The sequence below is a fragment of the Anabrus simplex genome, chromosome 5, assembly GCF_040414725.1.
Source record: "Anabrus simplex isolate iqAnaSimp1 chromosome 5, ASM4041472v1, whole genome shotgun sequence".
NCBI classification, from domain to species: Eukaryota; Metazoa; Arthropoda; class Insecta; order Orthoptera; family Tettigoniidae; genus Anabrus; species Anabrus simplex.
Window position 1 is genome coordinate 44,005,392 of NC_090269.1, and position 144,179 is coordinate 44,149,570.

Here is a 144,179-nt window from a genome sequence, read left to right on the forward strand (position 1 = left end):
CCACCACACAGTCTTCCAAAGTCATCCTTCCATGTTTACCTGAACACCCAGAGTGTCTTCGCTCTATAAAATGTACATTTTATAAAAACTGTCCAGGCCTATCAAAGGCACAACCTACATTTTACGATTCCAACAATATTCACTGTCTTAGACACTTAACAGTCTAAACTCTTAACAATGAAATTGAATTTCACAGCAGTATCGAATACCCATTCTACCGCGCCTATGTTTTTTTTTTTCTTTTGCTAGTTGCTTTACGTCGCACCGACACAGATAGGTCTTTTGGCGACGGTAAATTACCGGGCCTTTGTGGGAAACAAAACGCAGGATAAGTTACAGGCCCCAAAAATCAAAATGATGCTGAGGCGGACACTTGCACTCCTTGAAATTTGCACTAAAAGATCAAAACCCTATTTGGGCTTCGGGCCCGAAGTTAGAGGCTAAGCCTATACTACTGAGGTGATTATACCAAGAACATTTAAGTTACGAAAGCTACAGACAGAGAACGTTTACAAAACCATAGTCACCTCAAAGTCAAGTTGAGAGGGTGTCACACTCTCTATTCTCCGAATGTCGGCTAAGTTTCTTAGGCTAGTTTTGAGATTTACATTGGAAGATGAAATTTACATTATTGAAGATTGGAAATAATTTAAAGTTACATCATTAAAGATTGTAAACCTTCCCCTCGAGCTAGCTTTCAGAGGCTATTACATAATTATAAGGCGGATGCCATTACCTTAATCAGCAGGAAACTCGATGATGGGCATGACGCCTCCACCTCCACTATCAAAACACACACACAGGAGACAGGACGATCAATAAGACAAATTGGTTAAAAAAGGTGCCAGCTTTTATACCCGAGAGGAAGGCTCTAGAAAGCTCTGGGCTAAGGCCTGACACACCAATTCCCATTGGGTATTTTATTTGCAAGCTGCTTTACGTCGCATCGACACAGATAGGGCTTATTGGCGACGACGGGACAGGAAAGGGCTAGGAGTGGGAAGGAAGCGTCCGTGGCCTTAAGGTACTGCCCCAGCATTTGCCTGGTGTGAAAATGGGAAACCACGGAAAACCATTTCAGGGCAGCCGACGGTGTGGTTCGAACCCACTATCTCCCGAATACTGGATACTGGCCGCACTTAAGCGACTGCAGCTATCGAGCTCGGTCTATTTGGTAATTAAATAGGTAGAAGGTGAATATTATTGGTAGAAAAATACATATACATAATTTCCTATTGGTCAATTTTGAAGTTGGCGGAAAGAGCTAGAAGTATTGACAACTTTAACAGACCAAAAAACAAAGAACAATCAACTCAGTGTAGTAAACCTTAAAATTAAAAATTACTTTAGGATTTTAATAGTTTTTCTTCACACTAGGGGGCATAACATATGTTTTTTAGTAGAGACATCTGTGAGGAAAAGTCCAAACGTCCTGCACACGTTGTTGCAAACTTTCTTTATCAGATGGCATTCATAAGGGCGCTTCATTTAAATGAACGGGGCGGGTATACCCCCGGTACAATAATAATAATAATACTAAATGTGTACATCTTCATTATAGACTTGTATTCTTTCAGCGCTCTGTCTACAAGCATTTGTGTATTAACAAAGTGCCTCCAAGATCATTTATTAGCGGCGGGCTTTTTCAGTTCTCATCCAATCATTACAAACATAGTTTATCCATCGTCGCCTTGGCCTACCTATGCAACCTCTACGGCAGAGTCCGACATTATTCCAGGTAACCTGCCCTCTTCAATTCGCCTCACATGTCAGCACCATCGAATCTAATTGATGTGTTCAGCTTCATTCTGAAACCAAACTGGTTTTTGCCCAAATTACTGATCGCACTTTTCCTTTCCAAATTCCTTTGAGGATTTTACCTGGTATAGTTAGTGTAGGTGATTATGGGGGGGGGCGAGGGGGGTAGTGCCCCCACCACTTTGTGGAGAAAACATACTTTTATTCCATTTTAGCCACCTGAGACTAGGAATTATTAAATAAGAAATTTCTACAAACCCTATTCTCACATCAGCTAATAAATTATTTACTTTAATTTCCATAATATTATTAAGAAAAACACTTAGTGGAAATACGCACAGAATGTCATTCGTCGCGGCTAACCGATTCGTACAGCGTCACAGCAAGTAGTGGAGACTCGCGCAGCAGCGTGTATGATGTGTTGTGAGGAAGGGTAGCAGGGGTATATTTTTGCTAAGATCTATTGGTTATTCCATGTTAACAACAAGGTTGCCATATCGCACGGTTCTGCTCAATATCACGGGAAAATTGCGAAACATGTTTAGGTAAAACTCAGTATTTGTTTTCGAGATAAAAGAGGGAAGAAACTAAACTAAAAATTACGTTTAGGAACTCGAGGGGACGTGGGTTTAAAGGGATTTGGATTTTCACAGCAATATGGGAAAACGGTCGTACATAAATTTTTTAAACTCAATACTTAAGTTCATTATAAAAGCGGGAGGACAGTAAGCTACAAATTATATTTACTACCTGAAGAGGAGAGGATTAATGGGGGTCATCTGGTTTTTAAAGCAATGCGGGAAAATGGTGGTAAAAATAAAATGCGCTTAAGAAACAACATCTAAATAACAAGACCAAGCACAGATAAAAATCTTAGTGAATTCCTGTATCCCTACAAGTCATGTCGTGATGTACCACAGCACACCATAGCATCAAAACCTTCAGTAATACCTCCTGTAGAGTACAAGAATATTACAACACAACAGTGATAAGCTGCCGGCGATTCACAGAGTAACGGATTACGCGTTACATGTACCAGAGCAACTCAGAAGTAAAATGAATGAAGGCAACAAAGCGATGGCCGTTCCTGCCAGTGTGCTTCCTCCCTGCGAATGTATTTATGAAACAGAGTATGTTAAGTAGTTGATTTAATGGCTCACGAGTAAAAAATTGCTTTATCCTTTTTCTTTCTTTCATAATACGGTATAAAGTACAGTATAATATTCCTTTATCACGAAAAATTATCGCTGTCTGAGAGGGGGTGTGTCCACTCCTTGTAGGTCAATAAGAGCAATACTGTTTTCTTAACGTGGAATGATTTATAGGACATTGAGGTACCTGGCGGGTTCGTCAGTCTGGTAGCCTCAATCATTTTTCTTTGCTAGTTGCTTTACGTCGCACCGACACAGATAGGTCTTGTGACGAAGATGGGACAGGAAAGGGCTAGGAGTGGGAAGGAAGCGGCCGTGGCCTTAATTAAGGTACAGCCCCAGCATTTGCCTGGTGTGAAAATGGGAAACCACGGAAAACCATTTTCAGGGCTGCCGACAGTGGGGTTCGAACCTACTATCTCCCGAATACTGGATACTGGCCGCACTTAAGCGACTGCAGCTATCGAGCTCTGTCCTCAATCATTCAACGTGACTGCAGTTCCATCTTACTTTGTGAGTGTGTAATCAAATACTAAATGAGTTTAACTGTATAACTACGCCGAACTTCTATTTAATTGTAATACATACGCAATTATTTTTCCTTTGCTGAAAGTTTTATGTATCGTACTGAATCAAAGTCTCTACGAACTATTATTACCACACTTAAGTTGGTAGACTGTGAACCTTTACCTCACTGTTCAAATTTGCTCAGAGAGCACTAAAGAACTTACTATTTTGTAGTTAGGTTTTTAAATGTTGATATAACCCACCCCCTCCCACTATATCCCTCAGACCCTGGAACTTTTTGTTGCTTATACATTTTTGTTCCCCCCGTCCCTCAAAAAGTAAAATTTCGTCTCTCTTTAACAACATTGAATTGCCGTAAACTTGTCGGAATACAGACAGCCAGGATAGTAACAGGGAAATGAAAGAGTTAAAATTATGACGAACAAAACTGTGTTAGCAAAGGGAATGTTTCAGTGAATTTTCGGTGAACTCCTGCGGGAGTTACTCGTATTACCATCCCAAGGTAACGAAAAAATTCACATATAGCACACTGGGGAAAGGTAGTGAAAATTAAAGAAAATAATTAAGTAACAAAAACACAAATATTTTCAGAGAGAAAAAACAAGAAGACGATAAGGGCAACTTTGTTGATTCATTGCTAAACAGAAGAACTGACAAATAAACTTGGTGTGTTACAATACAATTCCGAATGTATATTAATAGGCTTACTACCAATACCAATGTGTTTACAATTGGACGACGACAATGGATAAATTAATTTGACAATTGCTTGTTCTCCACCTAAACACATTTCTTACATATAACAAGCAATGAAAGCAATACAATGTTACCATTACTTCTTTTGTTTTCATTGGAATTTATTGCGACTGTTCTGAGTTTTTACACTCTGTAACAACTTGATTTAGCTTACTGAAGACTCAGGTTATTTACACAACACTGTACATACATCTTACTGTTCACAATAAATAACAAACATATCAAGATAAATAATAGCAGACCTCCCAAGTTCATTTTGTATTTAATTCATCTAGGAAATAATATCTATTTCAATAATTAAAGGAAAATAAATAAATAAATAAATAAATAAAGATACAAAGAAAATAGATGATTTAGTTATCTTTCTTTCTTAGCTTGAAGGTTCTTAAATTGTATACAACAAGGAAAAGGAACAAAAAAATAAGTAAAATAATAAATAGCTTTGCAGTAAAATATTCATGTACTATAAATAAATAAATAAATAAATAAATAAATAAATAAATAAATAAATAAATAAATAAATAAATAAATAAATAAATAAATAAATAAATAAATATACCGGGCGAGTTGGCCGTGCGCGTAGAGGCGCGCGGCTGTGAGCTTGCATCCGGGAGATAGTAGGTTCGAATCCCACTATCGGCAGCCCTGAAAATGGTTTTCCGTGGTTTCCCATTTTCACACCAGGCAAATGCTGGGGCTGTACCTTAATTAAGGCCACGGCCGCTTCCTTCCAACTCCTAGACCTTTCCTATCCCATCGTCGCCATAAGACCTATCTGTGTCGGCGCGACGTAAAGCCCCTAGCAAAAAAAAAAAAAAAAAAAAATACATTTATCTATAACATAGAACGCAACGACCAGAAAAGAAACTCGAGTTAAGCAGCTTTACAATAGTCTTCGAATGGAGAGTGTCTCCTAAAGGGGCACAATATGGAATGAGAAAATGCCAAGTTAAAGTGTATGATCTTACAGATCCTGGAACCACAAATTTATGCATGTCTCATCCACCATCGACAACTTTACAGCTGAAATCCTAGGTACGCTAATGATTTTATCACAATTTTTATTTTCTTTAGATCATCAAATGAAATTTCCATTACTATACAACTATCTTTGTATTTCCTATTGAAAGTAATATAAATATTGTATTACTTTCATACGTAACCTTTAGGCTAAGGATAGTCTGGAAAGAAGAAAAGTTTATCAATTTAAGAAAAGAGGCATTGCTTGCAGTTCATCTACTAGCAATGATGGGTCACCGCGTCTACTGTGATGTTTATCATGGTTCGTTGGGAAAGGCAATGGTTCTATTCCTAACCACGAGATCAAAACATTTAGAAACGAGTTTCTATGGCCCTGGGTATCACATGACCTACACGTGAAGTGGGTAGCATATTAATTTTTGAAGGTAAAAGTGGACTGGCATGGAACTACAGTCAGAAGTTCTGAATGTTGGAAGCAGTTACCTATTTTTTCTTCTGGGTCTCTATAGAGAAAATTAGGTGTTACTAGTATGTTACTATTAATCCCAAAAATTGTACCAATGGCTAAAAATGACTATAATTACTACAACGTGTTCTTCCGTAATTGACTGCATGGTAGTTCATAGAATTTGGAGTTGAAAGTTTGGGGTTCGATAAGTTTACTCCCCTACACAATAGTTCTGGGTATGTCCTAAACACTTAGATTGCTTACAAAGAAGCTAATAGAACTTTCTTCAGTGTACCTTTTCTGGTATCGTTGGAGCCACCTAGACTCATTTTGGTCTTGGCCGGATGCCCTTGCTGAGGATACGCGATTTTTGAAACGAATACTCAACCCAAGATCGACCGTGATTAGTCTTCTGGATAGGAAAACAGTAGGTTAGTCACCGAGCTAATCACCCACCCCCATCCCCGACTTTGAAAGAGGCTAATATCAAATCTTTTTGGTACTTCCAGGAAGGGACTAGTTACTCACATGACCTGGGATCTCCCAGCCGGCTTGTTGGGTGCGGCCGGCTTACCTCTGAGTTTCTTGGAGATTCAACGGGAATGTTCTGCCTCTAGTGACCTCGCGAAATTTTTGGCTTATATCATGCGAGCTATAAAAAGGGAGGCTAGCCTCGGACAGTCAGTCAGTGTTGGACTCCGTGAGAGACTCAGTATGTTGGGGTTCGGTGGCTGGGCTGAGGGCGACAGAGGTGTTGGATGTCGCTAGTGTCCCAACGAGGTATGAACCAGAAGCTGTTGTTGTGGTGTTGGAGAGACCAGTGAGTTCGTGAACTGGAGACAGCAGAACGCAAGACTGTACTGTGTGTTCGCGTAATTCTATGGACTGAGGATCGCCGTGAGCCAGCGAGATGTTAATGCTCGCTGTTGTGAGTATCGTCCTGCTGTTGAATACTGTTGAGTTGTTTAGTTGTTCGCTGCATGTGACTGTGTGAAGTACTGGACTATCCTTGGAGTCGAACCAACGAACAGTCGTCGTGAGTTGTGTAGCCGGTGGCACTGTGTTCAAATCCTGCGGTCTACACACAGCAGCTTTACGAGTTGACTGGACGTGGGAAAGTGAAAGTAAGGATTATAGCCGTCCCCAGATAATTTCAACCGGTCGGGACTCCCTGGCGTGTGTACAGAAAATAGATTTGTAAATATACAGTAATTAGTAAGTGTGGCCATTCACACCTGGTGAGAATTGTATTTTATATGTGTGTGTGCGTTTATTAGGTTATACTGAAACATGGAGTTTTATTCGTAACAATAGATTGCCGCTGGCTCTACGGTGATTTTAATATGTAGACCTTTCTGATACATTACGGGTTATAGAGATTAGCTTCAAATCTAAAATTATATTAATTTATCCACAAACTAAAAACATGTTCCCCTTTCCTGCCCTATTTTATGACCACTATTTGCCATACTGTGCGCTTAGCACAGGTTGGCATAAACAACTATCATGAGTACAAACTACACGTACCTTTGTGTAGCCAAACTTATAATGAACGTCAGTTGACACGCCTTTAGCAATGATCCTGAAATTCTCAGATTAGTGCATATCATCACTTGCGTACAAAATGTGTCTCTTAAGATCTGTCGCTTAATGTGTCTCCATGAGACATAATTTTAAATCTATTAATTTTTAATTGCAGACCAATAAGCAATATGAAATACCTGCTGTTTAAGGTAGGACAACACACATTTTTTAATAAGTATAGAATATAAGAAATTTTAAAAATCCACTTACACTTGTTTGTGCTTGTTTGAAAGGGCCTAACATCTAGGTTATCGGCCCCAATCCACTTACACAACGCATAAAAGTTTAAGTGATACTCTTGCTTTTCTGGGCAGAGTAAACTGATTCAAAGTGGTAACTTTGTATAAATTCAGAGGAGAGGATTCCGAATTACTTTGATTTCGTAGAACTGTCCGTTACGTAAAGAAAATGTATCTCGCAGAACAAAGTTAATTTTTAGCTATAACTGATTTGCCCGGGTGAACGTTTTAATTTATTTTAGGTTGTTCAAGTTCAAGTGATTGTGATATTTAATTTCAAACAAGCATTAATTTGGGACAACGTTCATTGCATTAACAAACTGCGTTAGAGATTTATTCTATCAAGAGAACTGTGATGAACTGTAGCACTGAAATGAAACGATCAAGATGAAATAATCAGCAGGATGAGTTCAGAAAAATGGGAATTTCAAGAAAGAAAGAAAGAAAGAAAGAAAGAAAGAAAGAAAGAAAGAAAGAAAAACTATTTGAAGTAAATTGCGGTCGTTAAAACTAAATATTCAATTTGAGTGGTCATATCGGGTAACTAGCGCGCACTCTACACACCTGTAGTTCAGATACTTTTCAACACAGCAAGAATGATCGAGACCACCATAGCTCACTTAGTAGAGCATCGGACGCGAAATCAGAGGGTTGTGGTTTCGTTTCGCCATTTCCGTACCATACTTAACATCTCTACATGTACTCGGTACGACCTAATAAGCTAAGAGTATATTTCGCGTAAAATGAGGTCGTGAACGCTAAGTATTCGATATATTGTTGTTATTTGTATAAACCTATGGAATGTATTGCACTTCTTTTAATTTTGACGTGGTAATTTGCGCTAACATCCAAACCGAGACTACAGAACTTGATTCTGACAGACTGTGAATCTCCTTTATTTCTAGTTTGTATATTAGTGACCTCTATATAGCAGCATTCCAGGCTGTGTGACTCAGTCCGGAGGTATTTGAAGATGTTCAAAGACGGCAGCCTCGTGTTGGTAGAACTCCTGCGGGGCTAAATCTCGGCGTCTTCAAACACAGTAAAAGTAGTTAGTGGGACGTAAAGCCAACAACATTATTATTATTGTTACATAGGAGCATTATCGAACGGAAACATCAATGCTTTCCATGATGTAGTAATTAATGTTTTTATTTAAACGAGTTTCAATTCGGCCTAAAAATTAAATATTTACGAAATACGAGATATTTCGCAACCTACGGCATTATAACTTACGCATACGTTATATACATTCAAGATGATGAATATCTTCAATTTCCCTGAAATTGAGAGAATTCGCAAGGAATTTTTAAGTATTACGTGCTAAATCTCGTCGAAAAGTGTAGACGCATTACAGATATCGAATGTCAATATGTCCTACAGACACAAGCAGATCTTTTCCAGGTAATAAAACTTATTTGTGAAGGCTAATTACAGGGATGGGTTTGAAATATATTTCGTTAAACTTAAAGTTAGAATATTATGAAAAATGGTATATTTTACCGCACACCCAAATTCGGATAACGACCACTGTTGAATGGAATCAGGTTCCAAAAATATCGATTTTTTATTATCTACAGAAGATGGCATTTCGTTATTCATATAAATAAAATTAGATTTAGTCTTTTCAAACCACGAACAGACTCGTAATGAATTTGATTTCCAATCTGGAATCAATGTATTTTTAACCATCAAATACTTGTCCTTGTTATTATAGAAGTTGTATTTGAATACGAAAATGTGACATCGAACATTCATGAACCTAAAATAGGCATTAAGTATTATTTTAGCTGTGTTTTATTGAAGACGCTTAGTAGTAAATTTAGGAAATTTGGTGTGCCATAGTACTCCTTGTATTCACGACATCCTGTAGGTATTATCAGCGAATTTGAAAGAATAAATAAGAAAACAATACGAATATGAATTATGACGATATTGTAAATACAATCATGACAGTTTGCTCTCTTGGTGAAACCTAATACACCGTACTGTCGCTGCGGGTGGAAGAGTAGCTCTTCTCATTGATTAATTTACAAAAAGATCTCCTTGTGTTATCATGGAAGATACTATTGACTTTTAGATGCCCATTTACTTCCCAGTTGAAATCACCATTTTGGTGAGATTTGCCATTTCTTCAACAGCAGCTTTCAAATTTACTGGAGGAGACCTTTCGTTATCAAAGTTAAAACGAAAACAGATTCAATTTATACGAGAATATGTGATGATACACTGAGCCAAAAAAAATGATTCATTTAGAAATGTAAATTTCGAAATTATTGAAACAGAATAATTTTGAGTTTAACAACCTACGACGATCGATAAGTCAATCATGGCAATAATCAGCTTGTCATTTCACGCTCTAGTTTTAAGTGCATTTCCACCATGAAATAAATTATATTATCAGTTTTAATTATTTGAAGATATTATATGTGTGTGAGTGGTCACGCTAAAAATAATATATTCCATTCCGGTCCCTTTTTGCGTGACTACTCATGTATGTTTCTATTTCTTTCCTCACTTCACAAAGAATACAACTCGTATGGATGGCCTCTATATATGTGAAAAATACAATTAATTTTTATTTCGTGAAAAATTATAATACAAAGAATGAGGGAAAGAAAGAATGTAAAGTAGAAAGGAGAGACGAATTCTGAAAAACATCACACTTAATCAAATACGTAAATATGTGAAAAATTTCCATTCAATAGAAACATAGTTTAAAAAAAATCAAGATAACAGCTATAACCGAAGATTTTGTCTCCGTTTGTGGATTTTTAACTTTATTTCGACTGACTGGAAAATCATCGCATTTCACTATGTCAAATTGATGTTGAGAAGTATGGGTCTAACCCAAGCGAATAAATTAAAATAAGTTAAATAAATAAATACAATAAATACATAAATACACAGGGAGAAGTTAAAATGGAGGCAAGACAAATGGTGAAGGTGAAAGCTAGGTCTAAAATGAGATCCTAAATCGAAAATGAAGTGACTTTGTACTTCATTGTCCAGAGATAGGTGAAATGTGAAGGAGGTCTATTAGAGGTCCTCGAGAGGTACACCGCAGCGCACGTTGTAGAACTGATCGCACACCTTGAACTGGTTATGGAAGAGAGTTCCGTTCGGGCAGAGGAAACTGCGAACCAGATGGTCTTGACATAGATGGAATGCCTGCAACAAAACAGTAGCATACTTTAGATTGTAATTATTGTAAGAAAGAGAGAGACTGAACAATAACATCTTATTAGCATGGACAGAATTACAAAAGAAACAAGCACATAATTTGCAATTGACAGAGAGGTCATGAAAATCTCTGTAACAAGCACAGCGAATAGTCTTCATCTACTTGGTTCCTGATACGTGTAATGTTATGCATGAGTTGATAAATGCACGTCAAGTGACACCGAGCGAACACAAGAGCTTTAGTGAATAAATAATGTTTTAGACGAGCGTTTACTTCCCTGGTTGGAATCATCTTTTTGGTGAAATTTATTATTTCTACATCAGCAATTTATAATTTAGCGCGAAAGGAACTATGATTAACTTTTTATTAATCATTAGCTTTCAAACATATTCTATTGGAGGACACTTTATAGATCAGAGTTAAAACGGCAAGTGATTGAATTTATACATTCGAAAGTAAAGAAATAATGAGGAAAAGGTGATGATATACACAAGCAAGAAACTAATAAATATTACTTTAGGAATGAAAATTTCAAACTGAAAGAGAATTAGCGTTTAAAAACCTACGCCGATCGATGGCAAGAGTCATTTTTTGGCATTTCAAGGACATTTCCACTACGAAAGAAATCATATTATTAGTTACAATTATTTGAAGATATTAGCTGTGTGAGTGGCCAAGCGAAAAATAAATAAACAGACAAACAAACAAATAAATAAATGGATAAGTAAATAAATAAATAGACAAATAAATAAATAAATAAATAAATAAATAAATAATTTTTTTTATAAATAAAAAATTAAAATTTTGTCCGTACCCTTGAAATTGTTGCTCCATAGTCAGTTTTTGTCTCGGACTAGGTATTCAAATTTCGATTGTGGGTTCAGTTAATTTTTATCAGACTGTGTTTGTTCGAAGATAATGAGAAAACGGCTTAGCAGAATTACAGACGGAAAACGGTTCTGACGACTCCGAAGGGACTGACAACGGTCGTTATGGGTGATAGTCACACAAACCGGTCTTTTTGTTGTTGCCAGAAATGTCATATCTGTAAGTTTAAGTTGTAGCTTGCACACTTACAGATTTTTTTTTTTTTTGCTAGGGGCTTTACGTCGCACCGACACAGATAGGTCTTATGGCGACGATGGGATAGGAAAGGCCTAGGAGTTAGAAGGAAGCGGCCGTGGCCTTAATTAAGGTGCAGCCCCAGCATTTGCCTGGTGTGAAAATGGGAAACCACGGAAAACCATCTTCAGGGCTGCCGATAGTGGGATTCGAACCTACTATCTCCCGGATGCAAGCTCACAGCCGCGCGCCTCTACGCGCACGGCCAACTCGCCCGGTAGTTAACAGTATAAAGCTGAAACTTGAAAAAAACATACGTGAAGTAAGTAGGCCCCTAGTGTATTTGCAATAACAGTATTTGTGGTGTGGGATTGAGAGAGATTTTTTCAGTACGTGCAACAATAATATGTCAGAAATTAAGAAAGAAGTATCACCAATGTTAACGGATCAATAATGTCGCACATGGTCTTGGCTAAGAAATGAAATGTTCTCCCCGTCTTTCAAAAAGTGTAGAAATCGTTGAATATGATACACCCTATTCCTTCGCGATGCTGACGTTGTGTTTGCAATCGCCATATTATGTGTGACTTTTCCCTTCCTTGTGTGACATCTTCACAGCGATGCTTGCCTCGACTATTTAAGAGCAGACTGATTTGAAATCTTACTATCTACTAAAAAGAAAAGTTTGAAAATAAGCTTTACCCAGCAATTCCCATACGCGTAACAAACAAAAATCAATAATGGATGTTATAGCCGATATATTTATCCGAAAATGTGATTAAAATACCCCGTTTTGTACGATATGTCGTAAACAACTAATTTTTAAATGCAATGTTTATGTACGATTTAGACTAGACCGTTGTATCTTTTTTTTTGCTAGGGGCTTTACGTCGCACCGACACAGATAGGTCTTATGGCGACGATGGGATAGGAAAGGCCTAGGAGTTGGAAGGAAGCGGCCGTGGCCTTAATTATGGTACAGCCCCAGCATTTGCTTGGTGTGAAAATGGGGAAACCACGGAAAACCATTTTCAGGGCTGCCGATAGTGGGATTCGAACCCACTATCTCCCAGATGCAAGCTCACAGCCGCGCGCCTCTACGCGCACGGCCAACTCGCCCGGTGCGTTGTATCTAGAGCCCGGATTGTTATGCAGTAATAGGTTAGAACGCAAACTTAGTGAAACGGTCATGTTATGAGTTTTGCATAAACATCGGCCCATCAGAACCCCTAGAATGTATGTTACTCTCACTACATTACGGAAGAGCGGCCTATAACCAAATTAGTTTGCATTCTAACGTATTAGTGAAAAAAAAATCCGGGGTCTAGTTATATTCAATAAGACATCAAAAGTGATGCCACGGTAAGTGGTTTCGACTGTACTTGAAACTCGGCACTTATGTGCAAGCATATGCGGAGAATCCACTAGGCTACATATTATTTGATTAGTATACAGTGGCGTAGGGGCTGCCTGAGGAGGCGATAAAGGCGTGCTCGGTTCGCCCGGAAGAACGTGGGTTCGAATCCCCGTGAGGAAGTCTTAAAACTTAAGAAACGAGATTTCCACTTCCGGAGTTGCACATGGTCTTGAGGTCCACTCAGCCTACATCAGAAATGAGTACCAGGACAGGTTAATTCCTGGGGGCAAAGGCGGCCGGGTGTAGAGCTAACCACTCTACCCCTCCAAGGGCCTTCATGGTACGGACATGGAGAGGAGATGGAGATACAGTGGTGTAGCACTTTAGGGCATCAAAACAGGAAATGTCGATTTTCTCAGTTAATATTATCTTTATCAAAAAAGTCTGTACGCGATAAAAGTTGTACAGAATACCGTTTCTAAACTTTTATTTTTGACACCTTTTTTACCCTACGAGGAATAATAATGGAGACGGCTGTGCTAGAACAATAACTGCTCGCTTGTTGCTTAGAGGGGCCTAACATCTAAGTCATCGGCCAACAATAACTGCAACGAGATGCAATGATCTGACAGTTATTCTACTTACAAAGTGTAAAATACATACAATTTTTCTTGGCCCATTCAATATCATCATGGATCCTCCGTGGCTCAGGCGGCAGCGCGCCGGCCTCTCACCACTGGGTTCCGTAGCTACGGAACTACTACACGTAGTTCAAATCCCGGTTACTCCATGCGAGATTTGTGCTGGGCAAAGCGGAGGTGAGACAGATTTTCCTTCGAATACTCCGGTTTTCCCTGTCATCTTTCATTTCAGCTACAGTCTCCAATATAATTTCATTTCATCTCTCAGTCATTAATCGTTGCCACAGAGACAGACTTCGGCAGCCGGCAAATTTCCTATCTTCGTCGCTAGATGGGGCTACATCATTCCATTCCTGACCCGTTCGAATGACTGGAAACAGGTTGCAGATTATCATCGACATCATCATTATGTCACCTTTCCCGTGAAGAGCGGCATTCGGGTGAAATTATTTATACATTTCTTACATTTCTTACTGGAGAAGTCCGCGGGTCTCTTAAGCCCTCCCCCCCCCCAAAAATTCTGCACTGCGGGCATTGCAGACCCTAACGTTACGCCAGTAACCAACACCTCCTAGAAACCTAGGTGGTGTTGCAGTAACTCGCACCTAAAGCTATGTTCACTAATGAGACGTTGGAGAGAGCCACTAAACGATACAGCAGTTGCTAAAAGGGTCTGCTCAGAAAGTAGTCATCAGATATTTCCTTAAACTCCCACCAGATGTCACTATATTACAAGGCGCTAGATGACCTCGAGTCAGCCGCTAGGTGCTGCATCACGCGGGACTTACTAGAACGTCAACGAGTGATGAGATGATCCAACGCATGAAGCAAGCGAGTACCTAAGGAAACAAGCTAGCTTGCATCAGGGTTGCCAATTTACCCATCATATTACTATATCTGACCATTTCCAGTGTTAGGTCAGCCACATATTTTTCCAAAAAGTCACTAGTGGCATTTTAGCTACTTAGTTTTCTCAACTTAGCCATATTTACCATGGACGATTTTATTGAAATGTTTAGTGTAGTAACAGGTTTTAATTTCTAGTTTCGGCATTTTGTAAAATAGTTCCTACATTAATGATAATTGTATTTTTAGGCTGTAATACGCTAGAATGCAAATTAATTTGGTTAGTGGGGAGCGTCGATTAGCCCGTTGTTTCAAAATGTACCTATGGTAACATAAGTACGAGGGGTTGTAATAGACCCTAGCTCTTACGAATTACATAAGCAAATCACGTAGCGGGACCGTTGTGCGGTTGGAGTACACTTATTATTCGCTACAGTAAGATAGCATTCTAACTTATTACTGCCTACAAATTCGGGCTATAATGATAATTAAAGCCTGGATTTTTATGCAGTAACAGGTTAGATTGCAATCTAATTTGGTTAGTAGGAAGTGTCGGCCACCCGCTCTTCCACAATGTAGGAAGAGTAACATAAATTATAGGGGTTCTGATGGGCCGTACCCCTAATGTTCGTGCGAGCCTCATAGCATAATCGTTGTGAAGGTAGACTATACTTGCTATTCGCTTCAGTAAGTTTGCATTCTAACTTATTAATGCATCAAAATCCGGGCTCTAATGATAATAAAAGTAACTGAGTATTCCTGTTTCAAACACAACTACCAAGAATTCTGATTTGGCTTTTTCGCATGTTCGTCTCACTTGTCTGCACAGCATATCTTCGCTATTCAGTTAGGAATGAAATGAAAAATTCCAATTTGACATATGACACCAAGAAGGACATAATAAAGTGTGTAAATAAAAAATAATTGTAAAGGAAATCCACATAAAATCCACAGTTCTACCCCTTGAGGCAAGCAACTCAATATTGAAAACATCCTAGGGTTATGAGCTACAATTTTTAGGTAAATAAAATATAACAAAGTTTGCGAATATATGCTTTATGTATTCCTAAACATTACAATCCTTTTCTTAATCATCGTTATCCGGTTGATTAGATTTGCGGTTTGCCTTTTTCTACCACTACGAGCGCTAATGTGAGTCTAGGCGGTCTTTCACTTAAGCCTTCGTACAACTACAAACAGAACGCCTGAGGGAATTAAACCAAGCAACAATTTCTTTTCTTTTTGCTACGGGCTTTACGTCGCATCGACGCAGATAGGTCTTATGGCGACGATGGGATAGGAAAGGCCTAGGAGTTGGAAGGAAGCGGATGTGGCCTTAATTAAAGTACAACCCCAGCATTTTCCTGGTGTGAAAATAGGAAACCACGGAAAACCATCTTCAGGGCTTCCGACAGTGGAGTTCGAACCCACTCTCTCCCGGATGCAAGCTCACAGCTGGGCGCCCCAAACCGCACGGCAACTCGCCCGGTTTTCTGAACTCTAAATCCCGTCTTACCAGCCTGATATTCCTACGGTTACAACCTTTATTTCTATCACATTCGTTTTAATACGAAGAAAACACTGTAGCTTCATGATCATTTATATCATCTATCATTTCACTTTCTTTATAGATATAATCTGGTTTTATAAGCGCCACGTCGAGTATATTCCTCCCTCTGGCTTTTCAATCACTTTCTGATTCAGCTGTCCTTCCCAGATTTACTTATTTACCCTTTGTTTTCTGTCATTCGCATTACTTCCCATTTCGATAAATTGAGATAACTCGCTACAATCACGTTCCTTTCTCTATCATTGCCCACATAGCTTATTCTTTTATCAAATGATGCTGCATTATGGTCAGCCCTTCCAAGTCTGTACCCAGCAAAAACAACTTGCCTCCTCAAACATACACATGCGCAGAACATTGTACCCCCACTCTTGTGGTAATGGAAACATTTTATTTACACATTATCCCAAACGCAAACATGAAATGCGTTCTAACAATTTCTCTGTTTCGTCCTCGAGCCACGCTTCAGGAGAGTTACCTGACAATAGGCTTCAGTGTCAGCGTGGTATCCCCATTCGCGACCCTCACAGGAGAACCTGGTGAGAGGCACCTCCCTCAGCGTGGGATACAGCGGAGGATCGTGAGGAAGATGCAGATCATGGTAGGGATCATGAGGAGTACCATCCAGGTTGTAGTAGTGACCTGCTGCCGCGAGAGCTACCAGCATGAGTCCTGTAACAGAAGAAACAACCCATAACATTACTGGGTGAATAGTATAGAATAGAATATGTACTTAAGGAGAGGAAGGTTGTCGACTGCGCCAGCTTCGAAGAAACCCAATTGAAATACATATTAAAGGAAGGCGCATATATATTGATATTTTCCTGTTTTTATGCGCTATGATTTCGTTGATTCTTTATTTAATATTCAGTAATTTGATAAAATTCATTCATTGGTTCTGGTCAATACCTGCGGTGAATAGACATGAAATCCTCATTCATCTCCCAGGCGTAACATTTTAATGGATGAGGCGAGTATTAGTAATACTTACATACCACAATTCTGAAAGCTGAGTTGTGGAAGACCTAATGAGAGAAATCCATGCAAAGAACAATGTCCCTTAGTGCAAGGTTACGTGTAGATATTATTTAAAATATTTTCATAAATAATCTGTAATCATTTTTCATGGGTTATTTTCTCACATTCTACCTGTTGACTTATCACAGATTCCTTGGTTTCCAAAAATCCATCTTTCTCTGAAATACTCGTGGATACATGCAACCGTTTTTCAATTATGTTTTTATATGTAAAAATTTAAATTCAGGAAGAGAAAAATTATTCACATTCCCTGAATGTGAGTTTCATAGCCTTAGCTTTGTGGAGCATCAATGAAATTATCTTCGTCCCCTGTGAACTGAAAAGTATGCAGTAACGAAAAGGATACATGTTTGAAAAGGCGGAGAGGGACTTTCGGAGAAAGATCAAATCAGTGAATTCTACTATTATTTCAATGGAAGAAAATATGGAAGCACAAGAGTTGGAATAACGGAAAGTTAACTTTTCCGATGGGTGCTGTACTCATGTTCTCCGTTCTTGGGAGATGGAGAGCACTGGATTGTACGTCAGAAGGAGATCCTGCGAAATTATAACTTTAATAGCAAGTGGCCTAACTAATTCTGCCATCTGATTAATGCCCCTTCAAAGACTATGCAGAGTGATCGGACACAACGTAAAGCGGGTATATAAGCGTTAAGGGGTTGGTCATAATTATAAATAATATGAAGGAAATTATTGGATATTTCGCGCCGTTGTTATTTTATCAGCTGCTGAAGTCAGCCAATCAGATCGTTTCGCGGGCGAATTCAAATGGGCTTTACGAGGCAGTGTTGCTAAATCTGCACGTGGCTTAACAGCCATGACAAGAAATCGGCAACAAACACAAACGCACCATGGCGTACTTCCTATGCTGCAATCCTGTCAGCTCTGATGTCCATGTTCAAATCCCTCTTCTGGCGAACTTCTTTTCTTCGATTGCTCCTCTCAAACCAGTCTTAAGCCACGCAAAGCCCACCTGAGTTCGCATGCGAAGTGATCTGATTTTCTAACTTGAGCAGTTGATAAAATGACAATGGAGCGAGATATATAATAATTTTTTCAAATTAATGATCATTATGACCAACCCTCTAGCCCGGGGATTTACAGAATGCAGAAGAATTTTCCCCGTTCACGTTGTTTCCAACCACCCTGTAGAGAGTATTTTAGAGTAATGGAGATTTACCTTCCAAGGCCAGGATTTAAATTTCATTTTCATCCCACTGTCCAAACATAAACATAATAAATAAGCGCTTAACAAAGCACGAAACACGGCCTGTCAACTTAAAATTTAGAAAGTAAAGCATAGAGCAATGAGAGGGGATGTCATAATAACGTTAAAATATGATGTACAGAAGTTAAATTTTAGAGCACCATTGATATATTAATCATAACACAAGCCGTTTGACTTCTAATATTCTTTAATTAGGGTAGAATTTTACATTTTCGTAGACAAAATTGATCGACGAACGAAGTTTCAATTCTCGTGAACAACTCATTTAATTGAGAACAACAGTATGAAATAGCATAAACTGGAACTTATGAAATACTTCCTCTCATGCTACCGACTACACCTCATGACAGCATAAATTTAGAGGCCTATTATTTTACCCACGAAGCGTGTAAATACTGACCCGCAATACAAGTGTGTTGCGGGGTGGTATTTCCAAATGTAATAGGCGATTGATGATTACCTATGTACTACTACTACTACTACTACTACTACTACTACTACTACTACTACTACTACTACTACTACTACAACATCTCCTGGCCTTATCCCAATTATTTGGGGTCAGTTCTACCAGTGGCTGAAGCCTAGTTTTACGACCGGATGCCGTTCCTGACGCGAACCCTATGTGAAGGGATGTATTCACTATTGCGTGTTTCTGGAGAGGTTGTGTGTAAATGAAGATTTTACTCTACTAAAGAGTTATAATAGAGGAAACGGTAACATACAAAACAAATCACGTTATCCCACGCGCTATGCACTAAATGTTAAGTTTAAACTTTAATAAATGCAAACATGCAGCCAGAATTTGAGATTATCAGGCCTGATTCTATTCACACCTTATTAATTCTTTTAGTTTTTCTTATCAATTTTATTTAATGTTATACATCCGTATCTTTTAAACTGCAACATGATCAATCCAATATCTATACATTTCTTCCCCCCTACAAAGCGCTTCAGAAAGACTCTAGTAACAAAGATAATTGTACCGATTAAGACCACATTCAAATACCATGAAATGCCGTCTCTAGGAACTCAGTGAAATCATGTATGTATGTTCAGTCTTCAGCCCTAAGGCTGGTTGTATCCTCAACAGCTCTGCCATCAGCTGCCATAAACGGCCTAGACATCACGGAAGAGGCGTACTAGGGAAATGAGGAGTGAGGTAGTTTCACGTTGCTTTCCTCACCGAGCCAGAAGTTGCTATTACATATCAGTCTGCCAAGCCCACTGAAATGTATGCACCAACCGACCCTCTGAGCAACATTTTCACACCATTCACACCATCGCATCGGCCAGGCAGCCCCTTTGCCATTTATCACGAAGTGGATTTATTTTTATAGGCGTACGTTGTTGGGAAATGAAGATTTTCTATTATTAAGCAAACAAAGTAATGGGCAAAATTATGATTCTTTCGAAACTTCCTGTGAAGACATGGAATTTATTTAAGAATATATTAGCCAACTAACAACCTTATTAATGTCACCACTGAAGACAAATAGTAGTGATGAAAGTCACCCCTCCTCTCTAAATACATTTCAAGGATTTTCATCTCCATTGATCCCGGTATGATCTTATGAAATTCATTAATAAAAAATATGACAAAATTGCTAATATCGACAAAATCTTAATTGACAAGAAAACTAATTTCTTTAACTATTATTAGCCTATTAAATTATGCATCACTATTTATGTTTATTTGAAGATCGTGGCGAGTGATATTGTCATTGGCTCGTCACCAAGGTTCCTGGTATTCGAATATCGGTCTACTCATGTGGGTTTAACAAAAGGGAAAGATATCCCTGTTGTAAGGATTCCATGTAAAACAAGAGACCTCATGGTTAATACGTAAAACTACAAGCTTGTTATCTATTTTTATACCGAGCGAGTTGGCCGTGTGGTTAGGATCGCGTAGCTCTGAACTTGCATTCGGGAGATGGTGGGTTCTAATCCCACGGTCGGCAGCTCTGAAGATTGTTTTCCATGGTTTCCCATTTTCACTCCAAGCAAATTCTGGGGCTGAACCTTAATTAGAACCACGGACGCTGTCTTCTAAGTCCTAGCCTTTTCCCATACTTGTGTCGCCGGAAACCTTCGATGTGTTAGTGCGACGTTAAAACACTAGCAAAAATAAAGTTTCATTTTTAATATACAGCCAATAATTTAATTTGCGATTGTGAAAATGTTTTAAATTACAGGCGCCTTGCAAATTTGTATCAGAATGTGAGCTGTGAAGGTAAGACTTTCATATGGTTGTCGTTCAGGAGGAAGAGAATCGAACCTATGTAGAGAAATAAGAGCATATGCATTCGAGGCCCGAGAGTACCCATTTTTTTCAGTTCATTCTCGATGCACTTCTTTCAGGAGATCCATCACTGTCTTGATCTCCTATTATGAAGATGTTTATCAGCTGGACTACCAACTACACTGGTGCTATTTCTTTCAGTGCACCGATAGAAGAGTCATTTCAGGGGGTTGGGACATTTCCTACTGTAAACTCTAGGAACTGTGTTTAATGACTTGCGTTCATACAGTGAAATTCATAGGAGGGCACAACACAACATACAACGAATATAGCCTCCTGAAAGATCTGCCCTGGGATATGTAAGCGCCAGTGAAATGCAGAGAAACAATTTATGAGACCTACTTATTAATTGTGCATAATATAGTAGAATAGACCAGGAAGAGTAGGATTAGATACGAGGAAAATCAGGAAAGAGGTGAAGGCTTAGAAAGTAAACAAGAAATTCGGACAAAAATAATGAGACGATTTGAATATGTCGAATTAATGAAGGACAGAAAAGCTGCCCGAGCAGTCTTAGATACACTAGTGGGAGGGTGAAGATCTTTGGGAGGAGTCAGAATTAAATAGGAGGACCATTTTAGGAAAGATGCAATACCAGTGATCAAACAGTCGGCCATTTATTATTTCATTGTGAAGTGCTTGAAAGAGAAACAAGCATTTTAATGTAAGATATTTTTGGATTCAGAGTCATAGACAATGAGGAAAATTAGGTTAGTCAAGAATATTTAAAACAATTTTGACAAACTGTGAAAAAGGCATACAGTTTTAACGTAGACTTACGTTCCTCTACAACGGGTATATGCAATGAAAAATTTTAAGACGCTTTTAGTGTTTGGGTGGAACGCGTATATCGCCGAGAGTATTAAAGGTACGATTATGTTTAATGTCGCAATTGACAGATAAAATAGGAGTCTACCTGTTTCAAGAAACAAATGAAAATCTAGAACGCAGTTTTCATGAAATAGCGCTTCAAAGCCAGGAAAATATGTGCCAAATATGTAACGTCACATGCATACTCTGTTATAAGATGGCGCCGTGTTGACACGCGCGCTTAACTGGAGGTTAGGTGTCGTTATGAATACATCTTGGTCAGTTGTAGGCCTGTAGAATAACAACTTTAATAATGGAAAAGAAATATTTGATTAGGATTCGGCAAAAACGCGCAAAAGAAAGAGTTGAAACGAGAAAAGAGAATGCTGAAGGAATAAAAGAAATTAAGCGAAAAGAGGCATTATAATGAGAAATTAAAACAGCGATAACAATTTACAATAACTCTTCAATTATGTCTCCTGTTTCTGATTTTACAGACCCATACTACATCAAGTTCTTTCTTTCTTTCTTTCTTTCTTTCTTTCTTTCTTTCTTAATCCGCTTACCCTCCAGGGTTGGTTTTTCTCTCGGACTTAGCGAGGAATTTCACCTCCACCGCCTCAGGGGCAGTGTCCTGGAGTGTGAGAATTTGGGTCGGGGGATACAACTGGGGAGGATGTTCAGTACCTCGCCCAGGCGGCCTCACCTGCTATGCCGAACAGGGGCTTTGTGGGAGGGGGGTGGATGGAGGGATCGTAAGGGATATACAAGGAAGAGGGAAGGAAGCGGCCATGGCCTTAACTTAGGTACCATGTCGGCATTTGCCTGGAGGAGAAGTGGGAAGAGGATGTCTAAAATGGCAATCGAACATCGTCTCCTCAGTCGACATCCCGAGACTGAGGACACCTTTCTATCCCTCGTACCACTTTTCAAATTTCGTGGGAGAGGCGGCAATCGAACCCAGGACAACGGAGTGGCAGCGAATTACACTAATCACTACACCACAGGGGAACTACAGGGAGTTATTACACACATTCTAAGTGTACCACGTTTTATTGAATCAAACATTATTACCCACATAATATTTGTCTTTTATTTCTAACACTCAGAACCCAGCGGCTGTTACAATAGTGACAGCCTACCGCCATATTTTTTGCACATTTAAACGTACATCATAACAGCCATGGAATTATGAATGTGTCTCACATGTAGTTGGGAGGTTGACTTAATGTTGTCAACATGATTACTCAAAGTATGTAGTATTACTGACATTTAGTATAGCATGCTATAAATAAATAAATAAATAAATAAATAAATAAATAAATAAATAAATAAATAAATAAATAAATAAATAAATAAATAAATAAATAAATAAATAAATAAATAAATAAATAAATAAATAAATAAATAAATAAATAAATAAATAAATAAATAAATAAATAAATAAATAAATAAATAAATAAATAAATAAATAAATAAATAAATAAATAAATAAATAAATAAATAAATAAATAAATAAATAAATAAATAAATAAATAAATAAATAAATAAATAAATAAATAAATAAATAAATAAATAAATAAATAAATAAATAAATAAATAAATAAATAAATAAATAAATAAATAAATAAATAAATAAATAAATAAATAAATAAATAAATAAATAAATAAATAAATAAATAAATAAATAAATAAATAAATAAATAAATAAATAAATAAATAAATAAATAAATAAATAAATAAATAAATAAATAAATAAATAAATAAATAAATAAATAAATAAATAAATAAATAAATAAATAAATAAATAAATAAATAAATAAATAAATAAATAAATAAATAAATAAATAAATAAATAAATAAATAAATAAATAAATAAATAAATAAATAAATAAATAAATAAATAAATAAATAAATAAATAAATAAATAAATAAATAAATAAATAAATAAATAAATAAATAAATAAATAAATAAATAAATAAATAAATAAATAAATAAATAAATAAATAAATAAATAAATAAATAAATAAATAAATAAATAAATAAATAAATAAATAAATAAATAAATAAATAAATAAATAAATAAATAAATAAATAAATAAATAAATAAATAAATAAATAAATAAATAAATAAATAAATAAATAAATAAATAAATAAATAAATAAATAAATAAATAAATAAATAAATAAATAAATAAATAAATAAATAAATAAATAAATAAATAAATAAATAAATAAATAAATAAATAAATAAATAAATAAATAAATAAATAAATAAATAAATAAATAAATAAATAAATAAATAAATAAATAAATAAATAAATAAATAAATAAATAAATAAATAAATAAATAAATAAATAAATAAATAAATAAATAAATAAATAAATAAATAAATAAATAAATAAATAAATAAATAAATAAATAAATAAATAAATAAATAAATAAATAAATAAATAAATAAATAAAAAATAAATAAAAAATAAATAAAAAATAAATAAAAAATAAATAAAAAATAAATAAAAAATAAATAAATACATAAGTAAATAAATAAATAAATAAATACATAAATAAATAAATAAATAAATAAATCTACGCGTACCGTTCCCAGTTGAACACATATAGCATACCATCTCCACCTTTTAGAACCACACAGCGAGTAAAATTATTTCGAGGGCACCTCGTCATTACATTGCAATATATTTCCTAACAGACTCGGCTGAAAATCGAATTACTGGTAAATGCCATGTAATATGGCAGCAGTATAGTGCACAGTCATGCCCCCCTGCGGGTGAACTGCCAGGAGAAGTCATGCGTATTATTTGGCCATTAAGTAAAGCAGGTCGTGACCAGAGCATTATGCTACACACTCACAGCTGTTGACTCGGAACATCTGCGAGTTAAACACATAATTGGATTTAAAGAGAGTTATATTTACTAATGCAACCCATCAAGCAAATATATTTCAAATGTGAAATACACATATACAGTATTTACACAGTGTACTGTATTAATTAGTATATCCTAGATAGAAAGTTAGGGCTAGGAAAGCGGTTTACTGGTTTAAGTACAGTAGCTGTAAACATTTCTGCTGATGAAATCTATCTTGCTTAACCCTGGAATCGTACACCGTGGTATTGAGTGCCCCATGACTAAATGGTTAGCGTGCTGGCCTTTGGTTGAAGGGGTCCCGGGTTCAATTCCCGGACGGATCGGGGATTTTAACCTTAATTGGTTATTTCCCATTGCTTGGAGACTGGGTGTGTGTCGTCCTTAAAGAAAACCAGGAAAACAAGGAAGAATACGAAAACATTAGTAATTTAAAAATAAGTTTAAAAAATCGCAGTAATTTGGTGTTCGCAACCGCTATAATGTAGTCTCCTACCACCGTGACTTTTGTAATCTCAGCTCATGCACTAATTCTTACTAATTCTACCTCATCAGTTACCTTGGCTGTATTTGGGGGAGAGACGAAATCTGCACTCTGTGTCAGTTATACTTGGGGACAAATCATGACGGCCTCAGTCCCTGGAAGCGAACTGGAAGCCAGCAGTCAATCACACCGTGGACCTTGCTATGTTAACGAGTTCTACGGGAACTTTGTATAGTGTCGAGAGGTAGTCAAACCACTTCCTTCAGTCGTTACTCTTTCTTCGTGTCAGTGTAGTGATCCTTTTAGCATTATTAATAGTAATATATATAGTAATAATTGTACCGGGCGGTACACCTCTACGACGCAAGTTCAAATCTTGCGCCAATTTAATCTACTCTACAGGAGAAACCCTGAACTTTAAAAACCGAACTAACTCTACTGTTTATCAGAAGATGTCACTGTGTGTTTTCAATTTGCTTTTGTTTCATTAATCAAGAAGTGTGGACATGCTCTAACAGATGTCTCTACAAAAAAAACTATGGTAAAGCACTCTGGTGCAATGGAATGAACTCTCTGGAAGAAATTTTTTATTCATAAGTTTTGTCTTTACTATATTTTGTTCTGTTATCTTTGGGTTGGCAATATTAATCCTTCCTTCCGCCAGGTTTGAACTTAGCCAATCCCGAATTTCTTTAATTAATTCTCAGCCAATCATGTATGTATGTCTTCTTCGATATGGATATGTTGCTCTAAGCTATCGAATAAAAGTCAGAGGGTGTGTCTACTCATTCCTGAAAGGTCTCGAATTTTCCACGAGGGTATAAAAACTGCTGTTTTTCTTGTCTCGGGGCCACTAATATAACATCTAACTCAGTGTGTGAATATGTAGCAGGGGGCGGGAAGCGCCTCGTTCTTCAGGCAGCAGATCTTCAACAAGGTAATGGCCTTTTAACATCTTTATTTCGTGCTAGCTCAGCAGTTTAACTCTCGGGGAGGGTTCGAAACCTTTAATATGTAATCTACCACTTTAAAATGTAAATTCCTTTTCAGTCTATGTAAGAACTACAAATCTCTTTTACTGTAAAGCGGGGATAGAGAGTGCTTTACCCTCTTGAGCTCCCCTTCATCTTGAAATTGAGGTGACTACATTTTCATGACCGTTTCTACGCTTCCTTAATGTGTTAAGTTTCCTCATACGAGTCACCTCCGTAGATTGGGATTAGCCCCTGTACTACTGGCCTAGTGCCTCTTAGATTTTAATAAGTGTATTTTGGAGTGCAAGTTCTCGCCTCCATTCCCCTTGTATTTAGGGCCGTTTAAATCAATCTATTTTTTTTTCATTTTAGGCCCAGTAGAATGGGTACAAGTTGCCCCTGTTTATTTATAAGTATGCCTTAAGGGGAGCAGGTCTACTATTTCCTAAATTTGATCTCTGTGTGCCTCTAGGAGGCTTAACATTGTAATTAGGAGCAAGTGCTCCTTGGCATGATGGGGTTTCCTGCCCCTTTGTTCAATTTTGTAACTTGGTAAAGTTGGGCTAAGAGCTCAAGGATTGTGACTGTGGGGCTCGAAGCCCAAAACCTTGTAAAAAACCCTGAACGGGTAAAATTATTTTGTACCTGCCTTTCGTTGTTATTTCACTAGTGGAAACTGTTGAATGTTGTTATCTGTTATTTGTTGATTTTGAAAAGAAAATATAATCTTTGTTAAAGTTTTAAATTAACTTTAATTTTGTAGTTGAGGCCTATTCCAGCCCGCACTTTCTTTCACCTCGGACTACCACGGATAAAACCGTAACAATAATGATAATAATAAATAGCTTTGTTTACACCGAAATGACATTAAAAAGTTTTGTTTTTTTTGCTCTGGCGCTTTTGTAGCTAATGAGGTAAATGATTTGGCAACTCCAAGTACAGTAAACGTAGTAAATCCTATAAGCCAGTAATAGACACCGGGCTGCCGCCGGAGAGTAGTGGTGTGAGGCGACGTCGTCATGTTTTGTCCCCAAGTACATTCACAGTGTTCTACGGAGCGAAACACCGGTTTACTTGAGAAATGACCTTCAGTACCTATCATCCAGAATTAATCACCAAACAAGGTCATTAACTAGCTCCCTGCTTAAGTTTCCCTACCCATCACACTATTAGTCGCAGTGATACATTCATTCCCACTACGATCCGACTGTGAAATTCCCTGCCGGTTCAAATTAGGGACATTCCTAGTACTCAGCTGCTCAAAAGAATGTGTTGCAAACATTTCTTACATACAAGAACATAATCTATAGAATATGCATTTGCTGGCGAGATGTAGTGTTAAATAAAAATAATGTTATTTGCTTTACGTCCCACTAACTACTTTTTAAGGTCTTCGGAGACGCCGAGGTGCCGGAATTTAGTCCCGCAGGAGTTCTTTTACGTGCCAGTAAATCTACCGACACGGGGCAGTCGTATTTGAGCACCTTCAAATACCACCGGACTGAGCCAGGATCGAACCTGCTAAGTTGGGGTTAGAAGGCCAGCGCCTTAACCGTCTGAGCCACTCAGCCCGGCAATGTAGTGTTTACAGTGCACTATGTCTTCTGGTATGGGCTATGTCAAATTTGTTACTTTCATTGACCTGTCTCAGTCTCATCCTTGGCTTTGACAATTTGAAAGTGACTAAGGTGTGAGTGATGCTAATAATACCATTGCTTATGCAGCCAGTCCCTGCTATGAATGGTGTGAAAATATCACCCATAGGGTCGGTTGGTGCATGCATTTCAGTAGGCGTGGCAGACTGATATGTAATAGTAACGGCTCGCTCGGTGAGGAAAGCAACGGGAAACTACCTCACTTCTCGTTTCTCTAGTACGCCTCTTCAGTGACGCCTAGGCTATTTATGACAACTGTTGGCGGAACTGCAGGGATCAAACCAGCCTTCGGGCTGAATACCCAACATACATACAATCTATAGAATATATCTAAGATAATTTATATTATTCATATAAATATTAACCGTAGGAACTAGACGTTAAGCTTTTCCAGATAGTCTTTAAGTTATACAATTTGAGTATGTTGTAGAATTTAGCAAATTGAAGAGAGTATTTTGGTTTGACATAATTTCAGGCTATATAGCCTGAGCCACGCCATAGAAAACAAGGCGATAATAAATCAAAATTAAAAACGAGTGACGACTACTTGCACATCAGAACATACGTTTGGGGCAGACAATTTCCCGGTGAACGGTTAATGAAACTATTTCTTTGGAGCCAGTTTGCTTTTTTTGTACTTTTTAACCTATACCTTTGTACTCTGTGTTAAAAGAGTTGGAAATCGTTTGCCTTGAAAACGGTGAACAGATTTTACCAGAATCATATAGATCTGAGCCTGATATACTTGATGATTTCGTCAAGGCTCTAGATGACGATGGAAATAAAAGTTGAAGAAGATGTGATGAATATATATTTTCCTATCGTGCTTCAGATGAACTTATTTTAACATTAGCGGAAGAATTATTGAGATCCCGGATATGACGAGAACTGGAAATCCCATCAACACGCAGAGGAATCCGCGTTTGTATTGTGTAAAAATGGTACTTACGATACCCAGTCAGCCAACAGCGATCCGTCTCAGATCTGCAATTATAACGACTGTACAAAAAGTCTAAAATCACTATTATTTACAGTGAACGAAAGATATTCGTACCCAAAAACCGTACGCTGGAGTTGTGCCCAAACTTTTCAAAGTGAACCTTGTAATGGAACCAAAAATCAGAAGGTAAATTTGTAAAACGGTGACCCTTTTATTTTATTACCAGAGATTACAGAGCTGTTCTAATTTGCAAATACATATATTTACATGTTGAAAATAATCAATTTCACAGATTTCATAAATTGTAAAATAAATCGTCAGTATGAGTGTGTTAAATATGTCTATTTTGTAGGATACCAGGGTTAAGAAAATAATAGGACAAATCAAACTGAACAAACACGATGTGTATAATATAGTCTAGAATGATACAAATACTAAACGTTCTTATTGTACCATCTCGCAAAACATTAAATTCACAAAGTTGTAGCACGGTATAGCACAAAATCGTTACAAGTTAAGAAAAAGTCAGTTTGCTACATCAAACAAATAAAATATCGTCTGTCTGTCTTCCTTGCGAAATAATATCACGTCTAAACCGTAGGGCGTAATTTCATGAAATTTTCCACCAACATTCCCAGGGGGATCCGTCATATGACCACGTACCATTTCAAAATCTAGACATGAAAATATATTTGCAAAATTGTTTGCTAAAAATTGCGTAATTGCTTACTTCCAGACCAGGCACCATGTGAGCATAACAATGACATGAGTTTATTAATATTGTTACGTTACAGCCCTCTCTTTGTTCCCTTCGGTGGCGCACGGCTGTGAACTTCCATCCGGGAGGTAGTGCGTTCGAATCCCACTGTCAGTAGCCCTGAAGATGGTTTTCCGTGGTTTCCCATTTTCACACCAGGCAAATGCTGGAGCTGTACCTTAATTAAGGCCACCGCCGCTTCCTTCCAACTCCTAGTCCTTTCCTGTCCCATCGTCACCATAAGAACGGTGTCACCGAGCTCGATAGCTGCAGTCGCTTAAATGCGGCCAGTATCCAGTATTCGGGAGATAGTAGGTTCGAACCCCACTGTCGGCAGTCCTGAAGATGGTTTTCCGTGGTTTCCCATTTTAACACCAAGCAAATGCTGGGGCTATACCTTAATTAAGGCCACGGCCGCTTCCTTCCCACTCCTAGCCCTTCCCTGTCCCATCGTCGCCATAAGACCTATCTGTGTCGGTGCGACGTAAAGCAACTAGCAAAAAAAGTACCTGTGTCGGTGCGGCGTAAACCCACTAGCAAAAAAAAAATACCTCCCTTCGGTATTACTTGGAAGAGATTAGTGAATCAGACTGGGGACCTTCCTGCTGACCTGGAGAGCATGGCCGGCCTCACCCTATAGTGTTCTCTTCGTCTGGTTCCCCGTGAGCTTTCTGGAAGACCAAAAATTCAGGGTAGGACTATTTCGGACAACTAAGCCAACATGACATCCTGTAGAGTGGCCGACCGTCTATCGTCAACAGATGATTTGGTGTGTGTGCTTGAAGCGGAAGTTCGTGAGGATAGATGCTATACAATTTCATCACTATTCTGCTTTAGGTGGCTTTCGTCACAGGCTGAGAGGCAGTTTAAGGTGTGTACAAGAAAGTAAAATGTTTTCAAATTAATTTTGTTTCTTTGAAAAAAAAAAAAAGGAACGCCTCCTTTATCGGTATTGTCTCTGGATAGTTGGGTGCATAACTGACAGGCACCCTCCACCCCAGCTTCTGATGTCTGATCAGAGGCTATGGGCAGTTGCGAAATTTAATACTTCATGCATACTGTCCTGGACCTATTATCTTTCTAAGCTGAAAGTTTCGTAGAGATTCCCGTTGAAAATTTTCCAAATGTTTCTTGTGAGTGCCTAGTAAATGGTTCTAGATGTCGCTGTCGCTGAAGTACACCAAGCTTACTTGTTTGGTTTCGACTAGGGGTTTAAGACCGGATGCCCTCTAACGCTGCGTGATTTTTTAGATGAAAATCTCAATCCACGATCGACCAGGATTCGAAACTCAGCCTTCCGGGTGGGAAGCCAGAAGTTAGACCACTGAGCTAATCACGCCTCCACTATGTGATGCTACAATAAAGTACAGAAATCGACATTTGAAATCCAAGAGAGATTTTCAGAGAACGCACCACAAGCGCTAAATCATAACAGTAGAGTCTCTGTAGTCCCCTTGGCTTAATGGTGTAATCGTTGAGTCCCTCGAGTTCCGGGATCGATTCCCAGCCGAGTCTAGGTTTAATCGCTTTAATGAATCGGGGACTGGGTGGTTGTTTGTGTTTGTCCCAACTGCCTTCTTTATGTTCGGACAACACTCCACACTACCAACCATCACTGAAACACGCAATAGTGATTATTTCCTTCCACATAGGATTGGCGTCAGGAAGGATATCCGACCGTAAAACAGGGACAGGACCACATGTGCGACGCAGTTCGCACGCGCAACCCCACCGTTGTGGGAGAAGCGAAGAACAACTCCGCATTCCGACACGTTCAGTAGCCAAACACAAGACCTGGACACAAGACATTTTCATTGTCATAGAAAGGTCTAAAATTATCTTAAAATGAACGAGGAATAACTACGGGTTTTTTCTTCAGGTTCGGTCTGCTTATGTATAAAATGGAGTTGAAAGAAATTAATCATGGCTATAAATTTCTGTTCACTGAATAAAGTGTATTTTTGATTTAATATATCTTTATAAATTCAGTGCCTGTTTTTCTTTTAACATGTAGCCTTAGCAGTTCACAATAACGTTAAAAATCATTTCGGTGAAATAGAAGCTTCCGATTTTTAAAAATGTTTATAACTTTTCTTCAGTCTGTCCAAACTACAGTAATGTATTAATAAATACAATTCAGAAAATACCTGAAAAATAAAACATAACACGTAATACCTAAAAGATTTCCATTAATTTTAATTAAATTTAGAATTAAGTTTATATTTTATTTGTTCACTAATTAGTTTCTACAGATATAAAGGTAAAGGAAATCAAAGACGAATTTGGAATGGGAATAACAATCCAAGGAGAGGAAATCAAAACTCTTGAGATTTGCCGATGGTATTGTTTTTTATCCGAGTCTGCAGAAGATCTCGAGAAATTGCTGAATGGTATGGACACAGTATTGGAAAAGCAGTACAAGATGAAAATAAATAAACCTAAAACAAAACTAATAGAGTGCAGTCAGGTGATTCAGGAAACATCAGATTAGGATAAGAAGTCTTAAAGGAAGTAGATTAATATTGTTACTTGGGTAGTGGCAGATAAGGACATAAAATTCAGACTAGCACAAGCAAGGAAGACCTTTCTTAAGAAAATAAATTTCTCACTTCGAACATTGGTACAGGAATCAGAAAGAGGTTTTTGAATACTTTCGCCTGGAGCGCTGCATTGTATGGAAATGGAACATGGACAATAATTAGCTCAGAAAGAAAGAGAATAGAAGCTTTTGAAATGTGCTCTTACAGAAGAATTCTGAGGGTGAAATGGGTAGATCGAATCACGAATGAAGAAGTACTGGTTCGAATCGGTAAGAGGAGAAAGTTTTGGCTCAATTTGACAAGAAGAGGAGATAGAATAATAGGACTTTGTTCAGTTAATTTATTGAGGGAAGTGTAGGCGGTAAGAACGGTAGAGATAGACTCAGGTATGAATATAATAAACGGATTTAGAGTTATGTGGGATGTAGTAATGTAGAAATTATAAAGGTTAGCACAGGGTGGGGTGGCACGGAGAGCTCCATCAAGCCAGTCTATGGACTGATGACCCAAAACAACAACAATAACAACATAAATTAACAGAGTCGAAACTTAAAAGAAATGGCTTCCATATTAACGAATTAAATGCTTTCATTTAAAGTAACACTTTTTTTTTTTTCATTGAACATCAAGTGATCCGACAGATCTCTATAATCCCGTATGTGTCTGACCACAGAGTTTACGATACTTGCTGTGCGGCAGCAGGTTGTCATAAGTAAATGATATTAAGAATAAGGCTGTAATAAATTGTGAATTATTGGCGACCTGTTATGTCTTAGGAAAGTCGACATTGCGGGAATTATATTATCAGATTAATATGACAACGAAGTAGGCTGTGTTTTATATTTTTACAGAAGTCCGTCATATTTCTTGGTCAGTTTTCACAGCTAATGGTAGTAAATATATCATTCCTGACTTGAAAGTTGGTATCATTTATTTTATGACGTGTGATAAACTATACTAAGAATGCCTGCCATTAATAAGATATTCTATATACATATGCTAACTACTAAGATATATTCTGAGTACGTGGTGTTATAAATTGCGGCACTTCCTTATAAGGCGTCAGACCAATTGCCCCCTTTCTAACAAGATAACAGGCAGTGCTGACCAGACTCAAAGTGACCTTGTCAGAACTGTCCTTATATCCTCGAATATTGATGAGATGTTCCTAAAATAAGTAGGCATATGGAGATGTAATTATTCTTTGTAGACATGTATGGCCTTTAGAGACCACAATAAGCAAGATTCACACATTTTAGAAGCTTTCCTTGCAGCCTAGTGTCGTTACATTCTCCCTCTGGCACCGTGTTTCCTTTCTGCTGTTCTTCTTCACGAAAGCTCTGGAAGTTATTGATCTGGTGTCGGTACGTTGTTCTGTTTACAATGTCTTCACGATTTAGTCCAATTTCTTCCATATTCTTCCTGACCTCCCTGAAGCACTTATCACATGTGTTCAGTCTACTTTCGAGTATGGTAACTGTCTCTTAGTCAACCGCTTGTCTTCCGTTCTAAATAGGTGTCCATAAAACTTGAGTCGTCACTTCTTGATGGATTCCATCAGTCGTTCGGTTTTCTGACATAGTTCCTCTTGTCCTCGCAACCTGTATTGTCCAGCCACGATCTTTGGGCCCATTATCTTTTGAAGAATCTCTCAAACTTCTCAGCTGCTCACAGACCAGCATTTACAGTAATTCAGAGGCATTCACTTCTATAGAGCCATTCAGGTTTAATCACCGTGCTGTAATGTCTGAGTTTAGCTTGCGTTGAAATTGCTTTTTCCTTATAAAGGTCGTGTGTTCTCCGAAACGCTGAGGCCATCCTACATTGCCTACTGTTGCTGGCTTCTCTTTCATTAGATTCCATCTGCACATTCTGAATATGAAGATATAAGTTATTGAAAAAATAACAATTTTTGATAAGCGTGTTAGAAAAGATTTCGCAGATATATGAATGTAATTAGTAAGACTCGGAGGTCGAATGTCTATAAATTGCCTAAAAAGAACTAAAAATATCAAAAGTAAACCTAAATACTGGCAAAAACGACGTAAAAATGCGATCCTTCAGATGAAACGCGATGGTACAAACCCAACAATGAGCTCTACCAGCATCAAGAAAACCTCACAGATGCCATCAGAAGAAAACGCCTGACTTTCTATGGACACCTGCACAGAATGGATCCTAATAGACAATTCCATAAGATCTTCAAGGTTGCTAACAAAGACAAAGCTACTGGATTCCCCTGGACCAAACAAGTGGACAAACATCTTGCAGAGCTTAATATTAATCAAGCCGCCATAACTGACAGGAATGCATACCGTTTAATGGTCAAAACTAAACCTTTCCTAACATCCCTTACATCAGCTACCCACAAAGGAGCCGTAAATTGGTCAGAGGAGCGCAGGAAAGAATTCAGCGAGAAAATGAAGGAATACTGGGCCAACAGGAAGGCTCAAGAGGCCACTAAGAACACAATTCAGTACGCCAAAAGGGGCAGACGACGACAAAAACACAGCTAGAACATAAGCACCGTGGTCCACAGATGGCCTAAACGCAAAGAAAAAATTTATGAGTGAAATACTTCTTTCAGATATCGCATATTTTTAGATTAACAATTTAAAAAAGAAATTTCGTGTTTGCTAAAAAGGTACTTGCAGAATTTATTATGAAATGGTTTTTGCACCTAGAATGAATTCAGCGGACCCGCAACGGACATTCTGGAGAAAGAAATTGAAATTCGTGTAACTGGAATCATATCTGGCTTAACCACACTAGGGCTACAAAAACTGGAATTCGGAAATCTTACCTCAGCTGGCTTTTCAGTATATCACAAAACTCATCTTCAGGTTCTTAGGTGTAAAGGATCGTCGGTTCTCAGACAGCACGTTGCGAAATATCGAGAAACTTCTCTCCATGTCAACGGATGTTAAGGGTTCATACTCCTCAATAAAAACTGACATCAAACTTTTCTCCTTCCGATATTTCACTTATCTTGCGCGTAATTTGATACCCTCGGTATTTTTTCAAGCATTAGTTTCATTATTTAATTTTCATTTCGTTTTCTCTACTAAACAAAATATGTTTAAGAGGTGATGGATGAACTAATACAGATTCCAATTCAGAATGGACAGTGCAGATGTAGTCGAAAGAAAGTGTGGTTACAAAAAAAAAATGGTCGTTAAGACCCAAGAAAATGGCTGAAGGAACACCTATAAACAAGAAGAAACCGAAAAAGGCAAAGGAGGACAAATAAAACCCACCATTTTCTGGTCTGCAATGACCCAAAATAAACATATATTATGTTGGGCGTTGTCTTCGGACACTCGAGGGAAAAAATATTTTCCCTCAACTTCCGAGCCCTAATAATTACCATAAGAAATCACAGCCATGACTCCTAACCCTTAGCAGTCCGATTATTTTAATTTATTCTCAACATTCAGTGAAGAAAACGTATCTATATGACAACAAACAATAAAATGCAGGGTGTTTAAAAGTACATGGCATAATTTCATACGTGGATTCCTCAAATAAAGATAAGGAAAAAGTCTAAATAAACACGGGTCTTGAAACACGTACTTTTCAACATAATAGACTCTGTCGTAGGCTGGAACATCAGGAGTTGTGGCCTATCTTGCATGTACTGATGTATTCCGCGGTATGCTCGACGTCGGATGCAGTTACGAACACACTCGAATATGTCCAGTGGTGTACGTACTGCCAGAAAGGATTTTGCATTTCTGCCGTGAATTGTTGCTTCGTCCTCCACAACAGTTACGTACACCAAAGACTTTGCTTAAACCCACAAAAAGAAGTCCAACGGGTTTAGATCCGGTGATCGTGGAGGCCAAGAAAGTATGCACTTCGAACCATGTTCTCTGTATGTGAGGAATCCAACCCTAAAATTATGCCGTGTATTTTTGATAATAGCCTGTATAAATAGGTATTTAATAATAATGTTACGTCCCACTAACTACTTTCAGGTTTTCGGAGTCGCCGAGGTGCCAGAATTTAGACCAGCAGGAGTTAATTTACGTGGGACTAAATTTACCGACACGAGGCTGGCGTATTTGAGCAGCTCCAAATACCACCAGACTTGAGCCAGGATCAAACCTGCCAAGCTGGGGTCAGAAGGCCAGCGCCTCAACCGTCTGAGCCACTCAGCCCAGCAATGCTTGTTTAAAAGGATGTATTTAAATCAGGGGATAATGATCGTCTTCAGAACAAGAGTAGCAATACGGATTTGAATAAATATGGAAATCTAACTAAATTCCTATTAACAATGGCCATTCCGGGGGCATTACTGTTCTTATTCGGAGGCACAAATGATTTTATGTATGAAGCTTTTTACATAATAAATTGTAAAAGAAATCCATATATTATACCTGAACACAAATTCTGAAGGGAGGGAAAATTGGTGAGGAATAGCAGCCCTTAGCTTATGGATACCATGAGGTACAGCCCGAATAATTATCATACAGTTAAAACAATCATACATTAAAATTTGGTTAATTAAAAATGAGAAATACAAAGTGGAAAAAGTACTTTTCAATGAAACCGTCCAAGTATATTCCATTTGTTTTACATGACACTGACACAGATGGGTCATATGGCGACGATGGGACAGGAAACTGCTTGGACTGGGAAGGAAGTGACGGTGTGAAAATGGGAAAGCATCTTCAGGGCTGCCGACAGTGATATTCGAACTCCCAGCCTCCTGAATGCAAGCTGACAGCTAAGTGACCCAAAACGGCATTGCCAATTTGCTCGGTAAAAACCGTACAGGTGATGGTGAACAATGTAAACAGTCTCTTAACACACTTAAGGCTATTGTCCTGTAGATGAATTTATCTTAAAAGCGTTTGGAAGGAATAGGTAAGTATGACACTGCCCCGTGAGTACCAAACGAGAGTCCTACGACTTCCCAGCTTATTACTGTATAACATTTTAGTTTTTCTTTTGTTAACAATTTGCTTTACGTCGCACCGACACCTGTAAGTCTTACGGCGTCGATGCGATGGAAAAGGGTTAGGAGTAGGAAGGAAGCGACCATGGTTTTAATTACGTTACAGCCTTGGCATTTTCCTGTTGTGGAAATGGGATACAGTACTACAAGGGGGCCAACTACAGGGCTGCCGACAGCGGGGTTCGAACCGACCTCACTAACGTAAGCTGATAGCTATATAATGCTAACGGCGCAGTCACTTGCTCGGTTTTCAAATATTTGAAGCAAGGTTCATAGTGCCCTTCTCTTTTCACCAGAAACGTTTTTAGCTTGCGAGCTGTCTCTTTGAAATCTTATTGCTATGTCGATTATTCACCCGCCGTTCCGCTTTTTATTTAGGAGAGCCTTCACAAGTGAACTTCGTTCAACTGAAGAAAATTAAGGCTGTACAAAGGTTCCAGATAGGAATATTCGTAGCGAAGAGTATTTAACAGAAAGGTACAGCCGAACTTTCAGGACGCATACCTCACATGTAGAAGAAGAAAACATGTTATAGGAACATGGGTCCGGAAACGCTTTATTTCCATGTTAGAACTAATTTTCTAAATTTCTACATAGCATGTGAAACAGATGAACAGAGCTTACCAGCATACTGCATGAAACTTAGTTGAGAAGAATTATCTACAATCTGTATAAAAATCAGTCTGCAGTGATAAGAATCGAGGGGTTTGAAAAAGAAGCAGTAATATAGAAAGGAGTGAGGCAAGGCTGCAGTTTGTACCCCGTCATTTTCAATGTTTATATAGAACAAGCGCTAAAGAAAATCAAAGAGTAATTTGTGAAGGTAATCACAATCCAAGGAGAGGAAATCAAAACCCTGAGATTTGCTGATATTGTTATTATATCTAAGACTGCAAAAGATCTGGAGAAAATGCTGAGTAAGGAGTACAAGACGAAAATAAATAAGTCCAAAACAAAAGTAATGGAGTGCTGTTGAACGAAGTCAGGGGTACATGAAATATTAGATTAGGCAAATAAGTCTTAAAGGAAGTATATGAATATTGTTACTTGAGTAGTAAAATAACTAATGATGGCAGAAGTAAGGAGGACATAAAATGCAGACTAGCACAAGCAAAGAAGGCTTGTCTTAAGAAAAGAAATTTGCTCACTTCGAACACTGATATGGGAATTAGATGTGTTTGAAGACTTTTGTCTGGAGCGTGGCATTGGACGATAACTATCTCATAAAGAAAGAATAGAAGCTTTTGAAATGTGATGTTACAGAAGAATGCTGAAAATGAGATGGATAGATAGAATCACGAATAAAAGATACTGAATCGAATTGGTGAGAGGAGATCGATTTCGCTAAATCTGACCAGACGGAGAGAGAGAATGGTAAGACACATCTTAAGATACCCAGGACTTGTCCAGTTGGTTTTTGAGGAAAGTGTGGGCGGTAAGAAAAGTAGCGGTATATCAAGGTATGAATATGACAAGCATATTGGAGGAGGTATAGAATGCAGCAGTTACATAGAAATGAAAAGGGTTAACACAGAATAGGGTTGCGTGGATAGCTCCATCAAACTAGTCTATGGACTGATGACTCAAACACCACCACTTGAAATGTTCAAAATGCCCTTCGATAGCACAGTTGTATGCATCAAGCCGCCGTCGCACTGAATTTCGGATGCACTGATGTATCCCTGGAGAATTGCGTATGCAAGTATCAGCGCTACCGGAGGGCATTTTGAACATTTGAAGTAAAAGCAGTGCCATGTGTTATGCTGGTAATGTCTGTTCCTGTATGTTTCTCATTATTAGTGGACTAGACCCTTCGAACGGATTGGCAGTACTCATTCGCTTGCTAATAATAAAAATAATAATAGCAATAATAATAATAATAATAATAATAATAATAATAATAATAATAATAATAATAATAATAATAATAATAATAATAATAATAATAATAATGTTAATGTTTTTAACGTTCCACTAACTACTTTGGAGGTTTCCGGAGATGCCGAAGTGCTGGAACTTTGTCCCGCAGTTCTTTTACATGCCAGTAGATCTACCGACACGAGGGTGCGTATTTAATTTGCTTGCGAATTCTGTTTTCTTCAATGAATTGCATTATTTCTGTAACTTTCAGCTCATCGAAATGCAGACAAATCGAAGATAAAGTCCCTCGAACAACGCTAGGTATCCTAGACAGTATTTTATAAGCACGTGCATTCTCCGGATACGAAATCCGATACACTCACATTAGGAATGGAATGACCTGCGATGGGAAGTAAGCTTGTAGTTTTACGTGACTTTTAATATCGTGATCATAGGCACGGGATATCTAGTATTACTCTACGTGGAATCACAGGGACGCGATTACTAGTTTCAGAAACGGATTATTTCCATTCAGTTGCATGTTGTTACTAAACAATACTTCGCACGTGAAAACTGTGCGATTATCCTATGATATCGTGGGACAAGGAGAAGGGTAATCAGCTATAATTACTTCGAGGCGAGTATTGTTATGGAGAAATGTGCAGAGTTGCCATTATTAAAGTCTGGATGTTTGGTCAGTGATAGTTGAGAATGCAAAGGTGGTGTCATCTAGCCCCCCGCTTCGGTAATGTAACGAAGGTAATATGACATTTAGGGGTCCCAATAGTCCGTACCCCTACCGTTTATGCAAATCTCATAGCAGGACTGTTGTCCAGGCTATTGCTTAAAATATCCAGCCTCTAGCCAATATAATCGTCAGAATTCTAACTTCAGATACGTCCAGCTCCATGGCCAAATGGTTAGCTTGCTGGCTTTTGGTCACTGGGGTCCCGGCTTCGATTCCAGGCCGGCTCGGGGATTTTAACTTCGTCTGGTTAATTTCTCCGGCTCAGGGGCTGGGTGTTTGTGTTTGTCTTAAATGTATAAGTTCAATTCAACAAGTCAATTCATAATTAATAATCAGAAACATACAAAATTGTAGTTGGCTAAATGGTCGTTTTTTTTGCTATTTGTTTTACGTCGCACTTGACACAGATAGGTCTTTTGGCGACGATGGGATAGGAAAGGCCTAGGGAGTGGAAGGAAGCAGCCGTGGCCTTAATTAAAGAACAGCCCCGGCATTTGTCTGGTGTGAAAATGGGGAAACCACGGAAAACCATCTTCAGAGCTGCCGACAGTGGGGCTCGAACCCACTATCTCCCGATTACTGGATACTGGCCGCACTTAAGCGACTGCAGATATCGAGCTCGGTAAAAAAGACCGTAAGCCAAAATTATAAAAATATGAAAAACTTCAGATACTTTCACAGTGCACCTTCCAAGATTTGTCCTAATGTAGACGCTGTTCGTTAATCTTAACTGGTATCATTATTTATCGAGTCATCGTTAGTTTGAGCTTAACCAACCTTAATTCAAAATAATCAAAATATGGGTATACAGTACTGTAGATGCTTCCCACCACATACCTTTTTGATATCCGGAGACATCACGGTGACGACACTTGGTCCAGTAGGAGTTCTTTAACGTGACGGCAAATCTACCAATATGAGCTTGTCGTATTTAAAAACCTTCAAATACAACCAGACTCAGTGGGGGTCGAACCCGCCAACTCGTCTACAGACTGAGGCACACAGCCTGGTACTCGGTTACAGCACAAGATATTATTATTTAGTAATAATTTTTAATCGCCATATTTAAACTAAATATTTGAAAGAAATTGTATTTTAACCAATCACCTTTCCTAGGACCTAAATTAAAAACAAAGAATAATACCAGTTGAGGTAGTGATATTTTATGCACATTTTCTGTGTATAAGTAAAAGACTCTGACAACCAGAACCGCCACGGTACAGCTTATTACAGTCACTGTTGCAATCAATCTTTTTTTGTTATGCGCAGTTGTAGATTATTTATCGCAATGATCTGTCATTTTGTACTACCCAGGAGTTACGTGTTGAATTGGAAAAGTACTAGTTACCTTAACCATTGCAATACATCAGCTCCGTCTCTCGTAAATTACAGATTCGCAGTCCTCGTCTCATTCGTGAATGGTACAGGCTATAACCTGTGTTCTTCTGATACTACTAGCAATTCTTACTCCAGCAAGAGAAAATCGTGATGGAGCACCAGTTATATGAAGGAGTCGTATCCAGATGAATTGTATTGACTTTACAATACATGTAACAAGCTTGAACAGCTTCATTTCTAATAATAATAATAATAATAATAATAATAATAATAATAATAATAATCCCGTATTGACTATATATCAAATAGAGAATATTTAAGATAAACTTAAATATTATAAACAAGTGTTCCTTATTATTGGCCCCCGATGTGCAGAGAAGGACTCACTTCTATTGAGGTAAGTGTAGGAATAAAATTATATTCATTACTACAAAGAGATTTACCACGACGGCCCCGAGTTGACTTTAAATTCTGAAGCATTCAATGTATTTATTATTTAAGAAATGCATATCAAAGACCTAACAATCTTTCATCAAGAAATACTTTAAATCAAGTGTGCTATTCACAACAGTGATCGTTTAAGAATTTACTATATAAAGCACAACTGTTATTCCCAAGAACATTATCCCTTTCAGACCGAGTACGCACAATTGTGCGGGTTCGTATTTTAGTTATCCCTGACCGTATTTGATGTTTTTTCGGCGCTACACCGGACTGCAGTGATTGTGCAGGACACGTGGCGTGTATTTCAATTGATTTTAGTATGCACTTGACCGCCAGGGCGAAGGAAGAAGAGTTTAAAAAGCACAGTTGATCGGCGAGATGGCAGGAAGCAGTAATGCCGAAAGTAAGTATTTATTTACTGCGTTTATATTAATCTAGAAGCTTTACTGAATACCGGAATATATTCAATGAAGTGTGTACATTGGTTAGTGAACGTAAATTTTGAAGCTACACCATCGTACGTGATACGAGGTTTTGAATTTTGATACGCACAATTGTGTGGGTCCTGTTTTCGGATGTTAGTTTTTATTTTGTAAAATAAACTATTAATATGTGTATTGAGGAGCATTTTAGTCAGTTCTTGACGTAAAAACAAAAATTCACACCTCCAGTTTTCTTTCAGGTCTGAAAGGGTTATCAAGTGTTTAATGGACAATTCAACTGTTTTTATCGATCATATGACTAATAATGTTCACAAAATTTGCTAAAATTTTATTTTAAATGTCGCACCATATTCTCCATCAATCTTTTTAATGTGTCTTGCCAATTTTAATGATGTCTACTTTCTGATATATTAATTTATTATAGCTGATGATGTCCCAGAGCGGACGAAACATGTACTAATATAATAAATTATATTGAATAGGCGGACCATTTGTTTATAATATTTAAGTTCATCTTAATATTCTCTATTTGACTTTGCAATCTATTTTCTTGTTCTTGTTGTTTTCCTTTACTTTAAGTAGAAAAGAGTTATTGCTGCGTCATGCAGAAGGATTGAGACATTACAGTCTGAACAGCTGTGTAATTCGTGTATGCAAAGTATGTGATAACGCGAGTAACTGTACTACTGATCACTTGCGAGCATTTCTTGAATGAGACTAGGATTGAGAAGAAATGGACCTAGAAACTAGTTACAGATACTTTGCATGTACTAGGTTCGTCTCTGATGTAGGGACGTGATAACTAATTGGCATCCAGAAAGATTTCTCAATTTGCAGGTTAAATCCCGTGCAATACGTGGGGGTTATAGCTCCTTCTGTGCATCGGTGGTAGAGTGTCGGCCTTCGGATCCCAAGATAGCGGGTTTAAATCCGGACTTTTGAAGGCCAGAAGAAAAGTCCATTCGACACTCCATGTCGCACGATGTCGGCATGTAAAAGATCTCTGGGGATTTGGTGTTCATCCGACAAAATCAATTAAAAGCTCAGCCATAGACGCCAAAGAGAGATTCCGTTTACTCGTCATCTTGCAGGCCTAGAAAAAGAAAGGGACGACGAAATTGACGAGCAGGCAGCCAGATGGCATCTTATTACAATGCCTGCACCCGGTAGCTGAGGTCATACGATTATTGATTATTTGTGGGGATTATCTGAAATGTCGCGTCACTGTAGTTTGGATTCCACGTAAGACTAAAGATCTCGTGGTTATGATCTTACCAACAGTAGGGTAAAACTAGGTACAAGAATGCTTGCTTGGTTTCTTTGTTCTCGAATATAGTTTACTTTTGTGTTGACAGTTTAAGCGTTGGGGCCATCGGTTCGGAGGTCCCGGGTTCGATTCTCAGCCAGGTCGAGGATTTTAATCGCGTCTGATTAATTCTTCTGGCTCGGGGACTGGGCATTTGCGTTTTTCCTAACACTATCTTCTTCATATTCAGGCAACACACTACACTGCCAACTACCACAGAAACACCTAATAGTGATTAAATCCTTCTACATAGGGTTAGCCGGGCTGAGTGGCTCAGACGGTTGAGGCGCTGGCCTTCTGACCCCAACTTGGCAGGTTCGATCTTGGCTCAGTCCGGTGGTATTTGAAGGTGCTCAAATACGTCAGTCTCGTGTCGGTAGATTTACTGGCACGTAAAAGAACTCCCGCGGGACAAAATTCCGGCACCTCGGCGTCTCCGAAAACCGTAAAAGAGTAGTTAGTGGGACGTAAAGCAAAATAACATTATTATTACATAGGGTTGGCGTCAGGAAGGTCATCAGGTCGTAAAACAGGGCCAGATCCACATGGGCGACTCAGTTCGCACCCATGACCCCACAGGTGTAGGAAAAAGCGATAAAAGAAGAAGAGATTGACTCTTACACATCATTCTAATTTAATTTGAAAGCTTTCATGTAAGTTCTCCTTTGTTTAATGCAACATTTATACGAACACAGCGTCCCCTTTATTAACACATTGTATAATGAGATGGTGGAGCCCGATGAGAAGACTTGTGTGCTGTGAGCGCCCCGAGGACATTAACAGATTGTCTGCTGACGGCTGGCCATTTATCGAACACTACCATCGCGCGCCGCGCCGACTCCACATTGTGTAATGGCGTGCCTCAAGAGTACAGTGCTTGTCGGAACAATTTTTGGAATTGCATTTTTCTCAGGAAATTCAAAGAAACAAGCAGTTTCGGCGTTGGTCTTCCGACTTTCCGGGATCCTTCTGCCAACGTATTAAACATCATTTTCCTAAGTTGTCCAGAATTGGTTCGAGGAGCGTTTTGTCGTATTTCAACTACTACTTATAGCCACCTCATTCACCTGATAAGAACCCTATCGAGCATTTATGGGACGTGGTGGTGAGGCCCATTTACACCGAGGAACGTGCACCTACATATAGCAGGAAACTGTGGGTAGCCATCCAAACGTCATAGGTCAGAATCTTTCCACGGCTTCCTTTTTGTTTTTTTCTTTTCACTTGTGAAATCTATACCACGACGAATTGGTGCACTTGGCCGAGGTAGAGAAGGGCCTACACGGTACTATATAGACGCCTTTTGGCTCGTCAGTATAGCATTAAAGGAATGCATCTGATCAACGTAGGAAATACCCAGTTCAAAGCAGGGGCATATTCTCCGTGAATGCAAGGCGTTATGATAACACAAAGAACTGTCTGAAGTACGATTTTAGGTTGTTTCAAGTCAAATATTAACGATTTCATCTCTCAGAAGCTCAAAACGTTCGCGCAACTGTACTAGTTCCGTTGCTTGACTACGTGTGGTGCTGGTGTAGTCTCGCCGTCTATTCCACTCTAGAAAGAAAGAGACAGCAAATGGAGGAGTTAAGGATGTAAGGCATTCAATCTTAAAATTGCATTAGGTGGCAGACGTAGTTCTGAAACCCTCCGAATGTCGCTGCAATTGAAACTTGGTCAGAATTTGTCACCCCATACCCGTGCTACCCTCTGCCATCTGTTAGCAACTTGGAGAAAGTCGGTATGTATAAATTTACAGCGAACGGGACTCTCAGATTACCCCCCAGCGAGAACCCAACGTGACGAAACTGACCAATTCCACTGGGGTGACTTACCTCCAGTGCTTGAGTTGTGGCTAACTAGTGAGTTAATTAATTGTGTTTTGCTGATTAGTGAGTTCATTCTGTGTGTGCTGTTCCTGTGCTATTCGTCGTTTTCGGTGTTTTATTATATTTTGCGCACATGTGATATTACCTATGGATGAGTCTAAAACGGATATAATTTTAAATCAGTTTGAAAAGCCATTTACTGGCCGTTCGTTTGATGAAATGATTCAAATAGTTAAAGTCAGTAAACCTCTACCTTCTCTCGTAAATTTAAAAACAGAAAACAAGAATTGTGTACGCACGTTCAATCCAGAAACTTACATTAAAGCTGTTCGGCTCGAATTCACCTACTTGTAATTAGGGTGAGTAGAATTGAAATTTACTTAATACATTGTGTTAACTGCATGGTTACTAGTTGCATGCCTCAGTGAAGATTCCAGGATACGCCACTGGTTCAAAGATATAGTCTTCTGAGGCTCCGACCATTAAAAATCAAAAATCTCAATACAGATGAACCTGATTTGAAAGATATGTGAAGGGAAGTGTTAAAGATTCGTTCTAAGAGGTGGTGGAGAGTGACGAAGCTGGACAGAGCAGATACATCTGAGTTAATTAAGACAAACTCTATAATTTCTTGATTAATTGAAACCAGTTTTTACAACTGTTCTTACGTAGATCAAGATATTGCTTGTTTCCTCCTCAGAAGCTGCTGGAGTGGAAGAGAGAAAACCTGATCATGTCTGAGGGCGCTGTAGACAAGTAGAACCTGGGGCGATACAAGCCCTCACCTGTCACAGCGCGGTGCGGTAGCACTCGGCCTCGGGGAACAGCCTTCCTTGCCATTCTGTTCCACGGCCAAGGTTCTGTTCAGCCAGACCACAGAAAGGACAATAAATCTTGTAGCTGACAAGGCGAACATTAAGTATTTTATTCTAATAACACGTCATGGTCTGCTGAAGCAAGCTATTTTTAACGACATGGTACATACAGGTTGAACGCTCAGTGAATCACGGTTGGCATTTTTTAAATCTTCTTATAGACTTATTTTTATTCATAAAATATTTGTGTACGTTTTTACAATTGGCTTTATGTCATAGCGACACAGATAGGTCTTACGGCGACGATGGAATAAGAAAGGTCTAGGAGTGGAAAGGAAGAGGCCGTGACCTTGAGGTACATCCCCAGCATTTACCTTGTGTGAACATGGAAAACCACCGAAAACCATCTTCAGGGCTGTCGGCAGTGGTATTTGAACCCACTATTTCCCGAATGCAGGGTGATAGCTACTTGATTCAAACCGCACAGCAACTTGTTCGATATATGAGGGTAGAGCCACCTGTCTGTGGTGAACGCCGCGGAATACGATATCGTGTTTCTCCATAGCAGGCTCGTGTCGACCAACCGGACAAGGTCCACCGCAGTTCTCCATGACAGAGACACGAACATAAGACTCTCTCAGAACATCCTTAGCCCTTTCCAGTTCAGAGATGCCATATGGCATCGAGATCTTTCTGGATATTTCAGTCCATTTATAATTCAAAAGAAAGTCATATTACATCATAATTTACCTCATGGTGTTGGGGGACAACTGGTAACCCTGAAGTCGTCATCTTCTTCTTCTTCTTCTTCTATTATTATTATTATTATTATTCGTTTCCTACCGCGTTCCCCACATCTGCGTGGTCGCGGGTGCGAACTGTGTAGCACATGTGGATTTGGCCCTGTTTTACGGCCGGATGCCCTTCCTGACGCAACCCTATATGGAGGGATGTAATCACTATTGAGTGTTTCTGTGGTGGTTGGTAGTGTAGTGTGTTGTGTGAATATGAAGAGGAAAGTGTTGGGACAAACACAAACATCCAGTCCCCGAACCAGAAGAATTAATCAGAGGCGATTAAAATCCCCGACCCGGCCGGGAATCGAACCCGGTATCCTCTGAACCGAAGGCCTCAACGTTGTCAATTCAGGCAATGAGTCGGACCTGGTAACCCTGGAGTAGTTAAGTACCTAAATTAACAGTTCAAGACACGGACGTATTTTCAGGTCTTGTGGGATGCACAAGGGACGATACTCTTAAACCTTAATAATTTATATCATACGGGTTTAAATTAGACAGATTTTGACTTTAATTATGGTCATAACGGAGAGGGGATCATATACAAATTAAGTACTCTTATGTTCAGTTAATCTTAACTAATGACAGGAATCGTTTTTACGACACTCATAATGCAGCTAAAGGATAATGTCTGTTGGCTATTTATTTATTTATTTATTTATTTATTTATTTATTTATTTATTTATTTATTTATTTATTTATTGCTATTTGTTTAACGTCGCACTAACACATCGAAGGTTTTCGGCGACGGAAGGGTCGGAGATTGTGAAAATATCGGCCGTGGCCTTCATTAAGGTACAGCCCCAGCATTTGCCTGGTGTTAAAATGGGAAACCACGGAAAACCATCTTCAGGGCTGCCGACAGTGGGGTTCGAACCCACTATCTCCCGAATGCAAGCTCATAGCTGCGTGACCCTAACCACACGGCCATTTGCTCGGTTTTAATCATTTTCTAATATACGTAGACCTGGTATTTGTCCTGCATGCGGTATTATCTTCTATTTTGTTCTTTATCTCATCAATTTCCTCTGCCTCCACACTAGCTCTAAAACAAAGAATATCCTTTATCCACAGGACATTTCGATATTGGATTTAGTGCCCTGTTTCACAGAATAGAAGAACAGTTATTAAGATTTACGTCAAAATGGTTAGCTTGCTGGTCTTTGGTCACAGGGTTCCCGCGTTCGATTCCCGGCAGGGTCGGGAATTTTAACCATCATTGGTTAATTTCGTTGGCTTGGGGACTGGGTGTATGTGTCGTCTTCATCATTTCATCCTCATCACGACGCGCAGGTCGCTTACGGGAGTCAAATCAAAAGACCTGCACTCTGCGAGCCGAACATATAACATATCCTCGGACACTCCCGACACTAAAAGCCATACGCCATTTTCATTTCAACCATGTTATAAAATATGACGTACGTATTTTTCAACGTAATGAAGTCAGAGAAAATTATTAAATATATATATTTCCAGTGTTTCAACGCCGCACTAACACATCGAAGGTTTACGGCGACGCAAGGATGGGAAAGTGCTAGGATTGGGGAGGTATCGGCTGTGGTCTTGAGGTATAACCCCAGCACTTGCCTGGTGTTAAAATGGGAAACCACGGAAAACCATCTCCAGGGCTGCCGACGGCGGGAATGGAACTCACCATCTCCCGGATGCCAGCTCACAGCTACGCGACTCTAACCACACGGCCAACTCACTCTGTTTAAATATTTGTTGCGTCATATTTAAGATAAAATATTCAATAAATTTTAATGAATACTTTTTCCATCACTTGAAATAAGTTGGACTGGGAATGGTTAATAAATCACCAATAAAATAGTTTTTTTGAATACCGAGCAAGTTGGTTGCGCGGTTAGAAACGTACATTCCGGAGATGGTTGGTTCGAATCCCACTGTCAGCAGCTCTGAGAATGGCTTTCAGCGGTTTTCCATTTTCACACCAAGAACATGTTCGGACCATACCTTAATTACGACACAGTCGCCTCCCTCCCAGTTCTAGCCCTGTCGATCCATCGTTGGCATTAGACCTGTCTGAGTCTGTGCGACATAAAATCAACGAAAAAGATAGACCTATAAGTAACTACTGTACATACATTGTTATGCCAATCAAGAGTTTTTACGACAGATAGTTTTTACATAATTGGTATTTTATATTGCCCTTCTTACAAATGTTTGTTCAATATAGGGCCTACCGAGTATCCCACCTTAAGACAATATGATGGTGATGATTTCTGTTTAAAGGGGCTAACATCTAGGTCATCGGCCCATAACACCTTAAGACTCATCAGGTGTTTTTTCTCTGATGCTTCGGAAGATATTTTCAATTTTGTGTTTGCAATTTTAGGTAGAGTCAGCCCAAAACAAGTCTGTCCATCCCGTACGTCACGCGACGTCCAGTGTCGACGGAAAACGTCGTGTAAGTTCTCACTGCAAACTAAATTATGTTTAAAGTGTAATTTTATATTCCCAATCGATAGAAAAGCCTCAGATTAGTGTAATACGATATTATGTTCAATAATATTTACAATTCCCAGCCCTCTTAAAGAAATTAAATCTAAATGACCGCTGGAATTCGGTGGACAAATGAGTAGAGGGTGGCTTAAAACCAACCCTCTGCCATCCCGTAAGTTGTTTCCAGTGGTTTTCCACTTCAAGTACAGAAAATTGGCGGCATGATACCAAAGTCTATGCCACTTCCTTTCAGTTCTTAGATTGTCCCGATTCCCATATAAGGAGGTTTCTAGTTCGATCTAGTGGGTGGACCAATCCATTCCCTCCAGTTGTAGCCAGACTCAATATGTCCAGCTCTGAGATAGTGTATAACATCAGTATAATAATAATAATAATAATAATAATAATAATAATAATAATAATAATAATCGTAATAATAATCATAATAATAATTATAGTTTTTACGTGTCCAAACCTATATTTCTATGGTTTTCGGAGACGCCGAGGTGCCGGAATTTAGTCCCGCAGTAGTTCTTTTACGTGCCCAGTAAATCTACCGACACGAGGCTGACGTGCTTGAGCACCTTCAAATACCCCTGGACTGAGCCGGGATCGAACCTACAAAGTAGGGATGGAAAGACCAGCACTCTGACGCCTGAGTTACTCAGCCGGGTAATATTGATATAAGACTTCTCTCTCATTTCAAGAGGATACAGTAGTGTAAAAGAGGGAGAAAGGCCATAGTAAAATAAATCACGTTTTAAGAAAAGAAACCAACAACAAAAATCACCCCTTCTGGGCATGGATAAAAAATTTAAAAGAATGTATAAGTTAGGGAAGAAATTATTAGGACGGGGGTTTCTATGTAAATACATAATGTGTATTTATTTATAAGTTACAGTTAAACTTTTGTCATATCATTACGAATTAGGATATTTGGAGCGATTTAAAACTTTTTTTTTCTTTTCGAATTGAGCCTCTATGGACTACGTGTTAACAACCAATCTCATTTTCAGTGTGTGTGTCTTGTTCGTCTGCCGGCTTTGACATCCTGCCAGTATCTCTTGAGCCCATCGATCAGCTCTTTCTTCCGCTCCTCTGGTAAAGGGCCTCTCTGTCTTTTTGTTTCTGTCTCCACCATAAAACCCTGATAGCTTTTCACCATCCTTCTGAAACTAACCCTGTCATTGATTTTATTCTCCATAATGTCCAACTCTCACAGATCTTCCTCACACTCTTGGAATCATCTGAACTTAGATGCCTTGGGTTTTAGAAAATTCAAGATGTTCTTTGTGACCCGGTGAGTACTCGTTGGGAAGATGTGCCCATAAACCAGCAATCTTCTCTTTCTAATTGATGTTGGTATCGATTTAATCTTGCTGTATCCATCTTTATTGGATTTCCCGTCAGTAGTATAATTGGATGGTTCGGCCGCCACCGCCACCTCCGGCTCCCAGTGGCCGCCTCCACCTCAGCCAGTGGCCTCTTCCAGTACTGCCAACTTAACCTAACTAGCGCGACAGTACTGCCAACTTAACCTAACTAGCGCGAAATTTGAATTTGTAAACAAAGCCACGTGCTTTTTGACAGCTGTCATCGACAACAACGCATCGCTAACCTCAGTACTGCCATCTTGACGGGCCTAAACCTCACTAGTGCCAACTTAACCTAACTAGCGTGAGGTAAACAAACCCACGTGTTTTTTGACAGCCACGTGCTTTTTGACAGCTGTCATCGACAACAACGCATCGCAAACCTCAGTACTGCCATCATGACGGGCCTAAACCTTAATAGTACCAACTTAACCTAACTAGCATGAGGTAAACAAAGCCACGTGCTTTTTGACAGCCACGTGCTTTTCAACAGATTTGTAAACAAAGCCACGTGCTTTTTGACAGACAACAACGCATCGCTAACCTCAGTACTGCCATCTTGACGGACCTAAACCTTAGTGGTACCAACTTAACCTAACTAGCGCGAGGTAAACAAAGCCACGTGCTTTTTGACAGCCACGTGTTTTTTGACAGCCACGTGCATTTTTGACAGCTGTCATCCGCCATCTTTAATCCAGAGAGCACCGTGCTGCCCTCTTTCGTCACCTGTCATCGGCAGTGCTGCCATCTTGACGGGTCTAAACCTTAGTGCTACCAACTTAACCTAACTAGCGCGAGGTAAACAAAGCCACGTGTTTTTTGACAGCCGTCATCCGCCATCTTTAATCTATAGAGCACAGTGCTGCCCTCTTTAGCTACTTACCTTTGAAATGTGGTACGTCACAGCTGTCATCCGCCATCTTGCATCCGAAACCTCAGTGCTGCACTCTATGTAGTGACGGTAAATTCCACGTGCTCTTGTTTGGAAACAAAGCCACGTGCAGCTGTCATCCGCCATCTTTGAGCACCGTGCTGCCCTCTTTAGCTACTTACCTTTGAAATGTGGTACGTCATCCGCCATCTTGCATCGCAAACCTCAGTGCTGCACTCTATGTAGTGACGACAAATTCCACGTGCTCTTGTTTGGAAACAAACCTATGCGCTTTTTTGTCAGCTATCATCCGCCATCTTTAATCTAGAGAGCACCGTGCTGCCCTCTATGTGGTGGTGGTAAATTCTACACGCTTTACAAACCCATGTGCTTTTCTGACAGCTGTCATCCGCCATCTTTAATCCAGAGAGAACAGTGCTACCCGGTGGCGGCAAATTCCACGTGCTCTTGTTTGGAAACAAAGCCACGTGCTTTTTTGACAGCAGCCATCTTTAATCACCGTGCTGCCCTCTTTGTGGTGGCGGTAAATTCCACGTGCTTTACAAACCCATGTGATTTTCTGACAGCTATCATCCGCCATCTTTAATCCAGAGAGAACAGTGCTGCCCTCTTTATGGCTACTACCTTAAGCACGTAGTAGCGGGCAATTTGAAAAGTTCTGTTAGCTGTCATCCGTCATCTTTGAGCGCCGTGCTGCCATCTTTAGTTGAAATGTGGTGGCGGATAATTTGAAAAATGCTTTTTTGACAGCAGCTATCTTTGAGCCCCGTGCTACCCTCTATGTGGTGGCGGCAAATTCTACATGCTTTACAAACCCACGCGCTTTTTTGACAGCTATCTTTAAGCAACAGAGTACAGTGCTGCCCTCTTTGTTGTGACGGCAAATTCCACGTGCTCTACAAAGCTACATGCTCTTTTGACAGCTGTCACCCGCCATCTTTGAGCACTATGCTGCGGGCAATTTCGTTAGCTGTCATCCGCCATCTTTAATCAACAGAGCATCGTGCTGCGGGCAATTTCGTTAGCTGTCATCCGCCATCTTTAATCCACAGAACACCGTGCTGCCCCTCTGTAGTTGCGGGCAATTTGAAAAGTTCTGTTAGCTATCATCCGCCATCTTTGAGCACCGTGCTGCCCTCTTTAGCTAGATACCTTCGAACTGTGGTGGCGGCAAATTCCACGTGCTCTTGTTAAGTAAACAAAGCCACGTGCTTTTTTTTGACAGCTGTCAATCACCATCTTTAATCAATAGAGCACTGCGCTGCGGACAATTTCGTCAGCTGTCATCCGCCATCTTTAATCTACAGTGCACCGTGCTGCCCTCTTTATGACATGTAGTAGCGGGCAATTTGAAAAGTTCTGTTAGCTGTCATCCGCCGTCTTTGAGCACCGTGCTGCCCTCTTTAGCTAGATACCTTTGAAAATGTGGTGGTGGCAAATTGAAAAATTCCACGCGCTCTTGTTTAGTAAACAAACTCACGCGCTTTTTTGTCAGCTGTCATCCGCCATCTTACATCGCAAACCTCAGTGCTACACTCTATGTGGTAGCGGATAATTTTAAAAAGAAAAATTCTACAGCAGCCATCTCTCGACGCTAATTGCACAAGATGGTGGCTATACATGACTCCTTAAAGGTGCTCATGCAAGATGATCGCTATACATAGACGCCCTTGGGATGCTTGCGCAAGATGGCGGTTATACAAGGCTCCTTATGAGGGATGCTTGCGCGAGATGGTGGTTGCTCTTATGAGGCGGCTTAAGGATCCATGGCTAGAGACGCCCTAAGGATGCTTGCGCAAGATGGCGGATGCAAGATGGCGGCTATACATAGCTCCTTATGAGACAGCCAGTACAACATGTGATCAGAACATTGATTGATGTGTTCAGAACACAAAATAAGTAGAATCGAACACTGTACTCGATACAACATGTGATTAAAACATTGTCTGGTGTGTTCAGAACACTACATAAGTAGAATCGAACGCTGTATTAGGGGATACCTTTGTTTAGATTGAAACATAACAAGACTAGAATTGAACACTGCACATTGATTGATGTGTTCAGAACACAAAATAAGTAGAATCGAACACTGTACTCGATGTCGTTAACTTCAACATGTGATTAAAACATTGGCTGGTGTGTTCAGAACACTACATAAGTAGAATCGAACGCTGTATTAGGGGATACCTTTGTTTAGATTGAAACATAACAAGACTAGAATTGAACACTGCACTCGATGTCGGAAGATCAGATTGAAACATAACAAGACTAGAATTGAACACTGTACATTGATTGATGTGTTCAGAACACAAAATAAGTAGAATCGAACACTGTACTCGATGTCGTTAACTTCAACATGTGATTAAAACATTGTCTGGTGTGTTCAGAACACTACATAAGTAGAATCGAACGCTGTACTCGATGTCGTTACATGTGACCCGATACAACATGTTAGGGGATACCTTTATCCTAAGAACCGAACACTGTACAACATGTTAGGGGATACCTTCGTTTAGATTGAAACTAACAAGACTAGAATCGAACACTGCACTCGATGTCGTTACATGTGATCCGATACAACATGTTAGGGGATACCTTTGTTTAGATTGAAACATAGCAAGCCTAGAATCGAACATTGTTTGATGTGTTCAGTACAACTTCAATGATTAACACACACACACACACACACACACTGTGCACACATCGCATAGCTAACACTTCAAATGATTTACTTAGTACGAAAAAAAAAATCTATACCGCGTAGCTAACTCGTTCATCACACTGCTAAGACGCTTAGTAATTGTGAATACACTCATACGAAAATCAAGAAAGCACACTGCGTAGCCAACTCGCTCGACTCACTCGCTTAGTAATTGCAACACACACGGATAAGAATGTTGTGAGATACTTACATGTTTTTTAAGGGGAGGGTGAAAGATCATAAATTATATGTACACATGTTGTCTCCTCCAAGTTGTAAGATGAAATAGACGCAGTACTGCGAGTTTCCGCTCTAGCTGGCGAACGGAAGTAGCATGATATCTCAGCAAAAAATAAAAATACGCGTGAGCTTGCAAGTCAGACACAATGATGGATACCGCGATTCAAATCCTGGCAACTTATGCCGTCGGGAAAGGCATCTAGCTAGATCATGTAATGACGATCGCGCAGGCCCCTCGCCTAGCATTTACGGCTTCTAGTTCGAACCCGCTATCTTCCGAAGTAGCGAGAATGATTGAAGAGTGTTGAGGGTGATTCATTTGTCGGATGGAGGCGTTAAGTTATGTGCAGGCTTCTTCTAGTCGGGGTACGCGATTCAAATCCTGGTAACTTATGCCGTCGGGAAGGGCATCTAGCTAGATCATGTTATGACGATCGCACAGGTCCCTCGCCTAACATTTACGGCTTCCAGTTCGAACCCGCTATCTTCCGAAGTAGCGAGAATGATTGAAGAGTGTTTGAGGGTGATTCATTTGTTGGATGGAGGCGTTAAGCTGCCTTCTTCGGTAGGAGTAGGCTATGTCGGGATATCGATTTAAAATCCTAGTCAGGAAGGGCAGCCGGTCGTATAAAACTATGGTGTGAGGCGGGGTGTGCAAAAAAAAAAAAGCTAGCAATAAGTAAGGGCTGTTGATGGGGACGTTAAACCTTGTGCAGACTCCTTCGAAAATGATTTTTTTGAGTACAAGAGTGTTGATGCTGATTCATTTGTCGGATGGAGGCAATAAGCCTTGTGCAGGCTTCTTCAGTGGAGTAGGCTATGTATTATGTCGGGATATCGATTTAAAATCCCAGTCAGGAAGGGCAGCCGGTCGTATAAAACTATGGTGTGAGGCGGGGTGTGCAAAAAAGCTAGCAATAAGTAAGGGCTGTTGATGGGGACGTTAAACCTTGTGCAGACTCCTTCGAAAATGATTTTTTTGAGTACAAGAGTGTTGATGCTGATTCATTTGTCGGATGGAGGCAATAAGCCTTGTGCAGGCTTCTTCAGTGGAGTAGGCTATGTATCGGTACCGGGATATCTAGTTATAAAACCCGCTACAACAAATTTATCACGTATACTGCGATTTAAAATCCTAGTCAGGAAGGGCAGCCGGTCGTATAAAACTATGGTGTGAGGCGGGGTGTGCAAAAAAGCCAGCATTAAGTAAGGGCTGTTGATAGGAGGCGTTAAACTATGTGCAAGCTCCTTCACCAGGAGAAGCCTACATGCCGGTACCGTGCAGGTTCTTTCGATAGGAGTAGGTACTGTGTGTGTTTTAACCTCTCCGTACAATCATGATATTTTACGTTAGGAACTTACATAGGCTAAATGCTACACATTCCGTGGCAGAGCCAGGAATCGAACTCGGACCTCCGAGGGTAGCAGCTAACTACTGCACTACAGAGGAGGACTATTTCAGAATATTTTACAACCTTAATTAGTACTGTGTTTTAAGAGCTTGAATGGTACTCAGCTAAGAAGACCTTCGCGAGTTACAAGCCGCTTATCAGTGTCCTCGCTCAAGGTCGAGCCGGAAGATACGTGTACAATTTCAGCTAACACACACATTCCACACAACTCGCTCAGAATGACTGTGCTGATACTTCGAGGACTGTAGAACAAATCTATAGCCTACAGTATGCATGCCTCTCACCCGGTAGTCTCGGGTTCGATTCTCTTGGGAATAAAAATGTGTTTAAATCACATGAATGTGTTGAGTTGTCCTTCCTGATGCAAAACTAGCAGTATCTAACCTCATACACTATAGTTTTACGACCGGTTGCCCTTCCTGACAACTCGGATTAAGAATCTGTTTTACAACGTCTAACACGGGGAATCGGGGATTTACAGCTAGATGCACTTCTTAGATTTTAAATCACGAACTATTGTTTTACGGCCGGATGTCCTTCCTGACTAAGATTTTAAATCGCAAGAATTTGTTTTACGACTCAAGTCTTGTTATGTTTCTTTCGTAATCTGCAAGTCTAAACATGCATATCGCTGCACACTCCTGCCTTCGCGATGCGTGTTCGATAAATGTTGTTAACCGGCTGCCCTTCCTGACGTCAAAGAACTCGGATTAAGAATCTGTCGAGAATCGGGGGGTTTTTCAGCTAGATGCTCTTCTTAGATTTTAAATCACGAACTATTGTTTTACTGTCGGATGCCCTTCCCGACTAAGATTTTAAATCGCAAGAATTTGTTTTAAGACTCAAGTCTTGTTATGTTTCTTTCGTAATCTGCAAGTCTAAACATGCATATCGCTGCACACTCCTGCCTTCGCGATGCGTGTTCGATAATTGTTGTTAACCGGCTGCCCTTCCTGACGTCAAAGAACTCGGATTAAGAATCTGTCGAGAATCGGGGGGTTTTTCAGCTAGATGCTCTTCTTAGATTTTAAATCACGAATTATTGTTTTACTGTCGGATGCCCTTCCCGACTAAGATTTTAAATCGCAAGAATTTGTTTTAAGACTCAAGTCTTGTTATGTTTCTTTCGTAATCTGCAAGTCTAAACATGCATATCGCTGCACACTCCTGCCTTCGCGATGCGTGTTCGATAATTGTTGTTAACCGGCTGCCCTTCCTGACGTCAAAGAACTCGGATTAAGAATCTGTCGAGAATCGGGGGGTTTTTCAGCTAGATGCTCTTCTTAGATTTTAAATCACGACCTATTGTTTTACTGTCGGATGCCCTTCCCGACTAAGATTTTAAATCGCAAGAATTTGTTTTAAGACTCAAGTCTTGTTATTTTTCTTTCGTAATCTGCAAGTCTAAACATGCATATCGCTGCACACTCCTGCCTTCGCGATGCGTGTTCGATAATTGTTGTTAACCGGCTGCCCTTCCTGACGTCAAAGAACTCGGATTAAGAATCTGTCGAGAATCGGGGGGTTTTACAGCTAGATGCTCTTCTTAGATTTTAAATCACGAACTATTGTTTTACTGCCGGATGCCCTCCCCGACTAAGATTTTAAATCGCAAGAATTTGTTTTAAGACTCAAGTCTTGTTATGTTTCTTTCGTAATCTGCAAGTCTAAACATGCATATCGCTGCACACTCCTGCCTTCGCGATGCGTGTTCGATAATTGTTGTTAACCGGCTGCCCTTCCTGACGTCAAAGAACTCGGATTAAGAATCTGTCGAGAATCGGGGGTTTTTCAGCTAGATGCTCTTCTTAGATTTTAAATCACGAACTATTGTTTTACTGTCGGATGCCCTTCCCGACTAAGATTTTAAATCGCAAGAATTTGTTTTAAGACTCAAGTCTTGTTATGTTTCTTTCGTAATCTGCAAGTCTAAACATGCATATCGCTGCACACTCCTGCCTTCGCGATGCGTGTTCGATAATTGTTGTTAACCGGCTGCCCTTCCTGACGTCAAAGAACTTGGATTAAGAATCCGTCGAGAATCGGGGGGTTTTACAGCTAGATGCTCTTCTTAGATTTTAAATCACGAACTATTGTTTTACTGCCGGATGCCCTCCCCGACTAAGATTTTAAATCGCAAGAATTTGTTTTAAGACTCAAGTCTTGTTATGTTTCTTTCGTAATCTGCAAGTCTAAACATGCATATCGCTGCACACTTAACACCTCCATCCAACAAATGAATCACCCTCAAACACTCTTCAATCATTCTCGCTACTTCGGAAGATAGCGGGTTCGAACTGGAAGCCGTAAATGTTAGGCGAGGGACCTGTGCGATCGTCATAACATGATCTAGCTAGATGCCCTTCCCGACGGCATAAGTTACCAGGATTTGAATCGCGTACCCCGACTAGAAGAAGCCTGCACATAACTTAACGCCTCCATCCGACAAATGAATCACCCTCAACACTCTTCAATCATTCTCGCTACTTCGGAAGATAGCGGGTTCGAACTAGAAGCCGTAAATGCTAGGCGAGGGGCCTGCGCGATCGTCATTACATGATCTAGCTAGATGCCCTTCCCGACGGCATAAGTTGCCAGGATTTGAATCGCGGTATCCATCATTGTGTCTGACTTGCAAGCTCACGCGTATTTTTATTTTTTGCTGAGATATCATGCTACTTCCGTTCGCCAGCTAGAGCGGAAACTCGCAGTACTGCGTCTATTTCATCTTACAACTTGGAGGAGACAACATGTGTACATATAATTTATGATCTTTCACCCTCCCCTTAAAAAACATGTAAGTATCTCACAACATTCTTATCCGTGTGTGTTGCAATTACTAAGCGAGTGAGTCGAGCGAGTTGGCTACGCAGTGTGCTTTCTTGATTTTCGTATGAGTGTATTCACAATTACTAAGCGTCTTAGCAGTGTGATGAACGAGTTAGCTACGCGGTATAGATTTTTTTTTCGTACTAAGTAAATCATTTGAAGTGTTAGCTATGCGATATGTGCACAGTGTGTGTGTGTGTGTGTGTGTTAATCATTGAAGTTGTACTGAACACATCAAACAATGTTCGATTCTTGGCTTGCTATGTTTCAATCTAAACAAAGGTATCCCCTAACATGTTGTATCGGATCACATGTAACGACATCGAGTGCAGTGTTCGATTCTAGTCTTGTTAGTTTCAATCTAAACAAAGGTATCCCCTAACATGTTGTACAGTGTTCGGTTCTTAGGATAAAGGTATCCCCTAACATGTTGTATCGGGTCACATGTAACGACATCGAGTACAGCGTTCGATTCTACTTATGTAGTGTTCTGAACACACCAGACAATGTTTTAATCACATGTTGAAGTTAACGACATCGAGTACAGTGTTCGATTCTACTTATTTTGTGTTCTGAACACATCAATCAATGTACAGTGTTCAATTCTAGTCTTGTTATGTTTCAATCTGATCTTCCGACATCGAGTGCAGTGTTCAATTCTAGTCTTGTTATGTTTCAATCTAAACAAAGGTATCCCCTAATACAGCGTTCGATTCTACTTATGTAGTGTTCTGAACACACCAGCCAATGTTTTAATCACATGTTGAAGTTAACGACATCGAGTACAGTGTTCGATTCTACTTATTTTGTGTTCTGAACACATCAATCAATGTGCAGTGTTCAATTCTAGTCTTGTTATGTTTCAATCTAAACAAAGGTATCCCCTAATACAGCGTTCGATTCTACTTATGTAGTGTTCTGAACACACCAGACAATGTTTTAATCACATGTTGTATCGAGTACAGTGTTCGATTCTACTTATTTTGTGTTCTGAACACATCAATCAATGTTCTGATCACATGTTGTACTGGCTGTCTCATAAGGAACTATGTATAGCCGCCATCTTGCATCCGCCATCTTGCGCAAGCATCCTTAGGGCGTCTCTAGCCATGGATCCTTAAGCCGCCTCATAAGAGCAACCACCATCTCGCGCAAGCATCCCTCATAAGGAGCCTTGTATAACCGCCATCTTGCGCAAGCATCCCAAGGGCGTCTATGTATAGCGATCATCTTGCATGAGCACCTTTAAGGAGTCATGTATAGCCACCATCTTGTGCAATTAGCGTCGAGAGATGGCTGCTGTAGAATTTTTCTTTTTAAAATTATCCGCTACCACATAGAGTGTAGCACTGAGGTTTGCGATGTAAGATGGCGGATGACAGCTGACAAAAAAGCGCGTGAGTTTGTTTACTAAACAAGAGCGCGTGGAATTTTTCAATTTGCCACCACCACATTTTCAAAGGTATCTAGCTAAAGAGGGCAGCACGGTGCTCAAAGACGGCGGATGACAGCTAACAGAACTTTTCAAATTGCCCGCTACTACATGTCATAAAGAGGGCAGCACGGTGCACTGTAGATTAAAGATGGCGGATGACAGCTGACGAAATTGTCCGCAGCGCAGTGCTCTATTGATTAAAGATGGTGATTGACAGCTGTCAAAAAAAAGCACGTGGCTTTGTTTACTTAACAAGAGCACGTGGAATTTGCCGCCACCACAGTTCGAAGGTATCTAGCTAAAGAGGGCAGCACGGTGCTCAAAGATGGCGGATGATAGCTAACAGAACTTTTCAAATTGCCCGCAACTACAGAGGGGCAGCACGGTGTTCTGTGGATTAAAGATGGCGGATGACAGCTAACGAAATTGCCCGCAGCACGATGCTCTGTTGATTAAAGATGGCGGATGACAGCTAACGAAATTGCCCGCAGCATAGTGCTCAAAGATGGCGGGTGACAGCTGTCAAAAGAGCATGTAGCTTTGTAGAGCACGTGGAATTTGCCGTCACAACAAAGAGGGCAGCACTGTACTCTGTTGCTTAAAGATAGCTGTCAAAAAAGCGCGTGGGTTTGTAAAGCATGTAGAATTTGCCGCCACCACATAGAGGGTAGCACGGGGCTCAAAGATAGCTGCTGTCAAAAAAGCATTTTTCAAATTATCCGCCACCACATTTCAACTAAAGATGGCAGCACGGCGCTCAAAGATGACGGATGACAGCTAACAGAACTTTTCAAATTGCCCGCTACTACGTGCTTAAGGTAGTAGCCATAAAGAGGGCAGCACTGTTCTCTCTGGATTAAAGATGGCGGATGATAGCTGTCAGAAAATCACATGGGTTTGTAAAGCACGTGGAATTTACCGCCACCACAAAGAGGGCAGCACGGTGATTAAAGATGGCTGCTGTCAAAAAAGCACGTGGCTTTGTTTCCAAACAAGAGCACGTGGAATTTGCCGCCACCGGGTAGCACTGTTCTCTCTGGATTAAAGATGGCGGATGACAGCTGTCAGAAAAGCACATGGGTTTGTAAAGCGTGTAGAATTTACCACCACCACATAGAGGGCAGCACGGTGCTCTCTAGATTAAAGATGGCGGATGATAGCTGACAAAAAAGCGCATAGGTTTGTTTCCAAACAAGAGCACGTGGAATTTGTCGTCACTACATAGAGTGCAGCACTGAGGTTTGCGATGCAAGATGGCGGATGACGTACCACATTTCAAAGGTAAGTAGCTAAAGAGGGCAGCACGGTGCTCAAAGATGGCGGATGACAGCTGCACGTGGCTTTGTTTCCAAACAAGAGCACGTGGAATTTACCGTCACTACATAGAGTGCAGCACTGAGGTTTCGGATGCAAGATGGCGGATGACAGCTGTGACGTACCACATTTCAAAGGTAAGTAGCTAAAGAGGGCAGCACTGTGCTCTATAGATTAAAGATGGCGGATGACGGCTGTCAAAAAACACGTGGCTTTGTTTACCTCGCGCTAGTTAGGTTAAGTTGGTAGCACTAAGGTTTAGACCCGTCAAGATGGCAGCACTGCCGATGACAGGTGACGAAAGAGGGCAGCACGGTGCTCTCTGGATTAAAGATGGCGGATGACAGCTGTCAAAAATGCACGTGGCTGTCAAAAAACACGTGGCTGTCAAAAAGCACGTGGCTTTGTTTACCTCGCGCTAGTTAGGTTAAGTTGGTACCACTAAGGTTTAGGTCCGTCAAGATGGCAGTACTGAGGTTAGCGATGCGTTGTTGTCTGTCAAAAAGCACGTGGCTTTGTTTACAAATCTGTTGAAAAGCACGTGGCTGTCAAAAAGCACGTGGCTTTGTTTACCTCATGCTAGTTAGGTTAAGTTGGTACTATTAAGGTTTAGGCCCGTCATGATGGCAGTACTGAGGTTTGCGATGCGTTGTTGTCGATGACAGCTGTCAAAAAGCACGTGGCTGTCAAAAAACACGTGGGTTTGTTTACCTCACGCTAGTTAGGTTAAGTTGGCACTAGTGAGGTTTAGGCCCGTCAAGATGGCAGTACTGAGGTTAGCGATGCGTTGTTGTCGATGACAGCTGTCAAAAAGCACGTGGCTTTGTTTACAAATTCAAATTTCGCGCTAGTTAGGTTAAGTTGGCAGTACTGTCGCGCTAGTTAGGTTAAGTTGGCAGTACTGGAAGAGGCCACTGGCTGAGGTGGAGGCGGCCACTGGGAGCCGGAGGTGGCGGTGGCGGCCGAACCATCCAATTATACTACTCCCGTCAACCCATCTGTTGCCCAAGATCTTCCGTAGTAGCCTGCGTTCTCTTTTAAGTAGCCGATTGACTTGCCCGTTTTTTATTTTCCATATTTGTCCGTATTTCCAGCTTTAGTACATGTTTTTACATATTTGAGGAAACTCATATATTTATACAACATAACGTTTTATTTTAAACATCTTACATATTTTATAGTTTTAACGTTACAATTTGTTACGTCGAACCGACGCAGATAGGTCTTATGCTTGGTGTGGGAAATCACGGGGAAAACCACCTTCAGAGCTGCCGACACTGGTATTCGAACCCACTATCTCCGTGCTAGCTGATAGCTACGTGACCCTCACCGCACCGCCACTTCCTCGGTCCAGAAAATAATATTTAAAATTTATTTTACTAGCATCAATAATTCAGATCTGGAATCTAGTACAGTATTTCTATCACATATGGAAACAAAATTCCGCTCTGTGCACACATTTTTTTCTTTCTTGCTGGTTTTGGCCTTCTCATTCCACCCGTTGTGCCCCATATCGAAAAGGTTAAACTCTTGTTCTGTGAGTTTAATTCTTATTTTGGGGGCTTTCATATTTTACACCATAAATATTCAATTGTACTCTTTTAATCAGTATTAAAATTTGATACAATATTATTCTTTACATTATTTTTCACTTACATAAAAACAGTCCATATTTAACTCCATACTTTGAAATCTTTCAGCCCATATGTACATACATACATACATACATACATACATACATACATACATAATCATTATAGACTGGTTTGCCTTTCAGCGTTCAGTCTGCAAGCCTCTGTGAATTTACTAAACGTCGCCGCAATCCTCGATTTGCAACTAGTGTTCTGGACTCATTTAGTTCTATACCTCTTATCTTTAAATCGTTGGAAACCGCGTCTAACCATCGTTGTCTTGGTCTACCTCTACTTCTCTTACCCACCATAACGGAGTCCATTATTCTCCTGGGTAACCTATCCTCCTCCATTCGCCTCATATGACCCCACCACCGAAGCCGGTTTATGCGTACAGCTTCATCCATCGAGTTAATTCCTAAATTAGCCTTTATCTCCTCATTCCGAGTACCCTCCTACCATCGTTCCCACCTGTTTGTACCAGCAATCATTCTTGCTACTTTCATGTCTGTTACTTCTAACTTATGAGTAAGATATCCTGAGTCCACCCAGCTTTCGCTCCCGTAAAGCAAAGTTGGTCTGAAAACAGACCGATGTAAAGATAGTTTCGTCTGGGAGCTGACTTCCTTCTTACAGAATACTGCTGATCGCAACTGCGAGCTCACTTCATTAGCTTTACTACACCTTGATTCAATCTCACTTACTATATTACCATCCTGGGAGAACACACAACCTAAATACTTGAAATTATCGACCTGTTCTAGCTTTGTATCACCAATCTGATATTCAATTCTGTTGAATTTCTTACCTACCGACATCAATTTAGTCTTCGAGAGACTAATTTTCATACCATACTCCCTGCACCTTTTTTCAAGTTCCGAGATATTAGACTGCAGGTTTTCGGCACAATCTGCCATTAAGACCAAGTCGTCAGCACAGGCCAGACTGCTTACTACATTTGCACCTAACTCAATCCCTCCCAGCCACTTTATACCTTTCAGCAGATGATCCATGTAAACTACGAACAGCAAAGGTGAAAGATTACAGCCTTGTCTAACCCCTGTAAGTACCCTGAACCGGGAACTCATTCTACCATCAATTCTCACTGAAGCCCAATTGTCAACATAAATGCCTTTGATTGATTTTAATAATCTACCTTTAATTCCATAGTTCCCCAGTATAGTAAACAATATCTTTTCCCTCGGTACCCTGTCATATGCTTTCTCTAGATCTACGAAACATACACACAACTGCCTATTCCTCTCGTAGCATTTTTCAATTATCTGGCGCCTACTGAAAATCTGATCCTGACAGCCTCTCTGTGGTCTGAAACCGCACTAGTTTTCATCCAACTTCCTCTCAACGACTGATCGCACCCTCCCTTCCAAGATGCCAGTGAATACTTTGCCTGGTATACTAATCAATGAGATACCTCGATAGTTGTTGCAATCCTTCCTGTTCCTTTGCTTATAGATAGGTGCAATTACTGCTTTTGTCCAATCTGAAGGTACCTTACCAACACTCCATGCTAATTTTACTACTCTACATTTAGCCATTTTTATTACATATGAATCCTTCCCCTGTTTATAATGTTTTAACGCTTATAAAAATATAATATCTCATGAAATCGGTAAAATAAAGGCCTTTAGCTGAGTCCTGGCATTGCTTCCACTTACTTGTGCCAGGCTCCTCACATGGACTTTTTGAGATCCGTGGATATAACAGTTTGACTCTGTCCTCCCTCTCTCCTTCCAGAAAAATTCAGTGTGGTTTTATGCACATGATGAATGTGGACAATTTGGTTTTTATTCCTTATAAGTACTTTGCGCTGATAATTCATACTTTAGCATGTCTGCTGTGAGTGTTCATTGTACATAGAGGATGACCAAATGTTGTTACAACAAAGGTCAATTAAACAAAAATAAAAAACTCTTGTTCTTTTCCGACCCGGTCGGTATTAGACTATTCGAGGCATTGGAAGTCTTTCATTTTCACGCCCTTCGTGGCCCTTGTCCTGCTTTCGCCGATACCTTTTTTTTTCGAATGTCGGATCCCTTCCATTTTCTCTCTCTGATTAGTGTGAAATAGAGGAGGTTCCCCAATTGTACTTCCTCTCAAATCAATAATCACCACCAACAACCCCACCTCCACTCTGTCTATGTTTAAGGGTGTTTAAATGTGACCACTATGTCGTTTGTTTCTATGAAGTTAAAAAGAAATCTTTAGGAACCAAATTCCGACATTCCGGCGTCATTTAGAAGCTTATTTCGTTTTCTTCCTTGAAGGGACGTGGATTAAATAGCATTATTGATTCTTCTGAAACAAATCTCACCGAGTAATGTATCGCCCTTATCAAAAATGCACTTCTAGTAGAACTCTCCCTGCTCCTGGCCTGTCAACAGATGTAGTGGGTGCGAATGATGCACCACCCAGGAGTATAGATAATTGCGTCACTGAAGCCCACTTTCGGGCGTGTTGAGTAAGAATGTGGATAATTAGTTCGACCACATGAATACGTAATTCAGTCTCGTAACTCAGACAGGAATGTGACAGCAGCCCGTAAACATGAAAAACATACGTTTATAGACCTTCTGTTGCCAAAGACCTGTCCAAGCCGGGGATGATCAATAAACTGTTCGCTCTATTTACGCAAGCCATTTTTATTTACATATTTACATAATCTCAATAGGAACGAAGGAACAGCCAGCCATCAGTGGGTAAATACGGTATGTGGTATAACATAACTACACTGAAATTATTGCTCACCTTCTGACCACGTTTCCCTAGAACGAAGTATTTATTTATTTATTTAATTTATTTATTTATTTATTTATTTATTTATTTATTTATTTATTTATTTATTTATTTATTCATTTATTTATTTATTTATTGTTGTATCCGTACTTCGCTACGTAATTGTACAATGTACACAGATTTCTAACCGGGCGTAGAGCTAACGACTGTACCTCGCCTACTGCCGAGGTTACGGAGGTTTACCTTCCACCCCTCCAAGGGCCTCCATGGCCTGTACGAATATGATTTTACTTTTTTTTTCCTTATACAGAATTCTATGTGAATAAGTGTACTCGCTGTGAGTAAGATTTTATTCAATTGCGTAGCTCTTAGCGTTACTCCAGAAACAGGACAGGGAAGTCACCATACGTCATTTCTCATGAGAAGATCGGGTTGGTGAGTTTTCATTATAAAGGCAGGACCTCTTACCTACTGCCAGTCACACATGAGTTGGGGTGTTTTCATGATCATGGCAGACACTCTCTACCTACCTTTTTATATCCACAGAAAGCTACTGCTGATGATGCTTGTTTAACGGGGCCTAACGTCTAGGTCATTGGCCCCTAATGGGACGAGGTGAAACGAAATGTAATAATTCAAATTTTAAAATGTACCTTCTGACAATTGAAGATGAAAAATTATTATGAATTTAAAATAATCAGTGTATCTAATTCGCAGCGCCTTATGTTCTTATAAAATGATAGAAAACAGATTAAGATAGAAAGAGGCATATATATATATGATTTCACTTCAAGTCAATGCCAATTATAAGTTAAGAAACATATTTTAAAACACATAAAAACTAACCAAAACAGAGCCAATAGAGCAAAACAAACTTAACAATAAATATATATATATATATTTTTTACAATTTGTTTTACGTCTCATCCACACAGATAGGTCGTATGGTGACGATGGTATGGAAAAGGCCTAGGTGTGGGAAGGAAGCGGCCGTGGCCTTAATTAAGGTACAGCCCCAGCATTTACCTGGTGTGAAAATTGAAAGCCACGGGGTAAACCATCTTCAGTTAACAGTTAACAATAAAATACAAATGAACAACAGATAGAAAATTCACTTTTATACACGATGAAACAGGCCACTATTCCTCATAAAAAGGATGACGAGGTCTGTTGACTGCTCGTCATCTCGTAGGATGAGGAACATGGTACTCGGAAGTCGCAAATTGGCCAGGTCCGTTCGCCTTAAGTATGTGTACTACGGTCAGATGACCGCCGCAAGTACACACCGGGATTTAAGACATTGCAAATACCACATGTACGCTGACGACCTACAACTCTACACAGACTCTACAGCACAAGACCTTCAGGAAAATATAGACTTACTAAACATTGACTTACAGACTGTTAGTGAATGGTCTGCTGCCCACGGCCTGCAGTTGAACCCTACAAAGTCACAAGTAATCCTTCTTGGCCACCAAAATCAAATGGCAAATATCAATAAACGTCCATTGCCGAGAGTAATTCTTCAGAATGTTGCAATTCCTTTTGTACCACAAGTGAAGAACCTCGGCGTTATCATGGACGAACGCATGACTTGGTCTGGACATATCTCACATATCTGCCAGAAGGTTTTCTCTGCTCTTCATTCTTTATATAAATATAAATACATATTTCCGATAAAACTTAAGCAGAAATTAATCGAGGCTCTTGTAATGCCACATTTCGACTATTGCGATGTTGTTTTCAATGATGTGAGGCCACTGCTGTCCCTAAGGCTACAACGCGCTCAAAACGCATGTGTGAGGTATATATGCAATCTAAGAAAATATGACCACGTATCATCATCTTTCCTAGAACTAGAGTGGTCGCGACTCCACGTTCGTCGTAATCATCATACTCTGTCTCTCCTCCACCGAGTCCTTACTACATCTTCCCCAACTTACCTTTCTTCGCGTTTCCATTATTTCTCAAATGTGCATAACAGAGGTACACGGGCTCAAACATCAAACCTGCTCGTCATTCCTCACCATCGAACTGCAACATATAATAACTCATTTTCTGTGTTTGCCGCCCGAGAATGGAATCGCTTACCGGATGACGTCAGAGGAATACCAACCACCAGGTCATTTAAAAGAGCGTTAAGAGGTACAGCAGGATACGAATGAACTGTGCATTTCTAGTCCTTTACTGATGGTGTTAGTACATTATTACTACTAGCTATTATTATTATTATTTTATTATTATTATTATTATTATTATTATTATTATTATTATTATTATTGTTGTTATTATTATTATTAGGCCTATTATTATTGTTGTAAGTATGTTTATCTCACTGGGGTGGAATTTTATTTCTGTTATAAAATATTTAGATTGTCTTTAACTGTGCTATACTTAGTATTAATTACGGTAGTGCTAACTTTGATTCTATGTACAAATTGGTTTAGTGTAAGAGAAGGCCTAATGGCCTTAACTACGCCAATAAAGACATTTATCTATCTATCTATCTATCTATCTATCTTCTCCCTTCAGTAAAGTAGGAGTGCATTGCTATACCGTGCCGAAGGCGACATACCACTGCTTCTCTCCGAGATACCCGAAGGGAATTCTTCCATACCTTAGGAGATCCTTATATCGTTCTCAGCTTATTTGAAAAAGGGGTGGCGACCTCAGAAATCCTGTCTGTGGTTTTCCGAAATTCTTACAGGATTTGCCATTGAAAAAAAAAACCAACATGATAGCAATATTATCGCAATAAAGCGTAGCTGCGTAAGTACAACACTTGCTTCACATATTTCGTTGCATGACGCTATTTAATTAACACAAATTTGCGGATGACCCCAGCTCTTAAAACATATTTATGTCAAAATTATTAATGTTTTATTACTGGAATAATGGGATAATTGGCCTGCGTGTATACTGCTAATAATAAGAGTTGGCGTCTGGCATTTCTTAGAGGGAGTTCCGTTTACTGCCTGCCGAGGCGGGATAAAGGGAGTGGCTGTGTGGTTGCCATGGAAACGAGGGTGGGGCGACTGCGGTTGCCATGGAGATAAAACTTCAGGGCAGCTCGTCTTGCTGGGAGTTGCCAAACCTGTCACTGTCACTGATAAGAACCTGATTGTTTGTATAAGAGTGATCGCAAATGGGACGACACCGCCTGGCCAGGTAGTCTACAACAGATCACAGCGGTCAGAATGAAGGAGGGAACAAGTGAGCCGGAAGCGAGGGGTAAGAGTATGTAGAAAGGATTGCTGGAATGTGGCAACATCGTGAAATGGCACGTGCAGTGCTCCTCCCTCCAACCTTACCTGTCAGACGCCGACTTCAGTTAAGTCTAGTATAGATATCGTGTACCGAGCGAGTTGGCCGTGCGGTTAGGTGTGTGCAGCCTCCCTTTCGTATCCCATCGTCGCCATAAGACCTATCTGTGTCGGTGCGACATAAAGCAAATTGTAAAAAGAAGTATCGTGTAAAACGGTTCCTTAAAATCAGCGTGTTTCCAAGACATTTTGCTGTAATTTGTCGTAACATTTCGAGCTGAACTATCTCGGGATGAGGATACGAGTTTGCTTTTTATAAGACTGGAACACAGCACGCTAGTATGTTTACGACCACTGTTTAGGTAGTAATGTATTTCCGTCTTTTGTTGCATACGACCCTCCGTAAATTATTGGAACATCGTGATCATTGATGGTAGTGGTAGCGGACCACAACTCCGAAGATATTGGGTTTGCAATCAATGTTTATACGATCTTTCTTCCTTAGTTTGTTGCGTTCTGCCTCCTCTGTAAATACTGGAAAAGTTTTTAAGGACATCCTGTATTTTAACCAAAGTTTTCCAAATTTGAGCACGGTCCGCCAAGTAGGTTTTACTTGGAAGGAAACCATGACAAAGAGACCAAGGATAAAGCATGCACCAAAACACAGCAAACTATGCTTTCCTCGAAAACTATTTGAGATACGAAGAAAACGCATAACCTTCCTTTCTGGGAAATCGAATTTCATGTACACTTGGTGTGTTCCATTGTTCAACAGGACGAACCGTTTAGGCAGCGTATTCAATTTTAAGGGTTTCGAACGTACGTTTTCCTCCGACTAGCTTTACATTTCCTTTCGATACATCCTCACAGACGCGCAGTTCGGATATGGGCGTAAACTCGAAAAGACCAACAACAGGCCTCTCAGGCCATACGCCATTAGTGATATTTTGTTTTTCATCTAGAGTGTAAAACTAGGAGTGTTGACGGCAGTAACTGTAGACAGGATAATAGGGCCTGTAGTTTTTGAAACCACAATCACTGAGCAGAGACACAGGAATTATTAGTAGTATTCACAGGAATGATGACACCACCTCGTACTGATCAACGGAACTGCAGCGTCAGACTAAATTCAGGATTGGGAGAGAGGGTGACCTTTGATATCAAAGTAACTCATGCTTAGGGCGGTGGCAAATGTGTCGATTTCTGATTAACTATGCCTTTGGTGGCAGGACCAGATCTGTCTCTGTCTTGTCCTCGGCTTTTACAATAATGAAAGTGACTGAGGTATGAGCGATGCTAGTAATGCCGTTCTTTCTGCAGCCAGTCCCTGCTATGAATAGTGTGAAAATGTTGCTCACAGGGTCGGTTGGTGCATGCATTTCAGTGGGATTGGCAGACTGATATGTAATTGCAACTTCTGGCTCGCTGAGGAAAGCAACGGGAAACTACCTCGCTCCTCATTTCCCTAGTACGCCTCTTCAGTAATGCCTAGGCCATATATGACAGCTGATGGCGGAGCTGTGGAGGATACAACCAGCCTTAGGGCTGAAGACTGAACATAACTGATTAACTCGTGGTTAGGACGATGGAAAATTTGTTGAGTTTTGAGTTAACTCGTGGTTAGGACGGTGGACAATGTGCTGAGTTCCTAGCCAACTCGTGGTTAGGACGATGGAAAATGTGTTCAGTTCCGAACTAACTTGTGGTTAGAAAATGTGTTGAGTTCCGAGTTAACTCAAGCGTGGGATGGAAATGGTTAAGTAATATTTCAGTGGTGTTTGGTTTCCTGAATACGGTATTACACCATGCAAACTAGACGTTGTTTGCTGCTATCAACTAAATCAACATTGTGCTTTCCCGACTTCTTTGTAAGCGGAATTCATTTATCCCGATTTAGTTTTGCATGAAGCTAGTGGTGAGGGAACTATGGTGAGGTTTTAATCGGATGATTATTGAGCTATACTATTCGAAACTTGAAATTTCTTATGTCACCTGTAAATGTCGGTTTTCTCAGTACCTGATCATACCAATATTTTAAAATTCATGTCAGAATCTGTAATAGAGCCAGAGATATCCAAGATTACGGTATCCACTAGATGAGGGAGGTCCGTTAATTAGCTTATGATTTTCTCGTAACGTAGGATCTGTCGACCGTACGGTGCGGTCAAGTAATTAACTACTCACGGGGAATACATAATGGACAATCGATAAACATCAGTAAGTGTGCCGCAGTACGTATAGAGAATAAGGGCAGCTGCTGCATGATAAGACGGTCTAAACATCGCACAGCAACTACTGCCTTCATCTTCTATTTAAGAGTTCATTAAATGTTAGAATTTTTCAGAAGACAATTTTCAGTGTTACCAGTAATTCTTTTCTGATGAAATAATTGACGACTTATTTAATAACTAACATTTTCGCTGTGCCTGGAGAAAACTCCTTGACAATCGATACATTTAACCAACTCTCTTCTCCCCGTTACGTAAGATATAATAATAGGTTTATTGCAGCCTCTGACTTTCAAATACTACTGGACTGAGCCAGGATCGTCCCCGCCAGCTTGGGTTCAGAAGGCCATTGCTCTACCGTCTGAGCCACTCAGCCTGGTAAACAGTAAGAATAAAATGACGTACAGACAAGCAGAAAGATACCAAACAAAGACATTAGCAAAATGACCAAGTGAATTGTCTACGCGGTTCGTTGATAGCTCACATTCGGGAGATGTGTACGAAACCCACCATCATCTGCCCTGGTGAGTATTTTCCGCGGTTTCCCATTTCCACGCCAGACAAGTGTCTGAGATCATCATTTGATTAGCAAATGTACCTGTGCTTCACTACGGTATTTAACATTGTATACGGATTTCTCCGTAAATTACTGTAAAGACAGTGAGTAAGATTATATTTAATTGCATTTCTCTTAGCGCTATCCGAGAAACAAACAAGGAAAGACACCATACATTGTTTCCTGTGTAAGGTAGGCATTGGGGAAGTGTTATTGGTAATGGCAGGTCACATTTCCTACAGCCAATCACAATCGAGTTTCGGAGTTTCTACTATAACGGGAGGCTCACTTGGCAACTGCCATTCACAGTAGAGATTGAAAGTTTTCATTATAAAGAAAGGCCCCTTTTCTTAATACCAGTCGCAATCGAGCTGGAGAGATTGGATTAAAATCGAGAAATGTAGAGCTCTCTTGCCTCTTTAGGCATAAGTAATAACACCATAAGTCATCTTATCTGTTTACCTAAGAATCCCTGCACCTAAATTTCTGCTCCGTTACCGTCTTCTTATATCCGTAACTCATACCATCACAATTGTCCGACTCGTTGGCTGAATGTTCAGCGTACTGGCCTTCGGTTGAGAGGGTCCCGGGTTCGATTCCCGGCCGGGTCGGGGATTTTAACCTTCATTGGTTAATTCTAATGGCTCGGGGCTGGGTGTATGTGCTGTCCCTAACATCCCTGCAATTCACATACCACACATAACACTATCCTCCACCACAATAACACGTAGTTACCTACAAATGGCAGATGCCGCCCACCCTCATTGGAGATTCTGCCCTACAAGGGCTGCACCCGGCTAGAAATAACCACACGAAATTATACCATCTCAATTTATTGAGGGGCATTTTATTTTCAAATTCATCCACTTGGTATTTACATATTTGTCCTATACGGCTGTCGTCAATTATAATCATATTTTCTATTAATTTCAACTTCCTTAACTGTATTACTTTTTCCTTAATTACTCCGTATGTATGCGAGTGCCAATCCCGAACCCTGGACACTCTTTTCTTCGAGAAATATCCCAAACTGTTCAAATGGATAACTTTCGATCCCGGAAAATATCGAAATATGGATACAATTTTAATGACTGTGCAGACCTCCGTTTCAGGATAATTGGTGGCTAAACGGTAAGTTGTATTAGAAAACAGATAGCACAATCGCCGTTCAATTTGGAGGCTCTACACCTTTGGTCCTATGACTTACTGTCGTTCCTGGATTGCTGTCCTGCAGGAGCTTGGCTTCTTCTGGAGAGTAAAGCAGATTGCACTCATATAGGAATATATTGAATACTGTGATATAAAAGTCCGTTCTTTCATTTTTCAACCACACTCGCATACCTTAAAATTAAATTTATATTATTTGTCTCGCATTCATCATAATAACGCTTTTATTGCCTCTTACTTGACATGTTTACGACAACCGTGTGTGACAAAATACTATTCCAACATACCGCTAGGTGTGCTTTATGTAAAGAAACAAAAGCGCTCACCGCCAAACCTCACCGCCAAACGCGTTCGGAAATCTCACGGAAACGTCGTAACTTGTCTTTAACAATTGTTTCGTGAAGAATGTTGGAAATGCGTTCGTGAAACAGGATACTTTTAACTGAAGTGTTAAATTAATAACAATTGTTAGCTAACATTTTTGTTAAGTAAAATTTAACACAGAGTTGAAGAAACCGGGCCTCAGGATTACTTGCCCCTGCTGAGTCCATGTCTCCGTATGTAATAGTGTCGTGATTTTCATTACATGAGCTGTACTATAGACGTGAAAGTAGCTCCAAGCGAGGAGACCAGATCGTGAGGCTTGAAGGTTAATGATGTAGCCAGCTTAAGGAGGTGTGTTCATCTTCAAGGCACCTAATATATTTATTTTCTTGCTCTCAAATGTTGGTTAATGTGGAGAAAATTACTGTGTTAAGACATCGCCTCGAACAACGTCAAAGATTACGTTTACTTCCACTCTAGAGCTGTAATAGTTCAGTTCAAACACATGTAAATCATTCTTCTCGTTCAACCCAGGAATCTCACTACATCCAGCAACTGACCAACGTCGGAACTCTCACCGCCTTCGCACAAACAAAACAGTCTTGCTGTGACGTTAAGTCTGCGACTTCCTTTCAGGAATAACATTATAACAAATATACAGAGTGTATGCGTGATAATGTTACAAACTGTCTGGGATGCTGGAGGACGGCAAATGGATCAATTTGAGGTAAGAAACCATTTCCAGAAACAATCGAGTCAAAAGTTAAGCAAAATTCTACTCATTTGAGTCCATTTACCTGCACAAGTGTCACAAGCTGCTCCATTTACAACAAATGTTCGAAAAGGCGTCCTGCTGCATCAATGTAAGCATAGCATCATCGCAAAAAGTTCTGTCGTACCCGTCGGAATATCCCAGGTGTCATTTGAACAGCGTCTAAGGTACGAGAATTCTTGCCAAGAGATCAATCTCGACAGGTGTCTCATACACAGGGCTTTTCACATGGGCCCACAAGAAGAAATCAAGTGGGGTGAGATCAGGTGAACGAGCGGGCCACGAAACAGGACCTCCTCTTCCTATCCACTTTGCTGGGAATGTCTGATTCAGGTGTTCACGAACCCTCAGTCCAAAGTGTGGTTGGGCTCCATCATGTTGGACGAAAGGCAAGTGGGATGTGTTCCAGGAACGTGGGTAGTACATCTCTGAGCACCACTGTGTACACTGCTGCATTTAGGCGGGGAGGAACAAGAAACGGGCCTACTACGTAATCATTGACTATGCCTGTCCAGACGTTGACTGAAAGTTTGTGCTGATGGCTCTTCACAACTCTCTTCGGTCCAAACATGACTATTGTCACTATCTAGCATTATGTCCCTGTGAAAAGAAGGGTGGACGTTAAAATTTTGACTCGAATGTTTTCGGACTACGGTTCCTTATTTCAAATTAATCCATTTGTCGTCCTCCAATATCCCTGAAAGTTTGTAACATTTTCACGGATACACCCTGTATATAAAATCCACAGGCTGCAACTCAATGTTGAAAACATTCTAGGGATATGAGCTACGAATTTTAGGTAAATAAAATGCAATAAGGTATTCCTAAAAATTGCAATTCTTTATCATCGAATTCAAAGTATGCAGTACGAGTATGTACGGTCCTCACGTTGATAAAACATCACTTCGTTTTAGAAGAACGTTCTATCTCGAACAGCGGCGGAAAAGTGGGTAATAATTAAGTGTTGATCAATACTAGTTATCTTCTACATCAGGTGCTGGTACAATTAGCGGGCGATTAGATTAGCATTTTGCCTTTGTTCTACCATTACGAGCGCTAAAGTGAGCCAATTCATTGTTTCACTTAAGCACCACTACGAGCGCTAATGTGAGCCAATGCACTGTTTCACTTAAGCCCTTATAACTACATTCGGTGCCTACATTTTTCAAAAATCAAGAGATGCGCGAGGGTATCGATCGAAGGAACACATCACAGAAAGAATTATGCAAATAAGTTAATCAGGCTAGGATTTGAATCAAAAAGGAAAAGAGGAAAGAAATATGCGATTTGAGAGTGTTTATCCAGAACTGCATTTAGGCCTAAGTGATTTTCGAAATTTGTAATTTTAGTTCGATAGAGCTCTCCAACCGCCTCTGTGGTGTAGTGGTTAGTGTGATTATCTGCCACCCCGGGGGTCCGGGTTCGATTCCCGGCCCTGCCACGAAATTTGAAAAGTGGTACGAGGGCTGAAACGGGGTCCACTCAGCCTCGGGAGGTCAACTGAATAGAGATAGGTTCGATTCCCACATCGGTCATCCTGGAAGTGGTTTTCCGTGGTTTCCCACTTCTTCTCCAGGCAAATGGCGGGATATAACTTAAGGGCACGGCCGCGTCCTTCCCTCTTCCTTGTCTATCCCTTCCAATCTCCCCATTCCCCCACAAGGCCCCTGTTCAGCATAGCAGGTGAGGCTGCCTGGGCGAGGTACTGGTCATCCTCCCCAGTGGTATCCCCGACCCAGAGTCTGAAGCTCCAGGACACTGCCCTTGAGGCGGTAGAGGTGGGCTAGCTCGCTGAGTCCGAGGGAAAAGCCAAGCCTGGAGGGTAAGCAGATTAAGAAAGAAAGAAAGAAAGAAAGAAAGAAAGAAAGAAAGAGCTCTCTAAGACTGATAATTTGAAACCTTTCGGAGACCTTTAGCCCTTCGACTTACGGCACAATTGAGGAAATTGCTCAATTTTACGTTTTCCGTAATATGGGGGCCCTTACTTTGTCTCCTAAGAAATGGTTTTAGTATCAAAAAATCAAAGCAAAGTCATCTCCGTACAGGCCATGAAGGCCCTGGGAGGTACGGAAAGTAAAGACTTCGACTATCCATATCCTCGGTTCTTGCTAGGATAGAGTAGTTAGCTCTACGCCCGGCCGCCTTTGCCCCCTGGAATTATCCTAGTACTCACTTTTGGTGTAGGCTGAGTGAACCTCAGGGCCGTGTGCACCTCCGGCACGCCTTTACTGCCTCGGCCAGGCCACCCCTGTATATACCGACATCAACAGACGTTTGCTAAAGGACACAGAATAGCTCTCAAGTTGTTTTAAGGTAACTGAATTGAGGGTTTCGTAAAATTATCGCTCTCTTTCTTCGGTTTTTCTCAGTTATTTCTGGGGGGCGCTGCGACCACACTGGCTCATTTTAATTTTGGCCAGAGCTTTGGGGCCGGATGCTCTTCCTGGTGTCGCGTAATATTTGGAATGAACATCTCAACCTAGGATTGACCGGGATTTGAACCTCAGCCTTCCGGGTGGGAAGCCAGCAGGTAAGCCCCTGAGGTAATCAAGCCCCCTCGTAAAAATTATCAGTGAATTTAAAAATATGAACACTGTTAGTGTTTAAAATAATGTTATCTGAAGGAAATGAAGCATTATGCTTCCCATACAAATGGTTCCACATTATTGCCACTGACAATTTTATAACTGGGGTAGACTTCTGTCCAGTTTGTACATTTGCCGTCATTCGATGAAATTTCTGTGGATGGAACCTCTAGAACGCAGAAGCAGTCCTCTTTCTCGTACGTTTCAAGAACGTTAGGCAGACTACGGTTATTCATGCCCTTGTCTTGGCGTATTTTTGTGTTTTCTTTTTCATAAAACACCTGTTACAAATTAAAAGTTTACGTTAATTACATAAATTTAGGCTACGTACGCCTACTGATGCTATAGAATCGTAGTTACCAACATAATCTGGTTCATAGCGGTTAATTGTATGAATTAACGCATAATCGTGAAATTAAAACCCCTTCAAAACCTACCAAATACGGCAATTTTCAACCACGCCCTTTGAGAGAGTGCTTCGGCTAATTTTGGGGCTGGTCCACTCACCAGCGATAGTGGGGCTATGTTTTCGGCCTCGCCTGCTTGCTTCTCATAGTCCCCGCCGCCTTCCGCACCCTTCTTACGCCCCATAGCCTCGCACCGTCCGTCCAGAAATTGATTCTCTCGCTTGTTCCAGACAGCAACCAACTGTTCATGTCAAAATTATCGCTACGTGCGCCAATTTACAGAGCTATAGTCCTAATACTAAAAGAAGGGTTTTGACAGCTAGCACAGGAGAGTGGGGCCACTAGTGCCGTTACTGAGAAGTGAAAGGTCTGACAACTCCAAGTGGACAGCAGACTCATCTCCATAGCAACTATACCTCTACTCCCTTCTGTCCGACCAGGCAGACAGTAAACGGACACTAGCTGTCAGAACTCTTATTTTAATATTAGGACTAAAATGAAGGGTATAGGCCCTTGATAAACCATTTTTTACTAAGATTTCTCTATTTGTAGGGAGCGCTGAACCACTGAACATAAAGAACGAGCTGCGCCTGACGTAATGTCAATGATTTCTGCTTCGTTTCTGCTCCGTTTGATTGCAATTATATCGATACGGCGGTTACTTCCACCTTCTGTTAAACAGTGAACTTTCGTTGAACCTCAAGGTTCTTTTTTTTTTTTTTTTTGCTAGGGGCTTTACGTCGCACCGACACAGATAGGTCTTATGGCGACGATGGGATAGGAAAGGCCTAGGAGTTGGAAGGAAGCGGCCGTGGCCTTAATTAAGGTACAGCCCCAGCATTTGCCTGGTGTGAAAATGGGAAACCACGGAAAATCATTTTCAGGGCTGCCGATAGTGGGATTCGAACCTACTATCTCCCGGATGCAAGCTCACAGCCGCGCGCCTCTACGCGCACGGCCAACTCGCCCGGTTAAGGTTCTTTAGTTTGAGACTTCTTGCTAATACATAGACTATAATGTATTTCGTTCATTTATTGCAGTAATATCATATACTGAAACTGCTCTCCCTTTTTTTTTTTTTTTTTTTTTTTTTGCGATTTGTTTTACGTTGCACCGACAGAGATAGGTCTTATGGCGACGATGGGATAGGAAAGGCCTAGGAATGGGAAGGAAGTGGCCGTGGCCTTAATTAAGGTACAGCCCCAGCATTTGAAAATGGGAAACCACGGAAAACGATCTTCAGGGCTGCCGACAGTGGGGTTCGAACCCACTACCTCCCGGATGCAAGCTCACAGCTGCGCGCTCCTAATCGCACGGCCAACTCGCCCGGTGTATATACTGAAACTGGAGCAGAAGTTGTATTGCGATACTGAAATGATACACAGTTGATTGAAACTATATATAGTATATTTATTTGAATTCTCTCTATTCATATGACATTTTATGTCAAAAGGAAAGAACCTTGGGACCGTGTTCTGACCCAATCTATCTCTTAATCTGTTCTGGTTAAATGAAGTAAAGGAGAATAAGTTCATAGAAATTAGTTTATGAAAATCATTCCATTATCTCACATATGCACATTACAGGTTACTTTCTTTCTTTCTTTCTTTCTTTCTTTCTTTCTTTCTTTCTTTCTTATTCCATATACACTCCAGGGTTTGGGTTGATTATTCCATCGGACTCTCCGAGGGATCCAACCCTGAGGGAGGAGGACGTCGACCATTAGCTCGCCCAGACGGCCTCATTTGCCAAGATGAACAGGGGCCTTGTGGTGGTGGGACAGGAGGATGAGAAGATCGGAACGGACAGACAGAGAAGAGGGAAGAAAGAGGCCGTGGCTTTCCTGGAGAAGTCGGAAACCACGGTAAACCACTTCGACGATGGCAGAGATGGGAATCGAACCCCCTCTATTCAGTTGACCTCCCGAGGCTGAGTGGGCCCCGTTCCAGATCTCGTACCACTTTTCAAATTTCGTGGCAGAACCGGAATCGAACCCGAGCCTCCGGGAGTGGCAGTTAATCACACTAACCACTACGCCACCAGAGGCGGACGCATTCGGGTTAATATTATTACATAATTGGCGAAACTTTTCTACACCAATACTTACAGAGTAGAAATTAACGCAGGAAATACTTACTATAGATTCACCAAGTGCGTGGTATAGGTGACCTCAATGTCGAGACAAGATTTCATCATCGTTGGTAGTGATCTTGGAAGTAATTACTGGATACCGAGTGAAATCTTAATCATAGTTATTGAAGTGGAGCCACATTACTCGTGCGTATTTACGGCGCAATTTTGTAAATTGAATCTCCTTGGCACAGCAGAGATCATTATTCTAAATACTGTTATTCTTTAGCGGGGGACGCGGTAAACTTTCAGCGAGCGAATTTCCCTATTGTCGAATGGAACATGAACGAGTTAGATAACAGTCAGCTTAATAGTAGAATATTTCCAAGGCAGTTTCCTTTAAATAATAACCAGGGTAGTATAACATTTTACGTAAACTTCCTAACAAGAAGAGCCTCCGCGGCTCAGGTGGCGGTGCACCAATCTCTCACCGCTGGGTTCCGAGACTTAATTCCCGGTCACTCCATGTATAATAATAATAATAATAATAATAATAATAATAATAATAATAATAATAATAATAATACCGAGCTCGATAGCTGCAGTCGCTTAAATGCTGCCAGTATCCAGTAATCGGGAGATAGTGGGTTCGAGCCCCACTGTCGGCAGCCCTGAAGATGGTTTTCCGTGGTTTCCCATTTTCACACCAAGCAAATGCCGGGGTTGTACCTTAATTAACGCCACGGCCGCTTCCTTCCACTTCCTAGGCCTTTCCTCTCCCATCGTCGCCATAAGACATATCTGTGTCGGTGCGACGTAAAACAAAATAGCGAAAGAAAATAATAATAAAATAATTTCGTGTGGCTATTTCTAGCTGAGTGCAGCCCTTGTAAGGCAGACCCTCCGATGAGGGTGGGCGGCATCTGATATGCGTAGGTAACTGCATGTTATTGTGGAGGAGGATAGTGTTGTGTGTGGTGTGTGAGTTGCAGGGATGTTGGGGACAGCACAAACGCCCAGACCCCGGGCCATTGGAATTAACCAATGAAGGTTAAAATTCCCCGAACCGGCCGAGTCGGACGTCACTCTATGTGAGATTTGTGCTGGACAAAGCGGAGGCGGGGAAGGTTTTTCTCCGGATTCTCTGGTTCTTCCTGTCACCTTTAATTCCAGCAACACTCTCCCAATATCATTTCGTCTGTCAGTCAATAAATCATTATCCCAGAGGAGTGCGACAGGCTTCCGCAGCCGGCACAACTCCTATCCTCGCCGCTAGATGGGGGCTTCATGCATTACATTCCTAACCCGATTGAAACTGAAAAGGGGCTGTGGATTTTCATTTCATTTTTCCTAACACGAGCATTTATTTTTTATTTATGCATTTATGTATTTATTTATATATTTATTCTTCTTCTTAATCCATTTACACTCCATGGTTGATTTTTCCCCCGGACTATGCGAGGAATCCCACCTGTAACTCCGCAGGGGCAGTGTCGTGGAGCGTGAGATATTGGGTCGGGGGGTACAACGGAGATGCAGGACCAGTACCTCGCCCAGGCGGCAGCACATGTTATGCTGAACAGGGGCCCTGTGGTGGGGGGTTTGGGAAGATCGGAAGGCATAGACAAGGAAGAGGGAAGGAAGCGGCCATGGCCTTAAGTTAGGCACCATCCCGGCATTTGCCTGGAGGAGAAGTGGGGAACCACGGAAAACCACTTTGAGGATGGCTTAGGGGGGAATCGACCCCGACCCCGTTCCAGACGTAGTACCACTAAGTACTACACCACACAGGCGGACATAATTTTATTTATTTATTTATTTATTTATTTATTTATTTATTTATTTATTTATTTATTTATTTATTTATTTATTTATTTATTTATTTATTTAAGTCCCCGTGGCTTGCGTCGCAAAGATAGTCCAAGTGCACTCTACACATGCTTAACGAACATTTATGTAAATGAACGTTGCCGGTACCGATGTCGAGAAATCATCATCTGACAGACCAGAGGTTTCAGCCACTGTCGCCGTAGCGTAATTGCTGTTTGCTGCGATGCTGTCAGGTGGGAGGGCCGTGTTCATATCCCTCCACTGGTGCAGTATTTTCCTTCGACTGGTGCTCTCAATCTGGTCTGAAGCCACGTGTAAATTTAGCAACACCGCTTCGCAAAGCCCACTTGAATTCACCCACGGAGCGATCTGATTGGCTAACTTCAGCAGCTGATAAAATGACAGCGGTGCGAGATATCGAATTATTTTTTTCAAATTATATATCAATGTGACCAACTCTCTAACACATATATATCCAGTTCACGTTGTTTCGGACCACCCTGTGTACAGTATTTTATTGCCGTAGAGATTTCTAGCCAAGGTGACCGAGCAAGTGGCTGTGCGGCTTGGACCAGCTTGCTTTCGGGAGATAATGGGTTCGAACCACACTGTCCTCAGCCCTGAACATGGTTTTCCGTTGATTTCCCCCCATTTCCACGCCAGGCAAATGCTGGGGCTGCATCTTAATTCAGGTCACCGTCACTTCCTTCCCATTCCTAACCCTTTATTATCCCGTAAGACCTATCTGTATAGGAGCGACGTAAAGCAAATTGTAAAAAAAAATTGTAAAAATCTAGCCAGAGGTTTGTCTACAGTTCACTAAAAAAAAATAATCATGAAATCGTATAGGTACTTTTCGAAACAGATCAAATGATAAATAAACTCGTGTTCCTATTCCGAGAGGTACAGCGAGGCACACCCCCAGGTACCAGCCCTCCTGTCATTCTGAAACCTGTCTGTGCCGCGAATCGAACTCGGGCACCCGAGAACGGTAGCTAACAGTGCTAAGTGTTACGCTATGGAGATGGACAGTTTAAATTGAAACCAGTCTTCAACTCTGTGGCTAGCTGGATCTTCGAACATGGAACGTTAGGCGGTTATAGAGAAACTGCAGGGGAAAAAATAAAAAACGATGGTGGCACCATAATGAAGCATACAAGGCATGATTATAAGTGATGCAATTTGCCATTGCCTTCGTCACTGGGCCAGACGGTGCTACTACAGCGCGAACGGCTCTATATGAAACATATTTCATAACACCCAGACACACTGGCTGTGCTCCCATATCTTAACAATTTCCAAACTGTCACAGCCATACATGAGATAGACTTCAGTGAAATGAAATGGCGTATGGCTTTTAGTGCCGGGAGTGTCCGAGGACAAGTTCGGCTCGCCAGATGCAGGTCTTTCGGTTTGACACCCGTAGGTGACCTGCGCGTCGTGATGAGGCTGATATTATGATGAAGACGGCACATACACCCAGCCCTCGTGCCAGCGAAATTAACCATTTATGGTTAGAATTCCCGACCCTGCTGGGAATCGAACCTAGGCCCCTGTGACCAAAGACTAGCACGCTAACCATGTAGCCATGGAGCCGGACATAGACTTCAGTAAGAGCTTCATTTTGCTCTAAGCTGTGCCATGAGATGGATGAAAAATACTACATCTATAAAGAAAAAGTCTCAGGGTGTACACAATACACATTCACAACAAACTGTCCATAACACATGTTCCCATTGATGCTTCCACGGCCCGTACTTATAGACATGATAGTGTATAGGCTTTTGGGCTTATGCCGTGTCAAGAAAATAAGGTGAAATTATTTACGTTTCGCAGAGAACTGTGCTCTGCGTCATCAGGTGAAATCTCGACTGTCCACGACGAAGGCTTCTTAAACAATGACTCCTTAAATTTAGACGTTACAAAATAAGTGGAAATGGTACGTTCATTCGCCAGCAGATGGCTCCCAGAACGTGGCACAGCGCTATCGTTCGAAGTGGAAGCTGACTGAACTATCAGAATCAGTCTAAGAGGTTCACATAACATGTGTACGTAACATATGACATTGACAGGTGTATGATATTGACACGAGCCTGGATTGAAATATATGGCGATGAGGAACGTACGAATTTGGAAAACACCGAGTCGAAATAACAATAGTGAAGGGACAGGGAAGGAAACTACCTACCTGGCGTACCTACCTGCCTGGCGTATGTAGTTCCCTTCCCTGTCCCTTCACTATTGTTATTTGGTCTCGGTATTTTCGAAATTCGTACATTCCTCATCGCCAGATGTTTCATCCCAGGCTTGTGTCAATGCCATACACCTGTCAATGTCATATGTTACGTACACATGTTATGTGAACCTCTTGGACTGGTTCTAATGGTTCGGTCAGCTTCCGCTTCGAACGTTAGCGCTGTGCCACGTCCTGGGAGCCATCTGGTGGCGAATGAACGTATCATTTCCACTTATTTTATAACGTCTAAATTTAAAGAGTCATTGCTTAAGAAGTCTTTCTCGTGGACAGTCGAGATTTCTTCTGATGACGCAGAGCACAGTTCTCTGCGAAACGTAAAGAATTTCACCTTATTATCTTGACACGGCATAAGCACAAAAGCCTATACATTATCATGTCCTTAACACAGCTTATCACTTTCCCAGGGGCATAACAAATGTACTACGGGCTCCTAAAATAAAAATTTGGGCCCCCTAAAATAAAATGTTAAACTTATGAGTAACGTAATATAAATTTAATTTCGTCAGGTAGAATAATGCAATATATTGTCAAGACATATGAACAAACAGGTTATTCATCATTGTAAGATTATTAAAAATAGTGTCTAATGGGTTTTATTTGACTGCGTCCATGATTTAACGGATAAGCCGATGAACTGCCAAACAAACAAATTAGACGTCCGTACCGAACTTTAATTGGTTTCAACTTTTCAGTAACTACAGAGCTATACTCTGTAGCCGAGGCCGAAGTCTCGGATATAATAATTTATTCCATTACAACACTGAAAAATATAACAAAGAAGGTAAAAACTTTTCAAATAAAGTTTGAAAAATATCAAACCGTACAACTGATAAGCCTATTTTTTATTAACTTCGTGCAAAGAGAGCCCGTTCGAAACTGAATTGACTGATTGTTACTACAACTTCTTATTGACAATGTGTGACGAAAGTTAAATATTTTGCGCATAGGACTATCTCACGCGCAATACACATGAAGAAATTATCATTCCCTATGTAAATTGGGACATTTTGGTACCAATTTTCATTGCTGTAATTATTTTTTAATATTTTTGAGGAGCTTGTCGTGGTATTGCGAGAGACGGCAAGGGCAAGCAAGCATTGTTTACAGCCGTGCTGTGTTACACTCAACACAATAAACTGCTGCAGATGTTCGCTTTTTCCTATCTTTACACGCAGTTGTTCCTAAGCATTCATTCCCTTGCTGTTTCTAGTACAGCATCCCTGTATGCCACGAATTCTCTTTCTATATCCTCAACCTGATTACTGCCCACTGTTCGGAACTTCTCACAAATGATTTCCATGTATTTCAGTCTAATTTCTCGTCCTGGGGATTTTATATCCTTATTCGTTTGCAGAGAGATTTCACTTTCTCCATCCTAGACCTAGAGATACTTAGTTCACTACAGATCGGATAGCGGTCTGTATCATCGAAAAATCCTCGGAAAACCCGTACATTCCTAACAGATTTCCTGAATTCGAAGTCTGTTGAGACATAGTCTATTATGGATCTGGTATCCCTAGCCTCCCATGTGTAGCGGTGAATAGTCTTTTGCTTGAAGAATGTATTCCCAAGCGCTCAACCCATACTAGCACAGAAGTCCAGCGAACGCTTCCCATTCGTATTAGCTTCCATATCTTCCCCACGCCAACGGCCGTAGCCGTGTTGAAACACCGGATCCCGTGAGATCTCCGAAGTTAAGCAACATTGGGCGTGGTCAGGAGTTGGATGGGTTGCCACGCGCTGTTGGTGGGGGGTAAGGGAATGGAGGAGCGGAAAGGAACTAGCCACCCTACCGCACGTAAACTCCGGCTCAGGAACACCTCTGCGGAGGTTCGGACCTGCCTTCGGGCAGAATAACCCCCCTTATCTTCCCCACATTCACCAATCACCTTTTCGTATCCTTCAGTTCCATTTCCAACTCTTGCATTAAAATCGCCCATTAGCACTTTCCTATCCTTACTGTTGTCTGACTACAATGCCACTCAACGCTTCATAAAACTTGTCAAGTTCATTCTCATTTGCACCCTCACATTGTGAATACACCGAGACAATTCTCGTCCTAATTCCTCCAACTGACAAATCTACCCGCATAATTCGCCCATTTACGTGCCGAACAGAAACTATGTTGCGTCCTGATGAAAAGCCCTACCCCACACTCTGCCCTTCCCTTTTTAACACCTGTCAAGTACACTTCATGATCTCCTTAATCTCCTGTTCATTATCTCCCCTTGCCCGAATATCATTAACTCCTAACACATCCAGATGCATCCTCTTTGCTGACTCTGCCACTTCTATTTTTTTTCTTCCATAATTCCTATTAATATTTATAGCTTCCCATCGAATTCCATTTCGTTCTCCAAGTTATTTCCAAAGAGTCCCTCGCCTGTCAACTGGGAGTGGAACTCCGTTACTCCCGTAGGTCCGAGGCTTGCTTAAAATGTTCTGAGCTCGGTAAATTCATGAAGCAGGATTCTACCCTACTTACACATAGTCCAAGTGAGGATCTCTCCTCTAACGGGTTATGGACCACCGGTGGATTGTACAGTCCTAGCCGCTAGAGCACAAGGAGGGCCATGACTCAGAATATGTCCGAGATGCCCACTCTCATTCCGTAGCAACTGGTATACCGACTCTCAGGACCACTTACTAGGCCACTCAGCCGTTGCCCATGGCTCACGAACTAGGACGTGACTACAGTAACCCACACTATAAGCCATTCATAATCTCCTTTAATCCTAAAAAATACTTGCGTGGTATGACCGAATTACTCATTTCTTCGCTCTGTTGAATACTGATCAAAAATGTTGCAATATCAACGCTTCCAACGATCCAGTCCTCGTTTAACCTTTAACTGTTTCCATAAATTTAATTCTTGCGAAATTCCTCGTCGATGCAGGCAAATTAATAAAATCAACCCTCAAAGAAATTCTTCAGTTACCAGCCGATCTACCAGATGGCATGATACATAGCCACAGAAAATTGAAGTTGACTTGGACTGTTCTGTGTTCGATCGTAGGCATTCTTACAACAAACAAATGGTCTACGAATTCTGAAAAAATATATCTTCAGTACAAGACTCTTGGAAGAAGAAAGCAAAACTTGTTAAGAGAACTCAACTTATCACCCGATGACAACCTGGTAAATCCTAAAGATGGATTTCTATGCTCTTGGTAGATCAGGGGGGTATTAAGAGACCTAGAATTCAGTAAGTGGTGCGATCTCGCAACGATAAAGGAGTTGTCCGTTCCAGCTTCCAACAAATGGGTCAGCCACCGCGAAGGAATAGCGAGACGACTTCAAGACGACTGGAAGTGTAGCAGCAGTTTGTGCTCTAGGAGTGGGTAAATACATCATGCAAACATACATTCCTACAGTACGGTACAGTAAGGTTTATTTTCCTTTACACACGCACATAGGAAAATGAACTCAACTAAAATTGTTCTGATGGACTGCATATCGATATGTCGCTGGGAGGTGTGACCAATCTTCAGGGAAATAATGGATAGAAAGAACATTGTCATATTCGCGGGTTTGGCCCAGCAGTGACAATATGAGCTCACAATTCCAGTCTACAAGCAAGCATATAACCTTTTAAAAAATTTGAAGTTATAGACTTGCTAGTTGGGAGTAGAGGAACAATGCCTCGAAAATTCGACTTCTGCAAGACATTCCACATATCAAAATCTTTCACTAGTGACTTTGCATTTTCTACCTTAAAATAGTCAATGGATATTTTAAGAAACAATCTTCGATAATTTTCTTAACGTCCAATAGATTGTTTTATTTATTAGCTGGTACAGTACAAAGTATACTCTCTCTTAGGCAGCCTCTAATTACTATATAGAAAACATATTTTGAATGAAACTGAGAATGGAAAAATGACAGGAAGTGTAATAATTCACTAAGTGCATTCGGATGAGGAAATGAGTGAGGTAAGACCTATCTGTGTCGGTGCGACGTAAAGCAAATAGCAAAAAAATTAAACAAAAAACCAACAAGAAATGAGTGAGGTGAACTAAAATAACAATAGAGTTATATTGAGAGGAAAATTATACATACAGGGTGGGTTCCTTTACACTGAGGATGGGCGAAAACATGAAAGGCGTAAGTCCTCCGGAGAACATTTACGAGTAGACTTTATCGGCAATCATTCAATTTATTCTGCCACAGCAACACAAGTCTCGATAATCATCGAAACTCTCACTCCTACGTCACCCTCTTCCTCGCAAGCGAGCGCAAAACATAACGAAAATGGCTCGGACATCACCTACGTTGTTGTTCTAGAACCTCTCGCTGAGGTATCAATGTGGCTGTACGAGCAAGTACCTCATCTTAATATTCAAGAGGTGAGCGGAGTTAATTAGTCGATTGTTAATAACCTTCTAATTAATGAAAGCGCGGTGTTATACAAAGGGATAACCTATTTTCTCTCGTAATTAAGTGCTGAATAATGAAGTCTTTATGTCTCAGTCATTCTTTTTCTTCTACCTATTACATGTAGACCTGGGCATCTACTCAATCAATAGCTTTGGCTATAGTTACCGTGCAATGGTTGGACATAGCACAGGGTGTCTTGTTTTCCGATTACACGTGAAGATGTCAGTGGGCAAAACATTACAAGTGTTCCGTTGAGCATGTTTAACTGATGTATAAATACCGTATGGTCCACCCGCCACTTGCGATCTAGTAGTATGCATCTCGCCGCGTTTACTACAGTTCTGAAATGCATTGGTCCGTCTTCCTAAACCGGGGTAATATAACGAGATGTGCGATTACGGGTTAGAAGACAGTAGGAATCGTAAGTGCCACGATTAATTAATTATAGGTAGGCCTACCCCGAATGAACCTGTAAAACGAGCACAGATACAAAGAACACGTGCCTTACAATAAGAGGTGCACATACAGACCAGGAAGAGGTATTTTAAAGGCTGGGAACTGCCTGCTGCATGTCAAGCCTCGCAATAGCTCTCTTGGCAGGGGCGTGGTAGAGGATACTATAGTGAACAGTGCTTGATGGCACGGAGGTTCGAATCCCACGCAAGTAATTTTTACCACCAATTGCCTAGGATGTGGCAGCAAGGTTGCATACTTAATAGTTTCCACAGACTGATTTAGCCCTGAAAAGGGCCGTTGGTATCGTGACATAGGGTGTGGAGCTGGGTTGGACGAGGATAAGGAGGTGATTTAGGCTAGGACAGGGATGGCGAACCTATGCCACGCGTGTCACTAGGTGACACGCGAACACGATTTCGGTGGCACACCACATGAACATAATAATATTTTATATATACGTCTTGCACTGCAGACAATACATATAAAGTTTCACGTGTAAGAAATAAATATCAAAAATCTAAATACTAGTTCCATTCGGACGTGCAATATGGCAACACTGCTACACTGATAGGTCCGAAAGTCAAGTGAAATAGTGTCTTTTTCTGATGGTTTTGTATACGGACATCGCAAACATGTTTTCGGTGCCGAAAAGAACAGAAACTTAACAAATGTGGTGACCGTATTTTTCAAGAACTCTGGCCGAGGGAATTCGGACTGATAAAAAGATGTGTTGCCTGTGTTCGAAAACAATTGTATCCCCCATATTTAGTGTAAAGCGCAACTTCGAGACTGATCATTCGAACATTTGTTCCATTTCAAATGAAGAAAGAAGAGAGTTCGTTTAACTAAATATCGAACATTGCACAAAACAAACTAATTCCTTTGTATCATCTTTCCGGCCAAGGAATAATATCAGTGCGGCTGTTTCCATCTGTCTCACTGCATAGTACACCATGCATGGGAAACCGATTTCTGACGGTGAGTTGTTGAAACAAAGTTTCTTATTGACGTCCGACACATTATTTGAAAACTTCCCTAACAAACAACTAATAATTAACAGAATTAAAGGAATGCCAGCCAGCTGAACTGCTGTCAAGGATAGAATATTAAAAATGAGTGAAGAAGTTTCGGAGCAGTTGAAAGCTAATTTGGATAATTCCCACATGTATGCAGTATGTTTTGATGAAAGCAGAATGTGACCTTACATAAAAGGATACCTGTTTTTTTAAATTTTAGATTTCGTTATGGAAATGTGATGAGGGAGAAATTAGTTTAATTGTTGATCATACAAACTACAACATGGAATGATAATGAAGCTAATGGAGGAAGTTAAGTCCATTCGCAATATTAGTACTTTTGAATTTTGTATCTAATAACTATTTTTTTACAATTTGTTTTACGTCGCACCGACATAGATAGGTCTTGTGGCGAAAATGGGATTGGCGTACAAGTGGGAAGGATACCGCCGTGGCCATAATTGAGGCACAGCCCCACGGAACATGCAATCAAATGTATTTACCAGATGTATGTATAATAAATAAATAAATGAATCTGTAAATGAATAAATAAATGACATATTATGAAACATAATCGGGAATTTATAAAGGAAGTCCTGGGGGAGGGGGGAGTTGTAGACATCCCCTAATGGAAAATAACAAGTGGCACAGTAAACAGATGATAGTAATAAACCAGACTTAAAATGGCACACTAGTTGGAAAAGGTTCGCCATCCCTGGGCTAGGATATAGACAACTAGTTAGCTATGTCGTACGTGTTCCAAACTTTGTAGGATACAGGTAGGGATTCGAACCTCCGTATTATCGAGCACTATCACATCTCCGACCGCTCACCTGACTGTGAAATAGCGGTCGCCGTCTGGAAAGTCAAGAATAACGGCCGAGAGGGAATCGTTCTAGGGAAAGTCAAAAAGTGGCAGGAATATTAGATAACTGACCGGCTTACATATCGTCTGAAGTCTGTTCCATGTACGGTAAAAACGGAACCAGAAGGAATGAAAAATGTGGTCGTAAACATCCTCGGAAATAGAAAATGCTGATGGAATCTCAAATTAATCTAAGATTTGGAAAAATTAACACAAGATTAATGTAAAATTGTATATTCTCTGAAGAATGTCCAACTGAAGATGTGTTTATTTAGAAGGAACTGAGGACTTTTAACCATATTGTTTTCAAATTTGCCGCAAGTCCAAGGTCGGTAAAAGAATTTGCTGCCCAAATGATAGTTCACTTCAGCGTATACCTCTTGCTCCCAACCTTTTCATCGCTTTTTTTTGTACCCAACTCATTATTATGATGCTTAATGACTTGAGAAAGTTCTTATAATAGACAGCCATTAGAATAACCTTGAGAGAGTCTTGTGCTGTTGGTAAACAACATTGTCTCGCCACACAAGATACTCCACAGTTGCTCTATACTGCATGCCCTATAGCCCTGAGGCATTAAAGTCTCTTCGCGTGATCCTGAATATTTTTTTTTATTTTTACGCTGAAATGTACGTTTAATATGTTTCTCCTCTGAGAGAGGGAGAATGGCCTGAAAAGTAGACGTTAGAACTTCAGTCGATATTTATGAGTCACAATGTTATTGTTTCCTAACTTTTACCCACGGATTCACACACGTGGAAATTAATGCCGTGGTCATTAATACAACTGATGACTTCCGAACTCAAGATGGCGGGTTCGATCCTGGCTCAGTCCGGTAGCATTTGAAGGTGCTCAAATACATCAGCTTCGTGCTGCTGGATTTACTAGCACGTTAAAGAAGTCCTGCGGGACAAAAATATGGCATCTCGGGAGTCTCCGAAAACCGTAAAAATAGTTAGTGGGATGTAAAAGAAGTATTATTATTATCATTACTAGTATTATTATTGATTCGCTATGACTCAAGGCTATAGGGAATGCAGTATAGAGTACCGTAACTGTGGATTTATTAGCGTATTTTTTGTTTTCTCCTTCTCTTCCCAATATCTCTTCATCCTCACGCTGGGTTCCTTGTCACGTTGTTCAGTCCATCCTGTATTTAGTCGGGTTTGTTTGTGTTTGTGAATTAGGAATCTGAATTGTATTTTATCTTTAATGGTTTCTTCATTAAGGCCAATTTCATTTAGGTCTTCACGGATTTCTTTTAGCCAATTATTGTGATGGTAAAATTCCAGACCTATTCACGCAAGTTTTATAAGGAGGTGATGAAGTAAAAAGCATGCAAAACTTACGTGGAATTCCTTTTAGAGAAGAGATGTGTTCATTGCCATGTCCAGAGATCCGCCAGCCCACCTCCAGAAGTACAGTTACTGTTATAAGTTATAACCTAACGAAGAGTAGTGCACGCGATGTTCCACTGCTGGAATGGCTACTCGCATTGCTATTGGCTGACGTAAAATACGTTGTGATGTCATTTCCATCAATGATCAGAAGTACACTGCGTTACTAACCCGCGGAGTAAACAAAAAAATAGCACAGCTATAAAGCTTGTAAGTGAAGCAATGTATAATACACGAGAACATTTATCAATATACGGTAATTACTTGGGCATTGTAACAACAATGAAGAGATGCACTGCTGTTTCGATCACGAGGCGCTATCTGCCGAGGAAAATATAGTAGGCTTTGCTACTAACCGGCATTCTTAAGCATTTCACAACCAACAATAAAACAGCATTTCATCTTATCAGTAATCCACATGGAATGCGCTGCTGTAGTACGGCAAGGAAAAAGGTCATTTTGGTCCAGGGCCCACTACCCTAACCAATCCAGACCAGTGGTCTTGTCCATACCCTACCCTAACCTATTCAGACCAATGGTCTTGTCCAGGCCCTATCCTATCCAGTGCAGACCAATGGTGTTTCCACAGGGAACTAGAGGCCTAAGGCCGCTTCGCGGCTCTAACTTGGGAGCTTACGCCCCCAGAACCCCTTTGCTTATATCCATATACTGGTCTTGTCCAGACCCTATCCTAACCAACCCAGACCTATAGCCTTGTCCAGGCTCTACCCTAACAACCCAGACCAATGGTCTATAGTTCCTAAGTAGAGAGAGGTTGGCAGTCTTGTGCAGCGCGAGATCACGTCGCACAGTGTGTCGAATCCCATATCTAGGTGGAAAAAATTCACTGTCGCCAATCAAAGCGCAACCTAGCTCATTCGATAGTAAACAAACCAGATGTTGACCTTCAGTCTTTCTTTTCGCTTTCTGGTACGTAGGATGGAGGGGACAGGTGCTGAAACATCTTCCTTGCAGTTATCAACTCAGTTGATAGGAGGTGTCGGAGAGAACCGAACGTTGTGTTTCTAGTAAGTTCAACGAGGTGTTGTATCCTGTGGTTCATGGAATAGTGAAAAGAGGTATGTGTTCTCATTTTAAGCATAATACAAGCGTTCTGCAGTAAATAAGTTATTTACAGTGCGTTGTAAAAGGAAGCAGTTGTAGAAAATTAGATTGTTTTTACGATTTGCTCGAAAAAAACTTTATGAGTGCCTCATAGTGCCGCTTTACTTTAAACGTCATTCGATGGGAAATTTAATGTAGATTCAGGATCTGTAGTGGTTTGGTTGCGCACGAATGTGCATGATGGTTTATTTTCTTATTTTCAGTGACTATGTGGGCGTTACCGCGAGAAGAATATTTCAACGCGTGGCGGTCATGTCGTAAAAAGGGGCATTTAGAAATCATATTTCAATATGTTATGGATAAATTAGAGCCTACAAATCTTACTGACACTCAATTTCTGGAGCTAAGAAACAAAATTAAATTGATATCCCATAATATCAACAAAAATGGGAGAGTGCAGGAAGAAGAGAACAACGATTCCGAGAAAAATTCGGTGATTAGAGAAATGTGACGGATTTCATCGTGTTAAGTGAACAAGACGACATTGATCCAGCGTATGATCCAAAAACAAATTGTGTACCTAACAAAGCCGGCCGTCACCCCAAGGAATGTAAGGACTCGTCCATAAAGACGAAGAAGTAAAATGTTTGAGATATTACCGAATCGCATAGTTTGGAGGAAGCCGCGTTTGCTGCTGAAGATTCTTTTCGATCAAGCGGGAAAAGATGAAGGCTTAATAAAAAGATATCGTGTATTACTAGCTGCTCTTTCTTCTGGCTCTGAAATAAATGTGAATAAATTCAAAGAATTTCGTGCGCAAACTGCGGCTTTGTATGTCAAACTATATCCATGGAATTATATGCCCGTAACTGTGCATACCATATTAGTACACATTACTCAAGTAATTAAACATTTTCTTGTGCCAGTAGGAACTTTATCTGAAGAAGCTCAAGAAGCTAGAAATAAAGATTGTCGGAGGTTTCGTGAACTTCATACTCAAAAACGTAGCAGCTTAAGATGTTGTTGATCACATCAAATCCCTTAATAAACAAGTACCGAACAATGCCACGTAAAACTCCTGGTAATCTACCTTTGGAAGCTATTGAGTTACTTACTGACTCCCAAGATCCTTTCACATCAAATGAAGAAGACCAGTATAGCAACGACTACGATTCTCTGGACTCTACAGACGAATCAGGGGACGATTGAACATTGGACATGTTGTTATTATGAACAGGATGAGATTGATGAGGCAATTACTTGCAAATACTGTAATATGATCCTTACACGTTTTTTATGAAATGTTTCTGAGTGTAATCTTAACCTTTTTTATATGGAAATATAATATATATAATATTGTTTTCGTGTGTAAGGTGTGTTTTACTAAAACTACGTATTTAAAATACGTTTTCAATCTGGAAGAATTTACATACAATGCCTTCGTCTATTCCCTCAAATAAGGTGTAACAAGAATACTGGACTGAAATTCTCATTGTTATTCATATTTTATCCAGTTTTCAGTAGTATGTTTACCACTGTTATAAACTATAATATACACATCCAAATCGTGTTTTTACTCCCGTAAATGGACGATTCTTTAGTTGCTTTCGGTCATTTTTAAATCTCCCCTTGCCCCTCACCCCTATATATTTACCCCCGAACATCGTACACTTTAGACGATGCCAGATATGAATTCAGCGACCTCGAAAACGGTATAGTGCCAACTTTTAATAGGATCCCAGGACTATTAACGACGTTATTAATTTTTTCCACCTAGATCGGGGATTCGGCACACTGTGCGTCGTCGGCGAGTCGTCTGCGAGAAATAAACATAGGACAGTCATACCGCGCGTAGATATTAGTGATGCAAGTGTTATACTAATGTTGCGTGAATAAGAGTGGAGTTATAATATTGTTATTTATCATAGTTAAAGTTAACATTTTCTTTGTAAGCCTGTTATTATACATTCTATATAAGTGACCCTGAAACTGTAATCGCCGTTTCCTGATTGTATCTTATTTTTCTGTAACTTGATAGATTTCATGTGATTTCTTTCTCATCCAAATTCCATTTTCGCATTTCGGTCCTAAGCTTTTCCTGAGAATTTTTTCTTCTTGTTATTCGGTCATATTTATTCGAGATCTGTCACCAGTTATAATAGTTTCCGATGAACAAAGTGTTTCTGTTTTAACTATAGAGTTATAATGTAATTTTGCAATATGAAGATAAAGTTGGAATTCAAGAGGACAAATTGTATTTATTGTATCTGTTCCAAGTATTTTTGTATGCTGTTTGAAGTTTTACAATTCCTTCTTTGGTACCTTGCTAATTTAACCCTGCTGGTACAATTATTTCACCTAGATACTTAAATTTGTCTACTTGAGCGGTATTTCCATATTTGGTGATTAATGGCCGACTGTTGAAACCGATGTAGTCCCTTCCATATACTTTGTCTTTACAAAATAAATTTGGAATTCTGTTTTGGCTGCTATTTCATGGGGGTTTTCTACAGACTGGATTTCTTCCTGTCTGTTGTTAGATAGGATAGCAATATCATCAGCAAATGCTGGGTAATTAAGGTGAATTGTTTGGGATATATCTACCAATATTTATACCTTTAGTTTCAATTTTCCATACCATTATCACTTTTTCCAGCGCTAAATTATTATCATCATCATCATCATCATCATCATCATCATCATCATCATCATTTAAAAAAAGTCGTGTTTTCGATTCCTTTTGGACGATGCTTATTCTTGTATCTTGAGAGGGAAGACCTCTGCATGCTGTTATTCTGATGTCTTCAAGATTACCACACCTCTTTTGATGGGATGGGGGCGATAGCCGAGTCACTTTCTCAGTGGTTTATCACCAACGTGAGTCTCTCTGGTTCGAATCCCACGTAAAACTGGAGGTTTCAAGGCTAGAATCACGCTATGAACAATCAGGAAACAGCTTCAAACTTTTTTTCTCTAGGAGAAATGATGTCGTAGACCGAAAATGCAAGATCTGAATTGAATGGTAGTAGTTGTGGTCCTGGTCGCGAAGTTGGTTGCTTGCACTCAGAAGACAGTGGGTTCGAATCCCGTCATTGGCAGCCCTGAAGACTGTTTCCAAGGTTCTAATTTTCGTATAAATGATGGAGAATATACCTTAATTAAGCTACAACCACTATCTTCCCCATTCCAGCCTGTTTCCACTCTTCAGTCATCGAAAACCTTCGTTAAACAGACTTTAAAATACTAGCAAAATGAAAAAAAAGTTAAATACACCTCCTCTCTGAATGTTTTGGAGGATCTGTGCATAAACAAGCAACGTGTATCTTCTATACCATATATAAATTAATCCTCATTCTATCCGTCATTCACAGCGATATTGAGAAAAGGAGAATATTTTAAGAGCTGAAATTGGTTATTGTTATGCCTTCTTTACAAGAAAAATACAATTAACCTCTCACGACCACGAATTTTTTATTTTTTAGAAAAAATTACGTGTCTGAAGCTTCATTATAACTCGTTGCCAATGTGCACAGAATAACACAGAGATGGCGATGCGTATTGCAATGCATTCGCTCGCTGAGACCCAAATTTATGAGTGTCGCCATACTAGCTGCCAAGGAGCGTGGAATAAGATATTATAGAGCAGCTCACCAACGCGCGGTCAGAATTGAAGCAAATACTGTTTGGGCTACAGTATTACAGACCGGTTGCTGTCTATTATTGATCACGTTACGTCATTTAAATTAATAAATACAAGAATTCCGTTGTATGATTTGAGTTTGAGATGTTGGAAGGGTACAGATCTCTGCACATAGTTATGAAAGTGTTTAAGGGTTTTAGTAAGAATTTTAAGGAGAGGGTATATAAGTCTCTGGTAATACCCCAAGTAAATTATGGTTCCTGTGTATGGGACCCTCACCAGGACTACTTGTTTCAATAATTGGAAAAAATCCAAAGAAAAGCGGCTCGATTTGTTCTGGGTGATTTCCGACAAAAGACTAGCGTTACAAAAATATTGAGAGGTTTGGGCTGGAAAGACTTAAGAGAAAGGAGGCGAGCTGCTCGACTAAGTGGTATATTCCGAGCTGTCAGTGGAGAGAGGGCGTGGAATGACATTAGTAGACGAATAAGTTTGGGTGGTGTCTTTAAAAATAGGAAAGATCACAATATGAAGTTAAAGTTGGAATTCAAGAGGACAAATTGAGGCAAATATTCGTTTATAGGAAGGGAAGTTAGGGATTGGAATACCTTACCAAGGGAGATGTTCAATAAATTTCCAATTTCTTTGAAATCATTTAAGAAAAGGCTAGGAAAACAAGATAGGGAATCTGCCACCTGAGCAACTGGCCTAAATGCATATCAGAATTGATTGATTGATTGATTGATTGATTGATTGATTGATTGATTGATTGATTGATTGATTGATTGATTGATTGATTGATTGATTGATTGATTGATTGATTGATTGATTGATTGATTGATTGATTGATTGATTGATTGATTGATTGATTGATTGATTGATTGATGCAACAAAAAAGGAAGGTATGCATTTAGAAAAGAAATGAGAAATCTATATATAAAGGACGGGGAATATAAAGTGAAAGTCAGGTACTTAAAACGACTTCAAATTTCAGTACCAACCAATTTTTTTTTTTCATAGTCAAATATGAAAGTAGCAGGGCAAATTACCATAATCAACCAACATGTTATGAACATTCTAAAAGATGACAAAATAACGTACATTGGGACTGACTCCGTAGAATTCCAACAACACAGGCAAGGACAAACTTTATATAGATTTGGGTTAAATCTCTTCACTCCGCTGTTTACCCAAGGATAGCTAGATGTAGCCTTCTCTGAAAATCATAGATTTAAAAGTACAACTCCCACCTACAACTACACTCAGTATGACTCGTAAGTAAATTTTGAAATATACAATTGACATGTGTGCAACATGGGAAATGTAACGGTTTTCTTAAGGTATTAACATGTTCACTTCGAAAGTCCAATTACTTTTCACATACTAAACCTGGCTGTCGAAGAAAGGATTACATGCTAGTAGTGTATATTTAAAAAAATCATTCGCCTTTATGTACTTTTAGAAATAGTAACGAACAAGAAATTTTAACAAATTAAATTCACAGGGAAATGAATGGAACATACAAACAGGCATTATTCTTGCATGGTTGAAGATTTCCTAGGGCTAGAGATCGTCAAAATTAAATTTCAATCAGTCAACCATTCATTCATTGAAATCAAGAGTTCTGACTTAAAGAGAAACAGATGATCTCGGTGGCCAGTCGGTTTGCCCCTGTAATTATTTCCCTAAGATAACGGGTTCGATCTTGGCTGATATCGACGGGATGTGAGAGTCTTAAGCAAGATTATTAGTCTATTATTATTATTAACAATAATAATCAACGCTCCGTATGTAATAATCATAATAATAGTACGGTTGCACCTACAGCGTGCAGACATTCCAGTTTGATTACATTCAGGCTACCTGCACTTCGGTTTCGATATTCCGTTTGACTTCACCAGATAGCAGAGTAAACCAGGTCTCTGTTCGGAAAGCTGTGGCTGAACTTCAATTAAACATCAAATGTGACACCATATATCTTTTACATGCCGACATCGTACGACATAAGTGTCGAAAGGATGTATTTCTGCCTTTCACAAATCCGATTACTTCTGCCGGGTTTGAGCCCGCTATCTTGGGATCCGGAGGCCGACACTCTAATCCTGTGTGTATGTTTATATCATAAGAGGATTAAGTTTCTCAGATATCATCTGATTATAGATGGAGTAACAAGTAGGATAAGGAACATTGCTTAAACCAAATGATTAATATTTTTACATCAGATGCACATTAAATTACACACCATTCGATTTATTAAAGTGTCAGACTTGTAATTAAGTTTAAAGTACTCAATAGTTGGTGAAAAATAAATGTTTCTTTAAGTTACGATCCTGTAAACATAAATCTAAAAGGCTGTTTGTTGGTCGTGCGCTTTTTATACCGGCGCAGTAAATGAGGCGTTGCAAGGCATTCCGTGCTCATGTTACTACACGCTGCCTTCGATGTGAATGATGAAAGGTTTCCACAAACAGGAATTCAATTTATCAGAGTGTTTAACTTCTTATAATAACGTCAGAGCTCCGACTTAATACCTAAATATCTGGCACTATTAAAAAATAAAATAAAAAGAAGCTTATATTGTACTTAAAAGCAGACAGGTTTCCAGCTTATCAAAAAGTTAAGGGCTACTGGTTTGTAAAAATTGATTCATTCTTATGCAATATCTCATTTGAAACTGTGAATGTGAAAAGGTTGATATTTCTCAATGTCTATGGAATGAACAATATATCATACAGTATTTTCAAGTGTGGCTAACGAATGGTATGTTAGTCTTAGCCAAGTTTATGATATCACACATCACATTGTGAATATACCTACATGAAAGAAAGACAGGCATATTTTATGACGTTACGCGTAAATAGCAGTATGTCGAAATAAATACTGAACATAAAACACGATGGAAATCTTTTAAAGCAATTAAATCGTTGAAAATACTATCGTGACATTAGAACGACATGCAGAAATACACCCACATTCGAAGCAATCCAGTTTATAACACTTGAAAACTTCGTAATTACTATACACTTATGACCTTAAGTCAAGAATAGCACTTCTAAAACACTCGGTAAAACGAATTAAGTTGAGTAGCTGGATGGAATAAAGAGTTAACTGCGAAAGCATGATTCGGAGATATTGAGGTTCAAAGCTTTTAGGTGTTTTTTTTTTTTTTTTTTATTGTTCAACCAACTTCTGGAAACATCAATGTGGATTATGTTTATATTGTATACGTGAAAATGAGATCAAGCAAAATAAAATGTAAACCAATGTCTTTCTAAGTCGTTATTGGAATAACTGCTTAGCGGGCTGCGATATTAAAATGCAGATCATGCTTTCGGTGGAACAGCTATTGAATTAATAATTCGTAAGTCGACAAACAGAGCACACAGGGTATTATTTGTGCAATAATCGGAAAAACTGTCTAACGTACAAAGTCATTATTCCACCCAGCCTCTCAACTGTATTTCAGCACTCAGCATACACTGGACATTTGAATTCTGGTACATTTCTTTTGAAAACAATAACTTCGTATCTAATTGTCGCCTCCAGTAGGAAATTACACCACGCCATCCTACGCATAACGTAACTCTTGTAAAACCTTCAATTATTATGTTAAATATATTTTAATTACCTTTTATTAAATGCTAAGTACGATCATACCCTGTATAGTATATGCGTTGTGAATTTAATAATAATAATGTTATTTGTTTTACGTCCCACTAACTACTTTTTAAGGTCTTCGGAGACGCCGAGGTGCCGGAATTTAGTCCCGCAGGAGTTCTTTTACGTGCCAGTAAATCTACCGACACGGGGCTGTCGTATTTGAGCACCTTCAAATACCACCGGACTGAGCCAGGATCGAACCTGCCAAGTTGGGGTTAGAAGGCCAGGGCCTTAACCGTCTGAGCCACTCAGCCCGGCACGTTGTAAATTTGTGTAACCTCAAATACATCTAAACTCAAAATCCGTGTAGTCGAAAACTGTAGAAACTATGTACTGTTCTGATACATATGGAGGGTTCTGGAAACTTACTGTAATGATTTATTATCCAGATACAGGTAGAAACAATAGGAATATTATAGACATGTCCATGTGTGATTGTAAACTGTAATCGAACATTCGAGTTTCATCAATCCTCAGACCGTAATATAAAAAACATGGCGGCCGAAGTAGCCGGATTGCTTGTATTGGCTAACACGAAAATATCACGCACATAGTATATAAACGGCGGTAATTTAACATTATAAATGTAACATCATAGAGAAAATCACTTCTACACGTATGGAAAAGCTTCGCCAACAAGTACGCTCCACATATAATCAACTAGAATCATATATATTCTACTAGAAAAGAGCCCAACAAGCTGATTATTTAGAAATTTCAATTCGTCAAATAACGTTTTCTTAGATTTCACTTCGCTGGATAGATGAAAATACATGATAAAACTTAAAATTATATTTCTAACATCATTTTGAATGTTTCAAAATAAATTAAGGTTCGAAATTCCTCGATTTATTCGTTCTCATGAGAACTGTGAAACATAATTTGTTACCTTAGTTTCGAAGTGGTGGACAATTTCTTAAATTCAGCACCCAATGAATGGGAAGTACACCCGAAATAATCATGTTACGGTGTTGGCTTTACGTCCCATTAACTACACTTTTTACGGTTTTCGGATCCGTCGAAGTGCCGAAATTTAGTCCTTCAGTAGTTCTTTTACGTGCCAGTAAACCTACCGACACAAGGCTGACGTATTTGAGTACCCTCAAATACCACCGGACTGAGCCAGGATAGAATCTGCCAACTTGGGGTCAGAAGGCCAGCGCCTTAACCGCCTGAGTCACTCAGCCAAAGTACATTCGAAATGATTATGTTAACCCAATGAACGGCCCTGGTAATATTAACATAATGTTGGCATAACAGCACTTTACACAATGATAGTTACCTTAGTAATGAAACGTTCAGACACTAAAGATATAATAGGTTTTTACCCATTAAAGAACATGAGAGCAAAAACTCTATTGACTAAACATTGATATTTAACCACATGGACGAGCTTCAGTTCGGCGCTGTCTGCTTGATAACAGATAACTACAGCATGAAGGTGTTGGTAATGTAAAACCCTACGTTACAAACCCAGCTAATCCCTCCAGTCACTATTTCTTCTGTGTAACAGTATACAGATTGCTTCATCTGTCACACTTATAAGTTTTGTTATACTCCAAGATCCAGCCAAACATTTCCTCAGGCAAAGCACAGATTATTGTAAAATACACTTGCATCTAAATCACTCGACATTTTGAAGCACATGGACACTGACGGAATAACACAATATCAGTTATAATCTATCTAAATTAATATTTTTCGAGGAACAAGAATAGTTCGGAAGTAGAGAAATGGCCTCCCTAACCTTAGACTTATTCTCAAAATGATGTATGCACGCTACAATTTTCTCATGGACTTCAAAATAATCACGATGTATATTCCTAATCCATTTCTCTCTTAATGTTCTATTCCGTAGGAAACTTAAAAATAGTTGTATGAGAGGCATTGCCATAGTTAGATTAAAACCTGGTTCACCTAGTGCACTCATAAATGTTATAATCTTGGTTCAATACGGACAAACAATGAACTTTATTAATTTAACTAGTGCACTCATGTTCTTTAATGGGTAAAAAACCGATCAAAACAAGCACATTCTCACATTACTGTGTATAATTACAGATCCTATGTGTCCACTGACTCCTATATACACTCGCACACTTATATTCTACAAATAAACTAACATGGATCGTCAACTTTCATAAAAATTACACAGACTACATACGATAACAACAAACAAAAACAAACCCACATTTCCAACAATTCCGGCTACTCGGTTCGCCATCTTTGAACGATCGAGAGTAGCATTAAGGTCTGAGGATTGGAGTCGGTCTTGGTTTCATCAGGACGAATCGCTATTCGTCCTGGTTTCATCTACTCCAATCGATAGTCCGGTCGATCGATTGTTCCTTGTATGTTCGGATGTGTTCCATTTAGTGTGTTGGGAGGCGGTAGAGATGGGATCCCTCGCTGAGTCCAAGGGAAAATCTGACCCTGGAGGGTAAACAGATAAAGAAGAAGGAAGAACATTTCCAGAAGTCGATATTTCTAGACTGTCAAATGGTATATATATCGAGCTGACAGGCCGAGAGGCGAGAGTGGGAGTGAGTGGAGTATGGTTTACAGTGGTGCTACAGTGAGTCGAGGACTTGGTTGATAGCTGTAGGTCAGAATCGACTTGAGTGAGTTAGAGGGTAGTCAGTCTTGTCTTCTGATGATAAAGTGAACAATTAGTGTGTGGACTGTTGATATCTGAACTTCTAAATTACAGTAAATTGCTTCAGTGTGTTTCCCGTACTAGTGCTGTGTATATTTGTGTATAACTGTGTGTTGTTAAGGAATAGACCTAGCGGCAATAAAGTGGTTTTATGCAAGGAAGTGAACGTATCTCGTGTGATATTTATTTACACCAAAATAAAATTACATTGAGAACGATAACCAGTATTTCATATGCAATCTAAATGAATTACACCACACGAACTTACGTATATACACGACAATTTCACAACTTTTTCAATTCTGCTGGTGGTTTGACGTCACACTAACTTTTCCATTCTAACACTGCATTTCTACTAACCATGTAATCGAACTGCCAAAGCTTCAACATTTGTGAAAGTAGAAAACGGAATGCGTGAAACAGTGTCGACAGTTGTACCAATATTATTCAATAGCTCACCACCTGTTTCGTGATGCTTCAGTCATTTTTCAATCAATCAGTCAATCACCAATGATCTGCATTTAGGTCAGCCGCCCAGGTGGCAGATTCCCTGTCTTGTTTGCCTAGCCTTTTCTTAAATAATTGCAAAGAATTTGGAAATTTATTGAACATCTACAATGGTAAATCATTCTGATGATGATGATGATGCTTGTTGTTTTAAGGGGCCTAACATCAAAGGTCATCGGCCCCTAATGGTACGAAATGAAAGAACAAAAATTGCAAAGGCATCCACTGACCAAAATAAAAATAAAATATGGCATGAAGAATGAATGGATGGACAGGAACTCAACAAAACACAAAACAAACAAACAAACAAAAAACCAGTGGATCGGACTCAATACAGATCGAAAATAACATTATTACCGACCAAGGAACCACTTATAAAGCACAATGATGCTTGGTGTCGAAAGGGGGTGCAAAATCCATGTCCAAGGCCCCACAGAATGGTACATGTCGCGAGTAAAATAGAACCATGGTATGTGTCATGTTGGGGTATTAATCAGAAGTAGCGAAGACTCACGGTGTTCCACAAAAGATGGTACTACTCACAAGTATTGCAATACGTACAAGTAACGTAGACCTATGGTGTGTCTCACACAATGGCCCAACTCAGAGTCAACGCAAACCGAGAAGGTTCCCCACCTAGGTGTACTAAACACGGGCGCCGGTATTCCCGTGGTGTTCCTCACATAGTGGGTACTAATCACAGGCAACGCAGACCCACGGTGCTGCTCATATAGTGGTACAACTCACAGGCTACGCCCAGACCCGCGGTGTTGCACACATGGGTACGACGCACGGGTACTGGAATCCACCAGGCCAGGCTTTTACTGCTACTAATCACAAACCTATTTCGTACCGAATTTAGTGGTACTACTCGCAAGTACAGGCAACCTATGGTGTTCCCCGCGTGATGGTACGATTCAAAATTAGTTTCATGGTTCTAATTCAGTCAGCCCTTAGTCGCCCCTTTTAGGCGCCTCTTACGACAGGCAGGGGATACCGCGGGTGTATTCTACATGTGCGTCCCCCACCCGCAGGGGGTGGTAAATCATTCTAATCCCTAACTCATCTTCCTGTAAACGATTATTTGCGCCAATTTGTCCTCTTGAATTCCAACTTCATCTTCATATTATGATATTTCCTACTTTTAAAAAGACCACTCCTATTCGTCCACTACTGCCGTTCCACGCTATCTCTCCGCTGACAACTTGGAACATACCACTTAGTCGAGCAGCTCGTCTCTTTTGTCCAAAGTTTTCCCTGCACAAACTTTGCAACATTTTAACAGGAAGTTTTTTTAAAAAATTCAAAAATTCAAATACAGACCTTATAATGGATTAGCAAATACAGTTTCAGGGAACTCTACGAAGCTGACTTTCACACGCGAACAACATGTAGAAAACCATTTATAAACTAAACGAATTGTAAAAGATAGTATGTATATGCAAAAATCAACAGAAAAAGTTACTTTGGGCTTTGGAAAAGGGTAGTCTGAATGGACGACAATAAATTGAACATTTACAGCTCTGATGGGAGAGCGATAGTATGGAGAACCCAAAACCGTGAGATGGAAGAGAGGAACATTATTATTATTATTATTATTATTATTATTATTATTATTATTATTATTATTATTATTATTATTATTATTATTATTATTATAAATCTGTGCTAAAATAATCGCCTTATATAATATTTATGCCTATTCCAGTAAATCAGGAAGATAAAATAAAGAAACTTTTGGGAGTTTGAACTTCAAACTCCTGCAAAATACGAATACGACTTATCACTTTATTCCCTGCGACTCCTCACTTTAAGTGCCGATATACTGTATATTTCAGGCATGAAAATGTGTTTGAATCCTTGTCAAACCCGTTCACAGGCGTGGCGATGCTGTTCCATAACACAAATTGCGAGATTCGTGAAATCATATTTCTCGTAGTACTTCTCGCTCATGCCAAGAATAAACAAGGCCAACCACTGTGAATTGATTCTATGCGTAAGTTACTCGTAACATTGTGAAAATATCGCATAACATTACTTCTGTGGTTTTGTCGCGAACCACAGCGTCCTGAATATATTTCAACCTCCAACAGTTTTATTAACTGTACTTTCAAGAAGTAGTAAGCCTCGTAAGTACATTCCATTTAGATTTTACTACAAATAAGAGAACACCTCAGAAATTTATACTCTAGATGTGAAAGAAATTATCACAAAATTTTCTGAAAAGAAAACAGTTGACAACTCCGTACACATGTAAAACTGAGAATGAAGCTTTGCGTGTCTGCATTACTAACGAAATTTGGAGACGAACTCCAGTTGCCAAGTAATAAAGAACGTCTGAGGAATAAATTGTTTCTTTTTACCTATTTTACGTCGCACCGACATACATAGGTCTTATGACGACGATGGGAGAGGAAAGGGCTAGGAGTGGAAAGGAAACGGCCGTGGCCTTAAATAAGGTACAGCCCCAGCATTTGTCTGGCGTGAAAATTGAAAACCACGGAAAACCATATTCAGGACCCACTACAATGGGGCTCGAACCCACTATCTCCCGAATACAAGCTGACAGAAACGTGACGTACTACCACGGTGGTGACAAGAGCCAGTTAAAAATGTAGGGTCGACCGAAGCTATGGTCCAAGGCACTCATGCTGTTATTCGATTTTTCACAGCGAAAAGTTTGTCAAACGTGGAAATTCGTTGTAATTTGAGGACGTCTATTGCGGTAAAGTGTTGCAAAATTGTGGACCGATTTTTTTTTTTAACACAAGTTGCTTTACGTCACTGCGACACAGATATGCCTAGGTCTTATGGCGACGATGGGACAGGAAAGGGCTAAGAGTGGGAAAGAAGCGGCCGTGACCTTAATTAAAGTACAGCCCCACAATTTGCCTGGTGCGAAAATATGAAACCACGCAAAACCATCTTCAGGGCTCCTGACAGTAGGTTTCGAACCCACTATTTCCCGAATACTGGATACTGGTACTATTTAAGCGACTGTAGCTAACCAGCTCGGTGGACCAAATTTCGGTGGGAGATTCAGGAACATCCACCGTACAGTTTTGTTTTTTTTTTATTATTATTTTTTTTTTGCTAGGGGCTTTACGTCGCACCGACACAGATAGGTCTTATGGCGACGATGGGACAGGAAAGGCCTAGGAGTTGGAAGGAAGCGGCCGTGGCCTTAATTAAGGTACAGCCCCAGCATTTGCCTGGTGTGAAAATGGGAAACCACGGAAAACCATCTTCAGGGCTGCCCCGTACAGTTCTGATCAAGCACCAAGTGACTTCCTCTTTTCGGCTTTGAAAGAACATCTTGACAGGTACAGATTTCAAAGTGATGATGATGTCAGAAGAGCGGTGAAACTCTGGCTCAGCGATCAGGATACCACATTTTACGAGAGCGACATAGAAAAATTTATCCCACGGTTAGACAAATTTAGTTGAACGTAAAACTAAATAATAATAATAATAATAATAATAATAATAATAATAATAATAATAATAATAATAATAATAATAATAATAATAATAGAACCATTAGAGAGTAATGCTTTGCTGTTGCCATTCGTTGTCTCTAGCATGGGGCTAAAATAGCGCCCCTTTTACATCTTTCAAGTTCCTTGTTGCTTTCTCCTAGCAACCTTTAATACGTCGTTTCATTTCTCTGTTGCCTCCTGATGAAGAAAGGCAAGGTTCCTTTCGAAACGTGTAGAGTGTGTTTACAATTAATTACACGGCATAAGCCCAAAATATACCTCATGAATATATCACCAATATGCCAATATACAGTATAAACAAATTTCAGAAAATAACAAAAAACCAAAACAAACTCCATGGCGCAACAGCCCGAACAGCATGGCCTACCAAGCGAACGCTGCTCAGCCCGAAAGTCTGCAGATTATGAGGTGTCATGTGGTCAGCGCGACGAATCCCCTTGGCCGTTATTCTTGGCTTCCTAGAGTGGATAAACCTACAAGCCACTGACAGATCTGAACAGCTCTGCAGACAGTTTTATCAGAGCCTCTGTTCCCATCAGTAAACAACCATCAGTGAATACATCAATAAGCCATATGTGTGTCTTAAGTTATGTGTGGTTTCCTTATGCGTACCGTACAAAACAAGAAAGTGAAATTAAACCGTTCCTGATTTTACCAGAGCCTGAATATAACTATCTGGCCAATTTTAAATCACCGGGCGAATTGGCCGTGTGGTTCGAGTCGCGCAGCTGTGAGCTTGCATCCGGAAGATAGTGGATTCGAATCCCATTGTCGGCAGCCCTGAAGATGGTTTTCCGTGGTTTCCCATTTTCACATCAAGCAAATACTGAGGCTGTACCTTAAGGCCACGGCCGCTTCCTTACCACTCCTAGACCTTCCCTATTCCCTATCCCATCGTCGCCATAAGACCTATCTGTGTCGGTGCGACATAAAGCAAGAAAAAATTAAATCAATGACAGAACCTCTAAATCGAAACATTTCCAGCACCTGTATCACAGTGGGGCAGAGATAACCTAATTTATATTGTGCCGTTTCACAGTTCTTTATAAGAGCTAGAGCAACAAAGATGGAGTCTCTGCGATCAATATGTCAAATAAAATACATTTAACGTCAGTACGGGCCGAATTACAAGTCTTTTCGTCGATCAGTTACGGTAATGGCCGCGTATAGAAGGCGCAGAAAAAAATGACAGATGGACATTATTTGAAACCATTATTCAAGAAAAGAAATGCTCATCATTTATTATCTAATCTACCTTTGAGGTGTTAAGAAGACGTAAAACTCATTTTATAAGGAATTATCCAGCGGAGCTGTATACAAGGGATTGGAAACGAAGATTAATTCCCGACTACACGCTAATTTGCGGAGAGCAAGATTTAAACGACGCGGGAGATTTGATACGTGAACAAGAAGAGATAAGATATACTACAGTGGAACTACGTCACGCAGTGACGCAAGCCCTTGGCGAAATTTTCCCGATACGGTTTAACATTGCAAGATACCTACGGACCAGTGATTCAATGCACTTAGGCTAATAAAAGACGGCGGAAAGAAATTTATTTTCAAATCAGAATATACCGAACATCTGTCTTAGAGAATTTTGAACTATTTATTGGATTAGCTGTACCCCAGTAAAACCTATGCATTTTGAGCAACGCAAGAGCTATAGTAATTGGAAGATGTCGGCAATGAGTCAAATATTCTATCATTGTTCTGTTCCATACGCACGAGTCTTCACCATGGGTCTGTAAGGAAGCAAGGCGATGCTGCTTGGATTCTGACGAGGCGAGACGATGTTGGCTGTCCCGGATGACCATTGATCGATGTTGAGAAGCTACGATGTACCCGACCACTTGTGGAGGAACCAGATGACGAGATCCTAGTCTCAGATGACCGGAGGAGGAAGCGCCGAGACCATCTTGAGCAAAGCTAAGTTCATTATCCAAGTCGTTTTCGTAAGTAAGAATACATCATTCCTTTTATTTTTTTAATTAATATTTGTTTGAGCGAACACTGTGCGTAGATAAACATCTAGCGGAATTGATTGGAAGTAGGTACTCATCCGTATGAAACGTCAATTCCATTTGTAGGCGTGGTCACCAAGTGATTTCCCGATCGTAATGTTTTCCAGAGATATGTGAGGAGAGATCGCTAGAATTATTATTATTATTATTATTATTATTATCAGTGATGTGTAAACAGTGAAGTTAGCATTAATACCTGCGTGTACTAAATTTAAGCAACGTTAATCTGTTCGAGATCATGCATAGGATGTGTGTTAGGAAGGAATGGCAGTAGACTACTCCAAGTTCACGTTAAAATTTGGCACTGTGACTGTAGTAAATAATGTTGGCATTTTAGTAATGTCATGGCTCGTTGATGTGCAAGTAAAGGTAATAATTTACATGATGAGGTGATTATGTGGTTTTATATGAAATATGAGTAATAATTTACGCGTCATGGACATGATATAGAGTTGTTGATGATGTATGATGGTTGTAGTTATTGTTTCTTCGAGAGAGATAGTCATAGTTGTACGAAGCAAGGTCTCGTGATTTCTATTGTCATAGTTGAGAAGGTCACTGATTTCTCGCCAATTCCACTCAGTGATTCTGAAGTCTACGCATTTTTACCTAATTCAGGGCATGATCTCAAGACGTGTACTGCAGTGTTTTTCTTTTATCCATATTAGGTTACCTAGAGAAGCATATATGTGTTCTGGAGAGGATTTGAGCCTTCACTGATTTACTTTGGATGATCTTGAAAACTCTCACTGAATATAATTACATTTCTGTATAAATTTCAACCTATAGACTGATCACTGGTGACCTAGAATTTCAAAGAAGAATCATTTTTCCTTTAGCTGAAGATAGTGTCATACGATTAAATAGACTTTCCGTTGGTAGTATGTGTTATTATAACTATGTATGACCAGTGTGGTGACGTTTCTTGCTACTTCGTACGCACGTAGTCTAATGTCAATAAGGTAAGGTCATATTACCTTAAGTTCATGAATTAAATCTTACGAAAATGTCACTTATAGGGCGATTACGGCTTATAATGGACGTAGCTTAGCTCATGATGTGTAACACAAGGAAATATGAGTGACTAAGAAGCAAATAAATAGGCAGAAAGGAATGTTTAAGATGTAAACATATACGTGTGTACTTGTCAAGACAATGCAAGAAGAACATTATAATAGCCTTATTGATAGTCTTAAAACTGCAATCAGACAATCAGTCAGTGAAAATTTAAGGAATGTAACAGTTTTTAGAGTAGGTATCAGGAGTTAATTACCAGAATTTAATGCGATTTCCAAGAATGATTGACTTAAACGACTGGAACTCCATTTCTTGACTGAACATTAGCTCAAAAAGTCCATGTGCGATTCGTTATTTCTCAAAGGAATACCACTAGAAAGATTGTAAATAATAGTTAATAGGATTTTTATTTTTCTTTGAGGATGCATCCTATATTTTTAATGTACTTAATCTTAATGTTTAGTTTCTTGCCAAGAAGGCAATTGTAAATACTATTAGCTGTGTTCAATTTAATTTATTTACTCATCACCCAACTCGGTAGATGAATTGAAAGAGAAGGAAAAGGTAGCTTTTTCAAGAATCTTCCCAGATGTTACATGTAATTTATACTGACAATTGAGGATTTCGGAGATGAATGACTTTTAAGAAAGGAAGCAATTTAAGCCGAGAAGGCATTCATTTAGGTGGAAGATGAGAGATGTGATTTCTTTAAAGGTTGTGGAAGGACAGGACATATTAGATTGACAAAGAGTTATTCGTTACAAGATTTTCTTTATTAGTAAAGACTTGAGATAATTTCTTGAATATTTTATTTAATATTTGAATAAATACGGAATAGTAAAACCTAAATACTCTTTCTCTGTGTTCTTAGAATAAGGATTAGTTGTAAGGCCGTAGTAGTATAAGCGACGACGATTTCCATAAGAATTAATGAGAATAGTACCTAACTAGATACGAGTAAGAGACGTCTTTCTGCGTTAGTTAGAGACTACCGTTGGTCGACCTGGACGTTTTTCTGTTGCGGAACTCACACCCGTAGAACTTAGTTACCAGATTTATTGATGTTAGAGCTAGTCAGGATCTCTTGTGTCCATGCCTGGACGCGGGAACGGCGCAATATAATGAGAATAGGAGAACTAATCTAAAGGCCCCACTATATGAATGTTTTAGCACAATTACCCGTACACTTCTGTACATACGTATTTTTTACAATTGGCTCTACGTCGCACCGATACAGGTCTTATAGTGACGATGGCATGGAAAAGGGCTACGAATTGGGAGGAATCTGCCATACCCTTAATTAAGGTACATTAAAGTAATGGGGAACTACGGAAAACCATCTTCAAGGCTGTCGACAGTGGGGCTCGAACACTGACACTTTTACTGGATCTTGCATTAATATTGGCCTAAATGCTGAAAATTCCATAAGTGCAAAAGCAATTAATTACCCAATTTCGTCTATTTGGACCAAGATAGTAACACAAGTTCTATAGGATAATGTTGGCTACTGAATGCATGATTCGAAGCAGTGTATCGATTCATTCAAGTGTCCGAGTGAATCGATTCACAGGAACGGCGAGCTCACGGCACACGATTCAGCTTACTCCCAGCGGACAGTGCTGAGTGGCACACTCACTGGACGTTGACGGGGAGCCGAGCTTCCGCTGCAGCGAGACAGTGAATCATGGCATATCGAAAGAATCGTGAACGAGCGCGGCTCAGTGAGACGCATAATACACACGGCTCCTTATCGGCTCACTGGACACGCGGAGAGCCGAGCTTCCGCTGCAGCGAGACATACAGTGAGTCATAGCACACCGAAAGAATCGTGAACGAGCCGGCTCAGTGAGACACAAGATACACACGGCTCCTTATCGGAACACTGAACACTGGCTGACAGCCGAGCTTTCGCTGCAGCGAGACACACATTGAGCCATGGCACACCGAAAGAATCGTACGCAGTTACGGATCAGTGAGACACAACACACACACGGTTCATTGCATTCACTGTCCTCTTCTTACAGGGAGGTTTAAATAATAGATGGATTTATTTGCAGTGTTAAAAAAGTAGTCAAAACATAATTCTGAAGTAGCTAGTAGTGGGTAGGCTATTAGGTTATACTATTTATTAGTTTAATGAATCCTAGCATTATAACTTAGTTGGCAGTTGACAAACTCGACTCTAGCCTGCCCTATGACTATGAATCATGCTCATGACCACTCAAAAGTACCTGTTTTATATTGGGAAGAACGGCTCAGTATTCTCTCAGTTCATATGTCACATCGTTGCACAAGACTTCAATCATATGAGGACAGACGCAATAACAGTATGTTGAATCAGAAAACCATCGGGCTACTGTACATCTCGGGTAGCCTATACAAAGTATGACGATTTCAAAAATCCTAAGCTGATAGAAAAATACATATTTTCAAAAATGACTGAGCGAGTTGTCGTGCGGTTAGTATCGCGTAGCTATGCGCTTGCATTCGGGGGCTGGTGGTTCGAATCCCACCGTCGGCAACCGTTAAGATGGTTTTCCGTAGTTTCCCCATTTTCACACCACACCCTGCGTCGCCGGAAACCTTCGATTTATTAGAGTGACTAGTATTTTTTTCTAAGAAAGGAGTTCATAGTATGAAGATCAGATAGCAGCTGCGAGCACTGAATGCTGTTGCTGCTGTCTTACCAGTACATACTACACAGATGCAGTAGGAGCGGTGACTAATGTGCCGTGAATCGGATCACTGTATCGATTCAGTAACGTGAACGGATCAAATTAATCGATTCAGTAAAATGAATCGAATGTCCCATTAGTACTATAGGAAGTCATATTTTATTCTTCTAGTTTAAATGTTCACTAGTCATAAAAATGTTGGACGCCGGTTTACTTAAAATATTATATTCTACTGACAGTACAAGTAAACAATTATTAATTCACGCAGATAATTAAATACTCTTTCACGTGCTATAGATTATATCGATACGACATACTGCTGGATTTTCGTCCCAAAGAAGGGATATTTAACATGCCAGTAAATATACTGACACAGACCTCTCCCGCTTGAGCGCCGGTATTCAATCTCCAAACCTTGGGGATAGATGGCGGGCGCCTAACAAAGAACTTTACTCATCCTTATAAACACCCTAATCAAAGGATTTGACTTCTTTCTCCTCATCGGAAATGTAATGTTTATAAATAAGATAAATATATAATATATTATTATTATTATTATTATTATTATTATTATTATTATTATTATTATTATTATTATTATTATTATTATTATTATTATTAAAAACACCTTCCTTTGCGTCGCACCGATACAGACATGTCTTATGGCGACTATGGGATAGAAAAGGGTTAGGAGTGGGAAAGAAGCGGCCGCAGCATTTGCCTGGTGTGAAATTGGGAAACCACGGAAATCATCTTCATGGCTGGCCGACAGTGGGGCTCGAAGCCACTATCCCCCGAATGCAACCCACGGCTGCACGCCCCTAACAGCTCGACCAGTTTGTTTGGTATTTGATTATTATTATTATTATTATTATTATTATTATTATTATTATTATTATTATTATTATTTAAATATTGTTGTTTGTCTGCCCCTTGGTCTCGTTTCTCGATACAGGGTCGGATATGATTATCTGAAGACTAGCAGTTACCCGCGGTTTCTCTCGCAAGGATTTCGTAATTTGGTACAAGTAATCGTTCCTCGGCATTGTACTAAGACATGATCTGAAAATCCCTAAAGTATAAAAAATCGCCGAAAACTTGAGTTCCATTTACCCTAGTAACTCTTTGTAAACCACGTTTGTGGTATTGACTTTTGAGGGTGAGATGACCATGCGACATAGAACTCTACACGCGAGAATGTCTTCTCTCAAGAAAAAAAAGTTTCTCTATTTTTAAAGGAGATTCCAAATATCTATTTCCACATCTGTAACATCTTCAGGTCTTGAGATATAAGTATCCCCATAAAAAAGACTCAACCCCTTTATCAGCCCTTCCTCCACCCTCACCTAAGTGGATTTTCCGAAAACAAAAAAAGACATGTTTTTTTTTGTTTTTAAAGGAGATTCCAAATACCCGTTTTCACGTCTGTAACATCTTCAGTTTTCGAGATAAAATTTCCCTAATAAAAATAATTCAACCCCCTTTTCATTCCCTTTAACCCCCACTTTAAGTGTTTTTTTCCAAAAACAAAATAATACCTACTTTTCATTTGCAAAATATTTAAAAATACCAATTTTCACATCTGTAACATTTAAAGTTTTTGAGATATACTGTAGATATGATCATCTTAAAAATTCACGCCAACCCACTTTACAGTCATTTTACCCCCCCCCCCCCAACATGCTTTTTTTTTAAACAAACTAATACACGTTTCTTTATGTTTAAGAGAAATTATAAATACCACTTCACGTCTGTAACATGATTAGTTTTTGAGATATACTGTAGATATGCTCAGGGATTATGTGTACAAATTTTGGTTGGCAGCTATGCCCCCAACGTACACGCATAATCTCGTTGCTGTAAAATCCTGGAGCTGACGTTGCCATGGTTACGACCGTTCGTTTCTTTATCCGATTCCTAGAGCAGGGATACTGTGGTTCCAATATCTCCATAACGGTTGGTTTTAGGGCCTTAGTTTGTTCTTTGCATCAAGGGGCTTAAAATGAGCCTTGTCTCGACCTTGTACGACAAATTCGATATTTCGCCTATAGGGTATTGGCCTATTACTTTTATATCTCCCTCCCCCCCGTCACATCCCCCCTCCTCGAATTGTTTTGAAAATGAAATACAGACAACGTCCCTCAGGGATTATGTGTTCCAATTTTGGTTGGCAGCTATGTCACTCATTTCTTTATCGGATTCCTGGAGCAGGGTAGGGGTGGTGCAAATATCTCCGTAACAGTTGGTTTTAGGGCCCATCGGGCTCACTGAGTTTTGTTCTTTGCGTCAATGGTTTTTTTTTGTCTCGTCCTTGTACGACAAATTCGATATTTCGCCAATATTAGTCTTTTATTTTATATCTTCCCCCGTCGCTCCCCCCTCAAATTGTTTTGAAAATAAAATATAGCCTAGAGCACATATTAGTGAAATAATTTTTAGAATCGGTCCGGTAGTTTCTGAGATTACCCTCCAGATATACGCAAACTCACAAAATTCGCACTCTATTATATTAGTATAGATTAATACGATTAGATAAATCAGAGAGGCAAGTTCTAGTTCTTCAAGCATCTTTCAATGCTGACATTTTTTACGTACTGTTGAGCATGACTACAACACATTATATGCATCATACGGGTACAAATGCAGGAAAAATTAGATTAGGAAATGAAATCTTAAAGGATGTACATTAATATTGTTACTTGGGTAGTAATCATCCGGCCGTAAAACAGGGTTAAATCCATAAGTGCGACGCAGTTTGCACCCGCGACCCCACAGATGTGAGGAAAGAAGAAGAATTGTTACTTGGGTAGTAAAATAACTAACGGTGGAAGAAGCAAGGACATAAAATGCAGACTAGCACAATCAAAGGTCTTTCTTTAAGAAAAGAAATTTGCTTACTTCGAACACTGACATCATAGGAATTAGAAGGATGTTTCTGAAGACTTTCGTCTGGAACGTGCCATTGGACGATAACTAACTCAGAAAGAAAGAGAATAGACGCTTTTGAAATGTGGTATTACAGAAGAAACCTGGAGGTGAGAATCACGGAAAAAGAGATACTGAATCGAATTGATGAAAAGAGATCGATTTGGCTAAATTTGACGAGCTGAAGAGATAGAATGGTAAGACAAATCTTAAGACACTCAGGACTTGTTCAGCTGGTTTTTGAGGGAAGGGTAGGTGGTAAAAACTGTAGGGGTAGAGGGTATGAATATTACCAGCAGATTAGATCAGATGTAGGATGTAGCAGTTTTGTAGAAATGAAAAGTTTAGGGTGGCACGGACCGCTGCATCAAACCAGTCGGTGGACTGATGACTCAAACAACAACGGGTACAAAGTTCAACTAATTTAAGTACTTCCAATGTTCACAAAATTAGTCAATTTTCATGACCTTATTCAGTTGAGTTTTCCCCCCCATGTCTTAAATGCCTATGTTCGAAATGTACGCATTACACCGCCAACTGAACACATCAATGTGAATATTTGTATGATTCAAAAAATTGATTAAATGTCTCCATCGGATTCTCTGTACTATTCCTTCATTCTGTCTTTCTCTATCATCCCCACGATCATTTCGACGATCCGTAAATATTCAAATTATTCAACACATGAGGAAATCTAACGAGTAATCAGTGTAAGAAGAAAGGGGTCGTTAGACAGTGCTGTAAACATTTAAAATCTAACACTCGCCATGAATAAGTCAGATTATATTTCACAATCAGAATTTTCACTCGGAAGAAATGTGTTGCTGGACATCCACAAAATAATTATCTTTTATTTAGATATACGCTATTTATATTATAATAATTATAGATATACTGAGTTCTTTCCGGGCAGAATGGCTCAGACGGTTGAGGCCCTGGCCATCTGACCCCAACTTGACACGTTCGATCCTGCCTCAGTCCGGTGGTATTTGAAGGTGCCTAAATACGTCAGCCTAATGTCCGTAGATTTATAAGCACGTGAAAAGAACTCCTGCGGGACTAAATTCCGGCACCTCGCCGTCTCCGAAAACCGAAAAAATGCCGTTATTGGGACGTAAAGGTGAAAACATTTTTATTTATTATCTAGTTCTTTGGGGTTTCCCCTGTCGAGAGGCGGCGGTATAATAAATAAATAAATAAATAAATAAATAAATAAATAAATAAACAAATAAATAAATAAAATGAAAGCAAATATTAGTATCAAATGCATCAATCGCAGTAACGACACATTAGAATTCCTCTTGAAGCAGTTATTTCTATGGATTGTGAGTTCAGTTTACAAGTATTATTTTTACGATTATTTCAGTTTCCATGGGTTTCAGAAATAGCTATATTCAATATATGTTTAAATCCCTTGACTTTCTGAGAAGTAGATGTCCATTTCACTGATATACATTGGAAGCGTGACTCACCAATAAAAGAAGTAGGCACTATACTCTTCATGTTGAGGTGTTGTTCTACCACACAAATGTTCCGGCAGCTCGAGAGAGTTGTGTGTGAGCTTGGCGCTGGATATCAGCTGACTGCAGACAGCTGATCGGGATTGCACTTACTACGTTAGTTAGTGCACATTTCAAAATGTGGGCCAAGCGAGCGAACGTGAAAACGTACAAGGCCCCAGAGAGAGCATAATACCTGAGAAGGTTCCTTTATCCCTTTCTTATGAAGGTGGTGGTGGTGGTTGTTGTTGCTATTGATGGGAAGGTCACCCACTGACCTCTCTCCCCACCCTATATTACAAGGCCCTAATAACTCCTACAATTGCTACAAATTCTCTCCTCGGTATTAGCTTTTATTTTTACTGGCGCCAACTCCAACGTAAGAGAAGGTCATTAAAAGACCACCAGTCCATTTATTTTTTATTAGCACGCACTTGACCTACACCATAATTGGCTGGTGACCTAGAGTAAGAAAATAACGAATTATTTCAGATAATTATCCTCTTAAACTGAAAGATAATCCACCATACTTTCTTTATATGTAAAGTCAAGGGCTGGCATGCAATCCACAGTGAACTGCTTCAGATTCAACTCGCAATACTTAAGGTTGTCACTTACAGAAACTTAGATAAGCAAGCTTTGAATTGCACTTGGCTGTGTTCAAAGTTTGTCCAACAATTATTAAAAAGAGACATCGGAGTGTTTAAATTTTGTTCGACCGAGCGAGTTGACTGTGCGGTAGTCTCTCGCGACTGTGAGCTTGCATTCGGGAGATGGTGGGTTCGAACACCACTGACGACAGCCCTAAAGATGTATTTAGTATATTTAGTATATCAGGTGAGGCCGCCTGGGCGAGTTACTTGTCCTCCTTCCCAGTTGTATCTCCGACCCTTGGTCTCACGCTCCAGGACACTGCCCTTGAGGCGGTAGAGATGAGATCCCTCCCTAAATCTGAGGGAAAAACCAACCCTGAAGGGTACACATTAAGAAAAAAAGAAACATACAAAGAAAATACAGTACTTCGTGCCTTTCTTTTGGGTAATAGGCTATTCACAAAGTTTACTCCCTAAGTATAATTTTCAACTCATCGTTCGATTAATCGTTACGATCTTTCGAATATCAGTAATTCCTACCGGGCGAGTTGGCCGTGGGGTTAGGAGCGCGCAGCTGTAAGCTTGCATCCGGGAGATAGTGGGTTCGAATCCCACTGTTGGCAGCGCTGAACATGGTTTTCTGTGGTTTCCCATTTTCACACCAGGCAAATGCTCGGGCTGTACCTAAATTAAGGCAACGGCCGCTTCCTTCCCACTCCTAGCCCTTTCCTATCGCATCGTCGCCATAAGACCTATCTGTGTCGGTGCGACGTAAAGCAACTAGCAAAAAAAAAAAAATTCCACAAAAATATCGAAACAAAATAGCGATGCAAAAATATCGATAGAAAACTATCGATTTTTACGCATATTTCTCCTCCAGTACGTCTTTCTCCAAGCCTCGGCCATTCCTAGCCCGTACAATTACACTTACAATCAAAGACCCACCCTCACACAGCGGTACATGTAGCTCACTCCCATGGGATGTACCAGGGAAAGTAGCTACAGAACTGGCCAGCCGAACATGTTCTTGGACACTCCCCGTACTTAAAGCCATAAGATTAACTTTTTTTTTTAATACTAGTAGAAGTAGGAAGGGAGTCGACATTTCAAACAATTCAGGTTTCGGCTAAAGAAGGCGAAAGGCCATAAAAAGAGTAAAAATGGAAACCTTATATGTGGGCCGGCGTAAGGTTGCACATGACGGCTCCGCAAAATATTCGTACACTGAAATGCCGCCCGAAGCGATGTTGCCGTCATAACAACAGCTGACTGAATGACGTAGAGTGTTTAGAAACATGGTTTCAATTTCATCGCGATGAACACAAATGAAATCGGCCGACGACAGTCACACTTTCAAAACACCGATTAAGTTTATAATAAAATATATTATCACCCAAAATGATCCAAGATAAATCTACAACTTTGTTCTTATTATAAAGAATAAATCGGCCGACAAGTATCTCACTTTAAATACACTAATGAATGTTACGATATGGAGCCTCCGTGGCTCAGACAGCACCGCACCTGCCTCTCACCGGTGGGTTCCGTGATTCAAATCCCGGTCACTCCATGTGAGATTTGTGTTGGACAAAGTGGAGGCCGGACACGTTTTTCATTCAAGTAATACTCTCCAATATCATTTCATATAATCTGTCAATCATTAACATCATTGCCCTAGATGAGTGCGACAGGCTTCGGCAGCCGGCACAATTCCTATCCTCGCCGCCAGATGGGGCTTCATTCATTTCATTCTTGACTACGTCGACTGTCTGGAAACAGGCAGTGGATTTTCAGTATTATAATAAGATATACTGATGCTATCACAATAGGTTACAGGTCAAAATCTACTAAATTTACAAAAATGTAGAAACCTTATTCTTCTTACCTGATTCACAATGTGCATCATACCTCCGCGCAAACTATTACAACTTAGCGATTCATCAGTATGTCGTCATTTCCGTGACATCGCACTGCACTAGTCGTAACAAAAATATAAATGAATAAATTGGTAAATAAATAATCAAAGTATAGCTCACAAAGACCACAAAACTATCCAACTTCATAAAGGCGTGAACCACCTTCGAGCATATATGCTCAAAGTGAACCACATTGAACATGCGCTAGCAACAACAGGCAAAATGGCAGCGCTTCAATATAGTACTCAAGCTATTTATAGATGGCACCACTATACTAGCCAAATTGCCAACAACAATCAAATTAAAATATTTAACCTTTATTTTGCGGCTAGCTTAAACTTTACATAAAAATTCACAGTTCTAGCCTTTCAGGCAAGCAACTCAGTGTTGAAATCATCCCTGGGATATGAGCTACGAATTTTAGGCAAATAAAATATAATGGCTAGGATTTGAATTAAAACGGAAACTAGTACAGAAACAAGCGATTTTAGGCTGTTTTCGGGAACTGCATTTAGGCTCGAAGTGATTATCGAAATTCGTTTTTTAGTTTGATAGAGCTATCCAAGACTCACAATTTAAAACATTTTCGGGCCTTTTAGTCCTTCAACTCTCGGCAAGATTGGAGAAACTGCTCAGTTTTACGTTTTTCGTGGTATGGGGCCCCCCTACTTTGACTGCTTAGAAAATGTTTTCAATATTAAAATAAATTCTTAAATTTTTGTAAATAAATAAATAAAAGGTTATAAGCACTATTCGAAATTGAATAAGAACTCCTGTGAATAAAACGTATAACAGTACCCGAGAATAAAAAGTACTGGATTAGTCATTATAATTGACGGGTGACAATGCTCCTTTACTCCTTGTAGTGTTGTTGCCAATATGAAATATAACTGTCAAGTGCAAACTTACGCCGGCGCACCCATAATAAGGTCCGAGTAGGAAGAGAACAAGAGTTGCCCAAGGGAGGTCGCGTAAGAAAGATAAAAGTGAAGAGCTTAGCGCAAGTAATTGTAAGACCGAGCGAGTTGGCCGTGCGGTTAGGGGCACGCAGCTGTGAGCTTGCATCCGGGAGATAGTGGGTTCGAACCCCACTGTCGGCAGCCCTGAAGATGGTTTTCCGTGGATTCACAGCTTCCCTATCCCATCGCTGCCATAGACCTTTCAGTGTTGGAATGGTGTAAAGCAAATTGTAAAAAATAAAAATAAATAAATAAAATTGAATTCGAAGCAATGCTGCACTCAGCTAGTGTTTCTGCGACCACGCTCCTAAAGTTATAATAATAGAGCCCGGATGTTTGGTAAAATATCCTCCGTTTTTGCTGGGTTGGCATATGAACAAATTATGCAGAGGTAAAATTCGGATGATAGCGGGTTCGAACCCCACTGTTGACAGCTGTGAAGATGGTTTTCCGTTATTTCACACCAGGCAAATGCTGGGACTGTACCTTAATTAAGGCCGCGGTCGCTTTTTTTTTTTTTCAGTCTTAGACCTTTCCTATCCTCTCGTCACCGTAAGACCTTTCAGGGCCGGCGCGACGTAAAACAAAATGCAGAAAAGTCGTTTGGCATATTTGCAACTGGCAGTGCCAATTTTCGTTTTGTCTACTTTACCTTTTGCTCCATTTTATACGACTTACTGCCTCTCTTTACCTTTTAAAGCTATGTATCTCTCTCTGTCTCTCTCTCTCTTTTTTTTTTTTTTTTTTTACATTTTGCTTTACGTCGCTCCGACACAGACAGGTCTTATGGCGGCGAAGGAATAGGAAAGAGCTAGGAGTGGGAAGGAAGCGACCGTCGCGTTAATTAAGGTACAGCCCCAGCACGTGCCAGGAGTGAAAGTGGGAAACCACGTAAAAACCCTTCTCAGGGCTTAGGGCTGCCGACAGTGGAGTTCGAACCCACTATCACCCGAATGCAAGCTGACAAGTACGTGACGCTAACCACGCAGCCACTTGTTGCTCGGTCTCTCTCTCTCTCCCTCACTGGGCGAGTTGGCTATGCGGTTAGAGGTGCGCGGCTGTGAGCTTGCATCCGGAAGATAGTGGGTTCGAATCCCATTGTCGGCAGCCCTGACAATGGTTTTCCTTCGTTTCACATTTTCACACCATGCTGTACCTTAATTAAGGCCATACATACATACATAGAGGAATCTCTGCTGTTTTATACTATTTGGAGAATTTCTACAAGATATCTGAAGTAAATGCTGCATTCTCTCAAGATGACGTTGCATCAGTTCGTGACCTGAAATAATTGTTCACCCGTGGGAAAGTCAAGAACGGTGTAACTTTCATAGCAACCAATTATGGTGAATTGCCGAAAGTGGCAAAAATCTTTCTTTTTTTTTAAGATGAAGGCCTCAAGTATTTTCAATTAATACTGTTGAAGAAACTGTGATCTTAACTAAGGTTCTTCCAGGCGAAGTGGGAAGTGCTGTACGCGGAAAGTCCAAACGGGAACTGTTTGAAAATCCAGGATTCTAGAATGAAGACAATTTTCCATATTTTGAAAAATAATATCTCAGTATCCTTAAACCTAAATCCATGTACAATGCCTTGTTTTAAATACCCTACCATTACATCAGTTAATACGGAACAGGCTTTTTCAGTAATTAAAACTAGTGTTTCTGATAGGAGGCGGCGTTTGAACACGAAGCATTTGAAAATGCACTTTGTGATAACGTGCAATAATGTAAATTATTGATGTGATAGAAGTATGAGTTGGAACACTGATATTTTGAGGAAATGTACAAAGATATATTTCTATGTAAGTATATATAATTATTTAAATTATTTTAATGCCTTTTATTAAATTTTATGTGAATATTTATGTACTTTGCTTGACTTTTTGCCTAAACACCAAGACTCTAATAATTAATAATATTATTCGTTTCATGCCCCACTAGGTAATTTTAAGAATTTCGAAGACGTTGAGGTGCCGACATTTTGTCCAGTGGAAATTCTTTTACGTTCCAGTAAATCTACCGACACAAGGCTGGCGTATTTGAGCACCTACAAATACCACCGTACCGAGCCAGGACCGAACCTGCCAAGTTAGAGTCAGAAGACCAGCGCCTTAACCGCCTGAGCCAGTCAGCCCGGTAAGTTTTTAAAACGGCTACGTGCCAGTATAGTGTGATGACCAGCGTTAGTGTGGTTTTGTACGGTGGCAATAATTCATATTAAACTGAGGCTGGGATTAGGAAGGTACCCGAAGGTATGAAAGAAAATTTCGTTCAAGACTTTTCATGGAATGAATGACCGGTTCCAGCGCTGAGTGGTTAGTGTCTTGGCTTTCAGCGCTCGGTGCCTCGGGTTCGATTTCTGATTGGGTCGAGGGGGTTTTAATCTTAAGGTTAATTGCTTCGGCTCGGGTACTAAGTGTTTGTGCTGTCCCCAACAACGCTGTAACTCATAGAGCACATATAACCCTATCCTTCATCACAACAATATGCAGTTTTGTATACACGGCTGATTCTATCCACCCTCGTCGGGGTCCATTTTCCTTAGGCATCTTTACAATAATATATTTATTGCAGCCAAATAGCCATACAGAAAGACAGAAAAATATATGCACTGTACTCGCGTGCTTGCGCCTTGCATGGCATATTCTTTAAAGAATAGTAGAAGAGGCAAAGAAAGGCCCATATCTCGCTCTACGTCCCAGGAATCAAACACAGACACACTATATAAACATAAAAGAATGGATGACACACTTTAGCAATATACTCAACAAGGAAGGAATAACAAACATCCCAGAAAATTATCCAAGTACGTACACTAGCGCCAACAGCATGGACTCCGCTGACAACACATGAAGTCCAAAACATCATCTCAAGCACAAAGGAAAACAAAGCTGCAGGACCAGACAACATATACAGTGAGTATATAAAATACACTGCTCATCTCCTACAGCCTACATGGACAAACTTATACAATAAATGCATTGAGAGCCGGGCTGAGTGGCTCAGACGGTTAAGGCGCTGGCCTTCTAACCCCAACTTGGCAGGTTCGATCCTGGCTCAGTCCGGTGGTATTTGAAGGTGCTCAAATACGACAGCCCCGTGTCGGTAGATTTACTGGCACGTAAAAGAACTCCTGCGGGACTAAATTCCGGCACCTCGGCGTCTCCAAAGACCTTAAAAAGTAGTTAGTGGGACGTAAAACAAATAACATTATTATTAAATGCATTGAGACGGCCTCAATACCGGAGAGATGGAGACATTCAACTATTAAAGTACTCTATTAAGGAAATGGTGACCCATATGACACAAACACATACAGAGGCATCGCTATGGAGAACATGCCGTTCAAGATATTCATAAAAACAATCGTGGCGAGAGTCAGAGAAGAAATAGATGAATATCTACCAGAAAATCAATTCGGATTCAGGAAAGGAAGATCAGCTATTAACGCCATACAATTACTACTCAATAACATAGGGGATGTCCTTGAAAAGAAGAGAAAAGTTTTACGTAGTGTTTATAGACTTCACAAAGGCATTCGACCTCATAAATCGGGAACTTGTGACCCAGAAGCTGGAAGAAGCCCTCAACAGAAACAATGTGTGGACTAAAGCCATAAAAACGATACTACAATGTAACAAAATAAGAATATCTGGCAATATATCGCACTCAGAACAGATACTTCAAAAGAACGGGGTATTACAAGGTGACCCAATTAGCCCGTTACTTTTCATCCTGGCAGCAGAAGAAATAATGAGAATAACGCATAAGGAAGACGTAGTATCGTACGCCTACGCCGATGACATTGTAATCGGATCAAGAGACATCACGAAACTACAAAACGCGATAAAAGATATGGAGGAATGATGCTACAAACATAAGTTTGAAATTAATGCATCAAAAACAAAAATGATGGTATTTAGGCAAGGAGGAAAGATCTCAGCAATGACAGAAATCTTCATTAAGAGGCAGAAAGTAGCCATAGTAAACGACTGAGTACCTTGGCATTACTCTGCAAACAAGTGCCAAATGCTTTACCAAGCATGTAACAGAGAAAGCAATACAGGCGGTAGGGCTTTGCACGAAATCAAGTACATCAGAACACTTAGCCTTGAGACGGCGATGGCACTATTTAGATAAAAAAAATCATGCCTATACTAACACATGGGATAGAAATCATATGGCCGTACTTCACAGAAAAGAACCTATCCTCTCTAGAAAGAGTAAAAGCTCAGTACATAAAAAGAGCGCTCGGAGTATCCAAGACAACAAGATCAAGACTCGTCTACCTCCTAGCGCGAGAATCCTTCCTCATTGAAGACTTCAGAACACACCTGACCCTACCCAACACCAGAGCATCAGAAAATCTCCTAGCAACACTCAACAAAAAAAAGAGAAGACATTCCTTCAGAATTCTTTGGAACTGGGGCCTGGTAGACCGGACATGGTCAACAACCAACTTCGAGATGAGGCACGTATTCACAAGACTGGCAGTACATGGTTTCCACCATCTAATTTGTACCAACATCTCATACCGTCCGCCTCTGTGGTGTAGTGGTTAGCGTGATTAGCTGCCACCCCCGGAGGTCCGGGTTCGATTCCCGGCTCTGCCACGAAATTTGAAAAGTGGTACGAGGGCTGGAACGGGGTCCATTCAGCCTCGGGAGGTCATCTGAGTAAAGGTGGGTTCCATTCCCACCTCAGTCATTCTGGAAGTGGTTTTCGGTGGTTTCCCACTTCTCCTCCAGGCAAATGCCGGGATGGTACCTAACTTAAGGCCACGGCCGCTTCCTTCCCTCTTCCTTGCCTGTCCCATCCAATAGCAGGCGAGGCCGCCTGGGCGAGGTACTGGTCATTCTGCCCAGTTGTATCCCTGACCCAAAGTCTGAATCTCCAGGACATTGCCCTTGAGGCGGTAGAGGTGGGATCCCTCGCTGAGTGCGAGGGAAAAACCGACTCTGGAAGGTAAACAGATTACGAACGAACCTCATATCATGAACCGACAGAGACATGTAAGTGCAAACTATGTAGATACATGTGTGAACGTTACCACGTCGAACTCTGCATCAAAAGAACAAAAACAATTAGGTACCGGTATCTTTATGTCAGCTCTATCACTGTTAATGTAACTATGAAGCCTAGTCCCGCCACGCGGTATAGGGGGCAACGCGTCCGCCTGTCACCCGGCCGCCCCCGGCGGGCCGTGTCAGGGGTTTTTATTGTAAATGATTAATATCCCTGGCCTGGGAACTCGGTGTTTGTGTCGTCCTTAACGTTCCTTTCCCTCACATTCAACACTTTACACTTCTGCCAATTACAAAATACACGCAAGTTCATCATACATGGTGCAAGTAGGGGCAAAAGATCTTTCTAGGTCGACGCCCCAAACAAATAGCATTTTAAAAAAACTATGAAGTCTTGAAAATAGTCTCTGTAGACATTTTTAGGGAAGATGGGGAGAGAAAGGTAATTTAGGTGCTACCTGAAGTGATTACGAGCCTCAAATGCTAAGACAGATAGTTTTTCCTTGTCTCTTAGCAATGGTGTGGACGTGAATACCCGCACTATAAGTCTTACTCTAAAGGAAGTTACTCTAAAACTCAGACGAGATAAATAAACGTCAACTATTCATCTTTATGGCCCGAGTTTCACGTTTCGTCACAATACCACAAACACATTTACACAAGCAACATCGGGGATCACACTCAAAGTACTGTAAATTTTAACCAAAATATGACGAAAACAATTAAAATGAGGAAAATATGAGTAAAAACAATATTTAAAAACTTGTAAAATATGCAATTATGTGTCCTTTAAATTTTGATAAATATGCTCAGAAACGTCCAATTCGTGCGTATTTCCAACAAAAGCCTAAACGGAAGAGGCTAAATAATATGACATTTCTTAAACGTCCGAACCCTTATAATTATTATTATTATTATTATTATTATTATTATTATTATTATTATTATCATGATTATTTATTTATTTATTTATTTATTTATTTATTTATTATTCGCTGAACGGCCAACTAGGGAACACGATAAGTTTCACTATACATTCTGGCGTTTACTCAGTTTTCGACTGATCCAGAAGATTTCCATTTGCTCGCTGTGTCGAACACGGCCACTTTGCACCAGTCGTCCACTTCACGCTCTGAAAAGTCCCAAAAGTCACAATGTTTGTTCTGAAAAGGTATCGTTTGTGTGCGTCATCTGGTCGTAGGGCCATTATTATTATTATTATTATTATTATTATTATTATTATTATTATTATTATTATTATTATTATTATTATTTACACGTTACTTTACGTCGCACCGCTTCAGACAGGTTAGGGGCGTAGCCAAGAAAGATGTTACAGGGGGTTAGACCCCGCCCCCATGGAAGTTAAATAAAAAGAAAATAAACAGAAACTGGCAATAAAAAAACATTCTGTGACGTAATTGTAGAACCATCAGATCTGTTGAATCTGTTTTCAAAGAAGCCTTGATAATTGGATTTTGTATTGTAAGCTGAATATACCATTTGCTGTAAAACTGTTGACCTTGATCTGTCCTTTGATATAATTTTTTTAGCGCACTGCAATTTGAATATCAACATAGTAATTCACTTGTATCAGTGTCGTTGTAGTGACATGTCTTGTATGAGCGCTCCACATGCGCACAAGCACCTTCGTTGTGTTCTATCAGCATTCTGTAAGTATTCCCCCCCCCCCCCACTTCTCCGCATCGGCCGATCCTGAGTGACTACGCTACTGAGATAGGTCTTATGGCGACGATGAGATAGGAAAGGGCTGGGAGTGGGAAGAAAGCGGCCGTGGTGGCCTAAATAAGGTACAGCCCCAGCATTTGCCTGGTGTGGAAATGGGAAAACACAGAAAACTATCTTCAGGGTTGTGGACAGTGGGGTTCGAATCAACTATCTCCAGAACGCAGGCTTACAGCAGTTCCTTGCCCCTAAGCGCACGGCCAAATGGCTCTGTTATTATTATTATTATTATTATTATTATTATTATTATTATTATTATTATTATTATTATTATTATTATTATTATTATTACCAGTCATGTTAGGTTTATTATGTACTACTAAGAATACTGTTTATTACGATACTCAAAGTTCCTTAAAAAAGACAACAAAAACACCTTTGGTGACATATAAAAGAGCAAAAAGGAAATCAATGTATGTACCACTGAGCATTCATGATCTAAGAATAACATCGGTATGAAGGAAAAGAAGTGTTATGAATGTATACTGAAGGAGTGATTTAAGTTGATACCTTAAAGCCGACTGTTCATATCTTATAAACCAAACGTCTTTAAGATATAAATTATGAGAATTAACGTTACAAAGGAATGAAGCAGCCTATTTGCATAACATGTGAGGGTAAAAAAACGCGTCACGTTTCTTGTTCGCTGCTTGTAACTCGCATAAATTAAAACGACCTCAACCTGGTCGCCTGATTTGCTCACCAAAATGTTGAGGCTTACAAGCTTTAAAACCTGCCTCCATAGCCATTTTAGAATAATTTTATGGGACTGAGGTTCAATCCAAGATCATGGTACTTTTCAGAGGTTATTCCGAGCGTGGCATATTCAGCCCTGGTTGAAAAAAATGCTATGATCGCACATTACTTAATTCCTGGACGAATCTCACCAGTACTGGTCCTGATTATTTGCAGTCTTTCACTGTTAGAATACTACACCACAATTAAGCAGATTGAGTCCACTACTGGTCATGATCGTTATGGCGACAAGTCTATATGGTCTGACACCGTGACTAGCCTCTTCGAATCCCTTTGGTGGAAAAAAATCACCATAAGGTTATTGGCCGGGAGGGTAAGAGACATGGTTCTATTCAATTTCTAATAACTACATTGCGTGCCAAAAGCCTAGTTTCGAGGTGATGGTATACAATTTCTAATCCCCAGATTGCGTGCCAAAAGCCTGGATTCAAGGTGGTGGTACACAATTTCTAATCACTAGATTGCGTGATAAAAGCCTGGATTCAAGGTGGTGGTACACAATTTCTAATCACTAGATTGCGTGCTAAAAGCCTAGTTTCGAGGTGATAATATACAATTTCTAATCCCCAGATTGCGTGCCAAAAGCCTGGATTCAAGGTGGTGGTACACAATTTCTAATAACTACATTGCGTGCCAAAAGCCTGGATTCAAGGTGGTGGTACACAATTTCTAATCCCCAGATTGCGTGCCAAAAGCCTGGATTCAAGGTGGTGGTACACAATTTCTAATAACTACATTGCGTGCCAAAAGCCTGGATTCAAGGTGGTGGTACACAATTTCTAATAACTACATTGCGTGCTAAAAGCCTGGATTCAAGGTGGTGGTACACAATTTCTAATCACTACATTGCGTGCTAAAAGCCTGGATTCAAGGTGGTGGTACACAATTTCTAATCCCCAGATTGCGTGCCAAAAGCCTGGATTCAAGGTGGTGGTACACAATTTCTAATAACTACATTGCGTGCCAAAAGCCTGGATTCAAGGTGGTGGTACACAATTTCTAATAACTACATTGCGTGCCAAAAGCCTGGATTCAAAATGGTGGTACACAATTTCTAATCACTAGATTGCGTGCTAAAAGCCTGGATTCAAGGTGGTGGTACACAATTTCTAATCACTACATTGCGTGCTAAAAGCCTGGATTCAAGGTGGTGGTACACAATTTCTAATCACTAGATTGCGTGCTAAAAGCCTGGATTCAAGGTGGTGGTATACAATTTCTAATCCCCAGATTGCGTGATAAAAGCCTGGATTCAAGGTGGTGGTACACAATTTCTAATCCCCAGATTGCGTGCTAAAAGCCTGGATTCAAGGTGGTGGTACACAATTTCTAATAACTACATTGCGTGCCAAAAGCCTGGATTCAAGGTGGTGGTACACAATTTCTAATCACTAGATTGCGTGCTAAAAGCCTGGATTCAAGGTGGTGGTACACAATTTCTAATAACTACATTGCGTGCCAAAAGCCTGGATTCAAGGTGGTGGTACACAATTTCTAATCCCCAGATTGCGTGCCAAAAGCCTGGATTCAAGGTGGTGGTACACAATTTCTAATAACTACATTGCGTGCCAAAAGCCTGGATTCAAGGTGGTGGTACACAATTTCTAATAACTACATTGCGTGCCAAAAGCCTGGATTCAAGGTGGTGGTACACAATTTCTAATAACTACATTGCGTGCCAAAAGCCTGGATTCAAGGTGGTGGTACACAATTTCTAATCACTAGATTGCGTGCTAAAAGCCTGGATTCAAGGTGGTGGTACACAATTTCTAATCACTAGATTGCGTGCTAAAAGCCTGGATTCAAGGTGGTGGTACACAATTTCTAATCACTAGATTGCGTGCTAAAAGCCTGGATTCAAGGTGGTGGTACACAATTTCTAATAACTACATTGCGTGCCAAAAGCCTGGATTCAAGGTGGTGGTACACAATTTCTAATCACTAGATTGCGTGCTAAAAGCCTGGATTCAAGGTGGTGGTACACAATTTCTAATCACTACATTGCGTGCTAAAAGCCTGGATTCAAGGTGGTGGTACACAATTTCTAATCACTAGATTGCGTGCTAAAAGCCTGGATTCAAGGTGGTGGTATACAATTTCTAATCCCCAGATTGCGTGATAAAAGCCTGGATTCAAGGTGGTGGTACACAATTTCTAATCACTAGATTGCGTGCTAAAAGCCTGGATTCAAGGTGGTGGTACACAATTTCTAATCCCCAGATTGCGTGCTAAAAGCCTGGATTCAAGGTGGTGGTACACAATTTCTAATAACTACATTGCGTGCCAAAAGCCTGGATTCAAGGTGGTGGTACACAATTTCTAATCACTAGATTGCGTGCTAAAAGCCTGGATTCAAGGTGGTGGTACACAATTTCTAATCACTACATTGCGTGCTAAAAGCCTGGATTCAAGGTGGTGGTACACAATTTCTAATCCCCAGATTGCGTGCTAAAAGCCTGGATTCAAGGTGGTGGTACACAATTTCTAATAACTACATTGCGTGCCAAAAGCCTGGATTCAAGGTGGTGGTACACAATTTCTAATCACTAGATTGCGTGCTAAAAGCCTGGATTCAAGGTGGTGGTACACAATTTCTAATCACTACATTGCGTGCTAAAAGCCTGGATTCAAGGTGGTGGTACACAATTTCTAATCCCCAGATTGCGTGCCAAAAGCCTGGATTCAAGGTGGTGGTACACAATTTCTAATCCCCAGATTGCGTGCTAAAAGCCTGGATTCAAGGTGGTGGTACACAATTTCTAATCACTAGATTGCGTGCTAAAAGCCTGGATTCAAGGTGGTGGTACACAATTTCTAATCCCCAGATTGCGTGCTAAAAGCCTGGATTCAAGGTGGTGGTACACAATTTCTAATCACTAGATTGCGTGCCAAAAGCCTGGATTCAAGGTGGTGGTACACAATTTCTAATCACTAGATTGCGTGCTAAAAGCCTGGATTCAAGGTGGTGGTACACAATTTCTAATCACTAGATTGCGTGCTAAAAGCCTGGATTCAAGGTGGTGGTACACAATTTCTAATCACTAGATTGCGTGCCAAAAGCCTGGATTCAAGGTGGTGGTACACAATTTCTAATCCCCAGATTGCGTGCTAAAAGCCTGGATTCAAGGTGGTGGTACACAATTTCTAATCACTAGATTGCGTGCTAAAAGCCTGGATTCAAGGTGGTGGTACACAATTTCTAATCCCCAGATTGCGTGCTAAAAGCCTGGATTCAAGGTGGTGGTACACAATTTCTAATCACTAGATTGCGTGCTAAAAGCCTGGATTCAAGGTGGTGGTACACAATTTCTAATCACTAGATTGCGTGCTAAAAGCCTGGATTCAAGGTGGTGGTACACAATTTCTAATCACTAGATTGCGTGCTAAAAGCCTGGATTCAAGGTGGTGGTACACAATTTCTAATCACCAGATTGCGTGCTAAAAGCCTGGATTCAAGGTGGTGGTACACAATTTCTAATAACTACATTGCGTGCCAAAAGCCTGGATTCAAGGTGGTGGTACACAATTTCTAATAACTACATTGCGTGCTAAAAGCCTGGATTCAAGGTGGTGGTACACAATTTCTAATCACTAGATTGCGTGCCAAAAGCCTGGATTCAAGGTGGTGGTACACAATTTCTAATCACTAGATTGCGTGCTAAAAGCCTGGATTCAAGGTGGTGGTACACAATTTCTAATCACTAGATTGCGTGCTAAAAGCCTAGTTTCGAGGTGATAATATACAATTTCTAATCCCCAGATTGCGTGATAAAAGCCTGGATTCAAGGTGGTGGTACACAATTTCTAATCACTAGATTGCGTGCTAAAAGCCTGGATTCAAGGTGGTGGTACACAATTTCTAATCCCCAGATTGCGTGCCAAAAGCCTGGATTCAAGGTGGTGGTACACAATTTCTAATCCCCAGATTGCGTGCTAAAAGCCTGGATTCAAGGTGGTGGTACACAATTTCTAATCACTAGATTGCGTGCTAAAAGCCTGGATTCAAGGTGGTGGTACACAATTTCTAATCCCCAGATTGCGTGCTAAAAGCCTGGATTCAAGGTGGTGGTACACAATTTCTAATCACTAGATTGCGTGCCAAAAGCCTGGATTCAAGGTGGTGGTACACAATTTCTAATCACTAGATTGCGTGCTAAAAGCCTGGATTCAAGGTGGTGGTACACAATTTCTAATCACTAGATTGCGTGCTAAAAGCCTGGATTCAAGGTGGTGGTACACAATTTCTAATCACTAGATTGCGTGCTAAAAGCCTGGATTCAAGGTGGTGGTACACAATTTCTAATCCCCAGATTGCGTGCTAAAAGCCTGGATTCAAGGTGGTGGTACACAATTTCTAATCACTAGATTGCGTGCTAAAAGCCTGGATTCAAGGTGGTGGTACACAATTTCTAATAACTACATTGCGTGCTAAAAGCCTGGATTCAAGGTGGTGGTACACAATTTCTAATAACTACATTGCGTGCCAAAAGCCTGGATTCAAGGTGGTGGTACACAATTTCTAATCCCCAGATTGCGTGCTAAAAGCCTGGATTCAAGGTGGTGGTACACAATTTCTAATCACTAGATTGCGTGCTAAAAGCCTGGATTCAAGGTGGTGGTACACAATTTCTAATAACTACATTGCGTGCTAAAAGCCTGGATTCAAGGTGGTGGTACACAATTTCTAATAACTACATTGCGTGCTAAAAGCCTGGATTCAAGGTGGTGGTACACAATTTCTAATCCCCAGATTGCGTGCTAAAAGCCTGGATTCAAGGTGGTGGTACACAATTTCTAATCACTAGATTGCGTGCTAAAAGCCTGGATTCAAGGTGGTGGTACACAATTTCTAATCCTCAGATTGCGTGCTAAAAGCCTGGATTCAAGGTGGTGGTACACAATTTCTAATCACTAGATTGCGTGCTAAAAGCCTGGATTCAAGGTGGTGGTACACAATTTCTAATCCCCAGATTGCGTGCCAAAAGCCTGGATTCAAGGTGGTGGTACACAATTTCTAATCACTAGATTGCGTGCTAAAAGCCTGGATTCAAGGTGGTGGTACACAATTTCTAATCACTAGATTGCGTGCTAAAAGCCTGGATTCAAGGTGGTGGTACACAATTTCTAATCCCCAGATTGCGTGCCAAAAGCCTGGATTCAAGGTGGTGGTACACAATTTCTAATCACTAGATTGCGTGCTAAAAGCCTGGATTCAAGGTGGTGGTACACAATTTCTAATCACTAGATTGCGTGCTAAAAGCCTGGATTCAAGGTGGTGGTACACAATTTCTAATCACTAGATTGCGTGCTAAAAGCCTGGTTTCAATTTGGTGGTGTCCGTTTCGTTGGCTGAATTGTGAGCCTACTGGCTTTGGTTCAGAGGATCCCGGGTTTGATTCCCGGCCGGGTCTGGGATTTTAACCTTCATTGGTTAATTCCAATGGCCCGGGGGCTGGGTGTTTGTGCTGTCCCCAACATCCCTGTAACTCACACACCACACATAACACTATCCTCCACCACAATAACACGCAGTTACCTACACATGGCAGATGCCGCCCACCCTCATCGGAGGGTCTGCCTTACAAGGGCTGCACTCGGCTAGAAATAGCCACACGAAAACAAATATCTAATCACTAAATTTCGTGCCAAAAGCCTGGATTCAAGGTGGTGATATACAATTTCTAGTCACTAGATTTCGTGCCAAAAGCCTGGATTCAGATCCAAACCTCTTCGTAGTGTTCATATATGGTGTGAGGGTATACGTGGTTGTTGATGGTGATTCGTTCATCTGATGGAGACCTTAAGCATTGACAAGACAACTTGGTGTTATTGAACAGGAGCAGGCTATGTGCTGACATCGGGTTTCACCTTCTCCCTACCTCATTATCATGATGATCATCATCAACATAACCCTCCTCCTCCATTCAGTCGCGCAGCTCGCCTATGGGTGTCAAATAGAAAAACCTGCAACAAGCGAGTGAACATGTTATCGGACACTCCCGGCACTAAGTGCCATACCATAGATTTATTTATTTATTTATTTATTTATTTATTTATTTATTTATTTATTTATTTATTTATTTATTTATTTATTTATTTATTTATTTATTTATTTTTATTTTTATTCTGGTTTAACGTCGTAATAACACATCAAACCTTTTCGGCGACGCAAGGAAGGGAAAGTGTTAGGATTGGAACGGCAGCCTGGTTTGAAAATAAGAAACCACGGAAAACTATTTTCAGATTGTCTGGGAAATAATTATTGATCCTGTGAAATAATAAAAATTATTTGATTAACAATTACAAGAATGCTGTTGAGGATTTTTCTTTCCAAAGGAACTTGCTAAGGACCTCCATGCCCATATGTGAACTCCCGGGCGTAAAGACAGGGGAATGCGAAATATTGAAATGTGACAGTAAATTATCTTCTTTAGAAAATAACATTTCAACTTAATTATACGTCCTTTCCCTTAATCTTAAGTGATATCATTGAAAGTAAACTGATTTTTAAAAATATATCATTACGCGTACATTTAAAGATGGCTACTGTACTTTATAATAATTGATAACGACACTTCAAGGTACTGTTGTTGGTGTTTTGTGTTTTTTTCTTTTGATTTTTAATTTTGCTTGTTGTGGGATTATTTACGTGGGTTCTATATGTGTTCGGGATTTTAATATGTTTCAGACGATAAATAATGTCATTTCGTGGTTTTTAACTTTGTAAACGCAGTTAGTTTTGTATATAATAGTTCTTCTTTACAGAAATTATGAACATTATCAGAGTTAATTACTTTACCTACAACTTACGTCCATCGCTTTGCTCTTGTTTCACAGCAGACATCAAATCATCTCCTAGGACAATGGCCCAAGGCAATCGCCATATTGGATTCTGCATTACGGTGTAAAATATTATAGTTGGTCTTACATCTTCCCGTCTGTTTGCACGTAGACTTTTTTCTCTTACAGCATGTAAGTTATTAGGAACGTTCTGCTACCTGATAAGTATATTTAGAAGCTGGGGAAGGTTAGAGAATCAAAGAGTATCTAGCAGAGAATAGTATTCTTCCGTGATCGAGGAAGTGTATACTCTCCGGTTTGACAGGTAGTAATCAAACATGGATGCATGCAGTGGCATTACTAAGAATTAAAATCAGATGTAGTATATCAGAATATATATGAAAGTGTTAATCGCTTAGCAACCTGCTAAGTACAGAGTGTATTGCGGGTTAGGGTAGGCCTTCGCCTGCAGTTATTGGAGTGGTCATTTAGTGACTCGATTTTAGTATTATTCAAAATTGACTGAACTTAGGGTCCTATCAATGTCTCATAATTCAATGGCAGGTAATTCCGGAGGGATTAAAACAAAAGTGAAGCAAATCGCTCCAGTAGAACGGGCGGACGGTTTGGCCAAAGTTGTTTTTAGTAAACTCTTTCAATACACATATAAGTAGAGGAGATAGCTGGTGGTCAGGTAGCGACCTCGGTCTAGAAAGCCATCACTCTCATCACGCATCATGTCGTAATCTGCATGCCTTTGGGCTGAACACCAGCATTTGCTTGTTGTGAAAATTGGAAACCACGCTAAAGCAATTCAGGGCTGCCGACAGTGGGGTTCAAACCCACTTTATCTCGAATACAAGCTGACAGCTATATGACCTAAACTACGCTGCCACTCGCTCTGTAAGGGGAATTTTACGTTAAGATCCATAAACACTTGCACCAATGTTGAACTAAGCCAGTCAGATATTAGAATCGGTGGCTTTCTGAGTCCAAAGTTGCGGGTTCTACCCCTGCCTAGTTCGGTGTTATTTGAAGGTGCTCAATACACCAGTCTCGGGTTGATAGTTTTACCAGCACATAAAAGAACTTCTGTGGGGCAAAATTCTGGCACCTCAGCGTCTCTGAAAATCGTAAGTAGTTAGTGGGACGTAAAACAGTATTATTATTCGTATTTTCACACCAGGAAAATGATGGGGCTGTTACCTTTAATTAAGGCCGTGGCCGCTACGTTCCGAATCCTAGCCTTTTCCCATCCTTCGGTCGATGAACAGCTTCAATGTGTTAGTGCGACGTTTCCTAGCTTCACCTGCAGCTGCTTTATGTTAAAACCTTAGCTGTAAGTCATTGACCATTGGCTATGAGTAAATTCCTCTTCTTTTGTCTGGGTGTGGGAGCAGGTGATGAGCTACTGTAATTTATGTTAAAATATTAAGAAACTAGAGAATTTTTCTTCATAGTGAGAGCAAGTCGTCATGTCAAAGAGAAAAATGCATGTTCTTTCTATAGAAGAAAGAATTTCCATTATTAAAGTGAAAAAGGGACGATCATAAGGTGATTTAGCGAATCAATTTAATTGCGGGAAAAGCCAAACTCATAATTCAGCTAATAATAATAATAATAATAATAATAATAATAATAATAATAATAATAATAATAATAATAATAATAATAATCGTATGGCCTCAGCTACCGTGTGCAGACATTTCAATTCGACGCCATCTGGCTGTCTGCTCGTCAATTTCGACGTTCCGTTTTACTCTAGGCCCCCACTAGATGGCAGACCGAGTAAACCGAAATTCTCTTGGGCGTCTGTGGCTGAGATTTAGTGAATTTTGTCGGGTAAACACCAAATGTGTCACCAGAGATCTTTTACATGCCGACATCGTACGACATGGAATGTCGAATGGACTTTCTTCCGCCCTTCAAAAATCCGACTACCTCTGCCGGGTTTGAACCCGCTATCTTGGGATCAGGAGGCCGACACTCTACCACTGATCCAGCTAGAAGGAAAATTCAAATAAAGACACAAAGAAAAGACGTTGGCAACCACATGAGGCTGTAAATGACGCTATGTTCGAATGGTTTAATCGAGTTCGTGCCTAGGGATTTCAGTAACTGAATAGACGAGGAAGGAAAATTCTTGAGGTACTGCCTTTGTGCGTATAACCTATTATAGGTTGCCTCTCATATAATTAGTAAATAATGTTCTAAAGACTTCACCATATTGTTCATTGAAGTACTGTACAGTATGCATGTGCTTACATTAAGACTATCATAATTAATTACAGGACATTGCTATGTGCATTGTACTGCAGTTGGTAGTAGTAGCAAAGTAGTTTGACATTACCCAACTATAAAGACCAATTTTGTGGATTTTTTCAACTGATCGCGTTAAAGAGGATTCGCTCTATATGTATTCAGAGACGGCCAATTTAACTCATAATTTTTTTTATTTTTTATTTTTTGCTAAGGGCTTTACGTCGCACCGACACAGGTAGGTCTTATGGCGACGATGGGATAGGAAAGGCCTAGGAATTGGAAGGAAGCGGCCGTGGCCTTAATTAAGGTACAGCCCCAGCATTTGCCTGGTGTGAAAATGGGAAACCACGGAAAACCATCTTCAGGGCTGCCGATAGTGGGATTCGAACCTACTATCTCCCGGATGCAAGCTCACAGCCGCGCGCCTCTACGCGCACGGCCAACTCGCCCGGTAACTCATAAAATAGCTTGAAGGAAGGTTAAAGCGTTCATGTGGGAAGTGGAAGTTTTGGGTTCGGATCCCGATGGTTCAAACATTTCTAGCTTCCTGGCCATAAATAATGAATATATATTTGGTGAAGTTCTTCATCGTTTCGCTTGCCAGAGACGCCTGTTCTGTCGACATCTTGTAATCAGGCCTGCAGCTGATAATTTGAAGTGTTTTGCCTCGCGATCCCCTGCAGTTCTTATCCTGCAGTGATCGACAAGATGCTAGTGTTATGACTCAGTGGGCGAGTGGTCAGTGATGGCTGCTAATTGCTCCGCGGTCTGGCAGCCTGCTACTGTTCAACCGCACGCCAGTGATTTGTAGAGCCGGGGAATGCCTCAGCACATTCCCAGCCTGCGTCTCCCGACATGACAACACGACGCATTCTACATATTTTAAAACAATATGTTCGTGTCAAGTAACAAGGTAGACCCATACGTAGAATGAATTGAAGAAGTAATTCAAGAAATAAAATACTTTGTCTTTTGACTATAAGTAATAGAGTGTCTCGTGTTCAGGTAAACACTTAAGATAGAGTGAGCACCTTTTAAGTCTCAGTAAATAATAATAATAATAATAATAATAATAATAATAATAATAATAATAATACCGGGCGAGTTGGCCGTGCGCGTAGAGGCGCGCGGCTGTGAGCTTGCATCCGGGAGATAGTAGGTTCGAATCCCACTATCGGCAGCCCTGAAGATGGTTTTCCGTGGTTTCCCATTTTCACACCAGGCAAATGCTGGGGCTGTACCTTAATTAAGGCCACGGCCGCTTCCTTCCAACTCCTAGGCCTTTCCTATCCCATCGTCGCCATAAGACCTATCTGTGTCGGTGCGACGTAAAGCCCCTAGCAAAATAATAATAATAATAATAATAATAATAATAATAATAATAATAATGAAATGAAATATCGTATGGCTTTTAGTGCCGGGATATCCCAGGACGGGTTCGGCTCGCCAGGTGCAGGTCTTTCTATTTGACCCCCGTAGGCGACCTGCGCGTCGTGATGAGGATGAAATTATGATGAAGACAACACATACACCCAGTCATCGTGCCATTGGAATTAACCAATTAAGGTTAAAATCCCCGACCCAGCCGGGAATCGAACCCGGGACCCTCTGAACCGAAGTACAGTATGCTGAGCGTTCAGCCAACGAGTCGGACATAATAATAATAATAAACCTATTGAACTACGAAAAGTACATGAAGGCGTGCTTTTGCCTTCCTTTGTGACCACATTTCTTACATTCTTTTACTGCGGGCTTCCTTCCTGTCCTCAGACCATGTTGTTCCATTCTTCTTCTTCTTCTTCTTCTTCTTCTTCTTCTTCTTCTTCTTCTTCTTCTTCTTTTGGTTTTCCTTCCTCTTGGTCAACTTGTCATTTGTGAATTTTCGATTTGAAGATTAACCACTTTTGGACATCTGCTGGTGTAATTCCTGCCTGTTTCAGATCGGTTTTGATTTCGCCAATCCATTTCATTGTGTGTGTTTTGGCTTTACTCCAGTTTTCATAGAATTCAGCTATTTGTTTCGTAAGTCTATCTGCCGCTTTTAATCTGTCCATAGAATCTTAACCTGAGTTTTCTAATGTCTCTGTGATTGTTTGATTTCCTGTCTGCCTCTGAGTCGGTATTGTCCGTCTGCGAGTTTTGGGCTTAGAATTGTTCTTATGATTTTGGGTTCCTTCCTCTAAAAGTATTCAATATCTGTTTTCCTGTTCAAAATTAGTGTTTCTGATCCATGAAGACATCCATGTCTTAGTTTTGTGTACTTGGAGATATTATTATTATTATTATTATTATTATTATTATTATTATTATTATTATTATTATTATTATTATTATTATTATTATTATTATACTCATGAACGATATCCGAGTTTTCATAAGTGATGAAAAATCCTTGGTTATAACTAGACAAACCGTCACAGATACCTTTTCCCAAATTAAAGTTATCGGTGAACTCTAATGCATTTGAGATAAAAGCAGGCCCAATTCTAGGAGATAGATTTTGTCCACTCTTCTTTAATTTCATCCTACAAAAGGCCATCAGGGAATGGAGATCGAGAATTACCGAAAACGAAACTCAGAATGGGGTAAAGATAGGTTGTGGGAGGAATGCGCCCTTGTTGGACTGTCTAGCCTTTCGGAGATGACGTCGTTCTGATAACAGACAACCCTCTCAGCCGAGGAGCAAGCACAAGAACTACATATTATTGCGACCAAAACAGCATTAAGAATTTTCATGCCGGGCTGAGTGGCTCAGACGGTTAAGGCGCTGGCCTTCTAACCCCAACTTGGCAGGTTCGATCCTGGCTCAGTCCGGTGGTATTTGAAGGTGCTCAAATACGACAGCCCCGTGTCGGTAGATTTACTGGCACGTTAAAGAACTCCTGCGGGACTAAATTCCGGCACCTCGGCGTCTCCGAAGACCTTAAAAAGTAGTTAGTGGGACGTAAAGCAAATAACATTATTATTAAGAATTTTCATTGAAAAAAACTGCATTCATAGGCAATGTAAACGACGCGGACAAAATTGTAGCTCAATTTGGGGACATCCATCGCGTTCATAAATGTAAATACCAGGGAGAAATTCTCACTCGGAAAGGTAATGAAAAGTAGGCACTAAAAGAGAGGGCGGTGAAGATGGAGGTAGCTTTCAGATTATGCCTTTACACCAACAAGTCCATCTTTATTAAAGCCAAATTGAAACATTACTGCACAGTGGTCAGAATGGAGTACCACCGGGCGAGTTGGCCGTGCGGGTAGGGGCGCGCGTCTGTGAGCTTGCATCCGGGAGATAGTGGGTTCGAATCCCACTGTCGGCAGTCCTGAAGATGGTTTTCCGTGGTTTCCCATTTTCACACCAGGGGCTGCACCTTAATTAAGGCCACGGCTACTTCCTTCCAACTCCTAGGCCTTTCCTATCCCATCGTCGCCATAAGACCTATCTTTGTCGGTGCGACGTAAAGCAACAGCAAAAAAAAAGAAAAAAAAGAACGGAGTACCTCTATGAAGTGGAAAAGGGTGGCAGAAGTGTAGACTCGTGCATTTTGGGATTAGGGGTTCAATCAGAGGTAACAAAATACGCTATTCCGATTTTGGTCCAACTGTTGCCTTTTTCCATAAGGGGAGTTATGCCTGAAATTTTGAACTACAATGTACTATTCTACATGGAAAATTCTTCTTGCGGCACAGTTTTCATTATATTTGGGCTATAATTTGGCACAGTTGTCAAAAATATTTATATACTTAATAAAAACTCTGGGTTTTTCACTAAGGTATAAACTATTGGAGTTATAAGTTTTTCAAATTTTCATTATTCATCATCATCATCATCATCTGTTTACCCTCCAGGTTCGGCTTTTCCCTCGGACTGAGCGAGGGATCCCACCTCTACCGCCTCAAGGGCAGTGTCCTGGAGCTTCAGACTCTTGGTCGGGGGATACAACTGGGGAGTATGACCAGTACCTCGCCCAGGCGGCCTCACCTGCTATAGTGAACAGGGGCCTAGTAGGGGGATGGGAAGATTGGAAGGGATAGGCAAGGATGAGGGAAGGAAGCGGCCGTGGCCTTAAGATAGGTACCATCCCGGCATTTGCCTGGAGGTGAAGTGGGAAACCACGGAAAACCACTTCGAGGATGGCTGAGGTGGGAATCGAACCCGCCTCTACTCAGTTGACCTCCCGAGGCTGAGTGGACCCCGTTCCAGCCCTCGTACCACTTTTCAAATTTCGTGGCAGAGCCGGGAATCGAACCCGGACCTCCGGGGGTGGCAGCTAATCACGCTAACCACTACACCACAGAGGCGGACTTCATTATTCATACGATAGCGAAAACTCTAGTTTGGAGCTATTTAGGAGTAAAAATATGAAGATAATATTTAACTGATAATAAAATGCAGAAATACTTTTAATTCCTGTACATATTGAAGCATTATCTGAAAATTTCAGGTGAATTTGTTAAGAACTCTGTCGCAAGAAGTATTTCATATGCAGATAGCTGAAAATATTTTAAGTTAGAAAAATGCAATTGGAAAGTGGTGGTGGTGGTGATTATTGTTTTAAGGGAAAGTACATAACACTAATCAGAGGGGGGAAAATGGAAGGGATCCGACACTTCGAAAAATGAAGGTATCGGCCAAAGAAGCACAAGGGGCACGAAGGGCGTGAAAATGAAAGACTCCCTAGCCCTCGTAAACCTAATAGCGTCGGGGTCGGAAAAGAACAAGTGTTTACCAAGGAAGGTCGGATAGGATAGATGAAAGTGAGGAGTTTGGCGTAAGTAAGTGGAAGTACTGCCAGGACTCAGCTAAGGGCCCCGTGGTCGCCAATCCACGCTCCCAAGTTTAGAGCCCCTGGGGCTGCAATTGGAAATTTTAAGAAATATGCTTGTTTTAAAACTGCTCTAGACTGTAAGTTACTTCCTCAGACTTCTTTCTTTTTGTAGCAAAGTTACGAACAAACAAGATTTATTTTTATACGTTGCATCGAAAATGCTTCTTGCGACACATTTCTCAGTATATTTGGATTATAATTTGCAGACCTGTTAAAAATACTCATGTACTAAATAAATATATTCCAGCGGGATTATTGAAATGGTAGTCCGAAAAGACTTTGAATCCAACACTGTCTGACAGTGTGAGAGAAAGGGGCGTATGCTTGCTTTATATACGCTATACCGCTAGCCGTAAAATCCGACATTTAGAGATTTAAAACTGGCGTTAGAGCAAAACTTATAACGGGATTTGAATGAGGAATAACTGGTGATTTTTAAGGTTAAAATTGAAATGAATATATTATTTGGGGGGTGAGGTAGAGGTCAAGATGTCATGGAAGGAATGATTCAAGGCAAGAGAGGAAGACCTGAACTGCAATATTCTAGACAGATCAGAGAAGATTTAGGAACAGCCTCAGGTGAGGTGGTGGTGGTGGTGGTGATTATTATTTTAAGAGGAAGTACAACTAGGCAACCATCCTCTACATAACACTAATCAGAGGAAAAAATGGAAGGGATCCGACACTTCGAAAAATGAAGATATCGGCCAAAGGAAGACAAGGTCCACGAAGGGCGTGAAAATAAAAGACTCCCTAGCCCTCGCAAACCTAATAGCGTCGGGGTCGGAAAAGAACAAGAGTTGACAAAGGGAGGTCAGATAGGATAGATGAAAGTGAGGAGCCTGGCACAAGTAATTGGAAGCAATGCCGGGACTCAGCTAAGGCCCCCGTGGTCGCCAACCCACGCTCCAAAGTTCAGAGCCCCTGGGGCCCCTTTTAGTCACCTCTTACAACAGGCAAAGGATACCGTGGGTGTTATTCTACCGCCCCTACCCACAGGGGGGCTTCAGGTGAGGAAATGAAGAGATTAACAGGTTACAGAAAGGAGTGGAGGAGATCCATTCATTCAAATTTGGCTCTACGTCGCACCGACACAGATAGGTCTTATGGCGACGATGGGATAGGAAGGGGCTAGGAGCGGGAAGTAATCGGATATGGCCTTAATTAACGTACATCCCCAGCATTTGCTTGGTGTGTAAATGGAAAACCATGGGAAACCATTTTCAGGTCTGCCGACAGTAGGGTTCGAACCCACTATCTCCCGATTGCAAGCTCACAGCTGCGCGCTCCTAGCCACACGGACACTTGCTCGGTGAATGAAGGAGAATAATTGCTGCAAACCAATCTTCGGATTGAGAATTAAGAACAAGAATGAACCACTAGCAATTCATCAAAACACTCTCAAATTTGTGACAAAACCAGGAATCGCTAGTTGCTTTACGTCGCACCGACACAGATAGGTCTTATGGCGACGATGGGATGGGAAAGGCCTAGGAATTGGAAGGAATCGGCCGTGGCCTTAATTAAGGTACAGCCCCAGCATTTGGTTGGTGTGAAAACGGGAAACCACGGAAAACCATCTTCAGGGCTGCCGACAGTGGGGCTCGAACCCACGATCTCCCGGATGCAAGCTCACAGCCGCGCGCCTCTACGCGCACGGCCAACTCGCCCGGTAAACCAGGAATCGAACTCGGACTGTTAAAAACAGAAACTACTTGTACTAACCCATAGGCAAGACGAGGTCAGTAGAGGCTGCTATTATCAGTCTAAATTAGCATTTACCTTCTATCTGACGTTTATATTTCTGGTACCACATAGGTTGACAATAATGGCCTTCACCTGGAATCGTGCACGATTTTGAAAGATCAGCGAGAAACCACGATTATTTAGCACGCAAGATGCTTATCGGATGAATTATGAAACCCTTTAGTTGTCTCTCTGTAATAACGGAGCAGTGCCCGGTGGCGAAAGGACACACCCCCGCTTATGGAATAGTGAGGAAGGCCGACGGAACACAAAAAATGAACGTGAAAGCGACCGCTGGAACTAAACCAGTCCATCTGCCTTTATTCCAATTAATTACCGGATGAGATAGCTACCTCTGTGGATCCGTGGTAGAGTGTCAGCCTCCGGATCCCAAGATAGCCGGGTTCAAACCCGGCAGAGGTAGTCGGGTTATTGAAGGGCGAAAAAAAGTCCATTCGACACTCCATATCGTACGATGTCGGCATGTAAAAGATCTCTGGTGATACATTTGGTATTTACCCGACAAAATTAATTAAATCTCAGCCATAGACGCCCAAGAGAGATCCGGTTTACTCTGTCTGCCATCTAGCGGACCTAGAGTAAAACGGAACGTCAAAATTGACGAGCAGACAGCCAGATGGCGTCAAATAGAAATGTCTGCACACGGTAGCTGAGGCCATACGATTATTATTATTATTATTATTATTATTATTATTATTATTATTATTATTATTATTATTATTATTATTATTATTATTACCGGATGAGATTCCCTGGGACTTAGACTGTTAATTCTTATGAACATACCAGAGTTTATACATGATATTGCAGATGATCGGCTGAAATTAGTGACCACCGTACAATAACTAGTCAATAAAATTTACAATAATAAAAGGAAGTGTTTCTCTGCGATTATCAGCGATGCCCAGCGAAATCTACGGCACGCAGAAATCTGAAATGTTTAAGGTAGGTAGATGGAGGTGGGTCCAAATGCACCTCGAAGCCTGATTTTTAATTGTCGCTTTCCTTAGTGAGTTATGAACGAAAAACCGGCTGAGAAAGTGTGCTGTCACCAGAATTAAATGCTTCGATTCACTATCCCTAGGCAATGTACATGAGACAGGTAATACAAATCAAGGAGTCATTTTAATTCCAAAGCGTAGGAAGCTATTTTCGGTCCCCGACACGAGGAGCCACATTCAGTCCGTAATATCCGGAACTGTTTGTCTCTGTGTATGTGTGCGATTCCCGGCCAAATCTTTGGCGCATAGGCGTTTTCATGGATGAATTTTTATACAGGTAAAGACCTGCTTCCATTATTAATAAATCTATATTGTTTTAAAATTATCTGTACCATCCACCAACCCCGTACCTTAAGTATTGAAAGAAACAATTTATGTAAAGCGGCGTATGTTAATAAAAATAATATTCTAATGTTGAAAATGTTTCTCAGCAGACAGAGTAGAGGTCCTCATACTACGTAGAACGTAAAATTAAGCAATTTCCTCAATTGTGCCGAAATTTGAAGGG

General features: G+C 40.2%; 1 protein-coding gene across 1 annotated transcript; it reads right to left on the reverse strand.

The window, feature by feature from the left end:
* Positions 1-10,398: 10,398 nt before the first annotated feature.
* LOC136874343 (U-scoloptoxin(01)-Cw1a) lies at positions 10,399-118,550 on the reverse strand. Its single transcript, XM_068227721.1, has 3 exons — positions 118,519-118,550; positions 16,581-16,774; positions 10,399-10,616 (listed from the first exon to the last, which is right to left on the reverse strand). The coding sequence occupies exons 2-3, from the start codon at positions 16,767-16,769 to the stop codon at positions 10,485-10,487; spliced, it is 321 nt and encodes a 106-aa protein (XP_068083822.1). The 5' UTR covers positions 16,770-16,774; positions 118,519-118,550; the 3' UTR covers positions 10,399-10,484.
* Between the last annotated feature and the right edge of the window lie 25,629 nt (positions 118,551-144,179).

Bases quoted from the DNA above. Each gene is read 5' to 3' on its own strand.
- LOC136874343 (XM_068227721.1), bottom strand. From the start codon at position 16,769: ATGCTGGTAGCTCTCGCGGCAGCAGGTCACTACTACAACCTGGATGGT. The intron at 10,617-16,580 runs GTAACTCTCCTG...GTTTTGTTGCAG, and splicing joins ACACTGAAGCCTATTGTCAG to GCATTCCATCTATGTCAAGA.